The following is a 113,802-nucleotide window of genomic DNA, read 5'->3' as shown; positions in this document are numbered from 1 at the left end:
CGAACCACACCAATTAGCCCTGATTACAGAATGCATGCATTGTTCTCTCAGGGCTCCATGTGTGCAAGCCCCAAATCCTCAGAGGGGGAACGGGGGATGGGCTGGAGGTGGGGGTGGAGAGGGGCCTCTGTGTTCCCATCTCTGAGAAAAGGAGATGAAGCCACCTTCCCCCCACCGTCCACTCCTTGGCCCTGAAGTGTATGGCCTGGGGGCTCTGGTCACCAGGAAAAAACAGTGATGACAGGCTCTCCCCCCACCCCAGCTTCCTCCTTGGGCCCTCACCCCCCGGAAACCCACTCCCACCAGCCCTCGAGGGAGGTCGCAGCCCTGGGCCTCCAGCCCCAGCCCACCCCCGCCGCTGAAAGGCAGTGCCGGGGCAAACATCCTGAACCACCGAGCGCTTCTAAAAATACGGTGTTTTTGTCAGAGAGCAGCCTTCCACTTCCTTCAGACTTTCATCTCCACGCAGCCCACGGAGGAGGAGACACACTGACAACAACAGCTGAAAGCCTTCGTCTTCCTTTGGGGGCTACCTCGCGAGGCCTTCGAATCCCCAGCGGTGGGGTGGTACCCCGTGGTCCTTCTGAGCATGCTCAGATGGTCGCTACTGGCTCCGGGACAGGAGCTGTCCCTGGGCAGATCTGTCGCCAGGGAGAAAAATCCAGGACAGAGGCCACCAGGGCACAAACTGGCCGCTGTTTATGAGGCCCTTAACTGTCTCAGATTTAGAGAGAAATTAATGCTACAGGACAGGGCAGAACAAATCAGCGCTCCAGGACAGAAACGGGCTGGGAACAAAGGGAGAGGCTAACACCCGTGCCGGGCTCCAACAGAGTAGGCACTTGATAAATACTTGTTGAACTTGCAGTGAATGTTTCTAACCGGTGCCCTGGGCCTTGGAAGGGTGCTGATGGGCGGTGATGAGGAACTAAGGGATTTCCTGGCAAAGGAACAGCATGGACAAAGGTTCAGCCACATGCTGCACAAGAAATGTACAAAGTCACACCATATTTGGCAGAAACAGGGCTCTGGAAACTCTCCCACCAGCTCTGCAGAAGCACGAGCTGCCGCCACCCTGCCGGAAACGCGGGCACGGGCAGAAAGAATAGGGACGGTGATACAGTGATCATCTCAATCACCAGTTGCATGCCAGGTGCCATTCTAAGCACGGGACATGCTGGTCCTTGCACAGTTGCTTCTGTCATCTGCCTTGACTTTTTTCCTGCAGGAAAACAGCCTCAGACAGGGGAAGTCTGCTAGCCCTAGATCAGTGACGGAGCTGGATTCAAACCCAGGAAGCCCAGCTCCTGAATGATGAGGCTGAGCAGGCTCTGTCTGAAGTCTCTACTCAGGCTGATTTTGTGCTTGCCCAGCAAGAGCCTGGCCTTCCTGCTTGATCGGGTGTCCAGGGAATAACCCCCGTGCCCACTCACTCAGGCCTCCTCGGGGCCGAGCACTCTCTGCTTGTTACCTCCTGTAGCCCCCAGCAACCTTTGAACTATTTGAACTAAGTGCTGGAGTTGGTTACCCAAACCAGATGAGGAAACCAAGGCTCGGGCAGCACAGTCAGTGGCCGAGGAGGGATTTGAACTCAGATTCAGCTGACCCCGAATCCTATGCCCCGAACTTCCTCAGCAGCCTCTCTGAGTCTCACCCCCTGCCTGGGAATTCCAGACTATGAGTAATTCAAACATGTCTGAAAAAAAAATCAAAATCACTATAATTTCCTAAAGACTTTAATAGAGGCAGATCTTACTTCAAAACAAAAAAATCTATCAGCAAAACTGCCGAGGGGCTCTGAGTCACTGTCTGGGGCTTCTCCCTGTGTGGAAGAAGGGACTGTATGAGGGAAGACTCCTGGACAGGGCCCGGGCCGGGAAGCCAAGGCTGGGGTCCTGGCTTTGGCCCTCACGTGCTGTCCAATCTTGGGGTCACATCTTCACCTTTCTGGGTCTGTTTCTTCATTCAGAAGATAGGCAGGTTTCTCTGGGGGAACACCAATGCTGACTTTAGGTCCGCCCCCTCATGCCGGTTCCCCCCACTGGCCCCACTGCCTTCTCCCGCAGGGCTGCAGGTCCTGTACTCGTAACACGTGCGCACAGTCCAGTACGCTCACTGCCGAGCTCAGGTTAGCACAGGTTTCCACTCAAGTCTCCTTTCTTGGTTGCAGCCTCTGCCTCTTCTCAGGGACCCGCAGAACTGCTGGAATTTCCTTGTCTGGTGGTTCTCAGCTTTGACAGGGTTTGCCAAAGACTCCAGCAGAGGCCTCTTTGGAGCGAATGCATCGTCATCCTTCCTGGGGATAAAGGTGGTTTATGGATTCCTGACCCTGAGTCATAAATCCACCAGTGACCTGCCGTGGTTGGGGACGGCCACTCCCCAGGCCCTTGGCTGGCCTGCATGTGCCTGTGATTCATCCGAGCACAGGTGCACCTCACCCAATGGAGCTGGACATGGCCCTGAAGAGTTAGATGTCTTCGGAGCCCTTTCACATGCCCTGGGGGAAGCCACTGGCTCCTGCGCTGAGTAAGATCACCGCCTATTTTCAATCAGGTGGGATGTTCGTGTATTGGGAGCACAGAGGCATGGTGAGGAAGATGTGTGTGGCGGCAAGACCGACACACACGTGTGTGTGTGTGTGTGTGTGTGTGTGTGTCCCGGGGAGTGGTGCTGTGGTAGCCCTGCAGGTAGGCGCTGTGTGTCCATAGGGACACTGGCCAAGCCTTGGGACTCCCGGCTGGGTGGGCTGTCCCTACACGAGGCAGAGCCAGGAAGCCCACCTCAGCCATCCGGACCCGTCACTGCACAGCTGGCTGGCACTGCCTCCTTGCAGGGCCTGACCAGGCCTCCCAGGAGTGACTTCAGACTTCTAGAGGTGGCAGAAGGAAGCATTCCGGGTTTCCCACCAGTGTTCCTCATGTCAGGCTTAAAGCAGTGGGCTGGGGAGGAGAGCACAGGCCTGCCCGCAAGGCAGAGACCTGCACCCAGAGAGTTCCGGGAGGAGGAGGGGAGAGGGTTCTCTTTCCTGTCACCCAGAGGGGACCAAGCCTTCCCCTGAGGGGGAGGCACTGCTGGGCTGCAACCCCCCAGAGGGAGACAGAAAGCACAGCTCTCTCCTGTGGGCCATTCCTTTTTTGGGGAGCTCCTTGAGACACCTCTGCAAGTCCCCCCGCTGGAATTCCCTGCCCATGTGGAGAGTAACTCTCACCTTCCCAACACCCACAGCTCGAAGTCCACCGTGGTGTCCCATAGTCCCGGGCTGTGTGACCTGGGACTGGCCAGGTCAGCGACCCGAGGGCGGGCTGTAGCTGCCCCACCACTGGGGTTAAGGGCAAGGTGGACAGGGCTGAGCGCTGCCCCGTGCTGGCGAGCACACATCTTGCTGGTTGGAGCTCTTGGAGGCCCCTGCAGGGTGGCCAGTACCAGCTGGCTCTGGGCCTTGACCTCCAAACTGGCCACCTGGACAGGTGGAAGGGGCACCTGATAGATACCTGCCCTGCGTCCCTGCCCTCCATGCCAGGGTCCAGCTCAGGCACTGAAGCGGCAGTAGACCTTCTCCCAGTCTGTCCTCTGTGGTCAGTCAATGCCGTGGAGCCTGAAAAGACACGAAAAGGGGTGGCTGCCCCTGTGCTTTCCTGAACGCAGCCCATGTCCCCATGTCCTAAGGCCAATGGGCAGTGCAGGGTGGAGCTGCTGCGTCCAGGACAGAGCACACAGTGATGAGGCCCCAGAGGCCCCCGACGCTGGGCTCCTGCCCAGGGCGGGGAGGGCTGGGACACCGCAAGCCCACGCTCTGGGCCGGGCAGCCCTGGGCCTGGGTGACATTTTGTAAGCAGCGCACTCATGTAAGTGTGAGGCAGTCCCCACAGCACATCACCTCCAGGTGAACGGCCGTGTCGACCCCTGGACCCTGGAAGCCGGAGGTGAAAGCCTGGTGAGCCCCGCACCATCCTCCAGGCCCTCCAGCCAGCGGTTCCTGAAGCGGCGCTTCCAGTGGAGCTCAGAAAAGGCTGCAGCGGAGCAGAGCTGCCACGAGGGGAGTGTCCACCTCGCTAGTTATCAAACAGCTTTCTGTGCACCTTGGTTTTACGAAAAAGCAAAAACGCATATGTGGCTCTCTGGCCGAGTAGCTCAGGTGGTCAGAGCATCATCCCGATACACCAAGGTTGCAAGTTCAATCCTTGGTCAGGGCACATACAAGAATCAACCAATGAGTGCATCAATAAGTGGAACAACAAATTGATGTTTCTCTCTCTATCAAATCAATAAATAGAAAAAAAATTTTTAAACCCTCCCTCTAGAAAAAAAATGCATATATGTAGGAAAAAGGTCTGGAAAGAAGTCCTCCAAAAGCTTATCAGGATTTACTCTGGATTCTGGAATCAGAGATTATTTTTGTCTTGTTTTCTACAATGAATATGTATTGTGTTTTAACTCAGCAGTTCTCCACTGGGGGTAATTCATCCCCAAGGTGACATTCGCCAACACCTGTGGTGTTACGGTGGGGGTGGGGGGGGCGCACATGTGCTACCTTCCTCAGGTGGGTGGGTGGAGGTCGGTGACATTGCCAGACATCTGACAGGACATCCGACAGTGCGCAGGACAGCCTCTGTAACAGAGTCACCCAGCTGAAAGCGTCCACAGTGCCGAGACTGAGAAACCCGTAGAAAAACATCAGAACCCATTCCAATGGATTCTGAGACAGGGCTGAGGCAGTAGGAGGCCCTGCAGGCAGAGGTCCCTGTCCCTTGGCCCGAGAGACATGCCCTTCCCACCCCCCTCCCACATCTGGGTGGATGCCTTTAGGCTCACCAGCAGGCAGACGGAGGTCTGGCCAAGGGGCTTGTGGCCCCCTCTCAGGAGAACCCAGCCCATCACTGTCCCCAGGTTCACGGTCCCCAGCACACACCCCAAAGCACGTCCCCGTCTGAGGAAAAGACACCAACCCAGACTAGTGCTGTCAGGCCACCGTCGCCACAGCCAGCGAGACCCCAAGTCCCCAGACGTCCTGCTCTGGGCACTTTGACAATGGCATCCTGTTTTCTTTTGGAAGGAAACACAGGTTGGATTGATTAACAAATACAGTCATTATTTGACCTCAAAACTTGGTTTCAAAATTAATTTACAATAAAAGAAAAAGCCCATGCTAAATAATCTAATTACACGTTCAGGGCCCACAGTGGAAAACAGTCAGGAACACGAAAGGCCCGACCGGGCTCGTTAGCTGTTTTGCCTCTGAAGCATCTCTATGGCAACTCACTGAAGGGGGAGGCTGCTTTTAAAATCAGACCATCAAGGACTTCACCCAGAATTGCCACAACATAAAACTCTTTCAAATAAAACTCTTTTAAATAAAACTTCAGATGATGAAATGGAGAGCACTGGCTTCCAGTCGCAGCTGGGCTCAGGCACAGGGAGGCCACCTCTTCCTGCAAGCCTACAGCCCCCTAGGTCATTCCACTGGCTGGAGGGTGCTTGGTCCCTGCCGCTGTTCACACCCACATCCACGGTGGGGGGCTGCCGGCGACAGGGGTGCTCCTCCAGGCGGGTGGGCAGGGCAGGAGCAGAAGTCCGTGCTTGTGCAGAAGAAGGCTGATGGCCTTAGGAGTTAGTTGTCTTGTTTTTCTGGCGACCATGGGCCCATCTTCCTGGGGGCTTTCCCACTGGGACCCTCACAGGGTCTTGCAAATGCCAGGATTCCTTCCTCTTGGACCTATCGTCTGCTAGCCTCTCTGCCGCCCTCGCACCCGCCAATGCTCTGCGCCTGGACAGGTGGTGGAGCCCCGCCTTCCCCACACGCAGATCCTTGGCCACAGGCTCCTGAGCCTTCCTGGGAGCGAGCTGCAGCCTGCACAAGTACAGAGGTTAAGGTCATGCTGACCAGGGCCAGCCCAGCGTCTACCCTCCCCCCTGGACTGAAGAAAAGGTGAGGGAGTCAAGGCCAAAAGGGCCGAGTTTTAGTCCATAAGGGAAAGGAAAACCGTCCGTCCGGACTGCACTGGACTCAGCTGTGTCTGAACACCCGTGACTCCACAGCCTGTCTACTCGGCAGCGGTGGGCACGCCGCGCTGGGCTCCAGGCTGCGACCCAGCAGTGCGAGGGGTGCCACTGAGGGGTGCCAGGGTCTGGGAAGCTCTCCCCTCACCTGTTCAGTTCTTCTGACTGGTGAATAATTCAAAGGCCACACAGCACATCAACACGAGAAAGTGAAATTTGACTACATGTGCATGAAAATTCCAAAGATAGGCAATGGAGTGCACACACGTCATTTTGTGCGAAGGTGAAAAACAGGGAAGGGGAACTCACACTTCGGAGTGGAAATGGGCCGTTCGCAGTCGCGGGGAGAGGGGCAGACAAGCCCCAGCTGCACAACTCAGAACCACGGGGCGCATGCCAGGGGACCGGCGACAGGAGGCGCTGTCTAACGATGAGGTGAAAATGATGGTGACCTGGCTAAGGTTCTCTTCCCGAAGCAGGTCTTTCTATCCGAACCTTTTTAAGAAGAAAAGGGGGCTTTAATTGATTTCAGTTGGAAATAATGGGCATGCCAGGGTGGCGCTTTCTGAAACAAAGCCTCAGGAAGAGGGACGTGGGCAGGCGGGCAGGCAGGTGGCTGGCGGCAGGCAGGGCTCATTGAAACGGACTGGCCGAGGGCCCAGTGTGCAGAGGGTGAGCCAGATTCTTACACCACGGGCTTTTCAGGGGACTGCAGCTCAGGCCACCAGACAAAGCCAGCCTCCAGCTGGGCCTGACCTGCTCTCTAGTCACCATAGAATGACCTCTCGATGAGAGGGGCCCTTGAACTTCTCAGAAGTTAAACCCTCCACTTCTCAGGGATGCGGTGAGGAGGCTGGGGCCCATGGGGTCTCTCTCATCCCCTTTCTCTCCCCACCCCCCGTTGGTTCCTCTTCTCACCTGCACAGCCTGGCAGAACAGGGCACCACGTCTGCGGGCTCTAGGGCTCTGTCAGGTGTGGAACAGCCCCTATGCTCCCTCCAGAGTCTGCTATTCTCAGTCCCCTTTCTGGTCTCTCCGGAATCTGTGGTCCAGGCCCAGGGCTGAGACTGATCAGGGAGGGAGCTGCTTTCATCTCCCAGGCTCTGCTGGTGCCCACAGCCTGGCCCTGAGGCTGACCCTCAGTCCATCCAGCTGGTACCTACGGCCCGGCTCCGCAGCTGACCCTCGGCCCATGCAGCAGGCCCTGGGTGCCCAGCCCTGCACAGAGGGCACAAGTGAGGAAAACAAAAGTAGCTGAATGCTTTTTTATTTGTCAGTTTAGACTTTCCTCCATACTCGCTTGTTAAGGACTTTTGAGGCTACTTGCGGAGTCGGGGAGTTCTAAGCACCCGAGGGTGCAGACCTTACTGGAGGCCCAGCAGGTCTCCAGGAGAAGAAAATGGGTCTGCCTGAGGTCAGGGCTCTCCCCAGGGGGTGAGCTGGGTGGAACACTTTCTGCAAGGCACAGAGCCAAGTCCCCTGCACATGGTACCCACCCACTGGGCTCCGAGGGCACCCCCTCATTTGCATACTGTTTGCATTCTATTTAGTGTGATGCACAGGATGGAAAATCACCCCCAACACTGGGCCCCAGATTACAGTGCCTAATGTTTTGCTCCCATAGCAGCAGCGCGGGCAGAGAGGAGGCCCTGCCCGGGACCTGGGACTCCTGCCTCGAAATGGCAGCTGCTATGAAGGTGGTGGCGGCAGCAGGCCCGGGCCTCACAAAACAAGACTTTCACGTGTGACTCACACTCCGAGGGCCAGAAGCAAAATTACGGTGTGAAAGCCAGAGCCCGCTGCGTCTTCTCCGGGGAAGCCCCTTGGGCCCCTCTCCGTCTGAATCCTATAAAAGCCCTGGCACCGCCCCGCACTCTGGAACCCTCCGAGGAAGAGCCAAGTTCCCCTCGCTAGGGTGGGCAGGGGCCACACAGCCAGGCCGGGCCCCCTGCTGCTGCCTCCCAGGGTTCCAGGTCTGGGAAAATCTGTCTGAGCAGAGAAATAGGCAGAGAAGGGTTCATCCCCCGGGGAAGCCCAGCTGGGACCCCTGAGCAGCTGCTGCCTCCCAGGCCCCAGGGGCGCTTCACACTCCTCTGTTCTCCGCCTGGCTCCCTCCTTCCAATCCATCGTGTGAGCCAATACACACTCTTCCAACAAACTCCCATTCTGCCCTAGACCACCGCAGCTGAGTTCCATTGCTTGCAGGCAGTAATTCTAACGGGCACATCCCTGACTGTGACAGCGATGGCCCGAAGCCCTTGGCAAAGGCCACCTTGAGCTCCAGACACAGCCCAGGGTTTTAGCCCCCCACCCCACAAGACAGCAGCCTGGCTCCAAATCCTGCTCCTGTGGGCTACCAGTGGGCTCGCCTGGGGAGGCATGTCCTCCCTCTGAGCCCCTGGCTTCCTCGCCTGTGAAATGAAGCTGTCAGTTAGGAAACGGGGCTGGGGTAAAGATCACGTGAGATAAGGGAGAGCTGACATGAGGACTCAGCAAACCTTAATTTCCTTGAATTGTCATATTTCTTTGTTATTATGCCAGCTTTCTATTAATTCATCTGATTGCTTAATTTCACTATTATTTTCATTATCGTTAGAAGAATAACATGATGTAGCCCTGGCCAGTGTGGCTCGGTTAGTTGGAGTGCCATCCTGTCACCAAAAGTTTGCGGGTTTGATCCCAGTCAGGGAACATACCTAGGCTGAGGGTTTGACCACTGATCTGGGTGCCTACCATTGCTGGTTCAGGCGTGTGTGGGAGGCAACCAATCGATGCTTCTCTCTCTCTAAAGGTAATGAAAAAATGTCCTTGGGTGAAGATTAAAAAAAAAGAAAAGGAAAACATGGAACACTCATGCATTAGCAAAGCAATCATTATTATTCTCTGCTTCTCGGAGAAGCAGATTAAATAGAGTTTCAAGATTGACAACTTTTGAAATGAAAAGATTAAAAATAAATATGGATCACTTAGAAAGTGTTTGTCATATTCAAACACGCAGTATAAGATTTAATAATGATGTGATTTTGAGTATCTTCAGTTCTTAAAGTTTGAGTCACGTGCAGGGGGGGCTCCTAAGTCAGACACCCTGGGCTCAAAGACCATTGCTGCACTGATAAGTGGTGTGACCCTGGGCCAGGTGACTTGTCCTCTCAGAGCCTCCATGTCTCCCTCTGTGATGTGGAGGCAGTGAGCGCGCCTGCCTCACAGGCTGGCTGTTAAATGCCACCAAGAACTGCTACTCGCTTTTTTTTTTTTGGATACAATGATGGCTTTGCAGTTGTGTAGGAAAGCATGCATGTTTTTAAAAATACATACTAAAGCACACAAAGGTGACATGGCAGGATGTCTGGGATTGTCCTTACACTCTTTAACTAAAAAGACAGTGATAGTTGAAGAAAAGGAGAAAGAAAGCGAGAGAGGGAAGGACACATGAAACAATATGGCAAAATATCGATAACTGTGGAACTGGGATGATGAGGCAGATGCGGGTTCATTGCATTATTCTCTCTACCTCTGTTTGAGATTCTCCATTAAATCTCCCCCACAGACCCCTGTCTCCTAGCGCGGTTGTGAGGCTCTGCCCACGGGAGGCCCTCTGTCAGCATGAGTGGTGCCGTCACTGCCGCTGTTGCTTTTCTATCACCCTCCCAGCTGGCACCCTGCCAGGGCAGAGCCTGGATTCCTGACCCCCAAACTCGGGGACTTGCACTGCCCTTCAGGTGTGGCCTCACCAGCTGTGTCACAGCTCTGTCACTGACACTGAATGCATGGCTCAGGCAAGATGCTAAGGAACTTTCATGAAGCCTGTCACCCCCTTTAGGACCCTGTGAGGGACCCTGCTCTAAAAGACCCTCTTCTGAGTCTCTGTTGAACCCGCACATGTGGCTACCAGGCCTGCTTCAGAGCCCCGATGAGACCCCTGTACAACTCCCTGATGACCGAGAGGGATGAGCTCTGTCAGTGACATCCATTGCCATCATCGAGTAAGCAGTGGTGGCAGCTGTAGGGGAGACAGGGACCCAGGGACCAAGCAAGCATCACCCACCATTCCTCCCATCCCTGCAATTCAGATACAGCCTTTTCCAGAGCCGGCCACCAGGGGGAGCCTGTGTGTGCTCCGGGCGGCTCAACCACCGAATGGGATCCACCCCAGGACTGAGTGAGCGTGGAGGAGGCCTCCCAAGGAGCCACCGGGTCCCGAGAGGCCAGAGCAGTGAGCGAACAGCGGCTTGCAATGGAACAATCTCCCGAGCCCACCCCGCCCTCAAGTTTTAATTTCCACCTGCATTTTAAAGATAACATTAAATGGTTTATTTTTACTACAAAAGTAACTTACGCTCAATACACTAAGTAGGTGCTTTGGATTTTTGTCTGTTTTGTTTGGTTGTGTGTTCCAAGATTTCCTGAGCTTAGGGCAGATGGCTTTTAAATTCTTGGGACTATGCAGTAGAGGAAGGAGTTCAAATGGCCTCTGAGACCCAGGCAGGTCTCTGCCTCTCTGGGCCTCAGTTTCCCCTGTCTGCATGTTTGGGGGTCCTGGCGATCCCCTGAGGCTGAGCTCCAGCAGCCCGGTTTTCCTCAGGGCTAGCTCGGGAACCATCCTGCATACACATGACCTTTTCTGGACTGTGGCCCATGACCAACCCTAAAAAGCAAACTCGTCTTCCATGGGACCCTGCACCTGCCCCAGAACAAGCCTCGATACACCTTCTCCCCGCCCTTCATCTATAACCAATGTCATTCTTTCAAAACAACTGTTAAACCAAAAAGGTTAACTCCCACCGGCTGCAAGTCTTTCTAAAAGAAAGGGTTTATTCAGTCACGACTAGCAAAAAAAGTAGAGCGGTCTTGGGCATGGAGTCTAAATCCCCAGCAGCAGGTCTGGGTGGGAAAAGCCCCAGGTCCATCGTCCTGGAGTTTTGCAAGTCCTTTTTATTTACCAAGTAGAGGAGCAAGATGCAAGCTATCCTGAAAGGATTTGCATTAGCAGTAGGGGGGCGGGAGGCGCGGGCTGGAGAAGGTGAAGCAGGCTGGTCCAGGATGGCGCAGAGAAGGCTCTGCAGGAAGAGGTGTCTTTCCCTGTGGATTAGCTGTGGGCAGCAGATCGGGAAATTCATTTGCAAATAGGAAGCGGAGGCTCCTGGGGCCCAGTGGCGCTTGGCTGTTCTCTCTCTTGGGTAATCTCAGAAACAGCCAACTGGAAGTTGATCCTAAATTCCAACAGATACACAGGAAGGCGGGCAGTCTCCTGTCAGAGCGGGGCCACAGTGGTGAACAGGCCACCTGTCCTGTCTCTTTCTCTCATTTGCCAGCACCTGCAATTGTAATCTAGAACACCACGGAATTTTTTCCTTGCCGAAATTTACATCTTTCTTCCCGCTACTTGAGCCTTTCAATGCCAGGACAAGCGGACATGTTGTCTTTCCCATCCATCCCTGCAGCTGGCAGTTTAGGCTTCATGCCCCAGGGCTTGGTCCTTTCCCTTGCTACTGATGACCCAGAAAACCCTTTCTTTTACATAGGATTTTTTTGGTTTTAGATTTTATTTATTCATTTTTAGAGAGATGGGAAGAGAAGGAGAGAGCAGGAGAGAAATACCAATGTGTGGTTGCCTCTCACAGGTCTCGTACTGGGGACCTGGCCTGCAACCCAGGCATGTGCCCTGACTGGGAATCAAATCAGTGACCCTTTGGTTTGCAGCCCACGCTCAGGCAACTGAGCTACACCAGCCAGGGCTAAACCCTTTCTTTTAAAAAGGCTTCCAGCCTTGGCCGGGCAGCTCAGTTGGTTTGAGCAGTGTCCTGATACACCAAGGCTTCAAGTTCTCCCCCCAGTCAGGACACATGCAAGAACCAACCAATGAATGCATGAATAAGTGGAACAACAAATCGATGTTTCTCTCTCTCTCAAATCAGTAAATTAAAAAAACAAATTGTTTTAAAGGCTTTTGGCCTTGGAAGTTCAGATTCACGTCGAACACCACCCTCCAAGGGCCTGCACAACCTCGCCTCTGCCGTCCCAGGCACGTAATCAGACCAGGCCCCTGCCCACGTGGTGTGATTCTCTAAGTTCCCCCAGAGCACTCAGTCGCTGGGGCTCTGACACCAGCAGTGAACGAGGCAGGCCCACCCCTCCTGCTCAAGCATCACCGCTGTGTTCCCTGACTAGCCTGAGAATGGGCACCCAGGGCACCTTTGGGACTTTCTGTGAGTGCAAAGGAAAGGCCGAGATAGTGTTTCCCACGCTGGGGTGCAGGCTGCTGTGGGCCTGTCTCACATACAAGTTCCAGTAATAAAAGGGGTTTTAAGTGCTTTCGCCTGCAGATCTGAATCTCACCTTCTAACGCAAAATGTTAGAGCTCAGCCTCACAAACAGGAGTAGTTCAGCATCAGCCAGGTCCCACCCCTATTCTTTTGTGAGGGGAGGAGCTTGGGACTTCTGTCCTGCCCCAGTTTGGGGTTCTGGGTACAGGGCTGAGCTGCAGGCAGGGAGCACCTCCCAGGTAGAAGTAGGAATTCAAGTGGACCTCTGAGACCTGGGGGCTCTCAGCTCTGCAGACCTGTCCCCCCAGAAACCAATCATCAAGCACCAGCCCCACAGTCAACACGGAAGGACCAGAACCAGCCCAGCCAGGCCCACGGCCAGGAATCCATCACAGCAGCTTGCTGCAACCAAGAAACCCCCACCCAACCAGAGGGTCTGCGAGTCTCAGAAAGGGAGTTTTTGGCCACAGACCTAGTCCCACAATGAATCAGGATGAGCAGAGGCCCCATCCCCCCCTCCTCAGTCTCTGCCCAGTTTCCCAGGGCACTGTAGGCCCCCCAAAGTGAGGTGATCTTCTTGGCACAAAGGGAGCTGGATACGCAGGGCTCGAGGCACCAAAGCTCCCACTTAGAAAAGCACCCGGTTCAAAGGAGTGCACTACCCCCACCCACCCCAGCCACGGGTCTGCCCTGGGGGTTCCCCTGGCCCTTTGAGGGCAGGGGCTAAGAGAGGAGAGGTGCAGGGGAAGTTGCTTTTAAAGCTGCCCAGACCTACCTCCTGCTTTAGCATCTTCCAAAACCATGGGCTGAAAGGAGAAAGAAGAGAGGAGAGGAGCTCTAAAATTATACACACAAAAGACAAAGCTTGACCAGAAGGGGAAACCCTTTAAGATGTCAGTAATAATAGAGCTGTGAACAAAAAGTAAAAAGAGCAAAGCTGACAAGGAAAACCACAGTCGTCAGCAGAGGCCCACCAGCGACCCGAACGTGCAGAGAAGCACTTTCACCCCTGCAGAATGCAGGCTGGCCCCGCGGGTCCCGGGCCAGCTCAGAGGCTGCGGGGGTGGGAAGGGGGCGTCCCCAACAGGCCACGGGTGCTCGGTCTCCAGGAACCAGAGTGCTGTCCCCCATAATGAGGCAGAGCTCCTGTGTCCCATCTTTGGGACCAAGACTTGGACCCACCCGTCCAGCAGAGAAATCCTCAGGGCCTGGACCTCTCTGTCTATCCCAGCTCCCAAGAGGCTAGGGAGAACTTGCTTCCGAAATAAATAACCCTTGGCACCCCTGGCTGCCCGTGTCCCTTTAGAAGCCCTGGTGGGTGTGTCTCTGTCTCCTATTTCTGAGGAGCACTTCTGGGCTACAGGAGGCCATTGGTGGCCTCTGCCAACTATGGGTTCCTTCTGTCCCCCCTCCGCCCCCACCCACTGTCCTCACAAGGAAAGGGGAGATATCTCCAGGGGCTATCAAGCTAATCTGGAGCCTTGAGACCAGGCTTTGAGCTATGTGACCTTGGGCAAGTCACTTCCTCTCTGTGAGCTGCAGTTTCCTCATTTGTAAGATGCGGTTGAAAGACCTACCTCTCAGGGCTATTGGAGGGATCAGATGGGACAACAGATGGGAAGGACGGAAGGACGTTTGTGAACAGTGAAGCACAGTGCTAGTGCCTGGAGACATTCTCGGGTCCAACACACATTCATGGAACATCCGCCTTCTGCCAGGCCCTGGCTCAGTCCAGGGGACCCGGTCATGGGCGAGACAGAAGGCTGCTGCTGGGACAGAAGAGGAGACGGGGCTGAGGAGGGCACCCTAGGCCCACAGCTCCCCCTCCACACACACATCCAGAGAGACCGTGTAGGGAGCCCAGTTCCTGTCCCTTGTCCCTGGAGGCTGTCTGGGTTGGTCCAGCTCCCTCAGCAGTGTCACCGCCAAGGCAGACACGGCCAGCCCCAGAATACTGGCTGCTTCCAGGACGCGCCCCCCCACCCCCCCCATGCAGATTACTCAGCTGGAGGAAGCAGGGTTGCAGTTTGTAATCTAAGCCACCCAGCAACATTTCCACAAATTAGTCAGAGAAATTTCTCCCAGGCAGTCAAGGAGAAGGGGCTTCCAGCCTGAGTAAGTGGGGGTGGGGAGAGGGGGTGGGGCTTCGCTGACTGCCCCTTGCCCTAGGACCTGCTATAGCCCTGCTCCTGTGAGCACTTGACCTCCCCGGAGCTGCTGGGGCAAGCTCCCGGGGGTAGGGGTGGGGTGCAGCTGAGAGAGAGCCAGCGTCCAGGACACCGACCATCCTGAGTGTAAGCCTTAGCTCTGCCTCCCGCGAGCTGTGTGATCTTGGGCAAGGAACCTGACCTTCTCGGATTCATTTCCCTAATAATAGTATTTTCAACTTCATTAGGCTTCTGTGAAGACTAAACGAGGTGGTTGATGTAAAGCCCCTTGTATATTAATAAGCCAGGCATAGATGAGTTGCCCGATTAATTTTTGTCTATTTAACAAATATTTATATGGTACTTACTATGGGCCACAAACTATTTCAAGTACTGCACAAACACTAACTCGCTTAAGCCTTACAGGAACCCAGTGAGATGGGTATTATCATCATTCCATCTTACAGAGGAGAGAACTGAAGCCCAGAGAGGGTAAGTGACCTGTCCAAAATCACAGAGCTACCCAGTGGTGGAGCCAGAGTTGAAACCCAAGCTCTTTCCTCTCCTGCTTCTTCCCATCCCTCCCTTTCCAGGCCCTGGCTTTAGAAGTTGAAGCAAGCCAGCGGAGGCTGATTTAAGAACAAACCCATCCCACCGCCAAGTTCTGTCCTCCCCGGCCCCACAGGCCTGAGCAGGTGCCTGGGCACAGAACGGGCGCCCGCTCCAAGCTGCTGGCCTTTGCACTAAGCTTCTTCCCCAGAAGGCGATGTTACTAACCTCCCCCCTCCTTGTGATCAGCCTGTCACAAGGAGCCTCCCCTCAAGCCCCCAGCTCCAATTTGGAACCAGAGACAGACGTCCAAGCCTTTGCCCTCACGCTCACCTCACAGCCAGTCCTTGCTCAGACGCCTGCAGCAGCTCAAGTGGGCCCAGTGGGGGTAGAGCCACACAGGAAGTACAAGTGACTGCCCACAGCCTTGGAGAAGCCTTGCGACAGAAACCCCATCAGTGGCTTCCCTCCCTCGGGAGCCCCCGGCCTCTGCTCTCACAGCTCTGGTGACAGGGAGTGCGGGGCCTCTGGCGGAGGCCTGGGGGGCCACGGGTGGCCGCTCTGACTGGTAGACATGCTTGATGAAATCTCTCCATGGTGTCATTTCCTCCCATTAGTCCTGTCTCTGCCCTTGGGCCCCACAGGCCAGCCGCTCCCTCCGGCTGGCAGACATCTGGAGATGGCCATCACTTGGCAGGAGTCCCCGCTTGGCCTGAATGCTTGGTGGCCTCAGCCCGGTCTCCAAAGGCAGGGTTCCTGGTGCCACGCCCCCTCCCACCCCTACCCTATCCCCACTGTCCACCCCACGACCAGCAGGGCTGCAGGAATGTAGGGACTGCCTCTGCTAAGCGCTTCTAAGGGCCTGGACCCAAGCACAGTCTTGCTGGCCAGGGAAAATAACTGACATTGGTCACCACTTAGCAAGTGCCTACTCTGCCCTGGACACTGTGCTCAGTGCTTTACCAGCAGGGACTCATCCCATCTTCCCAGCTCTTTGAGACACATATTATTTTTGTCCTCACTTAACAGATGAGGCAAGGAAGGCTCCCAGAGGGAGGTGACTCGCCCAAGGCCCCACCCACAATGAGTAAGTGGAGAAGCCCCAATTCACACAGAGGCTGTGAGGTTCAAGGCCAGCTCTTGACCCTCAGCCCACAAAGATAACAGTGGAAGAACAGGAGACTCACAGGAAACAGACTGAATTGCTCATGAAGTTGAGTGGCTCCAACTCCAAAGGCCACAAGAGTCAGGGGGTGAGAGACCCCTGTGGACAAAGAAGGGGACACCACTCCCTGGAGGAGGCAGTGACCACAGACAAGCCTCCACCAAACAAGGCGTCTCAGACACTGTAGGGTCCCCAGCAAACGGGCCCCTGGGAAGAAGAGCTTCGGAGCTGAAATGGGCTGAGCCATTACATAAGAGCTCCATCCCACCGGCAGCAAGCATTTACTAAGCACCGCAGCATGCCTGGTCCATGTTAGCGCTCAGCAAGGGGGCAGGTAAAGTTCCCATCATCCCAAGAAGCTGCGAGTCCAGCAGGGCAGGGGCGAAGCCTCACTAGAGCCATGATGACCAGTGTGGGAAGTAACTCTTGCAAATTTTCTCTTGTATCAGGGACACAAACCAGAATGTGTTCTGGGATAAGGAGCACCCCTTCCTACTTCCCGAAACCAGGGGTAGTTGTGTTCCCCGCAAGGACTTTCAGAGGAGCCATGTTTTTTGGAAACTCATATATAGAAAAACGGTTTTGCAGTCAAATACGTTTGGGGGGCACTTGGCTGAAGGAGCCTCGGCAGGATTTCTCTCGGGCAGGGCTTCTCAGAGTCTCCACTGGCTGTGGGCTTTGGGCGTGACAGCAACCGCGGCATCTGGCGCGGGTCCTCTTGGGAACCAGGACACAGGTCTTCTGCTACCAAGTTCCTGGGAGACCAGTGTGCCCTGGTGCCACAGTGCTTTTGGCACACACCAGCCACTCCTGGCTTGTCTTTGCTGCTGACGCCTTGGTGCCTTCGACCCCAGGCCCTTTGCTGTGGAAACCCAGGGCTATTCCCTTCTCCCGTTGGTGAGTAAATCCCAGCTGCATTTATTGGGAACAGCAGCGGGCACGATGGGAAATTGCCCTAACAAGCCCTCCGAAGCTGAGGGGCAGCTCTCTCTGACACCTCACTAGCACCACCCTTCAAGCCAGTTTGGCCAAACTCCTTGGGGTTTCATCAGGGATAGCTAGCATCTAGCTTTATTATTAAATTTTTATCTGAAGAGCAATTCTTGGCTATTGCACAAAACTGGGGGTGGGGTGGGGTGGCTGGTAGGGGAGAGAGCCCACGGAAGATGATAAAGAAAGATGACCCCAAACCCTTCTTGCTTCATTGTAAGGCAGCTGCCTAGTCTGGCGGGGGAGGGGGCATCATGGCCATTTGTGCCTTCGCCACTCTCAGGCCCAAACCACCCACGTGCACACACACGGACACACGCATGAACACGCAGTGAAACTACACGGAGTCTCCAGAGAGCGAACTGTGTTTCTAGTAACAAACCACAGTCTGCCTCTGGGACGCCTGACCAGGCTCTGCCCTGAGAGGAGGCTTCCCCAAGGGAAGCGCTCCTGCCCCGGCCGGCAGCCCGGCCTCCAGGCAGAGTTCGGCAAGCCCCGACAGGGTGCCCGGCTGGCTGGTGGGCAGGGCAAGACGCCGCTCGGAACCGCTCCCCGCTGTAATTTACCAAATCCATCTGGGGCTCCTTTGAGCCGTCTTCTGGAAATGCTACATTTCAAGGGTCTCCCTGTTAGAGAAGGTCAGAGTTCATGCGGGCCTTTCATGTTAAAGGAACTTGAAAGAAAGGAAAGGAAATGTATATTTTCAGCTTTAGCTGTGATTAAGTGGGCTCAGGCCATGAGAACACTCAGATGATTTACATGACGTTACATGAAGAGCCAATTAGCCTAACAACTTCCGAAAAATTTCTAGCTCAAGAGCACCCATTTATTAGAGCACTTGGAATGCGCCAGGCGTTGTGCTGAGTTCTTTCCTGGGGTACGTGATTCATCTCCACCTCGCTCCCCAGGGAAAGGCAGGCTCAGGTGTGATGCCCGTTTCACCCACAAGGCAGTGGAGCCTCGGAGAGGGGCAGTGAGTCGTCTAGAGCCCCCCAGCTAGTACATGGCAGGGCAGGGGTGCAATCTCAGATCTGCCCAAATCCAAAACCAGAGCTCTCTTGTTCCAACCCTCAGTCCTTGAGAGCTCTTCATCCGGCATCCGAGGACAGCACCGGCCTGCCTGGTTTATCTGCGTGAAGATGAAGCCTTGCTAAGTCTCCAGCCTTTCCTAAATCTTCTGACCTGGCCTTCACAAGTCCAGAAGACTCTGGGGCCTTCCTGAAGCTGGCTCTGGGCCCAAACCTCCCTGGCTCCATCCAGGGGGCAGCCATAGCACTTCTTAGTCACCTCTCCGTGGAAGAATCCGGGGCCTATTATCTCACTGCCGCATCTGAGTCAGTGCCCTGGGCAGGCAGTCCAGAGTGGGCCCAGGAGGGGCCAGCACACGTTGAAGTTGCTCTGACTCAAGGGAGGTACTCTGGACCCTCTCACCCAGCAAAGGGCTTGAGACACCCTATTCAGACTAGCCAGGGAGATTCCCCAGTCCTCCTGGTGGCCGCTTCACGCAGCATGAATCACCCATAAAGCAGGAACTCTATTAACGACCGCTCACTCATCAGTATTTGTCTGTCAAGACCACAAAGTAGATAAGGACCCCGCTGAAACTGTAGAGGTCATAATGGAACACTAGTTAGGGTGTGTGCCCTGACTGATGTGGCTCAGTGGGTTGGGGGTTATCCCACAAACCTAAGGGTCATAGGTTTAATTCCCAGTTCGGATACATGCCTGGTTTCCAGGCTAGGTCCCCTGTTGGGCTTTGTGAGTATGGACTCCAGAGGTGGCCAGTTGATGTTTCTCTTCCTCTCTCTCTCCCTCCCTTCCCCTCTCTCTAAAAATAAATAAAATCTTGAAAGAAGGAAGGAAGGAAGGAAGGAAGGAAGGCGAGAGAAAGAAAAAGGAAGGAAGAAGAGAGAGAGGAAGGAAGGAAGGAAGAAAAAGGAAGGAAGGAAGGAGGAAGAAAGAAAGAAAAAAAGGAAGGAAGGAAGGGAGGGAGGGGGGGAGGGAGGGAGGGAAGTTAAGGTGCAGGCTCAGGAGTCAGACAACCTGAGTTTGGAATTCTGATAACCTCGCTTCCAAGCTGTGAGACCTTGGGTGAGTTATTCAACCTCTCTGAGCTTTGGTTTCCTCATTCATAAATGGGCATAGTAATCCCTATGTCATAGGGTCGGTGTGATGATTAAATGCAATAATGTGTGAGAAGCTCTTGACGTGATGCCTGGTACATGGCGATCACTCAGTAACAGGAAGTCACTATGTGGATGACGATGACAGAATCAGTGCTCCCAGACAAGGGGCTGGCTGCGACTGGGCCCGCACCTGCCTTGTGGGGACAAGCCCAAGCTCCTTTTCCTCTGTTTTTCCTCTCTACTGCTCCAAGCCCTACATCGCCTTCCAGGCCTAGACGAAGTCTGCCTTATCCAAGAAACCAGCCTGACCACTGGATCTCACCGTGCCTGAGCTCCTTCTGCCCAGGGTTCTTATAAACCAATCCAGCAACAAACCTAGCTCTAACAATTTCTCAGCTTCTCCAGCAGCCAATGCCTCCTCGAGTGGCTTCCTCTGCCCCTCCCTTCTCCACAGCCTGAGCTCCGGGTTAGGTACTCAGGCCTTCAGGCTGATGTCAGTGGGGCTGTGGATGTCTGAGACTCAGCCTGTCTCTCCTTCCCTTACCCCTCCATACACCTGTTCTCCCTACTCACCGGCCCCCTCCCTGGTTGCACCCAGTGGGGTTGGAGCCATGACCCCATAAGGTTCTTAGACTTTGGGATTTCAGACTCCTATAAAATGCCCAAAGAAATTTGGGAGTGGGAGAGTGAATGGAGAGTTGTCAAGTTTTTCTTTTGCCACATAAGAACATTAAAAAAAAAAAATCAATTCTCACCATCATTTCAGTATAGAAAGGCTGTTTTCACATCAATAAAGCAGAAAGGTCATAATCTCTGATTAAAGGCTAATACTTTAAGCTGAAAAACATTAGCTCTCTTGAGAAAAACAAACTCACTCACTGTTGCCCTGACTTCTCTCCTTTCTCCATGGACTAAAGAAAACTTCAGCTCCCTCTGGCCTGTGGCCCCTGTGACCTCACGGGTCTGGGGAACTTTGTCCTGTAAGAGGCTCCTGCTAAACTGGGGTCACCTGAACACCACGGAAGTCCCCCAAAGCCTTTGGGTTAGGCAGATCAGTATTCCCGCTGAGCTATAGCAGAGGAGACTATCCCAATGCCAGACCTTACAACTTCAGGGGCTGAGGTGGGGGGTGGCCAGGGCCCCTCCTCCTGCACTCTGCCGAGGGACTGGGCCAAGTCTGGCTAGAGCCCCTCCCCCCACTCTAGAGGGGATGAGGTGAGACCCAGCAGCAAGCTCACACCGGGAAAATTGCCTGGGGGAACTTAATGGGCAAGGCCTTCCCCGTCTCCACCGCCCTACTGAGCACTTAGTGCCCACCCCCCATCTCCACCCCTCCCCCGGCCCCCCCCCGGAAGGGAGAAGAGGGCACTCCGGCCCTGAGGTGGGGGTGGGGAGCGGACCGAGGCGCCCCGCTGGGCGGGCGCAGATAGGATCTGAACGCGGAGAAGGACGGCCGGGCCTCTTTGATCCGCAGCCAGCCAGGCAGGGCCGGGACCCGGAGGGGCGGCGCGGCGCGGCGCGGCTCTCTTCCGGCCCGACTTTGCACCGCAGCCAGGGGTCCTGAGACTCTGAGACGGAGAAGCGTCCAAGACACCCTCCCTTCCCAAATACCTTCTGCCCCAGTTGCTCTCGGGAGAGGTGGGATCGTCTACACTGAATCCAGCACAAAAACCTGCTGGGGGCTGCGGTTCACTGCACTGTGATTCAAAGGGGCCTAGACGCAGTGGCTGAGCAGAGGCCAAGCTGCTGTAGAGGCCCACGCGGACTTGACCCTGGGTGCCTTGTAGATGCGATGGGAACTGGCGGTCCCTGTACTCCTGGACTCTCAAGCCTGGATTTTGCGAGGGCCCGCTTGCCACAGACCCGCAGTCAATGGGCCCCACGGGAATGCGACTTCCCGAGTTAAGTTGCTTCGCACGACCCAAACTTCATCGGAATCCCGCGGCCCACGTGGCTGACCAAAGCCTGGCACCACCGGGCCGCAGGCTCTAGGTGTGGAAATGAGTTGGGACAGTCGTGGGAGGGAAAGGACGTGACTGGAAGATCCCTATGGTGGGGGGGGGGCGGGGTCCGTCCTCCAAGTCCTCTAGGCTGTGTTCGCACCTCGGAGCCACCACATGGCTGAGAGACCGTCACAAATGTGATGTATGAGCCCCCCATGCAACAGGCGCTCAATAAACGTGTGGCGGGTATATCCTTATGTTTGCGCTGAGTGGGCGACCCGACCCCTGACCGGCGTAGGTTTGGAGAATGGGGCCATTGAGGAGGCCTAATACTGTCGGCTCCGGGGTGGCCTCTGAGCAGTCCCAAGCTCTAGGAAATCCCCAATTCCAAGCCCAGCACGTCCTGGGTGGCAGGGGGCTGCGGCGGGGGGGGGCGGCACAGAGGCAGTTCACACCTTGGCTCCAGTTCCAGGACACCCAAAGAACCTAGGGGACTTCTAGGCGCGGGGCGGGAATCCCCAGGTGAGGAGGTAGGGTCGGAGTCTCCTTTAAAGTCCCCGCACTTTAGGAGATAGGTGACGCTTTTCAAAGTCGTCCAGAAAGTCGACCAGTCCAACGCCTCTCTCGTTACAACAGGGAGAGCGAGCCCTTTAAGACTATACCCACTGGGCGTGTCCCCGCCGCTCCCTTGAGAGGCGGGGCGGGACGGCCTGGCCCCGCCCATCACTATGGCCCGCCCCTATCGCCCCCGCCCCGCCCCCCGCACTCAGCCGGCGGCGCCTTTGATGTTCGGACCCGCCAGCTCCCCTAGCCGCTGAGTCCGGCGCCCGCGCCCAGCGCCCAGCACCCGCAGCCCGCCCAGGCGGAGTCAGCCCGCGCTCCGCCCGCCGCGCTCCGAGCTCGGAGGTCCGGACTCCGGGCTCGCCGCCTCCCGGGCCGGCTTCGCGCCCCTCACTCCTGCGCCCCGCGCCCCAGCGGGCGGAGCGCACCATGCCGCAGCTGGACTCGGGCGGGGGCGGCGCAGGCGGTGGCGACGACCTCGGCGCGCCCGACGAGCTGCTGGCCTTCCAAGACGAGGGCGAGGAGCAGGACGACAAGAGCCGCGACAGCGCCGCGGGCCCCGAGCGCGACCTGGCCGAGCTCAAATCGTCGCTAGTCAATGAGTCCGAGGGCGCGGCGGGCGGCGCGGGGGTCCCAGGGGCTGGCGCCCGGGCCCGCGGCGAGGCTGAGGTCGGGGCCGAGGTGAGCGCCGGCCCGCACCCAGCTCCTTCCCCGGGGCCGCGGCCCTCGGGGTCCCCATCCCTTAGAGCCCAGCCTGTCCCTAGCCCCGAGTCCCCAGCTTTTCCTGCGCCCCTTACGGCCCCTCAATCTCCCCGCAGGCTCTCGGGCGGGAACACACTTCGCAGAGACTTTTCCCTGACAAACTTACAGAATCTCTGGAGGACGGTGAGTTTCTGCACTGCCCGGCTCCCCTCCACCCGCTAAGGCCCAGTCCCCCATGGGAGGGAGGGAGCCCAGGGGCTCCCTCCCCCCCCAGCTGCAGCTCGGGGAGGCGGTAAAACTGAGGGGGTGGGAGGAGTGGGGGCGGGTTTCCCGGGCGCCTCCGTGCTCGAGTCACTTCCGGTGCCCTGACCTTTATAGGAGTAAACAGACCCCCGCCATCTCCGCCTCCCCTCCTGCCCAGGTGACTGACTAATCCCCTGTCTTGGGGAGAAAGCATTGGCCAAGGTTCTTTGGCCGGCTGTTTGGGCGGGGGTCGAGTAGGGGTCGCCAAGAGGAGGCCTGGACTCGGTTCTTCATCAAAACTTGGCACTGCGGGCACCCCCATCCTGTTCTTTCTCAAGTCAGGAACTCGAAGGGGACCCCTTGGCAAGTCTTACTTTTCTCTAGAGAGCAGACAGCCAGCCTTCAGCCTGAGCCATCCGGCTGGCGAGTCTGACCCAGCTGTGGTTTTTCCAGGCCTGAAGGCCCCGGAGTGCGCCAGCGGCATGTACAAAGACACCGTCTACTCCGCCTTCAATCTGCTCATGCACTACCCACCCCCTTCGGGGGCCGGGCAGCACCCCCAGCCGCAACCCACGCTGGTAAGTGGCCCCAACAACCCATCCTGGTGCCTGCTACGTCTTTGCCCAGATATGTGAGGCAGGGGCAAGAAGTAACTTTTGCTTACTACCAAATAGGTACATGAGAACACTGTCCTGGTCTCTTTTCCCTGTGCCTGCCCTGTAGGATCTGAACCAGACAGAACTTTGCTGAAGTCCAGGGGGGAGGTTGACCCTGGGCACCCCACTTTCCGCTAGCTGCTGGCTTTCATCTTCCCAGCATGTTCACGGCAGGTGCAGGCTCCATCCTGGTACCAGGTGATGCTGGGGTGGAGTCTGCTCGGAAAACTTCTGAGCTGAGACCCACCCCCTGGCTCCCAAGGGCAGTGTGCATAGTGTGGTCCAAGCTGTGACCTTGGTAGTTAGCCTTCTCCCTAAAGCCCAGAGTCCTGGGCCTTGGTGCTGGGAGGAACCAGCAGAGAAGCTGCTTGGTGTGAGATCTCCCGGTTGTGGGTGTTGTACTCACTCTGTATGTGGGCATGAGTGCACCCTTAAAGGCCCAGGACACCATGTATGGAAAGTGGGTTTTTATGAAGCTGGCTCGGTCTCAAACACACCACGAAGGTTTCGAGGGTGGTTCCATAGTGTTGGTAAGGGGCCTGTTTAATGAATTTGCAAATTCGGTACCTTTAAGTATTCAGTGCTTTGAAAAGATTTCATGATCATTACAAACCATGCTTTTCTGCCCATTGGAGCAGATGACCTCAAGTGTGAAGAGCCTATTCTGAGTGCTTTGGAGCAGTTAAGCTGTACTAGTATTAAAAAAAGGTTCATATTCATGTTTCACTTGCCCTCAGCTAGCCCAAGGTGGGGTAAGGTTAGAGCTTCTAGAGTACATGAAAAGTTGCTGGGGACTCCAGTGGATGGATGTTGGGTGCAACCATAGGCCCAGTGCAGGTGGAGCCTGCCTGGGGGAGGCTCACATGGCTAGTGGTGGGATCACCCAGAGGCAGGAGGGTGACTGCCTGGCTGTTTCGGACCCGGAATGGGGACAGTTGGTTCCGAGAGCTGTTTCATGCCGAAGGTAGTGGGAGCTGAGAAGACAAGTTGAGGCTTCACTCCAGAAACTAAGGGTGGAAAACCTTGTACACAGCTGACTCAGGACATGAGCTCCTTGCCCTTTGGACCCCCGCTTCCTCACCTGTAGAAGGAGCGTATTGGAGGAGTGTTCTCTCGGTCTGACTTTCTGTTCTGGGGTGGCTCTATCTAGATGTTTGCTTCCTTTCAAGTCTGGGGGGGAGGGGGCCTGCCCACTGACCTTGCCACCTGATGTGGCAGCCTTCCTGAGAGACCTCCACCCCACAGGAGCAGATCCTTAATAAAAATGTTTTTGGGGCCCCCCAGTAGGAGCAGACCCTTTGATTTTGGGCCACAATGACATAACCCACCACTGGCGGGTGAGTTGCTTGCCTGCTCACTTGGTGGGGGCTGGAGTCACTGGTAGCAATGATTAGACCAAAGGCCTTGGCCCAGAACAGGCCTCGCAGGGCCTGCAGGCTCCCCTCCTACTGCTTGTGATTCCATAGAGGTGCAAGGAAAAGCGGTGTTTCCAAGCTCCTTTCATGGCCTGGAGAGTGGTGGGGGAGTGCCTGGAGAGGGAGGGTCTCGTCCTCTGTAGGGGCGTGGTGATGAGACCATTTGGTGTCCTTTCCTTCACTCCGGTGGTACTAAGGGTGGTGGTGGGGTGGGGGAGTGGGTAGAGCGCGGTGCGGAGGGACAAGCACAACACCCGGGCCCAGACCATTTCTTTTCAACATAAGGACCTTTCGCAAGACACAGCAGATGCATCTGTCTGCTTCTGTCTCTCCTATAAGGGCGAGTCCCCTGGTTCTGCGCCCCACTCAGCGCAGCCTCCCGCTGCTGGGCCTCTGGGAACACAGGGAGGGCAGGCTCTGGGGCTGACTTTCGGTGCCCCTGTGCCAGCTGTTCCAGGGGGTGGGGACAAGGACAGAGGCAAGTGCCTAAGGAGGGGTGACACTGGATGAGGAAGATATATGCAAATGTAGTGGAGCTTCTTTAAAGAAAACTTGATAGTAGCAAATACCAAATAAGAGTAGTCGCTTGTGTTACTTGAGTTATGTAGACATTTAAACTACGGTCGGGTTTTAAAAAGCAAAGTTAATTGTCCCCATGTTTTGGGAGCACATTTATCATTGTGACTCAGGGTTCACGCGTCTGAAATCAGAAAAAACTTCTCTTAAAGTGGGTCTGGAGTCTCTTGCAGGGCACAGAGGAAAAGCTGCCTTTGGAGGGTTTCTTCAAAGCGGGGCTTTCCTGAGTGCGTCTTCACTGCGCAGATGCCACGCTGCCCAGGCCTTGCCGGCCCTCGCAGAGAGAGTCCAGGTGGCCAGCAGTTGAGCTGAGGGGCTCACGACCAGTCCCTTGAGCCCCTAGACAGTGGGGAAGCCCATGCTGGGGACCCCTGTTGCCTCTGTGTGGGTGGACCATCCATGTGGCTGCACACTGGGCACCTTGAAACTGGCAGGCTCTCACCTTGCCAGGAGCAACGGGCCAAGCGACCACCTCAAGCGCAGCTGCCATGGGGCAAAGAGAAAGGTTTCCCCAAAAAAGGTTTGTTTCTCTTCGGGGCTTGGCTTCTTGTAGACTGTTGGGGGAAGGGGAGTCAGGCCACAGTTCGTTTCGTCTGGTTGGGCCGGCGTCTACAGGCATCTCCTGTGCGCATGCAAGCAGCTGCTGGCCCAGGGCGGCAGCCGCTCCTCCTGTTGGCTGTGTTCTCCCTGCTCGGAGACCTGGGGTGGGGGCAGTGAGTTGGTCCTGGCCGGACTTCGGACTTCGAGGGGCTCTGGGCTGAGTGAGGCATCATTCCTTAGGGGAACCCAGGCTCCTGAATGTGAGGGCTGGCGGACCGGTGTGAACCCTCATCTGAAGAAGAACGTGGCACCTCATTGCTCTTGTGGTCCCCTTTCCACGGGCTCCACTGTGGCCTGGAAGGCTGCTGAGCCTCTCGCTGTTTACTTTTAACTTTTTTTAGTTTAAAAAATTGTTTTATTCTCACCTGAGGATAGGTTTCTGTTGATTTTTAGAGTGAGAGGAAGGGTGGGGGTGGGGAGAGAAGCATCGAAGTGAGAGAGAAATACATCAGTTGGTTGCCTCCTGTATGCTCCCAGACCAGAGATGGAACCCACAACCTAGGCATGTGTCCTGGCTGAGACTCGAACCCGCAACCTTTCAGTTATGGAATGATGGCTGTAACCAACTGAACCATGTGGCCTGGGTGAGCCTTTTGCCATTTAGATGAAAGGTCCAGAGCAGGCAAAGCCGCAGGGACAGACAGTGAACAGTGGCCCTCAGGGCCTGGGAGAAGAGGGCTGTGGGAGTGACTCTAAAGGAGTTGCCCCTTGTGGGGATGTGTCTGTTCTGGAGTCAGTGGGGGCAGTTGTACAACCTCGTGAATATACTAAAAGCCACTGATGTGGCCATTATAATGTATAATTGTACACATTATAATGAAGAATTTTATGGTACATGAGTTACATTTCCACACAGCGAAGAAAAAATGAGGCGTTTGGTTCCGGTGGGGCCTTGGCGCTCTTTGCCGTGTCTGAGCTCCGCAGCTTTGCCGTGTCTGGGCGCGCCCCGAGCCAGGGCGGGCAGCAGCTCCAGGTGGAGGAGCCCCGTTGAGGCGGTGGGCTCCCGCTGGGGCTCCTGGCCGGCGGTTCGTTCCCCGACTCCAAGGTCTGAGGCTCAGGTGAGGGCTGTGCAGACAAGGCCTGCGGGGGCAGGAGGTGAGGGTGTGAGCAAGACCCAGCAGAGGAAGGAAGTGCTGCCGACACATGGCCGCCTATCCAGGGGAGCTCTGCAGAGAGGCACCCACCCAGCCCTGCACACCTCTCAGAGAGAGCACGGGGCCTGGTTAAGCAGGGTTACTGGTGCTTGATCACCGGCTTTGGTTGGAGTGGAGCCTGTTAGAAGGGAGGCTGGTACCAGGCTGGGCATCTAGCTGGACCAGAACCAGCATCCGCCTCCGGGAGTGCCTGGCCCTGGACCCCCTCCTGGCCGGAGGAATGTTGTCACAAAAGGCCCATCTGGGGGCATCCTGGCCAGAGCTGGCTCAGGAGGAGAGTCTGCTGAGCAGCTTCCCAAAAAGGCACAGTCATCCAACAAGTGAAGACGGGACTGGCAGGCAACTGGGCTCCCCTCCTAACACCCCAAAGTTTCCAGTTCTCTATTCAGCTGCCACCCTGAAGCCCAAGCATCGCCATCCTGCATAAAGGGTGGCATAGCAGCCTCCCCCGGGGCCCCCCTGCCCCACCCTAGCACATACTCTACCCCCCCTTCCAGGCTCCACAGAGTGGCCAAAGGGGCCCTTTAAAAACAAATCAGATGCCATCTCTTACCTGATCAAACACTACAGTGACTTCCCGTGGCTCCTGGAGGGGAGTGCAAACCGCCCCCCGCCCCCCACAGCCAGAGTGCCTTGGAGGTCCAGCACCTCCTGACCACCCGCCTCATCGACACCGTACTCTTCTCCCCAAATAGCAGCCACCTCAGTGTCATGATAGGACAGCCAGCAAGACTCTTTCCCACCTCAGGACCTTTACATTTGTCCCCTCAGCTTGGAATTCTTTCCCTGCTCTTAACATAGCTGCCACCCTCTCATTCCTCATTCCAGGCTTAATTCAGAGCTCCTTGGAGAGACCCCTCTGACCATCCAGCTGGTGGCTTTGGTCACGGCCCTGGGCCCTGGCTGTCCTGCCCACCCTCAGCTCCGCCCTCAGGCCGAGGTGGCTGGCCCTGCATCATGATGCACCTGCCACACTTAGACCAAAGAAACCAAAGGGCTCACATGTCCCAGGTGTCCCAGCCTTGGTGTCACTTGCACAGTGGGCGTGGTGAGCCCTCCTCCTGGCGTTGGCATGAGGGCAGGGGGCAGAAGTGTCAGGGAGGTGCCCAGGAAAGTGCTGGTGTGGCCCGGGGCAGCGGGGGTTGTGCATGACTGATGCTGTGTTCCCTGCTGTCCTGGCCCCTCTGGGGCAGTTGTGGCTCCTTGGCAGGCCCATGTGGACTCCCGTCTGGAGGGCTGTGTCTCCGCTCTGGGCCACAGAGACCTGGGGATCTGAACCCCAGTTCACAGGCCCCTCCTCACTGCCCTGCCTTACCCAGGGGTTCTTGGAAGTGCTACTCCTGGGGCCACTCAGTTTGCCCTGAGAACCCTCTCCCACCAACCCAAAGATTTATCTAGCAGAGGCCCCCTTCCCCAGCCAGGTAGAACCCCTGTACACAGGGTGATAGGGGCTTAAGCTATTGTGCAAGGAAAAAAACAAAGGAAAAGGTCCACATGGTCTTTAGTTTCTGCACCGTCCTCGGGCCTCTCCTCACGTGGGCACCCACCTGCAGCCCTGCGTCTTGCCCCGATGCTTCCCTCGGGGTGGGAGTGCACGTTGGCGGGCCCCCGACAGTGCTTGTGCACAGCGTCTTTGTTGATCTCTCGTGCTGACTGTCCCTCATGGGCTGCCTTCCGTACCAGCGAGAACGGCACTCTGCACAGACCACTCCTTAACTGCCATTTTGCATATTTTCCTGGAGCACAGCGTTCAAGGGGAATTATGGACCAAGAGGGCGGAGGAATCCGGCATTGGCTTCGCTGTGGCCCCAGCTGGCTTTAGGGTCCTCGCAGGGCCTCAGTGCACACAGCTAACGTGGGTGTTTCTCTCTTGTCATTCATTTTGTAGGTTTGTGGTGGGCAACAGGGTTTAGACGTTATTTTGACTTGCGTTCTTTCCCGTGGTATTTGGAAAGCCTGCAGCACCCCCCCGCAACCTGCCGCTCAGCCATTCCCAAGGGCGGACTTCCTTTTCGGGGTGCCCCCTCGACGCCTTGCAGGGCCAGAAAGGCCCATCTTGCAGACCCTGCCCCACCCTGTCTTCAGGGGCCACCACTCTAGGGCTGCCCTCTAGCTCGGTAAGGTGGGAAGGCTGTTGGGGGGCCCTGGGTTGGTGACCAAGACCCAGGTCTTCTTCCTGGAGCCCTATTCTTCCTTGGGTGCACCAAGCCAGTTTCCACAGCCAGTAGATGGGGACATCCATGACAGCTCTGCCCACCTCCCCAGGTGCCCAGAGGCTCAGGTGTGAGTGGCCTTGAAGGGAGGTCTCGGTGGTCCTTTCCCAGAGGCTGCAGGCAGCCCATGCCCTCCTGGGTCTCCTGACACCCCACCCCCTGGCCCCGCCAGAAAGGAGGCTTAGCTGAGCTGTAAGAACGGGCTCCAGGGGCGCTGGCTTCAAGTCATAGGACCGCCAAAGTGAGACCGGGTCAGGGTGGGCACAGAGCCACCTGGAGGGGCGAGAGGAGCTTCCTCAGGCAGCTGCGGTCTCGAAGACGCACAGTCACACTCCCTCATACCTTGTGACTGGCTGCTTCCTGCCGCTGTGTACAAACAGGCCTCCGTTGGAGGAAACAGGTGTTTTATCAGGTCACAGGGCCCCCGCCCCCAACTGTGTGGTGCCCGGATCCTCAGTGACAACCCTCCTCCTGCAGATGGGGACAGTGAGACCAGGTCAGGGGAGGGACTGGTCCAAGGCCCCTTAGGAAAGTGGAAGGGGAAGGCACTGAGTCTGGGAGACCCACCTTCAAGCACATCTGCCACGTCTTGGCTGAGTGGCCCTGGGTAAGTCACTTCACCCCTCTGGATCTTAGTTTTCTCATCTAAAGTCGAGGACAATGAGGGTTCTGCCTCCATGGGTTACTGTGGAAGGAATTGAGAGTGGGTACAAGGTCCCTAGCACATAGTAGGTGCTTCATGAGTGGAAGCCACAGTGGGAGGGCTTGTTAACACTGTGTTAATGGCCCTGAAGCCAAGACTGGACTGGAGTGAGTGATGCTGTCCCTCAGCTCAGCTCCCCCAGGCAGTACAAGGACAGCTGTTCTGCCCACCTGGCCCTTGGGCCCGCAGCTGGCCCCTGACTCGGTGCCCACTGGACCTGGAATCCTGGGCCCAGACCCCTGTTGGCATTTCCTGAGCCCCTCCCCCCACATGTACACTTGGCCTTGGCTCAGCACCAAGAGGGCAGCTGCCTCTGCCCCCCACCCCAGAGCTCAGTCCTGGCGAGGCAGAAAGCCTCCCTGGGGCTCAGAACCAGCTTTGAGGTTCTGCCTGCACTGGATAAAGGGCACCGAGGAGGGACAGAGGCCAGCGGGGCAGCCAGGAGGGGTTCCAGCTGGCCGGGAACCCGCACTGGTGAGTGGGGGGATACTGTAAGGGGGAGAGACAGCTTGAGGAGAAGGGTGAGGTGGAAATCAGTACATTCCTGGTCGTCAGAAGGATGACCCGAAGCCCAGGGCTGACAGGGCTGTGGGGTGCAGCTGGAGGAGAAGGGCCAGCACGGATGGCCTAGCCTGCGGCGCCCTCGGGGCCCAGACCGTGCTGGTTCTAGAGCCTGGGAATGGCTGGTGGGCACGTGTGGCACGTGGCAGCATGAAGGGCAGGGTGGTGGCCACCAGCAGATGGTGCGAGTTGCGTGGGGAGGGCGAGGCGCGCAGAGCCTGCAGCTGGCACAGGGTGGACACTGGTGGGCACAGGGGGACTGCTGCGTGAGCAGGGCCTGGGGCGGCCTGGGCGTGCTGGCACGTGCAAGGAAGTTTCCACTTTGTGTCATTGTAGCTGACTCTCAGTTTCTCCAGGGTCTCGAGTCCGGGGTTGTGGCCCCTGCTTACTTAGGGGAGCTGAACCCCAGAGGTCAGGGCCCACCTGTTGGTAGTTCAGCCAGGATGTGAAGAGCACCTCTCTGATCAGCATTGTCTCTAGCTGGACTCTGCGAAGGGCGGGGGGTCTCTGAGGAGCCAGGACGTGCCTGGCTTCTTCCTTCAGGCAGTTCGTTGCCTCAGCTCACAGACCTGTGATGCTTGGCGTTGGGAACTGGGTGCCGCCTCCCTCCCTTAAAAGGTGTGGCCAGCATCTGCCTTTGCGTACGTGAAATCTCAGCTGCAGCCCAGTGGGTTTGTCCGGGTCAGAGGATTTGGCTCCTTCCGGTCCTGCTGGAACATGGGGCTCCCCTGGGCCCAGTTCCCCAGTGGATGAGGAGACTGTCCCTTGCTGGACAGGGGCCCTGGCCTGGGGTGGGTCCATGTTGGGTGTGATCATGGCCCCCTGGGGAGGCTGCCTGTGGAGCCCGTCCCACCCTGGAGACTGCCTGCCTGGGCCGTGTCAGCAGACATGGCTTTAAAGCCCAGAGGGGGACAGTGACACAGCCTGCATGCCGGCCGGGGCCGACGTCCACAGTCGTAGCCCCCGGAGATCAGAGGGAGCAGACACTCTACCAAATAAGCTCCCTCCTTCCCCCCTCATCTCTCTCATCAAAACAACCAACAGCCGTCTCAAAGCACAGGGGATCTATCTGGGCCCCACTGTCTGCTTCCGAATGAATGACGGGTGTACGGCTGTGGCTGCAGGTGAGGACGGGCAGGCCATGGCCCCAGGGAGCAGTGGGTCCTGGGGTTTGCACAGTTAGGGCTGCATGCTGGGGCTGTTGTGTCCAGGGGTGGCAACTGCCCCCTCTTAGGAAGCCCCGTTTGCCTGTGAGCCAGGGGCCTGTGATAGGTAAGGAGGCCAGGGGACCAGGGCTACCTCCTGTCCTGTCCTGGCTGTATGACCCCAGCGCATCTGTTAACCTCTCTAGGTCTGTCTCCTTCTCTAAACTGGGGGCAGGGATCCCTGGCCCTGGAGGATGTCTGAGGTTCGGTGTGCTGGCTGGGGAGGCCTGCTGCTTGGGTGGGCCTCAGATAGGGCTTGCTGGGCCTCGCAGGGGCTGTGCCAGGGCCAGCCTGGCCATCAGACAGGAAGGGATCCTGGGGAGGGAGGGACAGGTGACGGGAGCCCCGGCTCAGGGTGTTGTGACTAACTCTGACCTGGCTCTGGTGGCGGCAGGCCCAGCCTCCTGGTCTGCGGGCCGCCATCTGAAACGCATTACCGATGCTTTGTAAACTCCACATCACTCGGCCACATGAAAGCCTGGGATCTAAAAATAGCCACTCCCAGAAGACGCCCCGCATTGGTGAGGCTCAGCTGACCTCTGCACGAACACCCACCACCAGGCCGCCTCCCTTGCCAGGGAGCCCCGACTGGCAGGGCCACACCCACCCGTGCTCCCAGCGTGGGCAGCCGCTGCCCAGGGCCACTTTATCTGGGCACAGATCTCACCCGGCTGGTCAAAGCTTCAGGCCCCAAGGCCTCACCTAGAGCAGAACGTCTGGAGGAGCCAGGCAGATGCAGTGGAGGGTGTGTTGGTGGCCCTAGGAACCCTTCCCCAGCACCATACGTGTCTGGGACGTCCATGGGGAAGCTCGTGGAGGAGCCATTGGAACACACCCACAGATGAGGACAGGGGCTCCTGTGGAGGGGAGCACAGAAAAGGGGCCCAGGCCCCTGTCGGATGGCAGACAGGAGGCCCCTGGCCGACGTGCTGGGGCCAGGGGGGCTGGGGCCCGCCCTGCATCCCGAGGGTTTGCTGGAGGGCCCGCTGCAGCAGGAGGGGCGGGCCGACAGCTGTGGGTCTCCGGGCCGCTGGGCTTGACTCTTTGCCCTGCGTTCTGTGGGTTCCCTTTCCCAATGGTCTCCATGACCAACTGCAAACCGCTCTTTTCCCTAAAAATAAACACGCTTATGGGATTGGGGGAAGCTTTGTAGCTATCAGAGGAAATAATAGGGTGTTTAAGAAAATTACATTGCATTTTAAATAACCAGCATGAAAGTCATTAAGTTTGAAGTTTCATTCAAATCAGATGGCTCTGTGGCTGGCCCAGTGGCCAGGCAGGCAGAGGGTGGGTGGGCCCTGCAGGACGCCTTGGGGCAGCCTGGGGAGGGCTTTGCCGCAGCGGCAGTGAGGTCTCTGGCGGGTGCAGTCGGGGGTCCAGGCGGCGTGGCCACTGAGTAGGTGCCAGGCTGTGGCCACCACCCCAGAGCTTGCTGGCAGGCTTTGAGTCGGTATGCAGCCTGGGAGCCACCCAGCTGTGGTGGGCGACCCCATGGGTGGGGCTGGGGTGACCACAGTCCACAGGGTGTGGGGATAGATGAAGCTAGGATTGCTCTGGCCACAAACGTTGATGGCTTTGTCGAGTTGGGAGTTTCAGGGATGATGGTTTGGATCAAAAAGGGCCAGAGAGGACCAACAGGGCCAAGACCACATCTGTCGTCTTTACCGATGGAATCTCCATGCTGGGCATGAGGCATGGCACACAGTAGGTACTCAGTAAATAGTTGGTGAAAGAATAACAATAGCAATAATGCCAGGCCTGTGCCAGGAGCTTTTAATCCCAGTATCAAGATCTTTACAAGAAGCTAAGAAAGTGGGTACTGTTATTGCTCCCATTTTGCAGATGGGGAAGCTGAGGCCCAGAGAGGTTAAGAATGTGCTAGTACCTGGCAGAGCCAGGACTCAGGCTCACGTCTGTTTTCTCTCAAAGCCCATGCTCTGCGCTGCCCTGCCTCTTTGCTCTTGAGTGTGTGGAGATGGGGCATTGCAGGCTGAGAAGCCGAGTGTTTCCTCTGCTCCTGTTGGGTTCGTGAGCTGGATCCCGCTGGATTCTTCTGGTCCCAAGGAAGGATCTGGCCTTCACCACCCCTGCTGTGTGGGACCTCATAGCTCTGGGCCCGGGCCCGGGCTGGACCCTTCCCTCCCCAGATGGATGCCTGGCAAGGGCAGGACTCCCAGGGCCAGAGGGGCTGTGTCTCTTGGTTGGAGGCAGGAGGAGCCCAGGGGTTCCACAGTGATGCTCCCTGGAAGAGCATTCGCAGATGACACCGAAGAGTGGCTCGGGTTCAGCGCATGACACAAGGACAGGTCCTGACTTAGCCTGGAGCTCGCTGTTGGGCCTCCATGGGCCCAGGTGCCGCCTCTGTGCTGTCCAGGGCTGGGCTAGAGGGTTTCCTGGACTCTGAGTCACTGAGCATTGTTGGATGAGGACACTGAGGGTGTCCCTGAGTGCACCCCCACCCGCAGTGGGAAAGCTGCTTGGGAACTGGGGCCAACTGCCAGCCCTGCCGGGGCATTCAGAGAGCGGTTTCTTCTCTTGCCGTCCGCCTCTGCTGCCTTGCTCCTGGCCCTGGTGGCCGAAGGCCAGTCAGGAGCTCAGCAGTCTGGCCCAAGGGCAATCCGGCCACAGCCCAAAGGAAATAGAGGGCCAGCAGCCCCGGCCCGCATAGAGGATGGCTTTCCTGAAAAGCCCTGGTCCAGGGACGTGCTTGCCTTCGTCATTATTAGCTCAGTCCTGGCATCAGCACAGTGAGGTGTGGACATGCTCCCTGAGGCCTGGGGGGACCTGTACCTTCCAAGTGCTGGAGGAGGGGTTTGAACCTACCCCGTGCAGGTCCCCCAGGCCTCGAGGGGCACCTACCCCTGTAGTCACTGCCCTTAACCACCATGCTTCCTTGCCTCTTAGGCAACCTATCTCTCCATTCACTTTGAAAAATTGGATTTTACAGATCCAGCTGCATCCCCTTGGTGCCCCATCTCAGCCCTCCCCACTCCTCACCCTGGGAATGTGGCCTTCCGCCCTCTCCCAGGTATTTTTATACTGCTCCACGCAGGTGTGTGTCTGTAAGCTGTTTGCTGTGGTTCGGGACCCCTAACTCAGCCTCGTGAGGGAGCTCCGCCGTGAGAGGCCCCTGTGGCAGCTGGCGGCCCTGGCCTCCTCCCCCACTGGCGCTGCACACGGGGGGCCTGGGGGAGCACACAGGGGCCTGGGGCCTCCAGCAGGTCCTTCCACCACTTGCGTTCTTCCCTGTGGGATAAACCTCAAGACTGAGTCCAGACAGCGCCTCTTGGGCCTTGACTGGCAGGAGCTGCCAGGGGCGAGACTTGAGCGACTACTCTGCCTGCGGCCCCGAGGCAGGGCCGTCCCCCTGGGGCTGGCTCAGGCCGGGCAGTGCCCAACGCCCTGTCTTGTCCTTGCTCCCGAGGAGCTGGCTGGGGGTGAGATCTCCGCGTCCCTCCCTCCCTCCCTCCTACTCAAGCCACTGCTGACACCGGCCTCCATGGGTCCAGGTCCAGCTGTCCCTGCCAGGCAGCCCTCCCCCTGGACAAGTCCTGTAGAGAGCCACCCCAGCTGCCCGCGGCTGTCCCACCCTCCTCACATGTGGCAGGAGAGCACAGGCCGGACCCTGTGGGAGGGGAACCTCTGGTTTCCTTTAGTCGTTTATGACAACCAAAGTCATCTCAAGGACAGGGTCGGAGGGGGTCAGAGCCATGCTGCCAGTCACTTTGTTCTAAGAACAGGTCTTGGCAAGGTGTTGCTAGCAAGACTGGTGGTCCTAGCTCCTGGTGGGCTAAAGAGCCAGCGTTGGGGGGAGGGGAATCTGGGAGCTACTGGCTCCTTGGTCCCGTGCTCGCACACCACCAGCCAGCTTGGGGGATCCATTCCCGGGTGATAAAGATCTTTGGCCAGGAGCCCCAAAAGGCTGGATTCAAACCCAGACCTGCCACTGCTGGCTGAGACCTTGGGCAGGTCGTTTAACCTCTCTGGACCTCCCTTTCCTTGTCTGCAAAGGGGTGGGGAAGACTGGTGGGGTCCTGGGCGGGGGGTGGGGGGGGCAGAGCTCTGCATGCAGGGCAGTAGGCCCATCTCTACATCTGCACCTCTGCTGCTTTCCCCCTGCTTTTCCCACATAGCCTTATGGCTTTGCTCCCAGGGGCACAAACCCTCTGAGCTCCTCCATTGCCTCCTTCCGCAGAGCCTTGCCTTCCCTACTGCGAAAGACAAGCTGAGCTCTGAGGCTGTGTCCTGGCCCAGGCTCTCCGACGGCTGGGCTCCGCATGAGCAGCCGCCTGGGGAGAGGGGGCCGCCTAGCCACGGGGCTGCTGCACAGTCCCCAGGCTGTGTGTCGGTAGCACCAACTAGCAGCTCTGCTGCAGCAGCTCCCGGAAGCTTGTATTTTCCTCTAAAAACATCCTGTCCTGAGGGGCGTTCACCTCAAAGAGGAGGAAGGAAAACACAAACGAATGCATAGAAACCACTGGAGGCCGTGGGCCAGGCCACTGGCTCAGCGAGGCTCAGCAGCTCCGAGGGTGACTCGGGGTGGGGCTGGGTTCAGAGCAGGCCTGTGGTTTGCCAGGGCTGCATGCAGGGACTCCCGCCCTCACCTCTGCCGTGGCAGAGCCGTTATCTGATGTCGGGGCCAGGCAGCTGGTGGACTGGCCACACGCACCTGGCAAGGCTCTGTGCAGCCACGGCAACAGCCCTGTGCTGGCAGGCAGGACCAAAGCCTCTGGTCCACGAGGGTGTGGCCCTGCCCAACCCCAGCCCTCCAGCGCAGCCACGGCCCCGCATTCTGGGGTGGGCGTCTGGCACAAGGCGTCCAGCATGCTGTGGGAGGGAGCTCTCGGGCTGTCCTCTGAAGAGCACCATGTCCTGGGCAGCAGGGCTCAGCGCGGGTGTTGGGGGTGAAAGGGCACGAGCCCAGCTCAGGGTATATCGGCAAGGGTAGAGCCTGAAGGAGCCCACGCATTGAGGCCCACTTGATATGTAAGCAAGCCCCCTCTGGAAGATTTTGGGGGGCCTGCTTCCTTCTTATGGAAGTTCACTTTTATGATCCCAGGCCTTGAGGGAGCTTCCCACTGAGCAACTGGCCAGTCTCCTTAGCACTTAAGCACCACTGGTGCTGAACAGTGGACGCCAGCTCCAGACACCAAGGCTGAGGGAGCTGTGGGGCTGCCTGGAGGGTCCTGGAACCGGGTGAGGAGCCTGGAGGAACTGACCAAGGCCAGAGTCGGTGCGCAGGGCCAGCGTGTGGATGGAGCCTGGCTCAGAGCTGACAGGCCTGGCTCCTGGCAACATGGGGAAGAGAAGTGAGGAGTGGAGGGGGCCTTGAGCAGGGTCACTGTGTGGGTGGCATGGGGGAGCTGGGCCAAGGACCTGAAACCCAGCCTGCACTGTGCTCCCCCAAGCCATGCGTCCTGGCATGGGCCTGGCTACTTGTCCAGAGGAAGGGGTACTTTGTCTAATGCGCACCAATGTACCATTTGAATGAGCGGCAGCCCTGGCTTTGTCTGCTCATTCTGACTCCCAGAGGTAGGTACTACAGGCAGACGGAAGGCAGAGTAGGAGGAGGCTCAGGGTCCTAGGTGCCAGGCAGGATGTCCCTGACTCTGAGCAGTGGTTTTAGCTCTCCCAACCTCCTGTGTGCTGCTGTGACCCGTGGTCAGCCCTGGCCAGGGTGCTCTGTCCGGTGCTGCCACATTTTCTCTAAATTCGGGCTCGGTCTGCGCAGTCCCCACCTACCCACACTGTTAGAGACCCAGCTCTGAGGACCCAGCCCTCGTGGATGTAACAGAAACAGTGTAGGGTGCAGCCTCAGACCTCATCGAGGGCAGGGCGACAGAAGGGGACACACAACAACGTCGGGCCAGGGCTACAGGTGGCAGGCCTTCAGGGCGGGGCAGGGGGGTGCACTCCTGCTCAAACGGGTAGGGTAGGAAGGGCTTCCAGGAAGAAGTCTCATTTGTGATGACGCCTGAAAGATGGATAGGAATTGGGAGAGCTCTGCACGCAGAGGGGACAGCATGGCCCTCAGGGCTGGCGGCCCTCCGTGGCTGGTGCCCAGTGGGAGGCGGGGAGGCTGAGAGTGGCAGTCTGGCATCGCTGAGGAAGGAGAGCCCATGGAGGGGCCCCTGGCACTGACCTGCTGGGGGACTGTGTGACTACAGGCAACTTTCTCGAGCAGGTGATGCCTGCCTAGATAGGTCGTCACATGTGACATTTATCATGCACTTTCACCTCTGTGCCTTGGTGGAGGGAACAGTGATTATCAATAGCCCACCTTTCTGTCTGGTCAGGCCCTGCCCCAGAAGTAACAGAGGCTCAAGGTGTAGATCTGCCACTCCTTCTGGGGGCTTGTCCCCAAGAGCCTCTCCCTTGCTCCAGAGCAGGGCTGGAAACCCCCAGGGGCCAGGAGCTGGGAACAGGTCAGCTTCTGACAGGTGAGTGCGGGTGGCGGGCAGTGGCGCTCCGGCACCAGGGGTTCCACAGGCCTTTGTTCGACAAGGCCAGGGACTGTCTCAGGACCTGGACAGGCAGAGATGACCAACAAACCGATTCTGCTAAGCCGATGGAACCTAACCCAGGTCACAGTCCTTTCAAGGAACTGACTCTTAGACTGAGGTCAGCACAAGGAGGCAACCTGGCAAGGATCGGGAGAAGCTGTGTGGAAGGCTGTGAGAGGATGGAGGCGGGGTGGGAAAGGTGCTGAGAGGGAGCTGGGCCCCTGGCCCTAGCGGCTGGGCCGTGGCCGGGCCGCTGCGAGCAGGGCAGAGGGGGGCTAGGGTGCTGGGGGCCATGTCTGGTGGTCACCAGCAGGCAGGGGGTGTGGCCAGAACACCAGTAACGGGGGCCCCAGACCTGCTGGAACATTTTTAGGGTTGGGAAGCCCTGGCTCTGACCAACCAGGCTGGAGAGGGAGAGAGTGGCTTCAGGACCGGGACTCCCTCCCTGCTGCCCTTGCCCTGTCCTGGCCGCAGCGACCGCAGAGCCTTTGCAGCAGGGGTGGAATCCCAGCTCTGCCTCTGACTAGCTGTGTGACCTTGACCTATAGATCCTCTCTGTGCCTGGCCTTCCTCATCTATCAAATGGGCATAGTAGTTGTTCCCATGTCACAGGTTTGTTTTAGGAGTGTGAGTTGAACTCTGTAAGGTGCCCAGAGCTGTGCCTAGCACAATGTGCTGTCATTAACAGACGCTGTTCCCTCAGCCAGGCACATAACAGGAGCTCAGTCAGGAAATGCATACTGACTGAATGTGTCTGCCAGTAGCAACCAACTGAGAATCCTGGTGGGTGTGTGTTGGGGGGAACTAGGGGTGGGTGCCTCTCCGGGCACAGCCCCCTGCCCCAGGGAGGTTTTGGGAGGGCCTGGTCAGGCCCCACATGCTCCCACAACCCTAGTCTTGAGGCCAGAGGAAGCGGCAACTTTCTTCTCTGGGAAAGTGTCGTGGGGCTCAGGCGCTTGGGGGTTTTCAGAGTCAACCGTCAGAGGCGAGGGAGTTTCTCCGCCGGCGGTGGCAAGGGCTCTTAGGGCGCAGTGAGCAGACCGCTGCGGTCTGCAGGGAAAATGCCGGTCTGCAGGGAAAATGCCGACGGTGTTTATTTTTCACCTGAGCCTGCAGGAAGTTGTGGGGGGGCTCTGAGGAGGGGAAGGGGGGCAGCCCAGCCAGGCCCAAGCTCAACCTCAGGGCAGAGCAGACCTGCCTCAGGAGTCCCCCCGCCTGCCCGGCCCTGCCCTTGGGCCACTGCCTGGCTGCAGCCTGCAGTGGAGGAGGCATGCTAGGGCACCGCAGTGAGGAGTTTCCAGCCGTGGGCCAATGGGAATATCCCAAAAGGACAAGGAGCACCTCTGGGACAATAGATTTTGAGTGTGGCATGGGAAGAGCAGTAAGAGCCATGTAGCAGCTCCTGGCCCCTGGCCCCAGACCCTGAGTCCTGGACCCATCCTGGAGTGTGGGGTGGGGAGGGGGCAGAGGTTCTGGAGACCCTGCAGGCAAAGGCAAAGAGCAGGGGTCCTGGTCAATGTGTACGGACTGCTTTGAGTCTTTCATCCATTTACATGCCTCACTGTGCTGTGAGCACTTAATGAGTATCCAGCTCTGCTCGACACTCTGCCTTCAGAGGTAAGAAAGGTGGGGTTGAGCCCTGGCTAGGGTGGCTCAGTGGGTTGGGACCAGCCTGCAAATGGGGGGTTGCTTGTTCAATTCCCAGTCAGGGCACGTGCCTGGGTTGTGGGCCAGGTCCCCAGTAGGGGGCACATGAGAGGCAACCACACATTGATGTTTCGCTCCTTTTCTTTTTTCCTCCCTTCCCCTCTCTCTAAAAATAAATAAAATTTTTAAAAAAGAAAGAAAGAAAGATGCTCAGGGCCTGGTGGGAAGACTAGACCCAGGCCTCCTGCCCTTGGAGGCTGGGCAGTTACCATCGGGGGAAGGACAGGAGGGGCGCTGCCATCACTGGGCCCCCCATGCACACACAAGCCTCAGACAACCCCACCCTGTTGTCTGGGCAGCCTGGCCCTGGGACAGCCTTGTGCTGAGGCTGTGGAGCGGGACGTTCCACTGGCGGACGGGGGTGTGGGGCACTGGGCCCTGTGCCAGCTAGTTCCCCCTGGCTACCACCGCCAGGCACGGAGGGGGCTGGAGAGTGAGGCTGAAGGGCAGCCGGCATGGATGTGGGAAAGACTGGCCAGGTCCTCAGTGCCCCGCCCTGCCCTGCAGCCCTGGCCACCTCAGGGCCTCCAGCTGCCAGCAGGCTCTCTGCTCCCCCCTGCCCACCTGGCACCTCTCCTGTGCTTTGGCTGCAGACTCCTGTTTAATGAGGCTTTTCCCCAGTTCCCAGGGAAGGCTGGTAGACAGGGTGAACCCTTTGTCCACCAGGCAACGCCTCACGCCCCACCCCACTGGCCGTCACCCACATACCTGCTGGGCCGGAGGCTGTAGGCCGAGCTGAATCCTGCGGTTTCCCAGGCCTGGCCTGAGCTGTGCTGCAACCTGGAGCTTAACCAGCCTGGCCAAGGAGGGTCAGCTCTAGCCCTCCTGGGGGAGGGGAGGTCCTGCTGAGAAACCACTGAGGAGCCAACACCCGCCCCTGGCCCTGCTCCAGGCAGAGTGGGGCTCTGGGACTGTCTTCCTGCAGCTGGCACCGTGGACCCCAGGCTTTGCTGCTGAGGTTTCCCGGGGCCAGAGGCGCCCACCTGGCAGCCAGGCATACGGCCCCGAGGGCCACAGTGCCAGAGCTGGGCTGAGTGCCAGGGTCTTCTCCGAAGCAAGAGCTGAGACTCAACAGTCCCCTGTGGTTCAGACAGACCTGTGGAGGGTGTTCCTGCCACCTAGTAGGCCAGGACTGCAGGTGTGTGGCCCTCAGGCAGTGAGGGCCCTCAGTCCCAGGTTCCTGAGGCAGTGGACCCTGAGGCTCAGTCACCCTGGCTGCCATGAAGCCTGCTCATGGCTGATGCTGTCTTAGGAACCTATCGATAAAAAGTCTCCAGAGGCTTCCAGGAAGCTTCCCACCTGCATGGGCCCTCAGCTCCTATTCCCCCAAATTCTAGGAGATAAAGCAGGATTATTGCATCTGTGATCAGTGAGGTAGCCAGGGATGGCATACTCATCCTCATTTAAAGAGGGGCAGACTGGCCCAGGGGCCCATAGTGGAAAGGTCAGTGAGCCTAGAGCTGGGCTTCCCAGCTCCTCATCATGGCCCGCTTAAAATCACCACTGGAGTAACTGCAGAGGGAGGCTGGAGACAGCAGAGCATGGGGAGTCCTGGGCACAGTGAGCAGGAGGAGAGGTTGAGGGAGTGGGGGCCGGGGCCTGTGGAGCTTTGGAGGCCCAGGTGAGGCCGTTGGAGGCTGGAGGCAGGGGAGTGCGGGGACCTGCCTTGAGGGACTGGCTGGGGGCAGGAGGCGGCTGCAGTCATCCAGGAGAAACGTAGCTGTGGCTTCGACCGGGTGGGGGGCCAGGAGGGAGAAGGAAGTGGCTGGACTCGAGGTATATTATGAAAGTAGAGCCACTAGGGCTTGCTGACGGCGAAGATGTGTGTGGGGTGTGAGGAAAAAAGAAGAGTCAAGGATGACTCCAAGGTGTTTGGTCTGAGCAGCCAGGAGGAGGGAGCTGCTGTTTGTTGAGGAAGATGGAGAGGAGCGTTTGGGCCGAGGTCAAAGGTTTTGCCTTGGCGTGCTGAGTCGGGGTAGCATTTTAGACCTCTGACTAGCGTTCACGAGGAAGCCTCTGGAGGGGGCGTTCCTAGGAGAGGTGGGCACTGGAGACACGTGCGTGGAGCCATCGGGTGAAGGCCCGGGGTCGGGGGGACACCCTGAGAGTGAGGGAGACAGAGAGCTGGGGGGGCCAGGTTCCAGCCAGGGCACGGGGGACCGAAGAGACCGAAGCGAGGGAGAGGAGGAGTAGCCTGTGAGGACAGAGGAACATCGGCGAGTGTGGTGTTCTGGAAGCCTAGCAAAGAAACCATTTTGAGGAGGAGGGAGAAATCAGTCATGTCCACTGCTGCCGAGAGGTTAGGTCACATGAAGACTGAGAACTGACCAATGAGTTCAGCGACGTGGAAGTCATGGAGACCCTGACAAGAGTCTGGTGAAGGGATGGGGAGGAGCCTGGCTGGGTAGGAGGGAGGGCGAGCCGAGAACTGGAGGCAGGGAATGCAGACAGATCGGCCTCGGTGTACAGTAAAGGGGAGTGGGACATGAGGTGGGAGCAGGACGTGACGGCCAGTTGGTATCGGGGGTGGGGTGGGGGACACAAGACTGGGATTGCAAAGTGCTCCGCCCAGTGCCTGGCATGTGGCAGGCACTCAGCCTGTGAAGGATTTCCCAGGGTCCACATACCCCATGGCTGGCCGGCCCACTCCTTTCCAGCTACCTGCAGGCCTGAGGTGCCCACATCCCACCCTCCATTCCCACACCTGCACCGGCACCGTCACACTGGTGCCTGAGTTCCGTGCTGGAAACAAGAGAAAGCCTGCGAGTGGCACGAGGCTCCCCCAGCACACCCAGGAAGCCTGGCCTCGGAACAGCACCAAGGCCCGGGGACAGCATGGTCCTATTGTCGCCCTCCCGCACCAGGTGGTGCTGCCAGTGGGCTGCCCGGCGTGCCTGTGCCTCAGCCAGCCCCCCACTCGGCAGCGTCAGGCTGAGTGTGTGGCCTGTGGGTGGGTGGCCCAGCAGCAGAGGGCAAGGGAAGTGTGGCAAGGAGCGCTGCCTTCATTCCTGTGTGGGCTCTGGGTGGACAGAGGGCTTTCTGCACGCCCCTTCCTCGTCACCTGACACTGAGTCGTTGAGCTCTTGGGTGTTGTCTGGCTTGATCCTCACAGCATTCTGAGCATCTCCGTTTTGTGAGGAAGTGGATGCTCAGATACTGCAGTAAGTTCTTGCAGAACACATGTGGCTGGCCCGCTACTCCCCAAGTTCACAGTGGAGAACCCTCCAAGGGGCTGCAAAGGTCAGTTCACCTGCCCAAGGAGGCCAGGCAGGCGCTAGCCAGAAGGGAGGTAGGCTCAGGGAGGGGCTGTGGTGCGGCATGCACTCCAGTTGCAGAGGAGGAGCCACCACTGCTGGGACATCAGCCCCTGTCTCTCGGAGGACAAAAGGAAGGCTGGATCAGCCCTGTTTGTCAGGCTGCTTCCCCAAGCTTTGAGGGGAAGGGTACAGTCGGTAGCCCAGCCTCAAGCTCCCCTGGGGCAGGTTGTGGGAGCCTGCGCCCATCTGGTAGCTTCACCCTTTGGCTATCTGTAGTTCATACTCTCCCTTCTCTGTAGCCTCATCCTGGACCCCCAACAGCCAATGTCAAGGGCCCTGTGCTGGGCCTCCTCACCATGAGCTTCCCTAACCTTTCTCCAGACATGAGGACAAGGGACCGTGGGCCCCAGCCATTACACAGAACAGAAAACTGAAGCCCAGAGATGTTGCGCAGTCTGGCTAAACCCAACTAGTGGGAAATTGCACCCACGGGGTGGGAAGGAGCCCAGGCAACAACCTCTCGTTACCGGTTTGCCCCAGAGAAGTCACTCATCTGTGCTCAGCCAGCAGCACCCGTGTCCCTGGACTTAGTGGGAGCCGAGCCTCAGTTGCACACGTCTCCAGGGCTGCACAGATGTGTCCTGAGAACAGGCAGAGCTGGGCCTCGGCCCTGAGCAGTACCCCGTGCCTGGGTTGCATGGGGAGCCCCCTTCTCAGCCTGAGTCACCTCATGACACACCCATGTGACTGGTGTGAAAAGTAAGAGTCCTGTGGTGCTGAGGAAACAGGAAGTGTGGGGTTGGGTGGGTTGGCCCTGGAGGGAGCCTGGCCCCACCTGGCCCCTCTCCCGAGTTAGAGAGTGGAGGGGCTCTCTCCTGTGTCCCCAAATTCTTTCAAGTCTGAGATGGGACAGGGGCTCAGACTCAGGACCCCTAGTCAGGGGGCTGCAGGAGGAAAGCAAGCTCCTAGGGTAGGTGAGGTCCTCCAACCTTGTTCTGATGTATATGAGGCTAGAGAGGCTCTGAGCAAGTCAGAGGGCCTCTGCGACACTGGCAGACCTCCGAAGCCCAGAGGCAGGAAGAAGCTCCTGGCCGGGGAGGTGTGCCTCCTGGGACTGAGTGCACAGAAAGACTGAGGCTCTTTGGGAGGTGTGACTGCTGGGGCCAAGCCTGGGGCTGGGGGCAGAAGGGCTGGACCACTGGACAGCCTGGTTTGAGTGGTGCCCCTCCTGTGAGCCTGTGGTTTTGACCGCCCCCATTTTACTTGACAGTTGGGCTGCCCACACACACAGCTAATCGGGGCTCTGCCCACACGGAGCCCAAGGCCCGTGCCTGCTTCCCTCAGGTCTCTCCCCACATTCACCCGTCCTTGTTTTTCAGCACAACAAGACCAGCCAGCCCACCCACGGTGTCCCCCAGCTCTCCCCTCTCTACGAACACTTCAGCAGCCCACACCCCACGCCTGCACCGGCTGACATCAACCAGAAGCAAGGTATAGACCTGGGATGGGGAGGGGCCCAATGAGACAGGTGATGGCCCTTTTTACAACTGGAGAACATGGGGCTCTGCAAAATCAGGAACCCCTCACCTCCTGCAGAGTTCCAGAACGCTGGATCAGGGGGCCTGGGGATACCAGAGGGCTGGGGGAGATGGTGCCTGGTGGAAATCCGAAGGCTTCAGGTTGAGGTGGGAACCTCCCAATGCAGTATGAGAGCAGGCGTCTGTGTGAAGCTGATAACTATAAAACTTGCAGGCTTTCCCTCCCCCAGTGAGAAAATGGAAAGTGGTGGTTGTGATGGCTGATTCACCTCGGCCTCAGGCAAAGTCATTCTGAAATCAGCCACTGTCGACTGTGGGAAACCTGCTGACTCAAAGGGGGGTGAGGGGTGGTTTGGAACTCTGGCTCCATAGGCCAGGTTCCCCCAGACTAGGGGCCCCGGCAGAGAGGCTCCTGTTGCAGACTGGTGGTGGCGAGGCCTGGTGTCCATTTCTGGAATGGCTCCAACTCTGCCAGGGGCCAGCCAGTGTCCTCAGGCACATCCCCCACCTCCTCTGCCCTGGGCTCCCTAGCCTACAGGTAAAGCACTGCCACCACACTGGGGCAGTCCTGAATGAAGCTGTATGTCTGGTACTCGTGCAAGGGGCGGGGGGGGGGGGGGAGGAGGGCGGATTGCAGAGGCCCCCACAGGAGGCTCTAGGATGCAGGAACTAGCTAAAGGGGCTTCTGAGTCAGGCTAGCTCACTCGGCCCCTCTCCACTGCAGTTCACAGGCCTCTGCAGACCTCTGACCTCTCTGGCTTCTACTCTCTGACCTCAGGCAGCATGGGACAGCTCCCCCACACTGTGAGCTGGTGAGTGTGGGCCCAATGGGAAAGGGGCACCTTCTGCTGACTGGACCCATACCTGCCCTTCTGTTTTCCTCCTCCGTCCTGTGCTGAGCACCATTGCCATCTCTGTATAGGCACCAGGCTGGCCAGCAGCTCTAGCCATTCCCCTGGTGGCCTGACATACTCCCTTCAGGAAGACAGGAGACTAGGCTGCGGTTTCAGCCTGTTGCCCTTGAACTCTGCTTCAGTGTCTGAGATTTGAATGAGAGAACACTGGGCTGCTCGGGGCCATATGAGCGATGAAGTAAAGGGAGGCCTGAGCAGGGAGCTAACAGCAAGAATGGCCATAAGTGAGGCTGTTGCTTCTTGGCCACCTAGTGGGCAGGAGGATACTTCCCACTTGCCTCAATGCCTGCTGCTGACTGGTCACTTCCTTGGCTGAGCAGCTTGAGGGGCAGGGTCCCTTCCTTGTCCCTATGGTGGCTACTTGAGCCCAAGCCCCTAGCCATGAAAAGCTGGCTTGGATGGACCCTAAGTCAGCAGGCCCAACTGTGGTCCAAAGGGCCTGTCTTCAGTTGGAGCTGGTCTAGCAGGCTAACTGGCCCTTTGTCGGCACCGCTGTGTGAGACTTGCGCAGGTCTCAGCCTCTCTGGCCTGGGGCAGCCACTTCACAGCGGGACAGTCTGGCTTCCCCAGAGGGCAGGGTAGGCCAGAGGCCCAACCTCAGAGCCTGCCTGTCCCTTTCCACTGTCCCTGTATCCGTGCATCTCTCTATGTCTAGATTCTCCTTGGACAAAGCTCCACTCTGAAAACCAACAAGGGCTACTCCCACAAGTACCCCCAGGTTTGAAGTGTGCCAGACAAGGATCTGGGCACCAGAGAAGCACTGCTGACGCTGGCTGATCCTAAGGCCCCCACCCTCGCAGAACTTGGTCTGTGACACCCAGACAAGAGTCAAGCCAGTGGCAAGGCACTGTTAGCAGGGCTTTGACTAGGGACTGTAGGAACCCAGGGGGCACTTCATCTGGCTTGGGATCCCAAGGCCTTTGGGGAGAAAGGGTCATTTAGGATGGCCAGGGGCTGAAGCAGGCGAAGTGGGATGGGAGTACAAGCCTGATGGTGTCGGTAGAGGGGGCAAAGGCCCTAGGACAGGTATCAACTCTGTACTGACAGGGACATTTCACTTCAGCAGGTAAGGCTGGAGGGGACCTGGGGGCCCACTGAACTGGCTCCTGGGAGAATGTGGCCATTTCTACCCCTGAGGCAGCAGTACAAGCCTGTAGGGGGAAATAGGTGCAGCACAGGTTGCCCTCTGGTGGCAGATGCTTAAAACACACTGGAGTGGTCCAAGCACAAGCTGATTTGCCTCACAATCTAGGGTCAGGCTGGAGCATGGAGGGAAGTCCTTCTCCACATATGGCCAGTAGCAAGACTGCTAACAGCTGTCTCTCCCAACCACAGGCCCAGCCCTCCTCTCTACCCCCTGTCCCCTTCCTGCGGATATAGACAGCACTTCCCTGCCCCCACTGCAGCCCCTGGCGCCCCCTACCCCAGGTGAGTCCCCTACCCTGCAGCCAGGCTCCTGCTTCTTGTTGCCCAGGCTTCAGTGCCCACACAAGGCCATGCCCAGGTCACTGCTTGCCCTGTGCTAGTCGTTTGTCCATCCGTCTGTTTGTCATTCTGCAGCGTCTCGCTGCCCTGTGCCTGAGAAGGAAGCCAGTGGGACTGCAAGAGGCCTATAAGCCCAGGCCAAACTGCAACAGCACCCCAGAGCAGCCAGGGACAGTGCATGCACACGGGTGCTCGTGCTTCTGCCTCCATGCATGCATGAGTCAGCCCGTGTGCAGGTGTGCATGCACTCACCGCTGTTCTGCATCCCTGCTGAGGGAAGGGCCGGTCCGGACTTTCCTGGACATTCCCTGAGCTCCGCCCAAGCTGAGGCAGCATTGCTACATGTGTCTCCAAGCTCTGGCCTGCTTAGGGACCCTACATCTGTTCAAGCAGGAAGGAGCAGAGTGGTATCCGTAGGACAGAAAATGAAGTGGGAGGTGGTAGAGTGTTTGTTTCTTTACTTAGTATCTTTCACTGAGGGAGTGAGCTAAGTTTGGAAGAAGGAATTCAGCAGACTTCTCCAGCGCTGTGCAGCTCACAGGGTAGGGGCATCAGCAACTGAACACTATGTGGGTGTTGGGGGGGCCCCAAGGAGACCCCAGCCAGACCTGCTGTGTCACAGAGCTTCTTGAAGGGTTAAGATCTCCTGAGTGAGGGGGACAGAGGGAACAGCAGTAGCTGGGGATGGCTGGGGCAGGAAATGATGGGAAATGGGAAAAGATGGGGCTAAAATGTCAGCAGAAATGGTCAGCAGGGCTCTGGGCAGTGGGAGAATTTCAGCAAGAGTAGCCAAGAGCACTCAAGTCCTGTTAAAAGGTTGTGTGGAGAGAGCCCTCGAGTCCTATCTGAAGGGTGAGGAAGCCCACAAGGCAGTCACAGGCTCATGAGGCTGAGCTGGAGAAGGCAGGAGGTGACGAGGGATGAGATTCAAAAGCTATTTTAGGCCTTAATTTAGTCATCACCTAAATGATGTAGAAGATTTTTGCAGTATTGTCTGTGTAACGTGTTGGGAGCAGGTATTTGTATGTGTTGGTGTTTATATGCAAGCCAGTGGGGCTGGGACATCTGTTCACCTGTCCTTGTTTACTGTGCAGGGCCTCTGTGTGTCCTAAGATCTGGCCTGTGCACACCTGGCTCAGAGTTAACTCTCTTCCTGCTTCTAGGTTCACCCACCCATCCCTGATGCTAGGTTCTGGCGTACCTGGTCACCCAGCAGCCATTCCCCACCCAGCCATTGTGCCCGCCTCAGGGAAGCAGGAACTGCAGCCCTATGATCGCAGCCTGTGAGTGAAAAGGCACACAGTGGGGAGGAGGGAGGGAAGCAGGTGAGCAGACCCCAGACTCCCATCTGTCTGTCAGCCAGGATGCATGTTTCTTCTACCAGGCTGAAGGCCTGCTGCCTGGAAGCTCCAGGGACTACCAGAGGTCTCCAGCCAAACTGTCTTGTGGCTTTTGCCACTGACCACTGTTTTTTTTTTTTTTGAGCTTCAGAAGGAGGGAGTAGGTGGAGTGGGAAACAAAGATTTAGTTTAAGCCAAGATGAGAGTGGCTGAGAAGTCTTTATGCATGCTTTTCTTACTTAGCTGCAATATACCTGTAAGGAACTAACTCTGCTAGTCAATTTTGGAGCAGCTTTAAAAAAAAAAAAAAAAAAGATTCCGTTTACAAAAGCCAAAGTATCCACGCCCTTATCACGTGCACTGGATATAGTAGAGGAGGGCGGTAGCATTAGGTGGCATTGCAGGGGTTCCCAAGTGATCTGGACATGCACCCCTCAGGAAGACACAAGCAGAATCCAAGGCAGAGAAGGAAACCAAGAAGCCAACCATCAAGAAGCCACTCAACGCCTTTATGCTGTACATGAAGGAGATGAGAGCCAAGGTCATTGCAGAATGCACACTCAAGGAGAGTGCTGCCATCAACCAGATCCTGGGCCGCAGGGTGAGGCCACTGGCAGGTGGGCTGGCGGGGGTGGCCCCTGACCACCTTCACCCTGGTGCAGCCTGCTCACTCCCTGATGCACTCCCTCTGTGCCCCTTTCCCCTCTGCAGTGGCACGCACTGTCACGAGAAGAGCAGGCCAAGTATTACGAGTTGGCCCGCAAGGAGAGGCAGTTGCACATGCAGCTATATCCAGGCTGGTCAGCTCGGGACAACTACGTGAGTGGCCAACAACACACAGTAGGGATGGGTCGGGGAACCTTTCAGATTCCATGCCCCCACAGCACAGTCTCAGCAAGGAAAGCAGGACTACTGTCCCGAAGGCACAGAGGAGGGGAGGTGGTAGACTGGAGGTGTCCAAGGCCTCCCACAACTAGCTCAGAAGAGGGTCAGGCAAGGGGAGCTGCCGATAAAGGCAGGCCCGTGTCCTTTTTTCCACCCACAATCTACTCCCACTCCATGCAGGGCTATTGCCCTATATTTGATTTGGGCTCATAAGCAGAAGGGAGGAAGGGGCCTGGAAGTTACCTGTTCCATTCAAAATGGAGACCGGTGTGGGAAAGAGAGGAGAGCCCCTAATTGTCTCATGGTTTACCTAGGAAGAACTGCAATCAAGAAATCCTAGGGTCCCCAGGTAGAGACTCTGTGCCTGGAATCCAGTGTGCCAATGGCAGCCAGGCTCGGCAGCTGACTGCAGCTATCCCAGCCACTCTCTCACTGGGGTTAGTGTCCACCTCCTAAGATCTGATGATTCTCTCCCTTTGTTTCCTGCAGGGGAAGAAGAAGAGGCGGTCCAGGGAAAAGCATCAAGAATCCAACACAGGTGAGACCTTCCCTCGGCAGTAGTGAGGCTCCTCTCCAAGTCCCCATTTGACAAGCACCACTAGTCTGGCACAGGGGGAGGGGCAGAGTACTCAGCCACCAACCTTCAGTGCCTGGGCCCTGGGCTCTCTGGAAACATGGCCTGCACCTCACAAGTCAGATCCCTACTTGAGGAATAGCTATGCTAAGTCTTAGGGAGGACCGGTAGAAGCCAGTTCACATAGCCATGGTGTGCGGGCCCATCACATTTGCTAGCCCTGTCGTGCTCACAACTCACCTCTGCCAGGGGAAGTGAGTGAGGAACTGATTGTACGATCCACGCTAAACCCAACACTGCATCCTGAGGGTTCTGAGGTGGACAGCCTGCTGTCTGCGTGGAGACTGAGCCAGAACCCATGCCTACGCCCATGGTCACACAGCCTGCTGGCTAGTGCCTGGCGATTTACCCCCGCCCACAGCAATGCTGTGTAGAGGACTGAGGGAGCCCACACTCTGCTGCAAGTGTCCTTCATCTGGGTGGATTCCTGTCCCAACTCTGATCCACATTCATGAATGACTTTCTAAGTTGTGCTGCTCCCCCACACTCCAAGTGGGGCAGGGCAGGCTTCAGCCCTTTTTCTGAGGTTGAAGAATGGGTTCTACTTTTCATCTAGAAAAGTGTGTAGAGTAGGTTTAAGCCACAGCATGGAGGGTATGGTTTAGGCAGATAGGGCGTTGGCAAAAATGGCGGGGGAGAATAAATTGGCAGGGAATTCAGGGGTGGAGACAGACCTAAAGCAGAGGAGGCTAGATCTGGATCCCCAAGAGCCTCCCTGGGTTCTTTCACAGCTCTTATGCTGCAGGGAGCCCTATAAGCCTGAGGAGCCAGCATGATAGGGTCCTCTCTCTTCCCCACCATTCTTCCCATTGCCTCTTCTGCCCCACTGGGTGCCATGCACACCTTTCCTAATACTTTGGCTCTGGGCCCTAGGGCTTCCCACTGGGGCTGGCTGTGCTTTAGAGAGGCCCTCTGCCTTTTGGAGCTGTGGGGTACCTGTGACTGGCTAACACTGATGTTACCTCTTCTCTCTGGGCCCTGCTCTGCCCTGCTGCCTGCCTGCTCGCCCTCTGCCCTGCTCTGCCCCTCTGGCATGGCTGTGAGCAGACCCTGGCTCGCCTAAGAAATGCCGTGCTCGCTTTGGCCTCAACCAGCAGACGGATTGGTGTGGTCCGTGCAGGTGGGTTTGTCCCCACCACCATCCTCCCTTTGCTTCAAGCTGCTTCCCTGACTCTGCATATGTTCTGCTGGGCCTATAGCCTTCCTTTCCCCACCCCCACACCCCAACCCCCTAAGATACCTGCAGATTGTGGAGCCCATGCCACCTAAGAATGGGAGTGAACACTGAGCACAGTTCGTAGGGAAAATCACTTGGCTCTAAGTGGAAGGAGGGGAAGAGACAATGTTCGGGAAGGGAAGGGAAGGGAAGCTCAAGAAGGTAGTTCTGATGCCTACAGTCCTCAGGTAATGATCATTTGGTGCTAACCAGGCCTAGCTGGTCCTCAGTAGCCAAATAACACCATTCAGGTGGCCTCAGCCCCTGGTCTCAGGCCTGAAAGTCATATGGCCAATCAGTTCCATCACTTCGAATTGGGATCCCTGCCTCAGCCCTTAAAGCTAAGGAAAAAAGGTGACTATAGTAGAAAATACCATGAATAACCTGGATGCCAAGTGGCAAAGTAACTCATCATCTTTTACCTACTGGGACCAGAGGGCTGGAGAGGAAGGGAGAGAGAAACAGGGCTTGTAGCAACAGCTCTGTTCCACCACACAACAGAAAAAAATGCTTGTGTGTGTGAAAAGAATACCTACCAAGTGGCTAAAAGTTGCCTAATTCACGTTCACACCAGGCCTTGTAGAGCTGAGGCTGAGGCTAGCTCCAGACTTAGAGCTAGTTCACTGACTCTAAGTAATGTCTGTCCAGCCCCTCAGGCGGGCCTGCCCGCGATGCTCCCTATCGAAGTGCAAAAAGGAATCGGGGAATACGTATATGTGTGTATGAGTACATGGTGGGAGGTAACCCTATCCTCATAGGAGGCCCTCATTCTACCCGTCCTACACTACTCAGAGGCAGACTGTGTCCCAGAGAACTCAAGATGGTTAGAATGGATGAGGAGAATCACTCTGTTTCTTCTTCCCCTTCTCTGCCCCTAGCCTAGTTTTGAGCACTGGGATTGCTCAGCCCAAGAAGTGACAAGCATTGCAGCACCCTTGCCTTAATGCAGATGTGAACCCCACAGAAACACGTGAAACAGGCTTGAAGGCCCAGACCAGATATGGCTCCCGTGGAAAACAAAGACAACCCACAGGCCCCAGCTACAAAAGGTCCCTGTGCCACCATGTGGCTGTGCTGGGAACTGCACCTGTCCCAGGTCTGGCCAAGCCCAGCAGAGTAGCAGTGCTGATTCAGCTCTGAAGGCATAAACAAACACATCAGCCATGTCCTGGGGAGAGGGGACAAGAGGTCAGCTAGGCCTGTGCAAGGATAGCATTTTTTGGTTGTGGTGTATGACTATGAATTCACCCTCTGTTTACAGATAACTCTCTTCACTATTCCTAGGAGGAAAAAGAAATGCATTCGGTACTTACCCGGAGAAGGCCGCTGCCCCAGCCCCGTTCCTTCCGATGACAGTACTCTAGGCTGCTCCGGGTCCCCAGCCCCCCAGGATTCACCCTCATACCTCCTGCTGCCCCACTTCCCCACAGCACTACTTGCTAGCCCTGCGGAGCCAGCGCCTGCATCACCAGGTCTCTCGGCGGCTCTCAGCCTCCCAGCCCCGTGGACCCCCACAGGCCCCCAGCAGTGCCCTGCAGAGTACACAGGGACAGCAACAGGAATTTTGGAGACAGGCAGCCTAGCATGCACAGGACACCTGGTCTCCAGGGACCCAGTCTTTGAGAAGCAGCAACAGAGCCCCAAAGCATGTGGAAACCAGCCAGGGGCCCTGTTAATTCCTGAGGGTCCGGGTGCTGATTTCAGAGGCTGCACAACTTCTGCCTAAACCTGGGGCCATCAATTCAAACTGCTCCGAGTGGTGCATCACATCTGTGTTATCATTTGATTAAGGGCATTTCCTGTGCCTTGTGGCAGCTTGCATCTGTTCTTTTTCCATCCATCTTGCTAGCCAGATGCCCCAGCCGCTTTCCCTACCCTGCCTCTCTAGCCCACCTCCCTACTCCCTCCCCATGCCGGGCACTTCATGGACCAAGGATGAGCTGGTTTACCAAACGTGAGCCTGGCACAACCACAAAGCTCAAGATGACCATGCTTTCTCTTAAGGGCCTAGAAAAGCCATGTTTTACAGAAAACTAGCTGCCATTTGAATGCTGGACTGGAGAAATCCTGCCACATTCTCAGGAAGTTCAGTAAATGGGATGGAATAGGTTAAGTTTAGGCCTATCACCCTAGGCAACAGAAAAACCTGATACTACCTTAATCAGGTGTGTGGGTGGTGGGGATTATCTGGCTCTCTAGTTCAAATTACTTGGAAATGATTCCTGAGAAACTCAATCACCTAAGAAGCCCCGATAGCAAAGCCCCAGACCTGTCACTAGTGACTGTAGTCAACAGTTCAAAGAAGTCATGGCCCAAAATCTGGTTTGCATCCCTCCCCATTCTGAGAGGCTTTTTCACAGATCCATTTCTAGCTTATCCACCTCAGTCTAGCCAGCTTCTGGGCAGCGGTGAGAAGCCAAACGAAACCAGGCCAGCTTCAGTTTCCCGATGGGGCACCAGGAAGGAGGACCATTGCAGCCAAAGCAAGGAGCCCAGAAAACCTCCAGTGGTAGACTAGGCTCTCACCACAGCCTAATTAACCCAATTCTGAGCCAAGCTTCAATCCTGAGCCTTAAAAACAAAAAAAAACAAAAAAAAAACCCACCTTTTTAATTTAACTTGGGTTTTTGGTGCCTCCTCACTGTACATAGCCTGAATCCAAAGAAAAAGGGCTGTCCCTGTACCCACACACACCTCCCTCAACAAAAGCCTTTAGTTCCTACTTTAGCCACTGGCTTCTCTGATTCCAAAGATCATATATTCTACTGTAGTGTTGCAGGAAGTCTTAAGAAAAAAAGGCCATTGTAGTATTAAAAATATTTTTGTATTGTTAAAGCATCATCATAGAAAAACTTTTTAAACATGAGAATAAAGATACTTTTTACTGTTTTTTTTTTCCTCCCCTCCTCGAGGCTTGACCCTGAGAAAAGCTGTTTCAGGAACAGCATGATATCCTTTTCATCACAGCCATGAAACTTGAGGTTGATACGCTGCTATGGTACATGTTAAGACTTTCAACCTGCAGAAGCCAGGGACGACTCTCACCTCCCCTTATAGGGCTTGGGCCCTGCTGAGCTCACGCTAGGCATAAGCTCCCACTCCAAGCCTTGCCCTTACCCACCAATCCTAACAACTGATATAGGCACAGACCAGCCTCTCCCTCCCATTAGAATGGGTTGGAAACTGCTACCCACAGACCCTAAGACAATCCAACCAGAAACGGTTGCACCTAACCAACCACTTGGCTCCGTTTTGTCTGAGGGTTGAGATTAGATGACCCATTCCGTAAGTGCATATCCTATTAGGAAAGTAAGCAAGTCTTTTTGTATACTGGTACAAAATCCAAAAAGGTATTTAGTTAGAACCCTTTCCTCCCAGAGACTATTAAAGTGATTCGAGTATATTCGTATTTTTATATAAAACCTCTGAATTCGATAAACCTCCAACCTACTTTCCACTGCATTAGAACCCACTGCTGAGGCCCATCATGAATGTAGAAGGTGCCACAGGGCCACCTCAACAGGCCCACTAGCCACTAGATGCACTTGAGAACTGTGTGCAACAAGCAGCCACTGGGCCGCCATCGTGCATTGTTAATTTTCACTGACTTATATTTTTTATGTTTAAAAATATTTATAAATAAAGTCATCTTGCAGAGGAGTGTCTATTTAAAGTAGGCCATTGGAAGTTGTAATCCTAGACTTTTTTTCTGGAAGGGTACTAGAGACCAGCCATTCTCTTGACATCTGTCCCATTTAAAGAATTCCACTCTGGCTACTGGCCTAGATGTTTCAAAAAACTACATTCTAACCAAGGCTTATGCAAGACTGGGTTGCTGCATCTGATTAGGTGTCTTATTTAGAGTACACTGGGTACATGAACAATGTACTCTTTGTGTTAAGTGAGGGTAGAAGAGAGGGGCTTTGGCAACATTGTTAAAATCCAGCCTTAAAAAAAATGACATCCAAGAAGAAACTCAAACCCTCCCAGGTCACACCAGTGCATTCCTATGAGGTCTCGGTGGCTTGAGTGTGCAGCCCCCAATTCAACTGAATACCACACCAGTCCCGGCTGACTGCCAAGAGCCAACCCTATTTTCTGAGACGTGACAAGATACCCCAACCTCCCTTACACATTCCCACACAACTGGCAGGTTTGCTTAAACTCTAGATCTTGAGCCCTCTCTTCCTGCAGCTGCTCCCACTGTGCTCAGGATATTGTGACGGCTCAGCCTGGCAAAGTAGCAGGGACTTACCAAGTCTTCCAATATGAAGGTGTTCTTGTGTGTTTCTAGAAAAACATCACATAAGGAACTTGCCAGGCCTATACACCAAAGTTGAATGTTTGAGACCGAAGAGTAATTCATAACATAAAAACACTGAAATGGCTTTTGAGGTTGAACCTCAAAAAGCCATTGGAATGAGCATAGAATAGGTCAATGGCTTTAGCATGACCTTCTCAGGTCTCTTCAGAACTGTTAGTTCACCTGAGTCCTTCCCATGCAAGAAGACTCTGGTTCTTAGGTGGGTCTACTCTCTTCATCACTTAGGGATTCTGTTTCACCATGGGACTACTTCAGGCTGCTGGACACCACTGGTCTTGTCCACAGTGGCCACATTGGTCTGAGAGGAGTCCTAACTTCATGTACTCAAACCACAGTTTAAAAACAACATATGGGGATGTTCCCATAGTTTCCTAGAATAAAAACCAAGCTTAGGTCAGGGGAGATTTTGAAGTTAAGTATGGGACTTAACTATGTTACAGAATGACATGCTTATGATTTTGTAACCAAAAAAAGGGGGGGGGGGGCGTTATTTGTGCCAGACCCTGTAGATTTCTGAGATTGTAGCTCTATTCCCACCCCACCTGGAATTGAGACAAATCTCTGCAAACCATCTGAAGCCAAAAAAAAGGAAGGCTGAGGCTGTGAAATGGCACACTCAACACTGAAAGGACACATGAATTTGCCCCGTACAGGTGGGAGACATTTGAGAGTGAGAGCCCTTTTATGGAATAGGCTGATCTTAGAGTGAAAGAAGAGGCTGGCATATAGCAGGTTAGGTGTTTGATAAATACTTCCTGAAAATGTTAAAGTTCAGTGGTATCAGAAGGTCATGAGAACTAGAGAAGAGGAAGCAGATGATGATGTGAGCAACTGTTTCTCCCACAAAATGCCTTTCAGTATTGCCAAACAGACCAGTTGTATCCAACAGTGCAAAATTCTGCAAGACAGAATTTTGAGTGAGTTAATCATACAAACGAAGTCTCATATTGGAAATCTGTCAAACAAAGGCACCTTCAATACCTTTATGCCACCAACAATGCTCATAACTACTGACAACCCAACAGGACAACTCAAGTGGAAGGACCAAGTGTCCAAATCCTGCTTAGGTGTCCAAATGGCTCAAACTTGGGTCAAAGTATATGTTCTAAACTACTACTTACACCATCCTTTGTCTTGATATGCACATTGAATTCTTACTCATTTTTTAAGATAGTGATTTTTAACAACAGTAAACAAGGACTCTAGTTGTAAAATCCCCAATATTCAGATTACTTTAGTAATTTAAAAAAGTACTTGTAGTTCTGAGACTCAAAAATAGCAATGCCTAGCATGAATCTGATACTCGAGGAAGGGTCATGAAAACTCACCAATCTGGCCTTACTATCACTTTCCAGCCTATATTTGCCAGCAGCCTCACCAACACCCAACCTTCTGCTGCCAGTTTCAGACTGAACTGCTTTGCCCCTCACCTTGGCATTCCTTCATTCCCAATGAAATCCAGCTCCACTTTTGAAACAAGTTTTTCCTCATAGAACATTTTCTAGACCCTTCCAGCCCTGTAACCCCCAATTTGCTCATCAATCTTGTTCTGTCCAGGAACATTTTTATTGAAGTTATTCATCCTTTCCCAGCTTTGCCTCCTTAACTATTCCAAAAGATGCCAAGAGGGCAACCATGTCTTATACTTCCTACGAAGGATAAGCCAGGAGCTACACTTTAGGTAGTCAGCCATTTCATACACTTTCCCTTTACTTACATTATTGTCTTTTATTCTCTTCTTTCCTAGCTGGAAATCAGTTTTCACACAAATCCAGATCACTGAAGATTATCATCTTTTTAAAGCTCAGGCAAATTTGTACAGAAAACATTTGATTCCTCCCTGCTTGAATATACAGAGATTTAGAAAGAGAAAACTCAGATCTTCGAATGGAAGTGGTGGCAAGCAAAAGTTAAGTTTTGAAAGATGAGTGAGATTCTGATGGCCGTGGATAGGACAAAGGGCATTCAGAGCAAGAAATGTGCCGTTCTTAGTTCTCTCCTGGGGGAATGCCCCTTCCTATGTCTCCTCAAACTGCTATTAAGAGCCTAGACAACCTACCTACAATTTCTTCTTAATTTACCAGTGGATCAGAAAACAAATTACAATATTGGCCAATTTTTAGGTAAATTAAGAGACCATGCTGTTTGGAATATTTGCCTGCCCTGAGTCACGTGCCCATAGTGGCTCACCATTACTCTCCCCCTCCAGCTAGTTCCAAGCTAAGCTCAGCACTGCCATGACATCAGGTTACAGGGCTGCAGTCCCAGGAGTCCACTAAGTTATAATTCAGATTTAGTCCTAGCAGCTAGAATCAACAAATCACAGTTGTATCACTCAGGCATCTGTAACTTAAAGGGATGCCTTTGTGAAACTTTGAAAAAATATAAAAATTATAAAGTAATACCTATCTTGCATGTTGTTAAAGGTAGATTTATGAAGGCAAGCTAATGAAATATGGGCATTATTACAATAAATAATGTAAATGTAAAAAAAATATGGGCATACTCTGGGATACTTCAGGTTCGGTTCCAGAGCACCACAATGAAGCGAGTGTTGCAATAAAGCAAGCAGTAATCTTTTTGTTGGTTGAGGTTCTTACCTTCAACTAGTAAAGCAGATCTGTTAAGTGCCATAAAACGAAATACAAGGAAATGTCTGGATAACCACTTCAAAAGAGGTAACTTACTTTTATAATTTAAAAATTATTAGAATCTATTTGAGGGGCCTCATCCTTAGTCCACAACAATGTCAGAGAGAAAGTAATAAGGGGTTTGGTTTATTTTTTGATCACAAGTGACATAAGTCAATGAAAAGCTCTAAAGTGGAAGGACTGTCACAAAGGAGCCTTCGTCACCCACAGCACCACACTGCAGGTAGCTACTATTTCTGAGTTATCCAGGCCAGTGGGCACTAAGACAGAGGCAGACGTGCCACAGTGTTAGTTTAGAAAAGTTGGGAAGTGAGCGGATAGGCAGGGGTGGGTGCATCTTTGAAGACAGGTTTGCCTTTTATGGGAAAGGGCCACTCACTTTGCCTGGATAAGATGAGAATGTGAGAAACTCTTGGTAGACATAGTAAAGGAACAGCATATAGCAAGGGAGACAGAAAAGAGAAGGAAAAGAGTGCACCCGACAGCCTGAAGGGTCTCTTAATACTATGCATGCCTACAATTTAGTTGGGTACACAATGTCCACAAATGGCCTATTTACTCTTGGATAAGCTGTCAGATCTATATTAAACATGAAGAGTTTAAGATTATCAGGACCTATTTGTTTAAAAACCAGGGCCATAATCTATAGAAAGTCAGAAAGAGAACAAAACTTTGAACTACTGCATTGTTTGTCCACTCAATCTCAGCTATTCAGAAAGGACCCAGTATCCTTTACATATGGGTAGTGAGGTTCTTCAGTCCTGTGATTCTAACAATTTGGGGGCATTATATGGATCAAGAGCTAATAATAATAATAGTAATAATAATAGGCTCTTGTTTCCTAGAACCTGTTATTTCACTTCCAAATTAAACACAGCATTTGCTAATAATCTTAGACTTTCAGTAAAGATTTGTGTTTGTCATAATATTGCTATACTTGGGTATACTTGAGGTGGTTAAGCTTTTGGTCAGAGCTGACCATTACAGCAAGAATTAGGAGATGAGACACTCCAGCCACAATGAAATTCTGCTACCTTCACCACTAAAACTAGGATAAATCAAAACAAGCTTATTCCCTGAGAGTAAAAGGAATCAGGAATTCAGAAGTAGTCACAAGGGTTGGCAAACTTTCTGTGTAAAAGGCCAGAGAGTTAACATTTTAGGCTTTTGGTTAAGTCCAGTCTCTGTGTATACATTTTTTAACAATCCTTTAAAAATGTAAAATTCATTTTTAACTCACACACTGCACAAACAGGTTGTGAGCTGCATTTCACCCACACACAGGCTGTAGTCTGCTATCTCCAGTACAGCCAACAAATGGGGATTCATGTGATACAGCAAATGGGACTTTATTAAATAAGATAGATTTGGGGCAAATAAAAGGTGAAGTATAGGCAAACTGCTGTCAATAATCGGAGCCAAAACAGCTCAGAGTAAATACAAAGAGAACACAACAATAGGGCTACATGTGAATAGAGGTGACGCTAACTGGTAAAGGAAGAAAAAAGGAAACAGAGGAAAGGAAAAAAAATAAAAAATTTGCGAGCCATCTCAGGCCATCAAGAAAACATCTTTCTACTGTAGGGGAGAGGGTGAAAACAACAGCAGCACAGTCTGGATGCCGGAGCACACCATGTAAGAACTGAGACACGGGCTCCAGCCACCCCTCCATTGACATCAGAAGAGACAAAAGTCCATCAGAACACTAATTATTAAGTCAGCAGTCTCCAGTGAGCTAGGCTGCAAGTCTTTTCCAGCTAAACCACCATACATACATTTAACTCCTTTAATATTAAATGAAGAGACACATTTCAGTACACAAAAGCAAACCGTTGACTACCTACTATGTAACTTACATTTTATTTAAATTATGTTGCATTCATAATGGATGCTTTCTGGGGTTTTGCCACACGTTTTAATGTTAAAGGTTAAAACTGTTTTACATGCAAGTACTAGTACTATGAATAGTTTTCCCCATATGGGATCACTGATTATAAAAAGATGACATACCACTAGGGTTGTCTTTTCTAATTGAAAAATTAACAACTAATTATATTTCCTCCAAAACCACAAATTAAGTAGTAACTGAGTCTCTAGCCAACACATTCAAAGCTGAGAGGATTAAAAACACAAAAACAAGTCCTCAGATCCAATTAGGGGAACCCTGCTACATACAGGCTAATCTGTACCAGCAGTGCTCCTTGACTCCAGGAAGCTGGAAGACATCCTATTAACCCAAATCGGAACATTTACCTCAAGTAGCCTTTTTCCAGCCTCCAACTCATGAATAAAGATAATACATTGTTAATTCTATTTCAGAAAACTTTTGCAAGTTGTTTTATTTACAATGCCAACTTTTAAAGGTCACTAAACTAAAGATAACTGGACAATAAACTAGGAAGAAATCGCTTTACAAAAAGAGGAAAAGCCCAAAATGCCACTTACCATAGAGAACCCACAATTCAGTTTTATTTAGAGCAAAGAGAGAAACTTTTTGATCATACTGGAAAAAAGTCAGCCATAGATTTGGAGTCTATACTCAAACTACACATGCAATAAGGACAGTACTCTGCTAATACAGATGATTTGCTGCTGCATTTGTCTACTGTTTGTCTAATATTAACAATTATAAACAGAGCAGTGCAACTAGTATTTGGAACAATCCTTACAGTGTTACAGTGTCAGGCACAACGTTTCACTTCTCTTCACACCACTGGTTCTCTTTGCGTACCTGAAGAGAAGAAGAGATGGATGTAAAAAGTACCTTAACTTTAGTCTTTCCTAATACTATTACCTAATTTCATCAATCATCTGTTAAGTGGGTCTACAAGAAACAGATGGAAAACTAGAAAAACACCAGGTTAATAATAAATTTCCCAGTCACTCTTCTTTTCCCCGCCAGGTTTTTATTCTGCCCTGCCAAAATTATCAAAAAAGCAAAGGCAGTGGGTAAATTACAGCTTCAGTCACCAGAGCCAATGAAGCAAATTCAAATAGTTCATTCACATTTCAGTTTGTAGCTGTGTCAACAAAGTCATTCTGATCTATTCATTCATGTCTTCCCCATTCACTAAGTTGCTATAGGTCTGCTTTTCTGAAGTCACTTATGGCTTGTATGTAAGGTCTCAGGTGCCAAAACTAGTAACTGCTAAGGAATGAGTATCAAAGAACACCTTTGGTTGAAATGTAAGTATTCTTATGTTTATAAAAACCAGTATCAGCCCTGGCTGGTGAGGCTCAGTGGATTGAGTGCCAGCCTGTGAACCACAGGGTCGCAGGTTTGATTCCCAGTCAGGGCACATGCCGGGGTCCTGGGCCAGGTCCTCAGTGGTGTATGCACAAGAGGCAACCACACACTGATATTTCTCTCCCTCTTTCTCCCTCCCTTCCTCTAAAAATAAATAAAATCTTAAAAAAAAAAAAAAAAAGCACAGTATGGTTACAGTAGACTCATTCAAGTGTTTGGACTTGTTTTACGACACAGAAGGTACCTATTATATGTATTGTATATATTGTATATATTGTATATATTATATACATAATGTATTATACATATATATACACACACACATATACCTCAAATAAAGTCAAGACTCCTTGATACAGGCACTTCTTTTCCTGGAATGTTATGGATTTTTTGCTCTTTTAAAAAGCATGTGATCAAGCCCTGGCTGGTGTGGCTCAGTGGATTTAGTGCCAGCCTGAGAACCAGAGGGTCACTGGTTTGATTCCCAGTCAGGGCACATGCCTGGGTTGCAGGCTGGGTCCCAGGTAGGGGGTGCATGAGAGACAACCACGCATTGATGTTTCCCTCTCTTTCCCCCTTCCTTCCCCTCTAACAATAAAATCTTAAAAAAGAAATGAATGAATGAATGAATGAATAGCATGTGATCAAGAACAAGCGATGGGTTACCTACCTGGGCTTCCTCTTCTTCGGTAAAGTCATTTTTGATGTTGAAGGTCTTACGAATCTCCTCAGGAGTTTTCCCCTTGATCATATTGGCAACAGTCTTGCATGTAACATCAAGCAAACCTTTGATGTCTAAATAGTTTGCAGCCTATAAAGAGATTACTGTTTTCATTAAAATGCATTTGAAGTTTTAAACTAAATCCAGAGTTAGTGGATGACAATCCCTATGTAATTAAGCTTAAAATGCTAATTAATTTTAAGAAGTTAAATGGAGAAAAGTAAATCAGACAAGTTTTTTGTGAAAGATATTTGTGCGTCCCCTTCATTATATACCTGTTAATACTGTGCTGCCTTAAGTAACCTACAGAAATAAATGTGCTGCCTTAAGTAACCTACAGAAATAAATGTGCTGCCTTAAGTAACCTACAAATGGCTACTATCTATGGTGTGCACATCTGAGTGTACAAGTACATGTCAAACCCTAACAAAACATTTAAAGAACTCAAACATAAGCAGTTACAGCATTATACTTTATTAATCTTCTGGAAAAATCAGCTTTTGGCTTCTTTGATTTTTCTTTACTGTTTTCCCATTTTCTATTGATTTGTGCTCTTTAACATTCCCTTTTTCTTTGGGTTAATTTCATCTTTTCACTAGGTTCTTAAGGTAAAAGCTTAGATCACTGATTTGAGACTTCTTTTCCAAACATAGGTGTTCAGTGCTACCAATTCTCTAATACTATAATAGCTGCATCTCAGAGATTTTCATGTGTTGTGTTCAAAATACCTTCTAATTTTTCTTTTGGTTTCTTGACTCATGGGTTACTGAGAAGTATGTTAGTTTTCAAATATGAGATTTTCTAGATAGCTTTCTGTTACTGATTTCTAATTTAATTCCATTGTGATGAGAAGACACACACTTTGTGTCACTTAAATTCTTTTAAACTTGAGACTTGTTTTATGGGCCAGAACATATCTACCTCGATAACAGATACTTCAATAGGCACAGAATATGTATTCTGCAGTCCTTAGATGTAATACTCTGTAAATGTTAATTAAGACAAGTTGATCAACAGTGTTATTCAGGTTTTCTGTATCTTTACTGATTTCTCTACCTGTTTTAGAAATTGTTTAGAGATAGGCGTGGAAATATCTAACTACTGATTGCAGATCTGTTTGTCTACTATCCTTCGAGTTCTATTGGTTTTTAACTTTTGTTAAAGTTCTTCATTTAGGTAGATAAATGTTTAGAACTGTTATGCCCTCTAATAATGAATTGATTCCATTATCATTATGCAATGACCCTCTTTAATCCTGGTAATATTCTATACCCTGAAATCTACTGTAATATAGTTATTCCAGTTTTCTTTTGATTAGTGTTAGCATAATATATCTTTCCGCCCTTTAAACCTAATTGTGTCTTTAAAGTGAGTTTTTGTAGACAGCATAGTTGAGTCTTCCTTCTTTTTAATCCACTGTGACAATCTCTACCCTTTAATTGTGGTGTATAGACCACTTACATTTAATATAATTATTGATACGTGGATTCCTCTGAGTTCACAGAGTGTTATAATTCAGTAGCAAATAATTTAACAAATTTCACTCTATAAGAAGTGGTAAAGGCTCTGAGCTAGAGATATCTTATAGTATTCATTAAAAACATACCAGAATAAGTTCAAAAAGTGTTCCTTGGTCAACTTTCAGGAATTCTTGGTCCCACACAGGGATATCATCAGTTCGTTTTTCTTTGTTCTCATCATCCTCAGGAGGAGGAGGGTCATCTTTGTGGTGGGTGCACCACTGAATGACCTACAACAAACATAAAAGTTCGTTCCTCTGTGGTATTTTGTCACAAGGTATTCGTTCCACTGCTGAGGCAGAGTTATTCCTATACTGGACTAAGAACTAGCTAGAAATTGACTTGAATAATAAAGTCAGTAGCTAAGCTTGAAAGGCAAAAATGAAGCTTGAGAAATTTTCACAACTCTTAGGGAGGAAGATCTTAGATAACAGTAAATCCTTCAGTCAGATTACTGTAGTAATCTGACCTGTAATTAACCACATTAAAAAGCTTCTGTGCAAAAAAATACACAGGACAAGGACTGGAAAATACAACATGTATAACCAGCAATGGATTACCCTATAGTATATAAAGTATTAAAAATCCCTACAAAGAAATAAGCTAAAGATATGAACAGGAAATCCACAAAAGAAATCTGAATAGTCAAACAAGAGGAAATACTTAGCTTCATTAGATGCAAAATTAAAATTAGATCCAACTAGTTTAGATTCCCCTTTGAAAAGGAATCTAGCACTACTTAGTAAAACTAAGTATGTGCATATATTACTACCAAGCAGTTCTAAATACCTAAACATATACAAGACTATTTACTGTAATAACAAAGCAGGAAAAGCCCAAATGTTTCCATACTAGGGGCATGAACACATTATAATTAAGTTTTCAGGAAGCTGATCAGCTATACTTATATGTACCCTGGTAAAGACCAAAATCAGCCCTGGCTGGTGTGGCTCAGTGGACTGAACACGGGCCTGTAAAGCAAAGAGTCGCTGGTTCGATTCCCAGTCAGGGCACATGCCTGGGTTGCTAGGCCAGGTCCTGTGTAAAAATAAATTTATTTTATTTTTAGAGAGAGGAAAGGGAGGGAGAAAGAGAGAGAGAAACATCAGTGTGTGGTTGTGTCTCACGTGGCCCCCACTGGGGACCTGGCCTAGCAACCCAGGCATGTGCCCTGACTGGGAATCAAACCTGTGATGCTTTGGCTCGCAGCCCGCACTCAATCCACTGAGCTACACCAGCCAGGGCTAAGAGAATCTTTTTTTTTAAAAAGAGTAAAATCAAAATTAAAAGTATTAAGTCAGAGAATCTAAGTGGAAGGCAAATGGGTGTTTGCTACATAATTCAACTTTTCTGTATGATTAAAAATATTCCATACTTTAATACTGGGGGAAAAAATGTCAGAGCCAAGAAATTATACTACCAGGATGAAAAACTGGGAAAGAACTCTTTCTAGAAGGAAAAGCCAAGCAGGAAAGACTTTAATGAAATAATAGGTTTTTAAGGAGTATTCCAACTGTGTAAGAAAAACAGCAATTAGTATTTGCTTATATGGCCATTAAAAAACTCTTAAAAAGGATATGTAATTAATGTTGATTATTATTTATGGAGGTTTCAGGTCAGAGACAAAAGAGTTTTATTGTATATTTTTCATTTTTGGATCATGTGATTATTCAATATACTTTAGGTTTACATATTAATAATAATGCAAATAGGTTAAAAAAACTTATTCTCAGAAATGGCCCTGTATCACCCAGCCCATCAGCTCTGACCTTCTCTACGCTATCTCTTTGCTTCTTCACTATGTTCTAGCAACCTCAAAAGGTGGGGCATGCTCTTGTCTTAAGGAGTCAATGCACTTGCTCCCAATGCCCAGAATTCTGCAACAGTCAGTCTTTGTTCGAAGATCATCTTCTCAGTAAGGCATTTCCTGACCATCTTCATTTTAAAAATAACTAACTATCCACCTACCAACCCACTTATAATCCATAGTTCTTCTACCTCACATATTTCTTTGGTTGTATATTTCCCTTAATACCTAAAAATTGTCTGGTATTTGAACGAATGCAAGCAAAATTCCTTTTAGAAGCATTTTACATTAGTATAAAGTAGAATGTTAATTATGAAACAATACTCAGAAACCAGAGAGATTTAACTAAATGAAAGCTTCTAACCCATACAATACTAAGAATTGATGTAAGACAAGCAAACTGGTATTAGACTACAAAATGGATGAAACTTGAAAACATTATCCTAAGTAATGATATAAGCCAGACACAAAAGAACAAATACTGTGTGATCCCATTTTATATGAGGTATGTGGAACAGTGAAATTCACAGAGACGGAAAATAAAATAGTGGTTACAAGGGGCTAGAGGGAGAGGGTAATGGGGAATTATCATTTAATGGGTAATGAGATATCATTTAATATCATTTAATTATCAGAGATGGTTAATGGCTGATGATTTTACAACAATGTAAATGTACTTTATGCCACTGAATTGTTTACTTAAAAAGGTAAACTTTATGTTCTGTATTTTATTACATTTTTAAAAGATTTTATTTATTTTTAGAGAGGGGGAAGAGAGGGAGAAAAAGAGGGAAACATCAATGTGCGAGAGATAACATCAACAGGTTGTCTCTTGCACACCCCAAACTGGGGACCTGGCCTGCAACCCAGGCATGTGCCCTGACTGGGAATCAAACTGGTGACCTTTCAGTTTGCAGGCCTGCACACAATCCACAGAGCCACACCCACCAGGGCTTATCTTATATTTTTTTAAAAAGACCATTAGAAAGACAGACAAAGGAAATCGGACAATGCAGAAAATATCAATGGCCAATAACACATAAAAAATGTTTAGGCTCAGAGAACAATACTTCTCACCCAGTCTAGAGCAATTAAAAACACTGGTGATAGCTGACCGAGAGAGTATGTAAACATATGCAGTGCAGCTACATCTCATACCAGGGTCAAGAGAAAGCATAAGATGAAACTGCACCAGATCAATGACCTTTGAAAAATTCCTTAGAAAGGAGTCAAAAGGAGTAAAGCTAAGCCTAGCCAGTTCTTCCCCAAGTGGAAACTGGTTGCTGTTTTTTCAAGTAAGTATTCAATTTAAACAGCTTGCTCTGTTAGGGAACCATGTGCCCTGAAACACTAAAACCCTATTCAATGTGTCGAGCCATTTATGCTTGCACACAAAGTAAGGTGATCAACTGAGAAAAAAAGAACATCTCTTATTCTCTAGCTCCCTTTGAAGCATACACATTCAGTGGACAAACAATACCAAAAATTTCCTTTCTACTAATCACATATTGTTATACTTAAGCAATTTAAGTGTGTTAATGAAAAGACTACACAACTCAGCCCTAGCCAGGCAGCTCAGTTGTCTAGAGCATTGTCCTAATCCACCAAGGTGTAGTGAGCTCAATCCTCGGTCAGGGCACATACATGAAGCAACTAGTGAATGCAAAAATAAGTGAAACAACAAAATTGCTGTCTCTTAAAAAATCAATTCAAAAAAACAAACAAACAAAACAAAATGGATTAGACAACTCAAATATCCGAAGGGTTTGAGTAAGTAAACTACAACAAATATTTAGAATAAATCATACTACATAGGGTTTTGTTTCTTTTTTCTTTTTTAAAGATTTTATGCATTTATTATTAGAAAGAGGGGAAGCCCTGGCTGGTGTAGCTCAGTGGACTGAGTGTTGGCCTGCGAACGAAAGGGTCACTGGTTCAATTCCCAGTCAGGGGACATGCCTGGGTTGCGGGCCAGGTCCCCAGTTGGGAGCACACGAGAGGCAACCACACACTGATGTCTCTCTCCCTCTTTCCCTCCCTAGTGTCTATAAATACCATCTTTAAAAAATAAACATTTAAAAACAAGGAAGGAAGGAAGGAAGAGAGAAAGGATGCTATCTCAGTATCAATATAGAAAGGATATTGTGAAATGAAAAAATACATATACAAGTGTATAGTTTGCTAGCTTACCTTTTTTAATATTGCTGCATTAACATTTGGTAGAGGAACTGGGTCATCATCGCCTTCATCATCCATTCCCAAATCTAACAAAAGCAGAATAGAGTTGCCATTATTTCCTAACTCCGTTACAACATTTATACCAAACAAGGCTATTTCTCAAACAAGTATTTTGCATGACATGTTGTCTGAAAGAGTATAAAAAGTACTTTACTAAGAATAGTTCTTTTAATAGCATTTAAAATTGGTGGTTCCTAACAAGAAGTCCATGAACCACCCAAAACTAAATAGTGAGTGAACAAACATACGAGTATTATATCCAAAGAGTTCTAAAATAGGAGGAAAATGATTTAGTAAGTGTGGATTGAGATGACAAGGCAGCTATCTGGAGGTGGGAGGGGGAAGCCAAACCCTTATCCTTACTCTTTCTCCAGATGACTGTATTTAGAAAAATAAAACCGTATCAAGTATCATAAGTAACAATCTCACACAACACATACAAAAGATCATGCAGGCACTGACAAAAACAAGGCAGGCAGTTTCATACATACTGAATAAGTTGTATAAGTTATATAAGTGGTATAAGTTGAAGCTTGAAGTTTTTAAAAATTAGGTATAAAAAGATACATGTTATCGGAATAAAAAATGGGAATATGCACTTACATATTTATATTTAAAATATCTCCATAAGGACACATAAGGAACTGTTAATACGTCTAGGGAAGCTGAGGAGAATGTAGGTTGAGTGATTCAGTTTCAGGATATACCTTGTTATTCCTCATGTACATATTATCTATAATTCCCAATCCGTAAGCTTCTCTGGTAAAAAGGCCTAACTTTCAGATTCCCAAAATGGTTGGTAGACCCTAAAGAAATAATTTAGTTTTCAAATCAAGTGGGTTCTTCAGTTTCTATAAGACTAAAAAAGCTGCCAAACAAAGTTACTGGGTTGGCCAAAAAGTTCATTTGTTTTTTTTCCCATAAGATGGCTCTAGTAGCCATCTTGAACTTCACTCGAAATAATTTTGTTAGAATGTACTGTGACAGCTGTCATATCAGCTTGCATTTAAAAACTTACCAAAATTGGTGAATTTGTGTGTGGTCATTTTAATATTACAGATAGAAGAATATACGCATTTTCAGCATCTTATGCTTTATTATTTCAAAAAAGGTAAAAACACCACTGAACCACCCCCCCCCCCCCCGCCAAAAGATCTGTGCAGTGTATGGAGATGGTGCTATGACTGTGTCAGAAGTGGTTTGCAAAGTTTCATGCTAGAGATTTCTCACTGGACGATGCTACACCGTCAAGCAGACCAGTTGAAGTTGATAGCAATCAAATTGAGATATTAATTGAGAACAATGAATGTTATACCACATGGGAGATAGCTGACACACTCAAAATATCCAAATCAATAAAGTTATTGGTGAAAACAAAAAATGTGTCTTTTACAGAACTAAATGGACTTTTTGGCTAACCCAATACTTACCCGTTAGCATGTGCCAAGATTAGAAGCCAAAACTTAACTACAATACTATACTGGTATAGTTGAGCATCAGTTATGTTGACATGGCCAGGGCTGAATCAAACATTTGGGTCCCTGATACACCCAAGTGCTGTGCTAGGTAGCTGAGACTCAGCAATGAATACAGGGTAGAATTACTGCCATTTTAGAGGAGATTAAGATGCCTCACTGAGAGGATAACATTTTAGTATAATTTTAAAGGAGGAAAGAACACCTAAGCAAAGGGAATGGCAAATGCAAAGTCCTTCTGACAGGAGTGTCTGACACGTTCTAAAAACACTAAGGAATCTGTGTTGCTAGAACAGGACTGGCAAGGGTGAAATAACAGGGGGCCTGATACTACAGGGCCTTCTGCATTTTGGCTACTGTATTGGGAAGAGACGAAAGAGATCAGAGGGAAAAATGGGAAACCAATTATGGGGCTAGCAAGGATCCAGGCACAAGATAGTGGCTTATACAAGTTTATAGCTATGGAAAAAGTAAGAAATAATCAAATTCTATATGCATTTTGAAGGTAGAGGCAACAAATGGTAAGTAGAATATGAAAGGAGTCAGAGAAGACCAAGGTTTAAGACATGGTAAGATATGGAAGCAGCCCAAGTGTCCATCAGTAGATGAGTGGATAAAACAACCATGGGACATTTACACAATGGAATATTATTCACCCACGAAAAAGGTTTTACCCTTTGCTACAGCATGGATAGACCTGGAGAACACCATGCTAAGTGAAATAAGCCAGTCAGAGAAAGACAACTACCATATGATTTCACTTTTATATGTGGAATCTAATGAACAAACTGAACTAACAAGGAAAATGGGGACAGACTCACAGATGGAGAACAGGATGACAACTAGTGGGGGGAGCCAGAGGGGCTGGAGGGATTGAGCAGCAAGGAGAAAGGACTCATGGACATAGACAACAGTGTGGTGACTGCTGGGTGGGTGGAGGGGGGGGGCAGGGGGAGTATAAGGGACTAAACAGTAAAGGAAAAAATACAATAAAGATTAAATTTTAAAAGAAAAGACATGATGAACTAGAGGGATGGAGTTGCCATTAACTGATATGGGCAAGTTTGTCAGAGAACTATGATAGGGCAGAGAATCAAGCACTCTACTTTCATTGTAAGTTTGAGATAGCAATTAGGTATATAGGGTTAAATACGCAAGTCTAAAAATCAAAAGAGATGAAAACTGTAGGTAAGTTTGGGAATTGCTGTATAGATCGTTTAACACCATGAGACTAGATGAGACGACCAAGGAGATGAATCAGTATAGACAGAATGAAGAGGTCCAATGATTAAGTATACTCTGGGAACCTTCAGGCTTTACAGACAGGGAGAGGGAAGGCTGTGAGTTCTAAGTAAAGTATCCCAGAAGCCAAATATAGAAGAGAATCATTAATTGTAAAATGCTGTCAACAGGTCTAGATGAGAAATGAAACAAATGACGCACTTAACATGGAGGTAACGAGCTTATTAACAAGAAGTCTGAGTGGAGTATAGGTTCAAAAACTATCTTATTTTCCTGGGTATGTATAAGGGTTACTCATTCCTCTCTCCTTCTTCCTACTAATGCCTTTTCCTGATCCTATCTCTGCCCAGAGTAAAACTATAAAATGATAATATCCCAATTTGGATCAAGACACTTACCCTTTTTCTGAGCTAGTATAAAACATTTTTAATCAGAGGGCAGAGAAAAAAATTTTACTATGTAAAATACCTGTGTTTGGGGAATTAAGATTTGGAAGAAACATAATTCAAAGGACTATTTTGTTTAGCTCCAAATGTTATTTGAAAGAAGGCTTAAGTCACATTAAAAATAAAGGCCTTAAGGCCCTGGCTGGGTGGCTCAGTTAGTTGGAGTGTCATCTTGTACACCAAAAGGTTGTGGGTCAGGTCCCTAGTTGGGGGCCTGCAAGAGGTAACTAACTGATGTTTCTTGGGCACATCAATGTTTCTCTCCCTCTTTTGGCCTCCCTTCCCCCTCTCTAAAAATAAATTTTAAAAGCCTTAAAAAATAGTACTACTACTACTAATGGCCTTATGGTTGTAAATGAATACTTCTCTAGCATTTAAACTAAGAATTGGCAATGTTTTTTGCTTTTAGACTGAATGCACAAGTAGCAAGTTGTTCCTTTAAGTTATTTTGTCTCAAGGACTTCTGAGTTGGGATACCTGTATCCCAACATCACACCCTGTACCCGAACAAATCAATCAATCCCCATGTACACAAGCCAAGATCTTCATTTCGGATTGTCATGTGATTAGAAGGTTTTATTTTTGTTTTCTAAGTCACACAGATGAACAATAACAAAAAACACTGTAACTAGAGATACTACAGATGCAAAACAAGGAAAGCAGAGTTGCTGGATGTAATCGACTCTAGTCCTCAAGAGGCTAGAATTCTATATAAACCACTTAAGACAAAGCCAAATGCAATGGAGGAACAGAACATTTAACTGTTGCTGTCATTCCACTCGATTCAGGGATCAAAGTTGATGTGAAAACCTTCAAGGAGCCCTATGTTCTTACATTGGCAAATGCTTCTTTGAAGCAGCACAAGGCAGATTAGTGTGCCAGGCACCAACTAAGACAAAATAAAGAATACTTTCATTGCCAAAGCAAGTATTCACACAGCAATTGTGGTATCAGTTTCTACATCTTCTAGATAAAACCTTACCTGCCTTTAGGGACACTTGGATTGCTTTCATACTCTTTTATTAGTGACCATACCATAGTTCTTCATTCAACAGGTACTTTATGGACAGTGACTGTGGGATGCATCAAGGGGTTTACAACTTAATAGAGATGATCTCTGTATGTACGTTACCAGGATACAGGAATGTAAGTGCTTATATGTTCAGCTTTTATTAGCAAACAGAAATCACATACTATGAAAACAAAAGACACACCCTCTGCAATTCAGCTTCTGCCTCTACCACACCTAGTATCTGTTAGAAGTCCTCTAATTTATTAATTGTGAGATCCTAAGTTACCAGTCTGCAGTATATGAATCCAATAATCACTCTGGTCACCTCAGAAAGCCTTCCCCTTCCCCTGGCTTCCACAAATCCTATTTCACCAATTCTCCATTTCTGACTTCTATATTCCTGCCCCAACATGGCCACCTGCCAACGTCATTTACTCCAATAGATAGATACTCTCGTAACTCGCCATACAAAGTAAGTCTATTTACCTCCAGGAGCCTACAACTCAGGGACCAAGATCCATATACTCAAGTGCCTATATATTGTTACAAAGGTCTACTGAAGAAATCTCAAATACATGTAACATGTTCAAGCTCAAAGGCATTTTCTTTCCATTCCTCTAAAGCCCATTCTTTAGGTCTACCAACTATAGTATCACAATCTCTTCCCATTCCCAAAACCCCACCAAAAAACTTTGATTTTACTTTTCTCAAACACATCCTCTTTAACTCAGAACAATCTCCCCAAACATCCTAATTCTACTACATTTGAAGTATCACTTCACTGGGACTACAACTGCAGTCTCTCCACAGGACTGAAGAAAGCATCAGCCAAGACGTTCCCACAGCACCAGTTGGCACACAACTTTATATATTTACTGCACTAATTACACTGCATGCAAGTTTGACTTGTTTGGTGTCTGTCTCCCTTCCTGATTTAAAAATCCTTCAAGGGCAACGACCATTTCTCACTTACCTTCTTTTTCACCAGAATATAGATAGTATTTGACAAATAACTTCTTTTCACTTAAGTACCTATAAGCTACAGGTCTTCCCTATATAAAAACATTTGATATTTGAGTAATAAATAATTTTATTATACAAATTTTTTGCACCAATTCCTCAAACTTATTTGTATGTCTCCACTATACTATTAATATCCACCAGCCCACTGGTAATACTAAGAAACCCATATTAATTAGCAGAAGTTTCAAATGTTTCAGAACCTTTTTTTTGTCTTACTTCTTTGTTGTGCTGCACATATACTTTGCAGAAGTTTCGGAGGAATGACAAACTAGACAAAAGGGAAAACTTGCTTAAAAAAAAACAAACAAAACAGACAGCTACTCAGTTTACAATCTACTCAGTTTACTCCCTCTGTTGAAACAAGGTGCTCTATTTAGCTACCTTATACAAGGGATCTCTTTTCCAAAGCCTTTAATTTTTGTCATTGGAAATTGTGAATCTAAATTTACTTGAAACAGAAATTGAACATTTCAATATTAACTTATGGTCTTATCTATTTAATAAGGAATAAAACTTCGTTAGTTCAGACAATGAAGAAAGAATAACCTGTATCAGAAAAATGCAGTTAATACTTAATTTTTTTTTTAAAAAGGTAAGCCCTTGCCGGTAGCTCAGTTTGTTAGAGCGTCATCCAGATACACAAAGGCTGTGGGTTCGATTTCCCACATTCATGAGGCAACCAATGAATGCATAAATAAGTGGAGCCACAAATCGACATTTCTCGAACCCCTTACCATTCTGCTCTACCTCTACAATAAACAAATTAAAAAAAATTTTAAAGATAACCTACACCCCTTCATACTCTTTAAGCACTCTGACACATTGTTACTTGTATAAATTCGATGTTCACAGGTTACCTCAAACTACTTAATTTTTTCCTCTTTCCTCTGACCTAGCTTTTAAAATAAACTTACCTTCTAGCATGGTCTTGATAGTCACAGACTGTTTGGCAATTTCAACATCAACTTCAAATATCTCTCCATCAGAACTCTGCAACTTAATTGAAGGCATCTAAAAAAAAAGGCATTATACTGAATTTGATATTTAAGAGATATTAATTCTATAAGGCATTTCATCAACTATAGTCTGTTAGAAGCCCTCTATAACAACTATAAAACTGTGAGGACCTATAGTATATAGTCCTGTAAAACCAAGTGGTTATTCACAGACTAGTATACAAATGTTTCTATAAAATTTTTTCAAAGTATATTTCCTAGGAACAGAAGCTTTTAAGGCCTGCCCTACTGAACTCACTGCTGGTCTAAATTTGAAAGTTATATTCCATACTTTTGATGCAAAATATACCTAAAATGGACTTATTTATTCATTTTGCCCGCCTTTCTACTCTTACTGAATACTGGCTACTCCTTATGACTAGTTAACTGCCACAATTAACCACCTGCAAACCTGAGGTAGGTCAGTCCAAAATAAACAAAGCTGCCAAATAAGATAGTAGTTTCCTCCTAGTGAGACTTAAATGAGTTCAGATCCAAAGAGTTGATCAAGACATATTTATGTTTAGATCAATGCAAGATCATATAGCAGAAAAGATCTAAGGATAAACAGATGTCCATCTAATTCCCTAAAATGAATAAGAAACTTAAATTGCACAAAGTCCTTTTTATCTTTCATTACTGACTGTCAAGGTGTCCAAGTTTGAGATCCTCTGCCAAAATCCTCATAGTAATAACCTATTACTTGTTTCAAAATGTATTTATTAACTCAGATTAATCATGAGTCATTAGAAAAAAGACACTTCTTACATAGAAGTTAATTAAGCAATTAACTTCAAAAGACTTGAATTCTGAGGGGAAAAAACTTTAAAATTAAAAATTCTACCACAGTAATTTCTTATCATCTTCACATTCTTGGAGAAAGAGTGTAGGGGAGGGCAGCAATACCCGACTAGAAAAATTCAAGACCTCTTCAAATTTCAAGTACAGATTTCAAAGGTCTGTGCTTCTGAGATATTCATAATCCTGTGATGCCACTATTAATTTGAAAGAGAAGAATCTGGCATTTAAAACACTCACCGCAGGCCCTGGCCAGGTCACTCAGTTGGTGCAGGAGCATCCAACCTGAGGCCGGTGGGCCACATGTGGCCTAGAATGGCTGTGAACGCTGCCTAACACAAAATTGTAAATTTACTTACAACATTATGAGACTTTTTCATTTTTGTTGGTGTTCATGTATTTAATGTGTGGCCCAAGATAACTCTTTCAGGGTGGTCCAGACATGCCAAAAGGCTGGACACCCCTGGTTAGAGCACTGTCAGGATACGCTGAGATTGCAGTTTCGATCCCCAGTATGAGCACATACAAGATCAACCAATGAATGCATACACAAGTAGAACAGCAAATGGATATATTTCTCTCCCTCTCTCCCCCTTCCTCTCTAAAAATCAATTTAAAAAAGTTAAAACATTCACTGCACCTATTTTAGGCTTAAAGACTGAAGGCCCATCACATCAGTTAAAACTTTCATTCAGCTTTTCCCAATTATCTCTAACCCCCAAACAAACAAACTGTTGAGGAAAGAAAGCAGAAAGGTAAAGGTGTGTTTTAAAACCAGGCACTGAAACATCCTGCTCTCACTGATCCAAAGTTGTAATGAATCGAATTTCACTTTTCAGTTCACAATTATGTCTGCTTCTCCATGTTGCTTAGCGCTTGCTTGCCAACAACGCAGAGGAGGGTCCAGGGCAGGGTCAGTCTCTGTGACAAGGCAACAACCAAAGGCATTCCAAAGGAAATATTTTACAGCTAGCCCAATTTTTAATCACAAAACATTCTATTTTTTAATGCTCCATATACTGAAATAAACATTTATAAGTCTGGTAATGATGCAGTTGATAAAGTTACTTTGAAGATGACCACTTCATATTTCTTTCAAATAACTCTCAATAAATAACAAGATCTGCTTAGTCATAGTCAAATTCGTGTATCAGGTTACTCTTAAGGGAGTTGAGGTCTCATTAAATAGCAAGGAGTCAATTGGCTAATCTGTAATTCGAAGCACTTTGTAATCCTAAACTTAATATTCAAAGAGAACTTTTAGTTTTATACAATTGGAATTCTATGCAAAATTTTTAGATAATAATGGATGACATTTTGATTTGACATGCTTCCAAGGCGATTCCTTCAATTCTTTATGCTCTTATACTTGGAAATTAAATCCCTCTCCATGGCTGTCATAATGTGGGTTCTATCAACATCATAAAGGAAAAAAAACGGTGTTTTAAGTGAACCGAAATTGACACCTCACCTCTATTCAGTCTGCATTGCTCTACGACACAGATACATTCTATCGTGACGCCGACAAGGAAAAAAAGTGACTCAAAAACCCAAGCCTGAAGTATCCATTAAAAAGTGAACCAAAGCAGGTGAAAAATCGTGTTCCTTTTTAACAGCTAGACACGTTTAGCTTTTCAGTGTAAGTTCCTAAAAGTCACACCCTGTTACTATGGTACCTGCTTTATAACAGTTGTTTCACCAACTCCAGGCTGTAGCCAAAATAATAGAAATATTCAAAAGGAGCAGGCAGCTACCTGCAAGGATTCCGTCCCAGCTCGGCTGGCGAAAGGACCAGTGACTAGTGACGCCAGAGAAGAGAGAGAAAGGATGAGAACTCGAGTCAAGCACTCCCCGGACTATCACCGCCACGCTCCCTCCGACACCAAAACACGAACACAGGCCCACGCTCAGGACAGCCAAGGGCCGACCTCCACAAGTTGCGCCGCCACGCCCGCCCTGGGTCCCCAAGGCCGGCAGGCTCGACACCAAGAGAGGCCCCGGGCCGCAGCATGGACCATGCAGCCAAGCTCGCCCAGAGAAGAGAAGGCCTAACCCCGGGCTCGGCCCGCGGCTTGTCCCACCCGCCCCGGCGCCCACGCGGCGTCTCGAACGACGCGAAACCAAAGGCGGCCTCGCCGGGTGAAGGGGCAGAGCAGGAAAACGGGGCCCGCAAAACCGTGTCTGAAACGGGTTGCACCGGGCCTGAGAGCAGGGCCCCAGGTGCCTCCTGCCTCGGGCAGGCCAAAGCCGCAGCAGTTCGGCCGCCAGCTCGCAACTCGCGCAGCTCCCTCCCATTCCTGCTCTATCTGTAGCTACTCACGGTGCTCGGTAGAGAGCGGGCCGGAGGCTGACGAGAGCGGGGCTACGTCCGCACACAAAACAAGGAAAGGCGAAGAACAAGGTCCCTTCAGCAGCGCGGCGCAGCGTCGGCTTTTATAGGAGCGGCGCATGCGTCAAGGACCCGGGGCCGGTGGCGTCACAGAGCCGGCGGTGCTGGCCGCCGAGTTCGCCTGACAGCAGGTGGAGGACGGGGAGCGGCCTCAAGGCGCCAGAGGGGCGGAACTGGGCGCGGAGGCGGCGGGCGCGGCGGGAACGACGAGTCGGGGTTTGATTTTCACCCTGGTCGTCGAAAGCGGGGCTCGCAGTTCTCAGAGGAAACGGGAAACTGAACGGCGGGCTATGCGACCTGCCAGGGTCTTTTAGGCAGGGGCTGCCCTAAGCCTAATTGAAGACCCCAGTCCTGAAAAGCCTAGAAACTGCTAGTGTTTGTGGAGCGCGGCGGCAGGGGCTCGGAAGTCCTGCGGCTCTCCTTCCAGGGTGGGGAAACTGGGGCTCGGAGAAGGAAGGCAGGTGGGCGTTGCTGTCACCACTGAGATTATGCCCAGGGCCTCAGTGCCGTCCACTGACCCTAATATGACTTAGCTCACTGTCCACTGTAACCCAAGAGGCGAAATAGCAATACCCTTTTTCTCTTTTAAGTGTGAGGGAACAAGTTCCGAACGGTTCCGCGACATAGCCAGTATGTGGTCTTTACAACACAGTTTGGTTCTCTTAACCCTTATTTCCTACCATCGACTTCTGTCGAGGCCTCTAGGCCCAAAATAACCACCGTTGCAGGGAAACCCCAAATCTAGAGAAGAGGCCTTCCTCTGGCAGTAGATATCCATCCATGGAGGAAAAGAGTATTGAGCCCATGTGTGCCGGGGCACAGGGTTGAGACTCTGCAGTGAACCAGCCAATCAGCCAAGGTCCAGAACTCTTCTATAACGTGCTCCTTGAAGGGTGTGATAGGGTGCATAGGATGAAACCAACCCTAAAGGAAAAGGGTGGGTCTGAAACCCCCGCACCCCCGCCCACCCAGCCCGTGACTTTACCTGGCTCTACCCAGCTCTGCTTAGGGAACATTGCCACCCCTCCCTGGGAGACTCAGGCGCCAGGCTCACCTAACCAGCAGGCACATGATGTATTCCTGACGCCAGGGAGACAAAGGACACCTCCACACAAGGCCCTCTAAAGAAATCAGAGGCCTACAGTTCTTCTGGGATGGGAATGGGCAGGGAGGCCGAGCAGCTTCTTGAGTTACCAGGTCTTTGTCTACGAGCAGGGGTATCCAGTATCTGCCAGGTGCCACAGCTGATGAAGGGAGATGAAAAGACCTGCGCCTCTCATGCTCTTTTTCCATCACACAGCCCTGCCCCCGGCTGCTGAGCTTCAGGTCTGGGAGGCAGGGCCCCCTGGGGCCTCTTGGCCCCCCCCCCCCCCCACGCATGGCATACAAAGTGGCGCCTTGTAAACTTTTGCTGAGCATCCTAAGCAGGACTGGGCAGGGCCAGGTCACACAACTAGCCCAAGTACCCAGCACAGGGTCTGGCATAAAGCAGGTGTATGTTTTTACAAATTTGCCCAGTATTAGCGATGCTTGTTTTTAGGGTTATTAAAAAATGATTTCTCCGTTTTAAATTTCCCCTTAATGTAGTGTTATAAATACCGAGAACACTGAATTTCAACAATTACCACGTATATAGTATTTTCTTTCTCTCACATAAGTATGTAAATATTAAATTAACTTAATTCCCACAAATTCCACTGAAATAGGTGAAATAATAAATAATAGAGTGATAGGAGATTGTCAGCAAATATGTGTTTTGCATGCAATTATTTTTTCTTTAAGATTTTATTTATTTATTTTTACAAAGGTAGAGGAAGGAAGGGAGGGGGAGAAACATTGACTGGTTGCTTCTCTCACCTGCCTCAACCAGGGACCAGGCCTGCAACCCCGGAATGTGCCCTGACCAGAATCGAACAGGCAATCTTTCATTTTAAGGGACAATGCTCAACCAACTGAGCCACACTGGTCAGGGTTTTTGTGTACTATTATTAACTGCTTTATTTTTATAAAATAAACTTTTTCAAAGCAAAAAAAGATGTTTGTTTTTAATATACAGACCTCATTTATTCATGCATACTATTCTATGCATAGATTATTTCAGGAAAAGTACACAAGAAATTGGGGAGGAGAACTAGGTGACTGGGGGACAGGGGTTGGGAAATTTTTCACTTTATACCCTTTCTATCTTTAGGATTTCAATCGATATGAATGTATTACATATGTCAAAAAATTTTTCTTGAGAAAATAAATTGGCATCAGGTCAAGAAAAATTCAGATTCCTGGCAACTCTTGACCTAATTAATCAAATCCCCCAGGGGCAGGCTTTTCTGCCTTTTAAACAAGTCTCCAAGTGATTTTTTTAAAATATTTTATTGACTGTACTGATAAAGTTGTCCCAATTTTTCCCCCTTTCCCCCCCCACCCCACACTTCCCAATTCCCTCAGGCAATCCCCCTACCTTTGTTTATGTCCATGGGTCATGCATATAAGTTCTCCAACTATGCTATTTCCTATTTTGTACTTCAAATCCCCATGGCTATTCTGCGACTACCAATTTATACTTCTTTTTTTTCAGATTAAAAAAAAGATTTTATTTATTTTTAGAGAGAGGAGAAAGGAGGGAGAAAGAAGGAGAGAAACATGGATGTACAAGAGATACATCAATGAGCCACTTCTCACATGTGCCCTACTAGGGATCTGGCTCACAACCCAGGTACGTGCCCTGACTGGGAATCAATGCAGCAACCTTTTGGTTCACGGGCTGGTGCTTAATTCACTGAGTTACACCAGCCAGGGCCCAATTTATACTTCTTAATCCCCTCACCTCTTCACCCATTCCCCCAAACTTCCCTCCCATATAGTAACCATAAAAATGCTCTCCATATGCATAATTCTGTCTCTGTTCTTATTTGCTTGGTTTATTTTTTTAGATTCAATTGTTGACAGGTATGTGTTTATTGTCATTTTATTATTGATAGTTTTGATCTTTTTCTTAGATAAGTCCCTTTAACATTTTATATAATAATGGTTCGGTGATGATGATCTCCAGTTTTTTCTTGTCTGGGAAGCTCTTTATCTGCCTTTCGATTCTAAGTGATATTTCTGCTGGGTAGAGGAATCTTGGCTGTAGGCCCCTGCTTTTCATGACTTTGAATATTTCTTGCCAACCCCTTCTAGCCTGCAAAGTTTCCTTTGAGAAATCAGCTGATAGTCTTATGGGAACTCCCCTGTAGGTAATTATCTGCTTTTCTCTTGCTGCTTTTAAGATTCTCTCTCTCTCTTTAGCTTTGTCATTTTACTTATGATGTGCCTTGGTGTGGACCTGTTTGTGTCCATCTTGTTTGGGACTCTCTGTGCCTCTAGCATTTGCATGTCTATTTCCTTGACCAAATCAGGGAAGTTTTCTTTCATTAATTTTTCAAATAGATTTCCAATTTTTTGCTCTCTCTCTTCTTCGGGAACCCCTATGATGCAAATGTTGGACACTTGGAATTGTCCCAGAGGCTTCTTACACTATCCTCATTTTTTAAAATTCTTTTTTCTTCTTGTTGTTCTGCTTGATTGTTTTTTGTTTTCTCATGTTCCATATCATTGATTCTCGGCTTCATCCACTCTATTGTTGACTCCCTGTAAATTGTTCATTGCCATTAGTATATCCTTCGTTTCTGCCTGGCTCTTTTTATGACGTTGAAGTACTCATTGGGTTCCTTAAGCATCCTCGTAACCAGTGTTTTGAATTCTGTGTCTGATAGATTGCTCATTTCCATTTTATTTAGTTCTTTTTCTGGAGTTTCGATCTGTTCTTTCACTTGGACCACATTTCTTCATTTTGGCAGCCTCCTTGTGTTTGTTTCTGTGTATTAGGTAGAACCACTATGATTCTCTGTCTTGGTAGCATGGCCTATAGGTTCCAGTGGCACAGCTCCCCCATCACCCAAACTAGGTACAAGATGTGTGCCCTCTGTGTGGGCTGATTACACCCTCCTCTTATAGCTGAGCCTTGATTGCTGTTGGCAGGTCTATGGGAGGGATTTATCAAGGCCAGTCAGCTGCAAGGACTGGCTGTGACTAACCACCAATCTCTGCCCTCTGTGGAGCATCAGCTGTGCAGGGGCAGGATGGTGGTGCTCTGATGTTGTCTGTAGTTGTCCACTGGGTGTGCCAGCTCTGGTGTTTCCTGGGCAGTTCAGGTCAGGTCAGCTACCACCTATGTTCCACCAGGGGCCACCCAGTGTGAGCTACCAAGCAATCTGAAATGGGTGCTACTTGTGCCAGTCTTGGAGGTTCCCTGGCATAGCCAAACTGTTATCCAAAGTTGGCTGCTGCTAAGTGCTGTGCCTGAGGTCACTTAGGCAGTGGTATGGGGCTGGGGTGGGCCTATCAGTTGGGTGGGGCAGAGCCTCTGGGCAAGGCACCAGGGCAAGGCAAACAGTGTAAGTCTCAGATATGGCTCCAGCCTGCTGGTTCTGTGGCTCTGTGGGGGGATGGCTCAGAAAAGACACAATGGCCTCTGCCTGCCTTTGTGTCTGGGAGAGAGCTGTCCCCCAGCTCTTGTCCTAATGCCAGACCCTTCAGTTCCTCCCTGTATGCCACTGGTGCCTTTCAAGCTTCTGTCCCAGTGGTGCTGGCATGTGTAAATTCAGCTCAGGCCCTTTCAAAGGAACTGCTAGGGAGTCCAGTAGCTTTTTTCACATGCTCCAATCCCACTAGTTTTTAAAGCCATAAGTTATGGGGGCTTTTCTTCTTGGCACTAGTACTCTAGAGTGGAGTTGCTTATGTGGGACTGGGACCCCTCGCTCCTGGGTGTCCCTCCTGAATTTTTATCCACCATACATGTGGGACCTGCCCATTCTGTGTCTCTGTGTCTCCACAATCCTCCTGGATTGATGTGGTTTCTTTAGTTGTGTAGTTGTAGGACTTCCATTCAACTTGATTTCTGATGGTTTTGAGTGATTATTAGTCTGTAGTTTAGTTGTAATTTTGATGTGGTTGTTCAAGGAGGCAAGCTATGTTTACCTAAGCCTCCATCTTGACTTCCAAATAATAGTTAAGTCCAAGGTCAGCTGCAAAACCTCTGTAGTAGGGACTCAGTGATGAAGCACTGGTAGTCAGGGGCCAGCAATGTCGGTTGATGGTGACTCGTTTAGCTCCACACTTTCTAAATCAACCCTACCCTCTTTCAAACCCTCCACTCAGGAGGGAGAGACAAGGCAGCTGTTGGACTGTGGGGTACAAGACAGGGTTCCCTCAGCCCCACTCATTAACTGTAATCACCAGCCTAGTTTGGTGATCTCTCCACCATCCCTCCGGTGTGTATTGGAGAAAGGAATGTCCCTCTGGTTCCACAGCTGGCCCTGAGGTAGCTGAGGTGTTGTTCTTCAGTTGCTCCACACACCACATTGTCGGGGGGCTCCTAGCACTAAGTGACCAACCTTTATATGGCACTTCCCGGATGAGCCAGAAATTAAATTATGTGAGGTGGAATGCCTTGTGAGGCCCCTGCACATCTCAGGAATTGATCCCAGACACCTCTGAGAGGCCCCCACTCATGTAGAGACACCTGAAATCTTGAGCCAGAGGGAGGAAGTGCCTCTTTTCTTCGGTGCTCAGCAAGAAGCTGAAATGCTCATAAATACCTTGCTACATACATTGATAAAAGGGGAAGTCTTTGCTTTCTCCTCCCCAAGCCTAAACCTAGGCAGGGATCATGCTGCAGGGGATGGGCTTGTGAGTGCTTTTACAATGTGCCTCTCGTTGCATGGACTTTTGCTTGTGGCTGGCAGGAACCTAGTGTTCTGACATAGTCCATGTCCCACAGTATCCTCTCACAGTGCCTTCTAGAGGCAAGTGCCCTTGTGGCTCTTAACTGCTCAACCCGTGCCCGAGAAATGCAGCAAATGCTTGGGAGAGAGAGGGCAAGGCTCCTATTCATGGAAGAAGGTGCAGAGGAGAGAAATAAGAAGAAAACTGCTCAAGGGGCAGCACAACAGAAACCTTTCTTCTTACCTGTAACATGCCTGGGGGCCTTACCAAGAGATGCCCCTGTCCTTGGTGGGATGAAAGTGTTCATTTTCGTCCTCTTAGGTGTGCTGTCCCTGACAATGGCTTGTAGTCTCTGATCCAAGCAGGTCCCAAATCCTCAGGTCCCTGTTCTGGATGCCAGATGTGGGGGTGGGCCTCTACCTTCAGGGTCCCCCTGGCTGCCACGGATGAGAATAAGTCTACTAGGACATGATCTGCTTGGGGAGAAAAGGTGGCTGATCTCTCAAAGGAGAAGGACCAGGAGCCTTTTCCTCAATGGGCTTTTATTGGGTTCAATTTGCACAGGAATACAGGTAAAGCTCATCAATCACTGTCAGGCAGTAAGGATCCAACAATAGATAACATACAAAGAAATATTAGGGCTTATTCTGAGTCAGGGTCTGTTAACTAAAGGGCTATGAAACCTTGGGGAACAAACTCATTTCATGCTTGGACCTTTATGAGAAAACTGAGAGCATTCTTAGCAAAGCAGGTTTCATAGGACTTTATGTATTCTTTCTTAGGCCTGATCACCCTGGGGAACCCACCCTTTCCAGCACAGGGCTACACCACCCTCTGTCATTGTTTCAGGCTTAAGTAAGGCAGGGGATGTAAGGCAATCAAGAGATTAGGAGACTTCTTGTAGACAAAATGAGGACTCAGGCTATGTCAAAGCCGAGGGGCAAAGGTCCATCACCCCTTTTTGCTATAGCCCCCCAAGTCCTTCCCTGGAGGCCCCTTCATGACCATGCCTGTCTTAAGTTGTCCCTCCTTTGAGGAATTTTACCCATCATTGGCTAACCAGTCATGCACTGGGAGCCAGGCAGTGTGAAGCAAAGGGGAAAGAGGTGGTGCTGCTGCCAGAGAGATAAGCTTTGTCTCCTTAGTGGCTTATGCTCCCAAGGTTACTCGCTCAGCCTTAGCCATGGGGAATTACAGCTTCTGAAATCTGGCAGGGAAGTTCCTAACACCACATAATGAAAACTCCTTGTTCTATAGAAGAAGGAAATAAAACCAAAGAGAAGGGATTTCCCATGTCACACAGCCATGGAAGAGTAGGGCTGAGGCTCAGGCCCCAGCTATGCTTCTGCCACCACAGCCCACTTATTGTATTACAACTGTATCCAGCATACTACCTCCAGGGAAGCTAAAGAACTTGGATTCAAGCACAGCAGCTGGGAAGACCTGGTTTTTATGGTGAATTCATTTCCAGAGATGATATCCCTTTGTAAATAGAGTTTCGTTAGCTGCAAAGGGCTCACAGGAGAATCCCTACAAGGATCAGTCCTCTCAGTGCATCTAAAATGGGACTTTGTTCCCCAGAATTCAGTTTACCCCCTTTCTCAGGCACTTACCACCCATGGGACAGACTTTGGATTCTATACTGGAACATGTGTATTCCAGCCCACAGGACCACATGTCACATGGTCAGAGATCTCCTGGCTGCACTCTACTGCTGCATCAACTTTCTGGTCTTGCTCTCCTGATAGAATGGTACGCACAGCGACTCTGCAGTGTGATCTTGGGCAAGTTATTTCTCCTCTATGAGCTTCACCTTCCCCTGCTGAGCTACTCCTTCCTCTTTTTTGCAACACTCTAAGCCTTCCGCCTAAAATTAGACCATCTTATTATTCCAACGAAAGAGTCAAATTCTTGAATCCTGATTTGCAAAATAGATTCTTCAAACCCAAAGCTTTTTAGAGCAAGGAAGTTTTTTAGAACACTAAATGCACAAGAGGCTGAAGGAGCCCCGGCTGGAGTGGCTCAGCTGATTGGGCATCATCCAACAAAGCAAAAGGTCACCTGTTAAATTCCCAGTCAGGGCACATGCCTGGGTTGTGGGCCTGGTCCCTAGTTGGGACCTGTGTGAGAGGCAACTGACTAAAGTTTCACATTGATGTTTCTCTCCCTCTCTTTCTCCTTCCCTTCCCCTCTCTCTAAAAATAAATAAATAAAATTGTAAGAGAGAGAGAGAGAGAGAGAGAGAGAGAGGCTGAAGGACCCAAATCTTAAACTTTACACCAGCAACAGCAGACTTGGAAAGAAGATTTGATGATGCCAGAGTCAGATTTTCCAAAGACTGCAGGGGGTAGGGGGATGAGGCAGAGAAGAGAGCATTGACTACCAGCATGGGTCTCTGAGAAGGAACGCTGCCACTTCCTACCTCCTCCTTTCAAACCAGAGATATGGAGAGATTAGGACCCCCAGAAAGGTTTGGGGGCTCTGAGAGCTGAGAGAATCTGTGCCTTCATCTGTGAACAAGATGAAAGTCTAAAATCTTTCATAATGAGAAGGTCTGATAGTGGTCAAGTAGAAATGGCAGCTGGTTGTGCCTAGGCAAGTGGACCTGAAAGAATCTTAGGTTCATGCCTAATGTGTGAGGATCCCAAGGAGCATTAAAATATGTCCTGAGCCCTAAAACAGCATGGAAGTTGCTCAAAGACAGGGTAGGTGACCAGGAAGGGGCTTCTGGGGCTGCAATGCAAGGAGCATGAAAGCAGATGAACCTAGGTAGTCCAAGCCATAGACCATGGCACAAATGCAGACATCTGTGGCCACCATAGGAACTGAGGATGACAGCTCACAACCTGGTAGTGTTGAGGTCTGCCTGGCTCCCTGCGCAGGAGAGGAAGATGGGTAAAGACCAAGGACCAGACAACCAGCCCCTCACCCCCACTCCATACCATGACCACATAGGCTCTGCAGAATGTAGCTGTGATCTTGGATAGCAGAAGAGGGACAGAACCTTCAGGTTGATTGAGGGTACCCCTGAAGTGACTGAGTGATCATACACTCACCCGACTGAATTCACCAGGAGGTGACCAGATTACATTTTTGCTATCAAATGGAAGTAGGTACTATAGAAAGTCATTCAGAAAATAAGACAGTTATTGTTTTGGCACACCTGAGTTTGTTTTCTTTCTTTCTTTCTTTCTTTCTTTCTTTCTTTCTTTCTTTCTTTCTTTCTTTCTTCCTTCCTTCCTTCCTTCCTTCCTTCCTTCCTTCCTTCCTTCCTTCCTTCCTTCCTTCCTTCTTTCTTTCTTTCTTCATGCAACAGTTTATTTAGGAAGTCACAAAGGTAGAATAAGTGAGCCATGGAAGAGGTGAGCCAGCTGGGCTGCAAAGGCTCAGGAAACAAGTTACAGAGGCAAAAGAAGGGCCCTTAGAGCTTGGGAGAAAGGAAGCAAAGGTACATGCCTTGAGGGAAGAAATGGGGAGAAGAGGCACAGGTGTGCTCAAGAGATAGAGTTCACCTGCGTTTTCAGACTTTAAAATTTCATACAGCCACAGCTGGCCAAGAATCATGCAGACCGGCTCCCGCCCACTTGCTGCTCACATCCTGTGTAGTCTGGGTGAGTTTTTCTCCCTAGCCTCTGTTTTTGTCTGTAGAATGGAGCACAGAGCGGTACCTACCTCACAGAATTTTTGTGAAAATTAATATTTTAGTCAACAGAATGGCTAAACTTAAGAAAGTGACAGGACTTCAAGCCAAGATGGAGGCATAGGTGGACACACTGTGTCTCCTCACACAACCAAAATTAAGGACAACAAAAATTTAGGAAAAAAAACAACCAGGACAGAAAATTAAACTGTATGGAAGTCCCGACAACCATTCGTCCAGACCAGTAAGAGGGGCAGAGTTGGCGGCCAGCAGAGAGGGGTCATGGCAGGAAAAAGCAGTGGCTGGCAGACCCCAGCACACAGGGCGCAGGCTGCGGCTAGCAGACCCTGGTGGCAGATGCCAGGCATGGGTGTAGGGAGACAATGAGCAGACCCAGTGAGGTGCACAAGACAGCTGGCTGTCTGGAGTCACACATTTGTGTATGCAGATAAACCAGGTGAAAACGGGCAGTGAGACAGACCACCCAACCTACAACCCGAGCCCCAGGAAATAATGCCTGAAAGCACTGATTGAAAACACTTGTTGGGGTTGAGGTGCTGGGAGAAACTCCGCCTCACAGGAGAGTTCGTTGGAGAGACCTACGGGGTCCTAGAACATACACAACCCACCCACCCAGGAACCAGCACCAGAAGGGCCCAGTTTGCTTGGCAGAAGCGGTGGAAGGGACTGAAATACAAGAGCAAGAGTGGAGCAAGCGCCATTGTTCCCTCTCTGACCCCCCCCCCCACATACAATGTCACAACCCAGTGACTGGGTTGCCCTGCCCTGATTAACACCTAAGGCTCCGCCCCTCATGTGTAACAGGCACGACCAGACCAAAAAAACAGACCAGACCAAAAGCAACAACAACAACAACAAAAAAAACACCGCTCAAATGGAAGAACAAATCAAAGCTTCAGAGCCAATACTTTTAAGTGACCAACAGATAGCCAACCTATCAGATGCACAGTTCAAAACACTGGTGATCAGGATGCTCACAGAATTGGTTGATTTGGGTCGCAAATTAGATGAAAAAGTGAAGGCTACACTAAGTGAAATGAAGAAAAATGCACAGGGAACCAATAGTGATGGAAAGAAAACTGGGACTCAAATCAATGGAGTGGACCAGAAGGAAGAAAAAAACATACAGTCAGAAAAGAATGAAGAAATAAGAATTCAAAAAAAATGAGGAGAGGCTTAGGAACCACCAGGATATCTTGAAATGTTCCAACATCCGAATTATAGGGGTACCAGAAGGAGAAGAGGAAGAGCAACAAGTGGAAAAGTTATTTGAAAAAATAGTGAAGGAGAACTTCCCCAATCTAGCAAAGGAAATAGAATTCCAGGAAGTCCAGGAAGCTGAGAGAGTCCCAAAGAAGTTGGACCCAAGGAGGAACACACCAAGGCACATCATAATTACATTAGCCAAGGTAAAAATGAAGGAGAGAATCCTAGAAACAGCAAGAGATAAGGGGACAGTCACCTACAAAGGAGTGCCCATCAGACTGTCAGCTGATTTCTCAAAAGAGACCTTACAGGCAAGAAGGGGCTGAAAAGAAGTATTCCAAGTCATGAAAGGCAAGGACTTACATCCAAGATTGCTTGATCCAGCAAAACTTTCATTTAGAATGGAAGGGCAGATAAAGTGCTTCTCAGATAAGGTCAAGTTAAAGGAGTTCATCATCACCCAGTCCTTTTTCTATGAAATGTTAAAAGGACTTATCTAAGAAAAAGAAGACAAAAAAATATGAACAGTAAAAAGACAGCAAACTCACAATTACTAACAACCACAACTAAAACAAAAACAAACTAAGCAAACAACTAGAACAGGAACAGAACCACAGAAATGGAGATCACATGGAGGGTTAGCAACAGGGAAGTGGGAGGAGGAGAGAGGGAAAAAAGGTACAGAGAATAAGTAGCATAGACAGTAGGTAGAAAATAGATGGGGAGGGCAAGAATAGTATGGGAAATGTAGAAGCTAAAGAACTTATGACACATGGACATGAACTAAAGCGGGGAAATGTGAGTGGGAGGCAGTATGCATGGGGGAGGGAGTGAAAGGGGGAATGGGACAACTGTAATAGCATAATAAATAAAATATATTTTAAAAAAGGAAGTGACAATATCAAGTGTTGACAAGGATGTGGAACCATTGAAGCTCCCACAAGTTACTGGTGGAGTGCAAATTGATACACTTCAAAAAACTAACAGTATTGGCCTGGCCAGTTTGGCTCAGTTGGTAAGAACACTGTCTCATAATCAGAAGGTTGTGGGTTTGATTCCCAGTTAGGGCATACAGCTAGGTTATGGGTTTGTTTGGGAGACAACCAACTGATGTTTCTATTTTATACTGATGTTTTTCTCTCCCTTCCTCTCTTCCTTCCTCCTTCTCTCTCACTAAAGGCAATGAAAAAATGTCCTCCAGTGAGGATTTTAAAAAGACTATATATTTTTTAAAAACCTGACAGTATCTACCACAGTTAAATACATGTATACCCAGTAATTCCAATTTCAGACAAATACCCAACAGGAATAAGTCCTATGTCCACCAAAATATATGTTAAGAACGTTCACTACAACTTTATCCATAAGAGAAAACAAACTAGATGCCAGCAATGAAAGAATATATATGAAATAAAGTTGCTTCAAATTAAAGGGGTTTTTATTTATGTACTTTTAGAGAGAGGAGAAGGGAGGGAGAAAAAAACGGAGAGAAACATCCATGTGTGAGAGAGACATCAGTTGGTTTCCTCTTACACGCCCCCAAATGGGGACCTGGCCCGCAACCCAGGCACGTGCCCTGGCCAGGAAACAAACAGGTGACCTTTCAGTTCGCAGGCCAGCATTCAACCCACTGAGCCACACCAGCCAGGGCTAAATTAAAAAAACAAAAATCCATCAACTATGAAGTGAAAAAATAAAGCACAGTATATTCATACAATGGAATACCAAATGGTAATGAAAAAGAAACTACTGATATAAACAATACCATGGATGAATTTCATAGACATAATGTTGAGCAAAAGAAGCTAGATTACAAGAGTATTTATTCTATGAGTTCAGTGAAATAAAGACCAAAAGCAGGCCTGACTAGGTTAAAGATGATAGAATAGTAGTTACCTTTGGTAGGGAGGCATACTTCCTCAGGTATTGATGAGGAAGCTTCTGGGATGCGGGAAATTCTCCATCTTGTTCTAGGTGGTAGTTTCATGGGTGTATGCAAATATAAAAGTTCACAGAACTATAATCACACTTATGTACTGCATACAAGTCATAACTCAATTTTTAAAAAGGGAGGAGTGTTGCCCTGGCTGATGTGGCTCAGTGGATTGAGTGCCAACCCGTGAACCAAAGGGTCGCCAGTTTGATTCCTAGTCAGGAAACATGCCTGGGTTCTGGGCTAGGTCCCCAGTAGGGGGCGTATGAGAGAAAACACACATTGATGTTTCTATCCCTCTTTCTCCCTCCCTTCCTCTGAAAATAAATAAATAAATAAATAAATAAATAAATAAATAAATAAATAAATAAATAAATAAAATCTTAAAAAAATAAAAAGAGAGGAGTGTGAAAAGTGGGATAGTGCATATCTCATGCTTAGTGTGACACCAGTGTGGGGTCCTGAAGGAACTTGCACCCCTGTATTCTCTCCTTTACATGGCCCAACCCTTTGCAGCCAAGGCTAGAGGAGTAATGGGATGTTGGGAGGGAAAGTAGGGGTTGTTGCAAGGTCCCTGTGCCTGGGAGTCCAACTGAGGCCTTGGACACAGCTGCAGAAAGGAGCACTCATCAGCTTCCTTTGCTTCTACCTCAGCCAGCCAGTGCAGTGCCACCCCTGGAGTGCTATGGGCCCACCCTTGGGAAGCTGCTACGTAAGCTCTAGGCAGTAGGACATCCACACCTAAATGGTAAAGGAGAAAACTTTCTGACCCTTACCTACTACCTGTACCCATCACCATCAGAGAACTGTGGGCCCCAACTGGATTGGAGGGTTGTCAGAGTGGGCCAGCCTCCATCCAGGCTGAGGTGGATTTTGTAACTGCCTCAGGCCACACAGTGGGGAATTGGGGAAGTAGACTTTGAACCTAGGTCTGTCTCACCATGGATGAGTCAAAGCTTTCCAGCAGAGCATGGGCTATGCTCTGTTCTATCGCCTCCCCCAGAGGGAAGGTCGGTGGGGATATATGGGTGTGTATTTGGTCTCAGAGTGACCACACCCAGCTCAGCAAAGATAGAGACAGGGTTGAGGTTGCCTGCAGTCTGGTCCTCGATAGTCCCCAAGAACTACCAGCACTGATAGGCTCCAGCCAGCAGATGGTGCCAGAGGGTCAGATAACCATCCAAAGAGAGCATCTTCTGGGAGCCTGACCCTCTCAGGTTTGCCATTTTTACCATGTCCCCTCACTGAGATGCCTCTAGAAGCAGCCCTCTCTCCTCTCCAGGTCCCAGACCCCTGGTCTGGCCATCAGAGACTGAGTGCCAGCGCAACTTGATCATAACTCAACAGTGTGCCCCTGGAAGAAGGCTCCAGCCCTGTGGGTCAGTGTCTCTCTGGGAAATCAAGTTCACATACTGCAAATCCTGGTGGTAGGGGCTGGTAGGCTTGGTCAGGAGCAGAGCAGTGCAGTGCATCAAGGGGTCTTTTGCAGATGACAAAACCATGACAGGCATGATCTACCATTTCCCACTATGTCCTTCCTCCCATCTGAGTCTCTGGGCTTCCAGAGGATCCCAGCCCCATTGTGACATCTGGAACCAGTAATCCGGGGCAACAACCACCGAGAGAGGGCAACCTGTCCAAGAGGACTGCAGCCTGGCCTGCCAGCTGGCTGCGCATGTTGCTCCGGGCCAGGCCCTGAGATGCCGAGCATTCCAGGAGCCAGACTCCGGGAGACATCAGTAGGCAGAAGGTGAGTGTGACTTCAGTACATCCTATAAGCCAGGTGCTAGCTAGTGTGTGAATGCTGAACACTCAGTCAGGAAGGCCTGCCTGTCTGCCAAGCGGCCACTGAGTAGCACGGATTTCCTAAGGAGAATTCCTGAGAGGCCCAGCCACTGGCTCAGAGAGCTGCCAGTGTGGCCTGTGCCCATCAGTCAATAAATATTTATCCAGTACCCTCTCCGCCCCTGTCCTAGGCAGTGGTAGAAAAGACAGGAAAAGGACTTCTGTCCTCAGGGAGTTTATATTCTACTGGGTTAGATGTGATAAGCACAAATTATAGAATGTTAGGTAGATAAGTAACAGTTGGTCTAGAAAGTAAAGGTGGGAGGGCAGAGGCAAAATATATTTCAGCAGAAACCTGCTGAAGAAGGCACCAGCCGTGGACAGAGGTGGGAGAAGTGCTCACTTGGAGCACGTGCAAAGGCTCTAAAATAAGAATGACCTTGGTGTGCCCTAGAAACAGCAAGGCCAGTGTCATTAGAGCTGAATGAATGGGGGAGAGTGAAAAGAGGTGAAGGCAGGGAAGCAGGCAGGGGCCGAATCAGGAAGAGCTTTGTAGGGAGGACACGATAAGAAAGTTGGATTTTATTTTATTTGCATTTAGCAACCTCAAAGGATGGAGGGTGGCATGATCGGATCTATAGGGTAGAAAGATCCCTTTTGTGACTGTGTGGAGAATGGATTGTAGTGGGGGGAGAAGGAAAGTACTGAGTGCAGGGGTGGTGGAGATGAGGAGAAAGGTATACCTATTGATCGAGGTGGGGAGCACCAGGTTTTTTAAAAAAGAATTTATTTACTTATTTTTAGACAGGGGAAGGGAGGGGGAAAGAGAGGGAGATAAACAACGTGTGGTTGCCTCTCACGTGCCCCTCACTGGGGACCAGGCATGTGCCCTAACTGGGAATCAAACCAATGACCCTTTGGTTCGCCAGCCAGTGCTCAATCCACTGAGCTACACCAGCCAGGGCAGCACCAGGAATCTGAGTGGGAGATCCGAAGCTCAGTTTGAGATCCACATGGATCCATGTTATGCACGTGGGTCATGTTGTGGAGGTGGCTGGGGACATAATTCTGGAGCTCGGGAGAAGTTGGGCTAAGGATAAAAACTTGGGACTTTTCAGTATACAAATGGGACTAGACAAGGTCACCTAGGTAGAGGAGAGACACAGAGACACGTAAGCATCAGGTCACCCTAACATGTAGAGGTCAGAAAGAATTAACAAAGGAAGTCAGGAAGTACCAGTCAAAAAGACAGGAGGAAAACAAGCAGGTCTGGTGTGATGGTGGAACAGTTATTTCCAGGAGATTGTTTTGGTCAATCACTTCAAATGCTAAAAACTAGAACTTAGTAGTGAGAAATATATCTACTATACTTGGCAATGAGAAAATAACCTTACTAAAGCCAACGACTTCAGTGGAGTGGTCCAGTGAGAAGGTAATAGAAGATGGACAGAGAATGGACAACAGTTCTCCCAAGTCTTGCTAACAACAGGGGCACAGTAAAGGGGCAGACACAGAGTTTGCAAAGTGAAAGTTTGTTTTTAGGATTAAAGGTACTATCGCCATGTTTGAATGCCACTGGGAATAATCCAGTGGAGGAGGCCATTATAGGCACAGCGGCAGGGAAGTTGGTGGAGGCGGTGGCCGGCGGAGGAAAGAGACTGTGTCGTGTCTGATCACACTCGGAAGTTATTAACGGGCGAGGCCACCAGAGGTGTCGGGTTCTGGAAGGGAGCTCCAGCAATCTGAGAAGAGACCATCTCAACCGTCCTTTTGAGACCCTGAGGAGGAGTCTCAGGAAGTGGAGGGGATTGCGGAGGCCAGCCTGGGCTCCAATGGGCTCCCCTCCGGCAGCTTCCTTCCTGCTGGCCCTGGCCTCCAGCGCCCAGCAGCGGAAGGCAGAACTCTCTGGGGGTGCTGGCAAGTCACAGCCAGTGCTTCTCTGCAAACTATACTTCAGCTTTTCCTTTTAAAATATGTATAAAAAGTGTGATAGTATCTAATATAGATGGGTGAAAAAAGATAGCTCCTTTCCATCTTTTAGGTCTTGGCTCAGTGTTACCTCCTTAGAAACCACCAGTGTCATTACTTGCCCAATTAGTGCACTATTAAGTTAAAATTGACCCAAATTTAAAAAGTTAAAAGCCACTACTTCAAAGGGAGTTATTCCCATTAGGAAGACAATGGTCATAATTCACAAACTGATTACGTTGTGCAGCAGACCACCAGCCCTGCTGTGCTTTTCTTCATAGCACAGTATTCCTTTTACATTTGTCTCTGCGAGTATAAGCTCTAGCAGGGCAGACATTTAGTGGTGTGCCCCACTCTATTACATTCCCGGTGCCCAGAAACACCTGGCACACAACAGGGGCTCAGTAAACAGTTGTTGGGTGTTTAAAGGCATTTCCTTCTGTTTGCCCTTAAAAGGCAAACAGAAACCTTAAAAGGTTGTAATACTTTAAAAGGCTCCTAGCCAACACAGAGAGGGTGGCTAATGAAGAAACTTCGGAGCTACAATTACCCAGGAGCACACACCTGTGATCGGGGCCACACTACTGTTTTGCTGCCTTTGCACACAGGACAGTTCTGTCTTATGAGGACAGCACACAGCCTTGAGCTGTGATGAAGTCAAGTAAGCTCCTAAGCCCAGCCAGGCCATCCAGTCACTTGTCTGACTCCAGGTACCTGGACCAGCCACACCCAGCATTCTGCCAAACCACTCTCAGCTGGTGCCTGGCAATGGCTTACTTACTCCCGTGGACATTAGTCAAACTCCACGGCGACATGTCTTCCTGCTCATTTGCTATGCTCCCCAGACTACACTCTGGCTAAGGAAACTAAGCCCCCTGTCTAGAATCACATACCCGATCCCCTCCTACACACACAACCCCTAGTTTCCCATAGTTTTTGCCAACTTATTCTAACCTCTGATCTCCCCAGAAGACAAACATCTGTCCTTTGCCTCAACAGTTGGAAAGGCTTAACATTCCTTCATAGACAAGAACATGAATAGTGCACCAGGAATGCTGAGTGTCAGCAGATCCTGAGTCATAGGCTTGAAATCAGAGGTTCCTGCTGACCCAAGACACCACCAGGCCAAGCAACAGATGAACTCGGGACTCACGACTCACGTTTGTCAATTCATCCAGCTACCACGCCCCCACTCCCTCGCCAGGAACTCAGATAAGAGCCAAAGCAGAGCCTCAATTCTACCACACTGGGGGCTAGCGGTAGGAAAGGCTTTTTGTGCCTACAAGATGTAGGCACAGAACCCCACACTGATCAAGTTTTCGGAACAGTGGGGCTATGATCAAGCGATGAAGGACTAGCTCGAGATTCCACACCATGCTTGTTAAGACCTGAACAGCTAGCTGACTAGTTTCTCAGTCTTTGATACAGATTACCAGAAGTTTACTGGAGTCTAAAAAACCAAGGCCAGTCTTCAGCTACAAGAATACTCCAAAATTAATTGGGTTTACAGGGAGAAAGGAGGAACTATTTTACTTGGATATGACATAAGGGGGTGAGGGCGTGGTAAAATGACAGCACAGAGGATCTGAGCAGTGAAAACACTAACGGTGGACGTGTAATCACATGTCTGGACCTACAGAATCTACAACCATGAACAGCGTGCACAACGCAGAATGTTGGTGAATCCCAATAGAAACTGGACTCTGGGTGATTGCTAATAATGTAGGTTCATCAGCTTCAACTGATGTGCCATCCCGGTAGGGGATCTTGTAATTGGGAGGTTATGCACACGTAGGAGCAGAGGCACACGGGCTGTCTGTACCTTTTCAACTTCGCTGTGAACCCAACACTTCTCTTATATTTGGGGATGAGGTATCCTACTCCGTGTATCTCTTTAAAAGAAACCATTTTTTCCTCCTTTTTCATTTCTAACAGACCTGTCCATTTAAGTCCACTCTGACAGTTCCTTTACCCTCACGAACATTAGGCTGTGGCGGCAGGTACTGAGTTGAAAATCATTTTCTTGATCAGCTTTCACTTTCCAGTCTGGCTCATATAATTGTCCTTGAGACAGTCAAGTCATTCATGAGCTCTGGGAATGCGGTGACTGGGACACTTGATTTGGTCCAGGTTCCAGAGGGCCAATGGGCACACAAACCTCCCTCATTGTAATTCCCAAAGGGCTTGCCACATGACTGACTTCCTGAAGCGGGTCAGGCACGCACACGTCACTTCCTAGTCTGTACCTAAAAGCTGTGTGAGCTCTTGCCCAGCCTTCAAAGGCCACTAAATACAAATTTCAGCAAAGAAAGGGAACTCAAATGCTTTGAGTTAGGGATTCTAGGGTCAGACTATCTGAATCAACTTATCTTCATCCCTCCTCTTCCAAACTGTTGACACAGCTCAATAACTCATGTAAAATGCCTGGCACATGGGAAATGCTCGGTGTTAGACTTTTTCTGCCATGTCAAGGACTGAGCGTCCAATACTTATTACTGTCCTGGTCACTCTGAATTCACCTAACCCTTTACACTAACAGTCATTTCGGCACTCTTCTCTCATTCACGAATGCTAAGTGCACCAGTTCCCAAACCTAGCTCAGAATGTCGGCTTTTAGGATTCCAACATTGAACTTAGTAATTTCAGAAGCCACACACCACTTGCTCTGCAATATTCTAAGATACCCAATGATGTAGGCCAACTGCCCCTTGGGCTGATGGCAGAAATGTCCAAGTACCTCCAAGAGGTGGCTTAAATACTCTTTTAAAGTGCAGAGCCAATGACAAATTATGAACTCCCCCCCCCCACGCTGCCAAATGGAATTGATCTTCTGGAGGGTGGGCCCCTTGCATAGGCTTCCCTTGCTAGTTGAGTGTTCTAGGAACCCATCTGTGTCAGTGTACCAGCTGGCATTGTTGTGAGAGGCTGCGTTCAGCTTCAGTAAAAAGTTTTTTGAAGACTCACCGTGTTTGCCCATTTCATGATAGGTGATTTACAGGTACATCTGCCCACACCCTGCTGAGTGTTCAGCAGTTTTTCACCAAAGAACGGCATGACCCTCATGCCCCGCGCTTCTTATTCACTCAAGCTTTGTTTTCCCCCCGTTTGTTTGCCCAGACGAAAGAAGTCCTTAGAGGGAAATGTTTTGCCAATGTGGAAGAGGTGAAACAAAAAACTGACAGAATCACTACAAGGCATCAAAATCGAGAAGTTCAAAAATTGTTTTGAGCAGTGGAAAAAATGTCAGTATGTATATCGCATCAAAAGGAGAGCACTTTGAAGGTAACTGAAGTTTAAATGTGTTAAGAACACACACACAATTTATAAATTCTGGGGGTTTTGGTCCCCTCTTGTATGATGCAGTGGTATCAGACAACTAGATCTCTCATCACCGAGACCTTCTCAGAGCTCATGAGCTATTGCAGTGATTTTCGACTATTTTCATCTCATGGCACACATTACTAAAATTGTTCAGCACACGAAGTTTTTTTCTCTTGCCAATCTGACAAAAAAAATAGGTGTAATCTTGACTTACTCACACTAGATGGCTGTTGTCATCTAATTTTGACAGTCTAAGGAAAGAGGGCAGTGCCCCTAAGCAGGTAATGTACATTTTAAAATTACTGTGGCACACCAGTGTTCCGTGGCACACTGGTTGAAAATCGCTGAGCTACCACTGCACCACCACCTCAAAGAACTTGGTTCCTAGTTGAATGTCTCCCCAGCCCTTTGCAAGCAGCCCCAGTGTGGCTAACGGGCAGGAGTGGAGAGCTGGGGCTTGTTTGTCTTTATGGCGTACTTCTAGTCACAGATCATGGAAAGCGTTTAAATAAAAGCAGCCGTTTTATTCAAACCAAAGTAAAGATTATTTATACTTCTTCTGCATGTGGTTCTGGGAAATAAAGATGCTCAAGACCAAATACATTACATAGCTTCCCTTCCACTCCTCTGCCTCCTGTATTCAGTACACATCGCAGACCCTCATTGTTCTTGGCAAGGGACTAACTTGAAAAAAGCTGGCTGGACCCACCAGCAAGGGCATATTCTACATCTGGTGTATTTCACCCCACTTTGTAACATGGCTTTTTCCTGAGACATGCTTGGACATATCTGACCTCGAGGTCAGGACATCCACCCATGACCAGGCTTACAAAACCTAACCATTAGCACTAACCCTTGTCCCTTAAGTACCACTGCCACGCTGAAGCAGTTCTGAATCAATACTGAATACCAAACCAGAGACCACTGAGTTTGCTTACAGCTCAGAAAGCATGCTAAGCCTTGAGATACAAGTACTTGTCAGCCTCTGGCATTTCCAAGACATTTATTTAGGCTTTCATATTGGTCCTCCAGTGTCTGCAGAGCAAGTCCTCTTTACTTCCTTTTCTAACACAATTCTGGTCTTTGATTTCCATTGGTGGGCACTGGACTTGCTGCTAAGCTGCAGCCTACCACTGCATTCAATACTCTCCTGGAAGAACATGCCTGGTTTGTCCATTAAAGCTTAAATGGACTTCCCAATGACAACATGCTGGTTCACTGAGGCTATCTCAGGAGAAATTCCCAAGAGGTCTAAGCAGCAAAAAATGAGCTACATGAAGTGGTCCATTACATTAGGAATATTTTAGATTTTAGGCAGAAAGTATGTAACAGACTTAAACAGGTTTAGGATACAAACTCCGTTCGGTTAAACATCAGTCACGAGAATTTGTGGCTGGCCTTGAAAAAACATTCAATCACTAACTCTGTCTCCTTCTGACCTCCTGGAAAAGGAGTCCTGGTCCAAGTATGACGAGACAAAAGCCTCGAGTTTGCTGCCTACTCTCCTCACTCTTAGGTATCACTGACTGCGGTATGTTTAGCTTGTAAAGAAATCTGTACAGTATAAACATCCCTAACCCATTCTCCTGACTGAAATCCAGACGTCAGCTGATAAATGGACACTGCAGCCTACTTGCAGGGGAGCACTAGGACCTTGAGCCCACAGCACCACCTGTCTTCGTGGCGGTCCTGCATAATTAATCAGTATATATAATAGAAAGCAGAAATAAAATGTACTGATGGACCTAAAACATAAGGCTTAAAATTGTAACCGAAACAAATACAGAGATCAGGTATGCCTAAAATAATACATCCACACCTTTTATAAGGCTGTACAAAAGAATAAATGTATTGTGAAGGGACAAAAACCTAAGATTTGGAAGGGTTAAAGCTTTAATGAAAAAGTTTTAGCTCATGAGAACAGATTCTACTTCAAAACAAACAAGCTGGTTACTATACTTTACAGCCCATTTCCAGGAACATATTACAGCTGAAATTAAGGGACTGCTCATTATGCAGGACAGGTTAAAGTCACTACTGAAACAAAACAAGAGCCACGTGGCACGCCTTAATTATTTACCAAAACCAACGACCACCACCCATCACCCAAAACCCAATTTAAAAGTACAATTGGTGCCCTGACTTGGTGTGACTGAATGGCCTGAGCGCTACCCTGCAAACTGAAAGGTTGCCAGTTCGATTCTAGTCAGGGTACGTGTCTGGGCTGTGGGCCAGGTTCCCACTGGCAGCTGCGAGAAGGAACAAATCAATGTTTCTCTCGTGTATCCATGTTTGTCTCCCTTTCCTTCTCCCTCCCTTCCCCTCTCTCTAAAAAATAAAAACCTTTTATAGAAAAAGTACTCTCAATTATATCAGAAGAGATAAAAAGAAAGTGGACCATTAAGATACATACTGTGTATGTGTATTTTCCGAAAGCACTTAGAAAAGAGAAAGGCGAAAACCTCCTGTGAATTCCAAATTCAACACAGTACAAAGCAAAAAACTTTTATTACTACACTCACACAAATAAGTGTCCCAAAGTTTACCCCAATAGTTTAAGATTATCCAGTACTAGTTTCCACAGGAGAACTGTTTTAACTTCCAAATCCCACTCAAAGGATAAAAGTGGAGGAAACTGCTCTTTAAGTGCTCAGGACTGACCTTCACTTCAAATGCCATCTTTGTCCTTGGGCGAATGTACATCAGCACTAAACCGTGATCCAGCAATAGTTTCCTGTTTGATTCAGCACGGGTCACTTCAGGAGCTTAATACAGGATAATGCTTTCACCACTCTCTTATGAGACAAATTTAACTTTAGGTCATATGACATGTAGTGAAATATTTAAGAACTTACCAATCTGTCAATCATCTTAAAGAGTCCGTATAACATACACAGCAATATTATATTTATAACCAGAAACTGCACTGGCTGATAGACACATTAGTTTGTTAAACTCTACCTGAAAACATGCTATTTTTATTAAAATGAAACCCCCAAAATTTAATCTCAAGTTACATGGTTTTACAGTCCAGTCTCACTGAAGTAGCACACAGATTTCCTTTCTTGCAGACAAGATGCAGGAAGAACCCACGAAGAGCACACTGGCAATGTGATAAAGTGTACTACCTGAACTACGAATTAAGTCATGAAATTCATCTGAAGAATGCCAAGGAGTTACCAGAGAGATTATGTAATGGCCTTGATTTTTATTTTTCTTTACCTAGAATTCTACAAATTCTAAAATTTATCAATTGATGTATCTTTTAAATAAACAGCACCAGTCTTGCCCATTAATACAATTAAAATTTGACTTTCTCAGTTCTTAGTTCACAAGTTTATTATGAAAAACACTGCAGTGCTCTTGTGCAGTAACATCGTCTTACAGTAGGGGGAAAAACAGTTCTGTTCAAAACAACTCACCAGGTTCTGACAATAACAAAAAAACAACATGAGGCTGAGATTTGAGAAGGAAATAAACTTGAGTGCAGACAAATCATACAATTAAATTAAACGGTATCCCTGAAAATAAACAGAACGATTTCAAAACTCACAAGTAGAGGGGAGGCCTTGGTACTTATTTTTAAAAATGTTCATTAAGCTCCAATGATTGTTGCTATCCTTATCTACATTCATGCTGAGTAAAGCTATAGCTAAATGGAAGTTAAATTGTATTCACGAGGTGTTAATGTTTACATCTTATTATCTGCAGTCTCTCAGAGAAAGCAAAAGTAACTACAAATAACGCTATGCCAGAAACTGGTTTCTTGACCAACAATGTCGCTTCAGCATGCAATGAACTGGTTCATTCTAAAGTGGTCACGGCTGTTGATGACAAGAGGCTTTGTATTTTTATATGGCACATCTTTTGGTCCGTGTGAAAACAAGTTTTTTGAATGTTAACTATTCTCTGACACTTTGGAGTTACTGTTGCTCTTCCCATTTCCATTAGGTCAATATATGGTTCATGGCAATACTGTACAAGTTTAAACTTTCATTACAGGAAGTAGTCTGGGGTACGACGAGTAACATGGGGCTCACCCCTGCGAGGTGCTGGATCAAACTGCAAGCTGAAAAACAAGATGCAATTTGTTCATATTCTAAGACATCAATGTACTGACAATCAAAATCAAGGACAGCAGTCTTTCAAATTCTACACATTTTTTTCCTATCCAATTTCAACTTGCCTCAATGTAACAGAGACCTAACTGCAGCCTCCTCATGCATTTAATAAGGGTCTTCTAGCTGAATGCCTCGTCAAAAGAGCCAAGGTAACCTGAGCCAGAGAGGATGTGCTTTTATATATTGGGCTTCCTTGTAAGATCATTTGAAAGACGGGCTCTGCTAAATAAATAAAACATAGGTTTAAAAGTTGTAATTCAGCCCTGGCTGGTGTGGCTCAGTGGACTGAGTGCTGGCCTATGAACCAAAGGGTTGCCAGTTCGATTCCCAGTCAAGGCACGTCTGGGTTGCAGGCCTGGTCCCCAGTTGGGGGGTGTGCGAGAGACAACCACACATTGATGCTTCTCTCCCTCTCTTTCTCCCTCCCTTCCCCTCTCTCTAAAAATACCTAAAATCTTCTAAAAGTTATAATTCATATTAGGGTCTATATATCACAAGTTTCTGTTGATGTATTTCAAAACACATACCAGACATAAGTCTGTTTCAAAGGAAACTTAAAAATCAAATTGGAATGGATTTAGCATAAGCTTTTCAACTCTTAATTCTCCCACAGTCATGGCAAACAACTACTCAGGTGTAGATACTTACAAAGAGTATTTTAGAGTATCATCAAGTTCCATGATTGCAGCTTGGTTACCGCAACGGTAACAATAGTTTGGAGCACTGAAAATCGTTACTACATTCCGGTCATGGCACCAATTATACCCCTACAAGAAAAACAAGAGACTTTTATAAAAACTCACTTGACTCCCTTATTTACGTAACTGAATGTGACTCCACTAGAGAGGGGGAAAAATCTCTTAAGACTTGAAAACTATCAACACTGTTTCTGGATAATTTAATAATTTTCTGTACTTTCCACAACTTAACAAATAGCACCAATAACTAAAGAATAAAATGCTTCTTAAAAGTGTGGCCTTTGTAAATAGCAGTGTCTGACCAGCCTCTTTCATTGCAGTGACTCTAAACAAGCAAACACATACTCTGAGGAGACCACGGCTTAATCCTTCTATCCTCAGTCCTAAGTGAAGCGCCCCCTGCCCAGTTGTTCACCAACCAGGTTCGAAGGAGAGAGACCCCCAGGATTTCCGGCTTCACTCCCTCAGACTATTTGATTGAACGAGTTCCTTTTAAACTATTGTTCACCAGTTTCTTTCCCTATCTTTAGCAAAGTCAGACTTTACTGCTAATCATAACAAAACTTTATTAGAATTAATCTAAATAGGACCCTAGTTTTACAAATATGCTAAATCAATGTTCTATGCCAAGAATTTGAACCAATTTCCCCTTTTTCTTCTTTCAAATCACCTGTATCCTACCATCCAAAGGACTGCTTATTTTGGTTTACTTCTTCCCAAACTCTCCTCCACACATATATATTAAATATATAAAATAACAAAACTGGGACCATAAAATATTACATTCCCCATTCTCCTGCCCCCCTGAATCCTACATTCCTGCTCTTGAATCCCAAGCATATCCTGTCTTTAGTGTCTGTCAAATTTATGGTGACAGGAGACTAGACTTTGGGTGGTGAGTACACAATGCAACACATTTAGGATATATTACAGAACTGCACACTTAAAACTTATATAACGTTACTAACCAATGTCACCCCAATGAACAATAAAAACGTTTTCACTATGAATTTCAAAAGTTTGTGATCAAAAGCTTGAGATCTTAATTCTAGCGTGCAAGCTATACTGGCAAATATCAGAAGGAATACATGGAATGTTCTCATTAACACCATTTATTTAAACTCCCTAATAGCTTCCTTCATTAAGTTTGCTTAAAAAGCAAATCAGGTTTCAGAGAACAGAACATACCTCCATCACCAGCTGGTGCGCTCTGGACACCAACGTGAGGCCATTGGCATGATTAAATGTCTCAGAAATATCTTGTCCAAAGGTGTAACCAGCTCCTCGAGGAGATATACCCCAACCACCACGGTCATCTGGATCTGACCACAGCAAGTCACACATTGGACCCTAAAAAAAAAGTTACCTTTTAAACAGACTCTTGCAAAAATGGTTAATACATGATTTGAGTAATTCATTAGAAGCAGCACTGTGCTAAGCCACACTTTTTAAGTGGTGTTTGCTGAAAACAGTGAAAGGTTTTACAGTTAAAGTCAAACATCTGTGTCAAATTTATACACTATTTTCAGATGTCTTTAAGAGGAATAGCCTGTGTCGGTGAGCCCCAATAGCAACACACCCTAACTAATCAATCTGCTTATAATATGCAGGTTACAACATTAGGCAGTGCATTCTGGTAATTAAGGCAGACTCTGAAGACACCCTATGTCCTAAGCTCAGTTCCACAACTGTTGTGATCCTGGCAGGTTCTTTAATAGCAGCTTCTTTTGAAGAATGGAGTGGACAAGAGATCTCACACCACATGGGGTCGTTTTTGAGAATTACATGAGAGAAAACATACAACGAATTAAGTTACAGTTAAATTTTTCCTCTCTCTTAGGAGGTTTGCTAAAAAGACTTTATTACCAAATGGAAGTCAATTACCTCATGGGGAACTTCTTGTAGGCGATCGAGTGCTCTGATGTGGTCCAATGTGTCTATGGACGGCGAGAGGCCACCGTGGAGACAGAAGATCTGAAAGAGAGTGGTTCATCATGTCACCCTCACCTAAAAGGTGGCCCACCTTACTTGTCCCCACTGGTATTGGTGTTCTGCCACAAGCAGGCTTGTCTCTGCAGCCCACTCTAAACTATCTAATACACTCCTTTTCCTGATAAACCATCACTACTTCATGCAGTCTCCACGTCAACCAGTTAGTTCCTGCAAGAAAATGTTTCTCTGACGTCACCTTCAACATAAACTATTTTCTTTCTCACAGAATGTTTTTGGAATCACCTTAACTGCACCTCCCTTATGTGTTCAGAAACAGACTGAGAGGATGAATGGGTTGTATCTTTCATTCTTGGGGTCCCAACATATAGGTCAGGACCTGATACAAAGGCACTTCACAAAGGCCCCAAAGGGATGTGAGGGTGGAAAAGTAAGTTACTGGCTCTTAAACATTAAGTAAGCAGAATACTGAAAGTAATCAGCAATGTAAGTTTTAACAAGACCTACATACCTGTCCATCCACCAAAGCAGTGAGAGGAAGATAGTCAAAAAGATCTGTAAAATATTTCCAAACATTTGCATTTCCGTATTTCCTTAAACACTCATCATAGAAACCATATACTTGTGTGATCTGTCTGCTCTCGTGATTCCCTCGAAGAATAGTGATGCGTTCACGGTAACGAACCTGAAATGACAAAATGGAAAACAACATAAAATGCTAGCACCTTCAAAACCAAATGACAACTCAGCAAACCTTCCACCGGGAAATCCAGAGTTCCAATTTTGTTATCTGGAAAGAAAGGGGGGAGGGGGGAAAAATCCAAGCCCTCACTGAACTGAAACCACACACCTACAGACATTTGTCCACTGAGACCTGTCAACCTAAGACCAAATCCTGCTACCATCAACTTTATACCAAGAATATTGATCAGCTATAAAACTCCATTCATGGATTTTTCCCAGTTCAATGATTTTTTGGTAAAACTTAATAGTTATGCAACAACCATCACAATCCAGTTTTAGAACCTTTCCTTTATCCCCAAAAGACCCTTTCCTTATGCCTATTTGAAGTTGCTCCCAACTCCCACTCCCAGCAACCACTGATTTACTTTCTATTGAGACTTGCCTTTTCTAGAAATGTCATATAAATGTAATCATTCAACATGCAGTCATTTTGTGCTTGGCTTCTTTCACTTAGAGTATTTTTTGAGGTTCACCTGTGTATAGATCAGTGGTTTGTTCCTTTTTATTCTGCACAGTATTCCATTATATGGCTATACCACATTTTGTTTTTTTATCACCAGTCAAATGAACACTTGGATTGTTTGCAGTTTGGGGCTATTATGAATAATGTTGTATAAAATTTATATTAACATGTAAGTTTTTGCATGAACATATACTTTCATTTCCCTTGGGTACAATCCTTACGGAGTATAAATGCTGGGTCATATGACAGGGATATGTTTAATTTTTCGAGAAACTGCTAAACTGTTTTTCAAAATGGCTGGACCATTTTACATTCCACCAGCAATGTATGAAGGTTCTAATATCTGTAAATTCACTAACATTTAGTATTATCATCCTTATTGATAACAGCCATTCAACTGGCTGTGACTGTGACTCTAATTTGCATTTCCCTGATGATTAATGATTTTGTGCATCTTTTCATATGCTTACTGACCATTCAAATATATTCTTGGATGACTATCCAAATACTTTGTCCATTTTTAAATTATTTGTCATCTTAGTTGAAGGTTTTTAAAAAATACATGACTACAAATACTTTTTTCAGTGATGTCTTCTGAAGAAAAAATAATCTTAATTCTGATGAAGTCCAATTTATTAATTTTTAAAATTAATTTGTGTCTAAAATATGACTGTGCCTTCGGTATCATAGCTAAAAATCTATGCCTAACCCAAAGTTACAAAGATTTTTCTAAGTTTTATTCTAGAAGTTTTGTAGCTTTCTCTAGCTCTCATATTTAGGTTTATAATCAATTCTGATCCATTTGTATGGTATGAGGTATCTGTTTGTTGTTTTTTTAATTTTTTGTTTATTTGTTTTTTGCAAACAAATGGATACCCAACCGTTCCACTACTACGTGCTGAAGTTTCCTCCCCCCACAGTACAACAGTTGTCCAGGGTCGTCATAACAAGCACCAATGGTGGCTTAAACAATAGAAATGTATTTACTCACAGTTCGAGAGGATGCTAGCAGGGTGGTTATACCTGAAGGCTTCTTTCCTTGGCTAATAAATGCCCAACTTCTCTACAAGTCTTCTCATCACCTTTCTTCTGCATCTATGTCCTAATCTCTCTCTTCTCTAAGGACACCAGTCACATTGGATTAGGGCTGCTCCATATGAGTTTTACCTTTAATTACCTCTTTAAAGGCCCTATTTCCAAATATAGTCACATTCGGAGGTTCTGAAGTTTTCAACATAGGAAATTTGGGGGTGGTACTGGCACAATTCAGCCCATAACAGCTTCAAATATGAATTCTTAAACGTACTACATCCACTCCTTCTTTGAGCACTGGGATTCACCCTGGACTTTAAGTATAGGTTAGCTTGTAAGACTGCTTTCCTACCATCTAAAGCCACTGCAAAAACTTTCCCTCATTTAACCTAACTCCTTTACTTTGTAGATGCAGAGGATAATGACCTCCAAAAATAGTTTGTAGCACTTTTCATGACTCAGACTAGCAGTTTCACAAACACATACACTGTATTAACTGCCTAAAATTCAGCTCTTGCCAAAACTACATCTCACTGCTTCTCAAAACTGTCAGAAGTCTTTGGCCATTTTACCATTCTGCATATTACTTAATATAATCTTCTCCCCCAAAGAGAAAGTCAACTCTTTCTTTTAAGTAAAAGGCAGAAGCCTACCAGACTAAAAGCTATTTACCATTTTGTGTTTCATCTTCAGAAACACAAAACATTTGAACATTTGTGTTGAACATTTACCAAAACTGTAACTGGTATAAAGCAACTTGTTTTCTTTAATTATCATTTCTGTTATTCTAGATTATCATGTCATGTTTAATGACTGCAAACTAGTCCACTGAGATAAATCATAATTTAGGTATTCATTTACTGTTGGATGTTTAGTTCAATTCTTTTTCTGATATCAAAACAAGGCTGTACTTTATGTTCTCATAAAAATAAAGGTCTTTTCCTCTTGAATTTCTACCTCTAATAAAATTATAAAATTACTGTGTCACAGGATATACATATTCCAACAATTGATGTGTTTTATTCCTTGAAAATACTTCAAAAATATCCAGAAAGGTATTACCTCCCCACATCCCAATTTATTGATGTAAAATTTCCATTTAACTAGCCCTCTATTTTTTTCCAAATAATCAGATTTACTCTATTCCTTAAAGAATATCCTTTATTTTTCCCATTGCCTTATTTAGAATGAAGACATACCTATAATTTATAAGCCCCAAATCTGAATACCTGCATTCCTAAATTTGCAGTTTCACTCTAAAACCTAACGTTCAGGTGGAGAAAATCACAAATCACTGGGAAAAAGAACACCCAAGAAGACTGTTTTACCCAGTTTAAAATATCCAAACATAAAAATTGAAATTACCTTAAGAGCTACGAGCAGAGTAACTGTTTCAACTGAATAGTATCCTCTGTCAACATAGTCTCCCATAAACAAGTAGTTTGTATCTGGTGACTTGCCGCCGATTCTGAACAGCTCCATGAGGTCGTGGAACTGCCCGTGCACGTCTCCGCAGACAGTGACTGGACATCGCACCTCCTGCACGTTGGATTCTTTTGTCAGGATTTCTTTAGCCTACAGGTGGAGAAAAAATAAACCAATACATCAGACATTAAACAACATTAACAAGCATATGTTTATTTACACTTAATGTAGCTTATGGGGTGAGCTCAGTAGAAGACGGAATTGTAGGCAATTATGATCCCATTAAAATAGGAGAGCAAGATTCTACTCAATGGTTCTCTCTCCTGATTCTTAGAACCTCTGATTCTTAGAAAAAGTGTGTATCAAGATGTATATTCCCTGTTCTTCTCATCAGCATCAGAGTTTTTAGGCCTATCAGCTGCCATCCAAGTAAACACTAAAGAGATTTTATTATTAGCAGTTATATAAAATCAATGAAAATGGAGCAAAACATTCAGGTACCTAGTTCCTTAGTTTTGAATCCTGGCACTCTGAAATTCTAGGCTCTGAGAAATTGCTTAGTCTTGCTTGACTTAATCACAAATTCAAACATAATTTTTAAGGATAACATAATATATCTCTCAGTATCATTTCACTTATTCCACACACACACTTACTGATCATTTACTATATGACACAAATTGTGAAGAGCACTGGGAGGTAATCAGTGATTTGCTGAATTATCTGAGTGAGACTATGTGCCAGGCCCTGTGCTAGCCACTGGAAGTCTAGTGAATGCAAGTCATTACCACAGTGGGGTGGTGGGAGAGGGCCCACAAACAAGTAACTACATAACAAAGCACAGACTGTGTTAAATGCCATGAAAGAATGGGAGAGAGTAACTAGTCCAGCCCACTTTAAATGAGATATCAATCACAACAAACAAGACAGCCCAAAAAGCACAGAGGAGAGCAGGAAAGGCAGACAACAAAAATGATCATTACAGAAGAAAAGGCCAAGTGCTAAGACAAGCTGAAGCAAGCAGCCACATTCTATGATCACATTCCAGGATCAGAATCCCTGGGACTGATAGGAGGTCCAATACAGGCAGCGACGTGTACAGTCCTAGGAGTTGAGGGAAAAATGAACATGGCTGAAGCATAACCCGCAGGTATAGAGAAGAGGGTGGGCTTAGGGTAACTAACTACCCTGGTTTTAACACTGAAAGTCCTGAATCCCTGGAAATGCCTCAGCTGCCCTAGGCAAACCATGACAGTTGGTCACCCAAGTAGTAAATGAAGGGGGAGAACGAAGCATGGATACAGACTGAGCAACAAGTCTAATCAAAGTGGTATTAGAACACAGGTCCAGGGACAGACAATCTGATGAGTGAAGGCAGGGCTATGGTTGTGGATCTGAGATGCGAGCAGAACTTAAAGGCCACCAGTACTCATGGACCAACCCACAGACAGGTCTTGCCCAGTCTCCTTCTGAAAGACATCTCAAATCCATCTGCTTCATCCTTTTTGCTACTACCCTGGTCCAAGCCACCATCATCTCACCTGGATTACTGTGCTGGCCCCCACACCAAACTCCCTGTTCCATTTTCCTGCCTTAATCTATGTTCCACGCAAACAATCAAAGTAAGACTTTTAAATGTTCACCAGTTCATTTTATTCATGACTGCATACACAGCACCTGGCTGGAACAATGTCTGAGATATACAAGGCATTTCATACATATTTGTCAAATGGATCAAGAACGTAAACCAAGGTCATCTTCAGGGAAAGTTGTGGTTATCTCCCAGGACATCAGCAGGCCTGGAAGTGGATATCAAGTTCTTTGGAGATGAAGAAACAAGTAATAATAGTGAAGAAAGATGCCCAGATACCTAGGTAGAGGTCAGAAGCCTGAAAAACAGAGAATTTTATCCTTGAGTAACAGGAGGCAGCATCCACCCATCAGGGAGAGCTATCAGAGAAGGTACATTAATGACTTCCTCAGAAAGAGTGAGATTTCAGTTAAGCCATTAAGGCTAAAGAAAATTGTCTTGAGAATGGGTTAAAGGTGTTTTACTTCACATATTCAATGAACATTTATTGAGTACCCTGTCTATGTGTGACCAAAATTATGGAATGGTGTTCCAGAATGCACATCGGGAGGCTGGTCAAGGAAAGGCAAAACACTGCAACACAGGATGAAATCACCCACAGAACTGTTGCTAATGAGTCTTTGCTCATTATATTTCAAGTGACAACCAAGTATGACAGGGTTGGTTTTAAGGCAGTGGTAGGCAACCTTAGCCACACACTGAAATTCAATTGCTCTTTTTAACCAAAATCAATCAGCCAGCCCAGGCTACTCCTCTCCCAATTAAGTCAAATATATGGGGGTAGAATCCAAGCGTAAATAATTTTTTTTTAAAGTCTGCTTTCCCCACCCCATACCATACTGGTGCTCTCAGGTACAGCCAAGTTTAAGAGCCAAGTTTAAGAAGCATTATTTTCAAGTCTCCAAACATTCTGGGAAGCCTATTTCACCACATTCACCAACCACTGACATCTAAAATTAATTATTAATCAGACCTAACACTTTTAATGTAGAAAAATCCACTGTGTCTCAAAAAGAGATAGTTCTTAAGAAATACATATAATCTATACCTAGTTTATATCCAACCTCCCCTGACTTATTACTATAGAAAAGTATAAATTAACTAGGCAGACTCTATTACTAACTCTGTTTGGCACTAATACCACGTGTAGTGTTTTTAGCACCTACTACACACTAATGAAAACAGCTGTGAATGAAATGACAGGTCTACTTCAAAGAAATTTGCAAAAGTTACTGGCCACTCTCCACAGTCTCATTCCCCACCGTGGGCCTAAAGTAACCACCAATAGCATTCTGATGCATGTCCTCTCAAAACCCTGTTTACACATTTTAATACCTATTATATGCCTAAGGAAGCTTAACTGTATATTTAAACTAGAAACAGTATCGTTCAGCAGTTTGTTTTTCTCCTTAACAATGTATCTGGGGAAAAAAACAAGTATCTTGGAGTTCAGAATGCACACATACAGACCTGGCTAATTTCTCAGTGGGTGTACAGTATTCCCTGAGGAATGATAATGGGGGGAGGGGGGAACAGGACACGACTATGATGACACACAGAGCACTTGCAATATATGGCCCAGTAGCTGCTCCCTTGCATACATATGCAGGCACACTTCCTGAAAGAAGAGACTGTAAATGGACCTTAGCATATTTAGCAGTTTGTACTTTTTTATGGTGACACTACCAAATTGTCCTCCAAAAGGGAAAGGACATTGTATCTATAAAGTGAATGTTTTAACTGCTACACCTGGGAAAGTCATAACTTTCTTCCTTTCCTACCAAATTTCAGACCAGACCAATTATAATTAAATCCTGGAGAAAGCAGCAGTATGTATCAGATGCAGTACAGTATATATTAAAAACAAAAACTCACGTTTACGAAGAATCAGTTCTAACTATACCTTTTGTTGTTGTTTTGTCTCAGTTTTTCAGCTCCCAGATGGCCACTATACCAAAATACACTATCACAGAACACGAGAATAATAAAGGCTGCAGATGTCCTTATTAAAGATTATTATTTTTTAAAGATTTTATTTCTTTTTAGAGAGGGAAGGGAGAGAGAGAGAGAGAGAGAAACATCAATGTGCAGTTGCTGGGGGTCGTGGCCTGCAACCCAGGCATGTGCCCTGACTGGGAATCGAACCTGTGATGCCTTGGTTCGCAGCCCGCACCCAATCCACTGAGCGACGCCAGCCAGGGCTAAAGATTATCTTACAATCAGGGAAACTAATCATATAAAAAGAGGTCTGACAGAAGCTGTGCTACCACAAAAAGTCAGGCCTTGTAAATCACAGAAGCACCTTAAGGAACCCAGCAATGGGTCACCTAGTGGGACCTCTAAAGAGTCTTCTTCAGAGCCTCCAGGCCTTCCTTCATCAGTCATTACAACTTCAACTCTCTAGTCTAATACTCAAAAGTAAATGGTAGAACCAGACTTTCAAAGTCACAGGATTAGGGATTTTTTATTTTTAATAACTACCTTTTCACTCTGGTATTCTGACTGCTATAATTTAAAGCCCCATGTCACCTGAATTATGCACAGAAACTAAAGCAAAACACACCACCCAAACTTTTTGTTGCTCCCCCTAAAATAGTTTTTCCAGACCTTCAAATGTCTCAGCTAATTTGAAAGTAAACAAAGCTAATTTGAAAATAATGAAGATCAAGTTTTTAAAAATAGCATAATTAGCATCATATTAATTTTTTATTTATTGGAACCCTACTTAAGTTCAGTCAAATGGTAAAGACTGAAATGAATGAATTCAAGGGAAAAATATTTGATATAAATCTTCCTGGAACACGGTTAAAGTGGAAATAGGCTATTCCATTAATAAGAGCTTATCCCAACTAACCACATGAGGTTAAAATTTTATAGCATCCTAATATCCAAACAATTCGTAGTCACTTGAAGCAAAGCTACCTTTAGGGATATTAATTTATTATCAAAATCTTCTCAGCATTCTGGGTTCAGGTTCAGAAGTCATACAACTTTATTTTTCAACCTACCATAAAACAATCAAGTATAAGGGTGAACGACCTTACAGATTTGTTTGACATTCTTAGATATAGGTCATTCCTAACTACCATAACATGAAATTACAAACAAAGCAGATTTAAATTAGACCTCACAGATCACCCAAGCCAAGATTTTTCAAGGAAATAGGGTGAAAAAAATGAACCAACAACAGATTTACCAACCACTTACATACTAATTTCCTTAAGGATACACAATAGTGATATCATTTCTATTTAATCTATTATCATAGGAAAAGACATACAACACTTTTATGCAGATTTATCAAATATTTAAAAATACATTTATAACTACAGAAAAATCCTTTATATAAAAAGAATGAAAAACATTAAAATGTTGATACTATTTATTTCAGTGGTGAAACGTGTTTATCTACACACAGACCTCATGTCTACAAATGGTAAATGTCTTGTTTTGTGTTCTAGTTTTCATATTCACTAATCCAATTTCCTACAGCATTATAGTAGTCATTTTAAACTACTGTATATAATATCCTCCTGAACAGATGTATGCACGTATTTTCCTTTCAAAAAGTCTTCAACTGTGGGATTACAGAGCAAACAGTACGAACATTTTTTAGTTTCTTATGTATTACACAACTGGATTACACAGTGTTTGTTAGGGCTGCTGCCGCCTCTGAAGCAATGAACCAGCACCTGTTAGCTTTGTCCTTAGTTCCACCACTCCAAACCCACACACCAAAGACCCTGAGTCTGTCCACCCAGGGCAAAGCAAGACCTCTGGCTGGATCCTATACCCCCCAACAACCCCACCATTTGGGCTGACTTTGTGTCTTAAGATGTCTTATCTTAAGCAACCGCCTTATGCAGTCAATGGGCGAGTCTGACCACTTCTTTGCTGCATCCCTTCGTGGGCTATTCCGGGACAATTTAAGAATCAAGGAGTGCCCTGACCAGTGTGGTTCAGCTGGACGGTGCTGTCCTGTCGAGTGAAAGATTCCTGGTTCAATTCTCAATTGTAGGTTGAGTTCCTGGTAAGGTAAAGGAGGCAACCGATCAGCGTTTCTTTCTCCCTCTCTTTCTCCCTTGTTTCCTCCCTCTCTAAAAACAAATAAATTTTATTCTTTTAAAAAAGAATAAAAAAGCTAAGTATCACCACCACCAGCAGCAGCAGGAACAGAATGGAGGACAAAACAAAGTGAAACCTACCAAAAAGACATCTCCAGCTTGGGCAGTGAGTTCAGAGTGGGGCAAGTGGCCAATGCACTCACCCCTCCAGCACCTCAGTCCCAGCCATTTCCAGCAGCAGTGCTCCCGTGTCTCTCCGAAGTCCAGCTTCCACTTCCCCACAGTCAGATTCCTTCTCTCCCTCCTCTTCCTGTATGTATAGCCTATATCCCGTAACCTCAACTCAGGCTTCAGTTTATAGTCAATAATATACCGGCTCGACTTCCTACTTTGGGGGTATGGACTGTGAGTGAATCTTATTTGACCCCTCTGCATCACCAGCTTCCTGGACCAGGGGTCACACACAGACTGTTAGTACCAAGACAATACTCACAGCCATCTCAATCAGTCCCCCAGCTTCTCTTTCCACCCAGGGATATGGAGTTTCAAGATTGGCTTTCAACTCAATCACCAACTGCTTGGACTGTAAGAACCAAACTGCTTACTGCTTTGATCATAAAGATAAGACATCTTTGTGGCAATTCCAAGTTTTGTTAAGAACCTCTTTTTTTTTTGTGGGCAATTTTTAAATACACTAGGCTGGACATTCCAGTTTTAGCCATGCATTAGTTACAAGAGATGGCATGAGCTCAGATTCATCTTCTAATCAATGTTCTGGGAGGCAAACAAAGAACAATGAAGGACTTTAGAGGGGCCAACCAACCAGCAACCTGAAATGGACAAACTAATCTACTTAGATCCTGTCATAGTTTTAGACCACTGATTTTCCTGATTTGCAAAGCGATCAAAGCATTCTAGCCACATGCAATCAAATACCACCA

General features: G+C 48.8%; 3 protein-coding genes and 1 pseudogene across 7 annotated transcripts in view; 2 read left to right on the top strand and 2 right to left on the bottom strand.

Annotated features, from left to right (window-relative positions):
- The first annotated feature begins 21,964 nt into the window (after positions 1–21,964).
- TCF7 (transcription factor 7) lies at positions 21,965–58,233 on the top strand. 5 transcript variants are annotated; one of them, XM_045828046.1, is made up of 11 exons: positions 21,965–22,422; positions 22,560–22,626; positions 23,140–23,264; positions 44,616–44,727; positions 45,499–45,586; positions 47,024–47,116; positions 48,337–48,456; positions 48,952–49,114; positions 49,225–49,332; positions 49,888–49,936; positions 57,320–58,233. In XM_045828046.1, exons 1-11 carry the CDS (start codon positions 22,171–22,173, stop codon positions 57,403–57,405), a joined length of 1,263 nt encoding a protein of 420 aa, XP_045684002.1. In that variant the 5' UTR covers positions 21,965–22,170; the 3' UTR covers positions 57,406–58,233. The 5 variants fall into 5 exon arrangements, with proteins under 5 accessions (XP_045684002.1, XP_045684009.1, XP_045684018.1 ...); XM_045828053.1 differs by lacking the exon at positions 57,320–58,233 and adding an exon at positions 52,533–54,929; XM_045828062.1 differs by lacking the exon at positions 57,320–58,233 and adding an exon at positions 52,510–54,929.
- Positions 58,234–60,531: 2,298 nt separating this feature from the next.
- Positions 60,532–77,212, bottom strand: SKP1 (S-phase kinase associated protein 1). Its single transcript, XM_045830208.1, has 6 exons — positions 77,068–77,212; positions 73,869–73,965; positions 67,709–67,782; positions 63,798–63,941; positions 62,141–62,281; positions 60,532–60,954 (listed from the first exon to the last, which is right to left on the bottom strand). The coding sequence occupies exons 2-6, from the start codon at positions 73,963–73,965 to the stop codon at positions 60,919–60,921; spliced, it is 492 nt and encodes a 163-aa protein (XP_045686164.1). The 5' UTR covers positions 77,068–77,212; the 3' UTR covers positions 60,532–60,918.
- Positions 77,213–100,094: 22,882 nt separating this feature from the next.
- PPP2CA (protein phosphatase 2 catalytic subunit alpha) overlaps positions 100,095–113,802 on the bottom strand; it is a 21,410-nt gene continuing 7,702 nt past the window's right edge. Inside the window, exons 2-7 of the mRNA XM_045825216.1 lie at positions 107,147–107,356; positions 104,054–104,227; positions 103,477–103,566; positions 102,781–102,942; positions 101,543–101,661; positions 100,095–100,842 (exon numbers count right to left, since the gene is read on the bottom strand). Of these exons, the coding sequence (XP_045681172.1) occupies positions 100,770–100,842; positions 101,543–101,661; positions 102,781–102,942; positions 103,477–103,566; positions 104,054–104,227; positions 107,147–107,356 (828 nt within the window). The 3' untranslated portion in view covers positions 100,095–100,769. The remainder of the gene's footprint in view (positions 100,843–101,542; positions 101,662–102,780; positions 102,943–103,476; positions 103,567–104,053; positions 104,228–107,146; positions 107,357–113,802) is intronic.
- Positions 112,932–113,802, top strand: part of LOC123807656 — an 8,169-nt pseudogene continuing 7,298 nt past the window's right edge.

This window comes from Phyllostomus hastatus, unplaced genomic scaffold (genome assembly GCF_019186645.2).
Source record: "Phyllostomus hastatus isolate PE091 unplaced genomic scaffold, TTU_PhHast_1.1 phas_contig_150, whole genome shotgun sequence".
NCBI lineage: Eukaryota > Metazoa > Chordata > Mammalia > Chiroptera > Phyllostomidae > Phyllostomus > Phyllostomus hastatus.
Note: the sequence above shows the minus strand (reverse complement) of the source record. Positions and strands in the feature narration are given on the sequence as shown.

Coding starts and splice junctions, on each gene's coding strand:
- TCF7 (XM_045828046.1), top strand. CDS start 22,171: ATGCCGCAGCTGGACTCGGGCGGGGGCGGCGCAGGCGGTGGCGACGAC. Junction 47,117..48,336: donor CCTGGCGCCCCCTACCCCAG/GTGAGTCCCCTA, acceptor TCCTGCTTCTAG/GTTCACCCACCCATCCCTGA. Junction 49,115..49,224: donor ACCAGATCCTGGGCCGCAGG/GTGAGGCCACTG, acceptor TCCCCTCTGCAG/TGGCACGCACTGTCACGAGA.
- SKP1 (XM_045830208.1), bottom strand. CDS start 73,965: ATGCCTTCAATTAAGTTGCAGAGTTCTGATGGAGAGATATTTGAAGTT. Junction 67,783..73,868: donor TATCAAGACCATGCTAGAAG/GTAAGTTTATTT, acceptor TGCTTTTGTTAG/ATTTGGGAATGGATGATGAA. Junction 63,942..67,708: donor ATGCAGCAATATTAAAAAAG/GTAAGCTAGCAA, acceptor TGTTTGTTGTAG/GTCATTCAGTGGTGCACCCA.